Here is a 121,896-nt window from a genome sequence, read left to right as displayed (position 1 = left end):
TCATATCACTTCTTGAGAAGAGGAAATGGTGTTCACCATCATAATCCTGGATAACCCCTTAAACTAATCAGGCCAGACATGGCTACGGACAGGACTTAACACAACTTTCTCAGATTCCTACACTTGTAAGGCTGCCTTCACACGGAGTAACGCTCCACTCATTGTGACATGTAAACACGTGTCAGAGTGAGCAGAGTAAAACAAATCCCATTGACTTCAGTGGGTTCTGTCTTACGCGCGCTACCCATTGAAGTCAATGGGAGGCTTTTTTTTTTTTTACCTATTGCTTTCAATGTGATACACGCGTATCACATTGAAACCAATAGGGGGACAAAAGCAGCCCATTCATTTCAATGGGGAGCGCACGTATGCCGGTTCCCATTGAAATGAATGGGATCTGCTTTGTACGCGCTGATTCGTTAACATTCAGAATCAATCAGCGTATACTCCGTGTGAATGCACCCCAAGTGTGAAATGTAAGCTAGATACTCCATAAATGTCTGGTTTGGGGTAAGGTCACCACTGAGACCTCAACAATCCTGCAAATAACATTGGCTTGGCTTTTTCCATATCACCCACAGACCTGACTTTGGTACAGTTACATTTTAAAGAAATTTTGACACTAAATAGGAAAGATAGTTTGTAAACCAGTAGCAATTGGCAACCAGTCTTCTAATATTTATTAGCATACCATACAGCTTATGTTACAAAGAACACGGTTTAGTTTGTGTACATAGTAGACTGCATTCAGGAATCGCTAATGTTTTGTCTAAACAAAGGCCTCATCCTCAACATGACAGAGTGTGTAGACCGAGGCTCTTGTTATGGGATCTGATGCTCCATTCTGATGATTATAGATCAGCTCCTATCCTGCTCTGTGACATCGGAACCCCCATCAATAGAAGGCACACTGATGACATCTGTGTACATGAGGTCTAATGTAGCAATAGTTTTACTAATAAGCCCTAAAAAGTGACAATACGGTTGAAGACACTGGGGTAGATTCACTAATAATCTGCTCCACTATTTTGGTGCAAAAAGTTGCAAACATGCAGTTTGCAACTTTCCAGTGCCACTTGAGACTATAATAGTTGCAAGTGGCCTTTTTGTGCCACCTTTGACATTTTTTCAGAAGGTTGACAAGGCATAGATGGGGCATTTATGGTGTAAGAATGTATGCGAGCTATGATCTAGCAGATCTCAAGTGCACAGTCCACACAGAATGTGCCTTATCCATGACAAGGATCTGATGACTTCACCACTACAGGCATTATCTAGATTGCTGGATAATATACCAGTCTTCATGGATCTACCCCAATGAGTATGGAATCTTCCACTCCTTACATTATTGGTTTAAAAAATAAAATAAAAATAAGAATGTGTGCCTACAAGTTATATTTATGTAGTTACGATTCAGGTAAGTGTGACACTCGCAGAACTTTTACCAACAAATATACATTGTTTGAATATATCCTAAGTCAAAAATTGTACTCCCGATGGGTCTGTTAAGAAATACCTATATTCTTCAAAAAAAATCATAAAAATGATGGAGCATCTTATCTTGAAGTATTCATCTGAAATACTTTTGGTACCTACATCCACTTTAAGAAAGGGGCACAGCCTATGTCTACAAGCGAACATAGAGGGGCTTTACAAGCACTTCTCTCTATTTGGATGATATGAAAATAGCTGCACCTGTCTGGTCGGCCCCTCTCCATTCACTTGCGGACACAGAAGGGACACCTTCAAGATACATGCAGGTCCCTAAGGTGGCACTTCTGCATTTCCTGTGGATAAAACCATATATACAGAGACTATAGAATACCATTCTGTCTCTGCATTGTGCTGTTCCTGTTATTTAATAGTAAATTGAGATCAGTGTCACCAATCCCCTTGTGAAAAGAGATTTTGCACAAGCACCAGCTCTGTCGTTCAGGTCCCCGGACTGCTACAACAGTGGTTACACATTGAGCCTGGTGGATGCCATTGCCTATAACGGGGTCTGTTGCTTTGACAATGTGAAAGTATATAGGAGACAAAACCCCCAGACGGTAATTTATTTTTTTTAGAACAGAAACCAAAGATAAGATGCCCCAGAATTGTTACTTAATGGAGACTCACACTTTTAATGAAATAGTAATATCAGGGAAGCCAAAAGATCCTTTAAACACTTGGTCAAAATTATTCTAATAAAATTCCTTTAGTTTAATGCCTATACTTCAATTTAACAGATTTGCTGAAAGTGTGAGCGATTTAAAAAAACAAAAAAAAATAAATTGTGGGATGTGTTCAGTCTAAGTCAAATTCTCACAGATAAGCTATGGTCACATTTTACTTTTTCTATGAGGTTAAAAAAAAAAATCAAAAAAAAAAATCACAATTTCGTACATTGTTTGAACAAAATCCAGGAGTAGATACGAAATATTTGGAAATATAGAGGAAGATCTTATGCGTCTTCATTCCACTAAATCCACTACAAGTTTTGGCTTAAAAACAGCACCAAACACCCCACGTATGGTTCCAGGGTTACATTTGTACCTGGATCTGCTTTATGCTGAGGCCATATGTTTATGGAATATGAGGCGTTTTATGTTGCAGATTTTGCAGTTTTCTTTTGTTTTTTTTAAACCAAAGCCAGGCACGGATTTAGCAGTAGGGAGAAGTATAAGTGCTTGCTTTATATTTCTATTCCTTTTGAAGCCACCCTTGACTTTGGCTCAAAGAAATGCAGCAAAAATGTGCAATAAAAAAAAAAAAAAAAAAATAAAAATAAAAAAATAGCTTTTCCACAACCTCAGGCCTCAGCCTTAAAGGTTTATTTTGAGGGCTAAAATATTGAGGACCTTTGGATAGGCCATCAATAACATAAGTAGCGGTCCAACACCTGATGTCACATTTATTGGTTATATGGCCCGTTTGCAGCTCAGTCCCCTTCATGTGAATGAGGCTGAGCTGCAATACCAAGCAGATTCACTAAACAATGTATGGTGCAATCTAAATACCATGGTCTCTTCAGATATTAGATTGTTGAGGGGTCCGCCAATCAACTATCGATGACTGAAGGTTGGGTCATCAATATTTTAGTATCTGAAAACCCCTAACACATTGTAATGCCATAATACTGGTTTTCAGTGGTTACTCACTTCACAAATAATTTCACATTACGATAAAGTAAAAGTCTGGTTATTTTACTAACAATGCAAGTATCCATTCTAAATAGTCAAGTCATATTTAATTTTGGATTTTATTTTAACTTAAGACCAAATGAACATGAGGAATCCCGCCACACATGTTCATCCGTGGGTACATACCAATAGGGCCACTTAAAAGTATTAACAGAAAAACACAACAATTATTGATTCCCTATACAATATTATCCAATAGTGAACAGCAAGGAAAATATTAACAAAATAATCCTGTTCCGCTCCTGTTATCCAAAAAGTGGGGGGAAAAAAATAAAATAAATCCTATTCTGGACAGATTCTCGGCATGGACAGAGAGAAACAAGACCTAGAAATAAAGATTAGATGCACAGTTCTAGATTAACGGATTCCAGTCATTTTACATCCAAAAAACCATTTGCAGAAATTAAAAAAAAAAAAAAAGAAAAAAAGAAAAAAGTTATTTGGTCCTTTGGCAAACTGATGTACACACAATGCCAGATGTACCAAATTCATTTATTGCCATCAAAATTGTTTCAATTTATTTATACAATGTTTATTATAGTGTTTCCTGTACAATAATAGGAGTCTGCTGACTGGTGTCTGCTGACTGGACTGCTATGCCCCGCATTATAAAAGATCCTCTCGACACAGACAATAAAACGTTAAATAAAACAGTAACGACTGCTTGAAAGTCCTTGGATCCTCCGTTCCCGCGTTTCCTTTTCCCCACGACAGGTTCCAGACTCGTATAGAACATTTAATTCAGATGTAGAAAGGATTCTTATCCAAGAAAATGGGTCAGATTAAAACATTTGCAAAGTTAGTCATCAAATCAGTGTATGTTTTTAAAAAGAAAAAAAAAACGAAACAAAAACACTTTATGTGATAATTTAACCCCTATAAATCTGGCCATTGTGGCAGAACGGGGAAGAGAACTCTTTCGGGTTGCACAAGTGAAAGAACTTAAAATCTGGTCTCTTGAGGAACCTCAGTAGGTCTCAGAGTCTGAGTCATTGAGCTCGTCTTCTTCTGTGTACGGATATCCGTCTTCCCTGCCGATATTGTTGAAACTGCAGTAAGAACTGTGCTCGCTTCTCATGATAGGCAAAGAGTCAAAAGTGACAGTCTTTGAGGGATTGGTGTAGTGATTTAAAGTGAGGGATGGCATTGTGCTGCATGATGAGACCGGCATCATGGTGGCCAATATAAGAGCCAGACAGTCAGCAACATCCTTATTTGGAGCACATGCCAATGCTGGTGTGTAGCCTGCATTACAGGAGACATTGCAATGAATTAAAGGATCATATAAGGAATATACATAGTATTACAAACTGATCTATAATAATATATACACTCAACATTGAAATTGCAACACCAAGAAGAACAAGCTGTAAAGTACTGCAAAATTCAAAGGTAACAGGTGTCGCCAAGATCCGAAAAAGATCAAATTTTGAAGCTCCGATCTGTAGCGTGTGGGAGAGGCAGAAAAGCCAGATTGAAAGCAAAATTTTAGTTATGGGAAACCTCAAAAATTGAATCAAGTGGGGTAAGATGACACTACAACGCCTCCTAGTCACTGAGCCAGTTATGACCAATTGTCAAACTGTAAGGGGTGGAATCCTTGAACTGAGAGATCTTGGTTTATCACTCCATCCAATATCTACATGCCTAGGCTGAGAAGTCGGCATTGCTCAAGGTTTCATGTCCCAATGTTCAGGAGAACAATGAAGAAGGGGCAAGAGCTCCATGGAGGAGAACCTCCGCACAGATGTAATGTCTTATTGTAAGAATGACATGTAACGGTCCATTCTGTACTACAAGTGAAATTGTACGTCACATACCAAACCATGGCATTTGTGCTACAAGCCAGATGGCCAGCTACAGGTGTTCCATTCACCTTACACCACTGCTCTCAAATGCTATCATAGTGCACAGCAAGTGGACAATGGAGGCTGAAATGTAGTGCAGCTTTTGTCTAGGACACAATGATAACTGGAGATTGGCATGGAGACAACGTGCACAATAAAAAGGCCTTCACAGTGGAACAGCACAATGGTCCTAACTAACTCTCCAGAGGTTATGAGTGGGATGGCATAATATAAAGCAGCTGGATTATTAAAGATACACTAACAGCTTGAGGTTCCATTGGTTTTACCCCAAAGCCTAGGAGCAGTTTTTCAACAGGACAATGCCAAGTTGCATGCTGTATGCGCTGCTATGAACAGTCTACATTGCCTGCATGTCTCCGACCTAGCACAACTAGGACATCAATGGTCTGCAATTGAAACGGGAGCTGCCAGCATCCAATATTGAAGATCTGCGTGCCCAAGAGCATTCATCATGGCATAACATTCCTCAGACAACCATTAATAATCTCACTGAGGGCATGCCAAGGCGTGTAAGTTCATGTATTTCTGTGTGTGGCGCTCATACTTGATACTGAATATATTGAGATATTTTGAATATTTTTTTTTTCTATCATTAAAACGGCATTTTTTTGTCGATCACACGTAGGAATAGCCTTAAGAAAGGCTATTCTTTTCCTACCTTTAGATGTCTTCACTGAACCGCCGTTTGGTAGAAATCACAGTTTTCGCTGTGTAAGCAGCCATTTTCTTGTGCCCAGTGGGCACGCGCAGTCTGTTCTGCCTGAGGCCTAGAAGTTTAAACCCAGCTCTGGAAGAAGATGCGCAGAGAAGCCATTCCTGAAGATGGAGGCGGTGCTGGAGGTTTCTCTCACAGCATTGGGAATGCCCTCAGTGCTGTTTGAGCGCAGGGGCCCACCCCCAGTGCTGTTTGAGCGCAGGGGCCCGCCCCCAGCGCTGCGAGAGAACTCATTTGCATACAGACAAAAACGGGGATTTCTACCGAACAGCGGCGCGGAGAAGACATCTAAAGGTAGGAGAAGAATAGCCTCTCTCAAGGCTATTCCTATGTGTGATCGACAAAACTAGTCTATTGACCCTGCAATTTCCAGAATTCCAGGACTTTTCCTTCCTGACGTTGCAATTTGAATGTTGAGGAGTGCAAGATAAATATACACATACACACACATACAGAGAGCAAGAGGGGTAAACAGGGGGAGAGAGACCACGAAAGAGAGAGCTCAAGCGATAGATATAGTAAGAGATTGTGAGACAGAGAGGAAGCAACTGAGGGAGAAATTAGAAAGAGGGAAAATACAAGAAAATGTTAGCACAAGTAATAGAAAATCAATGGGGCAGATTTACAAACCCTGTCTAAAATGTAGACAGTGCAAACTTAGGGTGAGTTCACACCTGCACCCAATCTCCGTTATGCAGGTTTCAGTTTTCTGTCGGCAGAAGATGGAAACTGGAATTCAGTGTCCGCCGGTGAGCGTCTGTGAGAGTCTTTTGCTCTCCGTGGCAAAACATTTATTTATTTTTTTTAAATAACCGAATACAAAGTCCTACATGTCCGACTGTGTACGGGTAAAAAAAAAAAAAAAAAGTTTCATCAGAGAGCAGACACTTTTCAAACCCATTCAAATGAATGGGTTTGAAAACTGCCTGCCGGTTTCAGTCTCCTGTCCAGTTTCTCGGGCAGGAAACTGAAACCTGCAAAATGGAGATCGGGCGCTAGTGTGAACCGGCCCTTAGACAAGACCTTCTAAAAATGCTCCAGATTTATCACAGGGCTGGTGCTGGTGATAAAATGTGGGGCATCCTCAGACTGTCTAGTTGCATTTCCCAGCACCTGTTATTTGGCTTATTTTCTACTAAAACCTTGCACAATTCTGGCACATGCTGACCCATTTTAAAGAAGTTTTCCAGACCAAGACTAATGATGATCTATCCTATAGGATAAGATCATCAATACCAAATTGTTGGGGTCGGACATCTTCTTAGCAACTGATACATAGAGAATGGAGTAAGAAGTAGATAGCCCTGTAAGATAGCGCCATTATTTGTGTATCAGCTGCTCAGAACAGCTTAATGAAACGGGTGGTGGGTGTCAGACCCCCAACAGATTAGATCTTAGTGGTCCTTTAAGCTGTGCCCCGTTTCACAATGCCATACCTATTAAAAAGTCACAGCCCCAAAATGCAGAAAAAAACCAAAACATGAAATATCTAGAACACATAAAAATGACGTACAGCATATAGGTCAGAATTTTTTTTAATGCAAACTAAAGGGATTGTCAAACACCAAAAGGATGATCTACTCATAGGATCATTCATCAGTATGTGATTCTGTGGAGGTCAGACACCCAGACCCTGCACAGATCAGCTTGTTCTGGTAGCCTCCAGGTGTCAAAAAAAGGCCTAATGGCTGGGAAGTTTTACAGACTCTCCTAGCGAAGTAAAAGGAGCAACGGTTCCTCTGAACCACACTGTTATACAGCAGACAAAACTCCTATTGTAATATGAAAGCCTGCATGCGCTCACCACTGTAACTTCCAACACCAAGAACAGCAGATCTGTGTGGGGTTCAGGTGTCAGACCCCTACAGATCAAGTACTTTGGATAGGTCAACAGTATAAACAAACATTTAGGGCTGGACAACCACTTTAAGACAGAATGTCGGTGCATTTAGCTTAGTAAATCTGTCCCAATCTGTTTCCTATTGAGTTAATCAAGTACCATTTTCATCGACTGCCAATACACTCGCTCCTTTGCCCAGAAGTTCTTGGACAACAACCGTTAACCCATTTCGAGCAGCTACATGCAGAGGTCTGCAAAATAATATGTATAAAACAATCATTTTATCTTCAGATTACCTTATGCGACAAGAACAAAATTTGCAAGGGATACTTAAAGTGCTTTTCCAGGCAACATTTTTAATTTTTTTAAATGTCTAAGTGCTACCAATGGGTTAATAAATACACCCATATTCTTTTAGCAGTGTTTTGAGTGATTCCTGGGTGTCTCTGGGAGCTTCTGGTATCTCCTGTTTTTGTTTACATGCTTCAGCTTCCTGCTATGTAACTTCCACACTAACCCCTCTCACTTTAGCCCCCACCTTCCTTCCATACAACCCCCTCCTTGTCTCTCTAACTATCCCACCCTTCCCTACCCACCCAGCCCAACCACTGAGCCATATTATATACTTAGCCTCCATGCTTCTTCCTATGAGATGCACCCTCTTCCTCTACTGATTCAGTCTGTGCAAGGGGTTCTCCTCCAGCGATTATCCACCTCTACTGCACATGCGCAATAGAGGTGAATTACTGGCAGCACAGCACACAGTGGAGAAGAGCACACACACCTAGCAGAATCATTACAGAGGGAGGAACAGTCTTGCCAGAAAAAGTCTGGAGGGTAAGTATAAAGGGGTGGGGGAGTAGTAGTACTGATCCATTTTGGAAATCGGGAAATGGATTGTCACCGGATAAGGAGAAAATGTCCATGGGGTGGTTACATGGCTGCCCAGGGATATGGGTAATTCTAAATTACATTATTAATCAAAAATGTATAAAGTAGGAGGGAGTTTAGATTAGCGTAAAGATTTCTAGTTCTCCTGAACAACCCCTTTAAAGACTCTCATATATAAGCAAAAAAAAAAAGAACCCAGAAAAGTGTTGAGATTTGTATCAGAGTCATTTTGGTGGCTCGCTGATATACGGACTATTGCAATATTAATCACTTACGTTTGCAAAGCTGCATTGGTTGCATTGATGAGGTTTCGGTCAGTAATTTGCTCTAATATTAACAAGGCACTGGTTTCATGACCCTATACAAGAGGGACAAATAAAATGCACTGCCATCATTACACAATAACAAAGTTCTCGAATCCTAGAAAAATATCTGTATAATACTATTTTAATAAATTACACGTAAGCAGTTTTACTTGGATAAAAAAAAGCACATCAAATAAATATTTGAAAACCAAATACTTATGTTTTAAATCAATGTTAATTATTATTAGTGACGATAAATAGATTATATCCCAGGGTGCTGTGTCCCCCAGTGGAATAATGGTGCCCGACGGTGTTCATGGACTTTAACGATAGAGAGCCTGGCACAGATGTGAACCTAGTCTGCAATACTGGACAAAAGCTTTTAACAACTATGTTACTCCACCATGTACAGCCACTTACCTTACTGCATGCCAAATGTAGTGCAGTATTCTTGTTGTTATCTTGCAGAGTTAGATCGGCTTTAGCACTGCTAACCAACACCTCTGAAAAAGAGAAAAAAGGGATTAAGCGCATCTATGTCCATACAGATGATTATAAAGGTTATAGTTAATACCACCATAAAGGTACAAAACACATATCTAAAGACAGACGTACAGCCATGATGTATGTGTATTGCACACATCAGTCCTCTGATAGGGGACCCCCATAAAATAATGGTCATAACGGGTGAAAAAACATCTCTTAGACTGATCTAACACCAAACAAGGCACTAAGACTTCCACGGACAGTCTTATTATCCAGGAAGAATGTTTATTGCAGAAAAAAATAAAAATTCTAAAAAGAAGTTTTCAACTACCCGTCTTGTCTTCACACATGCAAAGGAACATTAGTCCCAAAATGCATTAGATGGGCTTGCACGGCCACATGTCTGCATTGCATCTTACAGACGCAGGTCTAACCCATGAAACTTAAACATGCTATGTGACTCCAGCCATACGGTATCAGAGATTATTTTATCTGTAATAAACTTTCTGAATAAAAAGATCATCCATGAAAGTCTTTGCCTTCCTATCTGAGACCCATGAGACAAAACCAAGTTCTGAGAACTTCAGACACCAAAAAGTCATTACATACAAATCCCCTATCCACAAAATTTGGTATAAGTGTCACTTTGCTGGGGAATCTGTCCACTTCGACCCCCAGCGTTCAGGAGAACAGGGAACCAAAAGTCACCCCTGCATTTTTCCTGTGAATGAGACTGAGACCATTTACTGCTATGGGCCCGCCAGGACTACAATCTCTGACAACCTAATACAAGGGAGTGAAGCACAAGCCACATAAGTGTACTGGTGCATTATTCACATGGAGGGGGCAGGGAACCTTCAGGACCCCAAATTCTCCTGATCACTGGGGGTCAGTGATGTGACATTTAACCCCTAGTGTATGTAATAGGACAACCCCTTTAATAAGTCCTGTATAATCTGCACTAAGGCTTCTCAATATAGATGAACCATACAAGTGACTATCTGGATGAAGCCATTGCAAAAGGCACATTGGGGTGGTAAGATATTTCTGTTGTCTATATGAATTTTTAGCTGCAATAATTGCAATTTGTGAGTGGAAATTAATAGTATTTGTATATATTAATTTTTCTTATTTATTGCTCAATTGAGTTCCACCTAAACTGCCCCAATTATATATACCATATATAATATAACATAATATCAGGTATTGTGAAAAATACAACTGGGGGATATACCCTGAAAGACCTACTCCACGCTCTTCACAGGTGAAAAAAAAAGGAGTTGTCCTTGGTATTTTTATACAGTAGTTTATTAAATAAATAGAAGACGCTGCCAAACACAGATGGTGATTCGGAAAACTTGTTTATGCCCATTTCCCTAATTTAAGGCGCTAAAACAAGTATATATTACTATATAGTCAAAAAGAGCACTGTTTTTAGTAACTTGAATTTAACTCCCATTAGCGCGGCCTATTCTATTTAAATTTTTATCCCTTGTATAATATCAGGTATATTATTATGGATTCTCTTGTATTTATTGATGGATTAAAGGCTGTGTGACAATGGTGATATTGCGTAGGTTACATTTTGCTCAATATGAATGCCTGGGAAACTGTGCATCAGATGGTTCAGGAAGAATTACAGTAGGCTCGGGTATATACCAATCCATTGTTTTAACCCTATAATCAACATACAGGAGCTTGAATCTGATAACTCACCGCAGTGTGACAACTCACAACAAAACCCATTAAAAGCAATCTAAAAAAAGAAAATTAAAAAAAAAAAGAGGGCTGACACTATAGGAGAAAAAAAAAATACTGGGACACTATTTTACCACTGATTTTCTATTTAGATATTGATATGTTAATATAAGCTCATAAGTTAATTAAAAAAATAAAATAAAAGTCAATCAGCACTATTAGTTGGTACTGCAGGAACTGTATTCTGCAATATTTATATTTTCTAGTGACACCTACTGGCAAACTATGGTGCTACTTAACATGATAAGCAGTGAATACCCATCTTGTTCAGTCAAGGTTCCTACTGAGCGGCAAAAAGTTGTGGAGTCCAGCAACCAGGTTAAAATATCAAAAAACTTTAATGATTACCATTTAAAAATATTAACGTCCAACAAAACAACAAACCATACCTCGGCAATATAAGGATAAGCAGTACTGGCTGACGCGTTTCGGAATTTAGCGTTATTAGTACTGGCTATGACTAAGGAACGCTAAATTCCGAAACGCGTCAGCCAGTACTGCTTATCCTTATATTGCCGGGGTATGGTTTGTTGTTTTGTTGCACGTTAATATTTTTAAATGGTAATCATTAAAGTTTTTTGATATTTTAACCCGGTTGCTGAACTCCACAACTTTTTGCCGCATATCGCTCCGAGCCGACGGAGACCCTGGTCCGTGCACCTGATTTGATTCTACAGAGCCGTGAGTTAGTCCGCGAATCGGACATATATGGACATTGTTACTTTATGAAACATCCGGAGTTTTTTCTTGTTGGGCTGTGTTTTTCCCCTTCCCCCATTTCCTTTTGCATTAAGGTTCCTACTGAGAGTTTCTACCCCGGGACCCGGGTCTTGGGCACAAATTTGTCAGCCAATCACTAGCTAAGCTGCGGTGCCAGGTTCAAACAAAGCATCAATATTTAACCACTGATTGTCTGTTGTTCAGCCAATGATTGGCTGGTGTACTTTTGTACAAAGCTTTGTTAGAGCAAGGCCTCGCTGCCCAGCCTTGTTGGCTTAAACACTAGCATGCCAGCTGCCGGTTAGGAAAACCAAGAACTGAATGCAGACTCTCCGAGCAAACTGACAAGTAGGAGTACACTTAATTTTTTAACCCTAGGGGAAGTTTAATACAATAATCCGGGAGACCCCTTTAAACTATCATTCCCATCTGCTCAGCCTTTCCCTGAGGTCGTAGGGAGTTACGGGGGCCGGTAGACCTAGCTGTTCTACTGTACTCCCATAATGCTCACAGAAGAAAACCGGAGTTACAGAAGTTCATAAAGTGTGGCTGTTTGTGCTACACTGCTTACATAGGTCAAGCTGTGAATAGACCTTTAGAAAGGTTGTGCCATCGAAACAAATGGCTAACTGTAAAGTGAATATTCGTTGTAGAGAAAATTTGTGAGGCGTCATTATTAAAAAGCTTCTGTATAGAAACATTGCAATTATTTGCTTGGAATAGCACCCCCTGGTGTTCAAAATGTATAGGATTGTAGGCGTCAGTGAAGTCTGCATCAGGACATCTACCTTGTACTGTTATAAATGTGGCTGCCCATGCTACTCTGAGAAGCAGAAGGAAGCCCATGTCCTGCCTAGGCAAGAATAAGGGTTTTTCTTTATAAATCCCCTGCAGACAGGCAGAATAGGGGGATATTTGGCACACTTAACAGTCGGTCCATAGTGTTATAGTGTTCCAAAGTTAGGCGATAGGTTTACTCAAAGGCATAATCTCACTTTGTAAAGTGAAGAGATATCATTAAGATTTGCCATCACTTTATGATCAGTGGGGTCCTCCATGATACTGAATGAAGAATCCACAGGGCTAATTTATCATGGCATCCCCTAGGAATTGTTCCCTGCACAGTGGGGGGTCCTGGCCGCAGACAGCTAGGTAACCTATCATACAAGTCTGGCCTCTATGCAGAGCTGACTAGGAGGACTGTTGTGATCTGGCATTCTTACCTACTGCATTGGTTTGCCCATTTTCGGCAGCCATCATTAGTGGAGTCTTCCCAGAAGAATCTACAGCATTTACTTGAGCATTATGGCTGAGCAAAAGCTGCAAACATTCAACGTGGTCTGTAAAAGCTGCAGCATGAAGAGGCGTCCTGCAAAGACATAAAAATATCCACTTAGGAGATCAGTATAGGCTATAGTTAAGTGCACTTGGGTTAGACACATTTTAGTTTGACTACAGGATTTGTAACCCCCTCCTCTTATTACAACTATAAATTATATTACCAATGACAACCTTTGTGGAAATCAAAAATCTCATGACTGTTATACGTACCTTCCTTTGGAGTCCACTGCATTCACTATGCTTGTACCTAATGTGTCTATTAGCATTTCTGCAGCACCTTCATTGTCATTTATGCTAAAAACAAGAGGAAAAAAAATGGTTAAAAACAGAATGATGATGTCGCAGACTATAAATAGCCTTATTACTCGCGGACCCACTTACACTGCACAATGCAGGGGACTAAATGAATTTCCTTCCATTTTCTGAAATACTTCTTGTTCCAGCAGCAGTTCTACACAAGCATCATGACCTGTAAGGAGAATCAACGACAATTTTATGACAACTCACTAAAAAATTTCTGGATATAAAAACTATAGGGAATTAATTTTTTTCCGATCTATAGTGGGTGGAGAAAAAGCTGCAGTACTTAGAATTCTGAATATTTCCAAATATATACTTTCTATTTAATCCTTCTACATCAAATACCTGCACCTCTAACAAGGTTATTGTACAGAGTGTTTAGGGCTCGTTCACACGGGGCAAGAGGGGGCGGATTTTGATGCCGAATTCACCTCAAAATCCGCCCCCTCACAATCGAGGTCTATGTAGACAGCTAGCGTCCTTTTCTCTGTGAGCGATGTGTTCCCGCTCACGGAAACAAGCAGCGAGCTGCCTTTCAGGTGGATTCCGCGGCTGATTCAGCGACAGCACCCTCTGGACTAGGCCCATTCATTTGGGCCTACTCCGGAGCAGGAAGCTGCGACTTTCGGAAGCCGCGACAGGCGCATTTGGGTCCTATTCTGACACTGCTTCCTGCGTCAAAATCAGGACTAAAATACGCGGTCCCTAGCCCCATGTGAACTAGCCCTTAGAAGGATAACACACTGTTGGAAACTCCATTGCAGAGACAGCTGGAAATTAAAAGAGAAAAGTCCTGCACGGAGGAATCTTTTCTCTGCCGCTTTACAGTGCACACACGGCAGACCCCATTACAGTCCATGGTCTAGTGGTCTCTGTGTGTAACTGGTGTTTCAGCGGGCCAGCTCTCCATCATTCGGGTCCCCTAGCAGACCCAAACAATGGAGACCATAGTGCAGATGTGAATTAAGCCTAACTTAGTTGGCAGAGTCTTACAGTGTACAGAGAGAAAACAATGCTTGGGATAGGCTGTACAGCAAGTGGTTACAGTTTGTTATATGCCCCTATTTGAAATACACTATTTCAATCACAAAAAAAAAAAAAAAAATCACATGGGGTAGAATGGAGACTAGGTCACCCAGATTAGTGGCAAAATACCAGAATAATAAGACTAACCTCACATAGTTTTAAAAAAATAAATAAATTTATATCTATATATCTATATCTCTATATCTATATCTATACATACACACACATATATATTGTTGTGTAGCTATATACCCAGTGGGAAAGGTTTAGTTGTGCTAACCTGCAATTTTACTGCAGTTATCCAAAAGTTGCTGTGATAGCAAAGTCTGAGCGACAACTTCTCAATCTGCAAATTTACACAGGGTGGTAATAGTGATTTAGTGGCCTGGGTCCAATGGGGCTGCCCAGTATGACCACATTGCAAATACACTTGAATGCACATCCGCTGTCTATAGAGCTACTTTCTGAATACAGGTTAGTAGGACTGTCTGTATACAAATCTCCCTGCACAACTTGGTACATCACATTATCGATTAGTCATAGGATTAAGAAAACTATATAATTGGCATGGACTTAATATAACAACACCATCACAATATAGCATACCATTATAACAGGCCCAGTGAAGGGATGTGTATCCGTGATTGTCTGCGATTGCTGGAACAACATCGACAGATACAGCAGTCTGGAGGAGAGCCCCCAGAACACCTATATGCCCACAAGCAGCCGCCAGATGAATAGGGGTGCGACCTCTGCAGTCCCGTAATAAGAAATTAGCGTTGTGCTGGAGCAATGCTTCTACACACTCCTCATGTCCGGTCACTGCCTAAAACACACATAGCAAACAAAAGCTTACCATTAGGAGAACAGCAAACAAATAACATCAAGTAGACTTAATCGTTTTACATTCTGCTATGAAAAATACAGAATATGTCCAAGGAACGGCAAATACGTTAATCCATTCCTGTACAAGACTGCTTCTTACAAGGTACAATGGTTGTCATATTAACAGACTGCACTATATTATAGCAATGTATTACACTAATGCTGCAGCTAGAAGTATTACCACTCATAGTAAATGTTCTGGGGATGCCGCAGAGACACACCCTTAAAATATGGATCTAAGACAGGAAAAGCATACCCCACGGTGCAGCGCTGTCCTTCCCCACTTATCTTTGGCATCCACATTGGCTCCTTTGTTCAGCAATGAATAAACACATTCTGTATGTCCGTTCAGTACAGACAGCATCAATGGAGTCCTAAGCAATACAAGGTACAAAATCAGAAAAAGAAAGCTGTACAGGAAAATGCATCATCAGCAGAGCTATCCCCTTATGGCTGGCATCCAGCTATGCACTTAGAGAGCGGAAGCAGATTCCAGCAGAATACACAGTCACACAGGTCAAGGAAGTGGAAAAAAGTGCAGGAGATGAAAGCTATGATTACTTGGAGACAGCTGAAATGTATCGGAAATTTGCTAATTTATAGTGAATATTATTAATGTAGAAGGACCAGCTCAGCAGATGGGAAGCACTTGCAGAACTGCCTTACTACTAGCGAACAATGCACTTTGTTATTTAAAGGGATTCTAATCACTAAAATCACATTTTTTCCCCGATCACACATCGGCTATTCTTCTCCTACCTTTAGATGTCTTCTCCGCACCGCCGTTCAGTAGAAATCCCATTTTCCTCTGTATGCAAATGAGTTCTCTCACAGCACTGGGGGGCAGTCCCAGCACTCAAACAGCACTGGGGGTGTCCCCAATGCTGCGAGAGAAATCTCCAACAACGCCTCCATCTTCTGGAATGCTCTCTCCCTGTGTCTTCTTCTGATTTGGGATTCAATCTTTTAGGCTTCGGGCAAAGCAGACTGCGCATGCCTGCGGCCACAAGAAAAATGGCCATTTACACAGTAAGCTGGTGTAAGCGGCTATTTTCTTGTGGCATTTACAGTCGGCTCTTTCCGAGACCTGATGGCAGAGCCGACTGCTCATACATAGTTGGAATCCAGCTCCGGAAGAAGAAGCGCAGAGAGGCCGTTCCTGAAGACGACTGAGGTCGCGCTGAAGATTTCTCTCGCAGCATTGGGGACGCCCCCAGTGCTGTACCAACTCATCTGCAAACAGAAGAAAACTAAGATTTCTACCAAACAGCAGCACAGAGAATACATCTAAAAGGTAGAAGAATAGCTCTTAAGGCTATTCCTACGTGTGATCGAGAAAAAATAAATGATTTTAATGACAGAATCCCTTTAAGGTAAATTTGCTTTTAAAGGGGTAAAGCCCTCACACACCTACTGAACTGGCCAGACCTTCTGATGGGGTCTCCCAACGATGACCAGATAGTAAACACCTTGGCTCATTGAATTTTAATGCCCAATTCTTATCTGGCAGGACAAAAACCACCGCTAGTGGTGACCCCCTTTTCACAACATATACACTCGGCCAAACTGAGAACGTGTATGGGACAGTCGGGAGAGAGCTTCTGGCTGTGTTATTGAAGTGAAGGCTATGGTTATTAATATAATAAATGAACATTGATTACTCTCTAGGTAATCCGATACTTCCAAGTCCACAGAGACTAACACAATGTTCAATCCATTTGGATCTGAGAAATGACAATTATGCCCTTTTGTTAATGTTAAGTCCATAACCTTTAGTTATTTATTTTTTTTCCCCGGTAACATTTCTAAGAATTGATTGAATTATGGGCGACAGTGACTTGGTGGGTATTATGAAAATCTGACTCCAGCCAACATCAGCAATGGAGATTTCCTTTTAAATTAACCCTTAAATAAGTGTGCACAAATAATTGGTATATTAAATATGTGTTATGGTACAGGGGAGTAAGAGCTGATCCTGAAATAAATTATAATTACTGCCCATAAATCAAATTATATTGTTCTGGTTGTACCTTTACTTGTTTTAAGTGAGGACCTGTCAACACTCTTTAGAAATATCAGAATTCTATCTGGTAACTCCCATCAACTTCTGATGTATTTCTATTGTGGATGTTGTCATTTCAGGAGAAGAACAGGGTTGCATGCTGTGTTATTCTTGCAGAACCCAAAAGAGTGACAACACAAAAGTGAACAGAGCCTTAAAAAAGGGTTGTCCAGGTTGTTCAGTAACTGTCCATAGGTTGTGTGTAGTATTGCAAGTACAAACCATGGACAAGTGTGGTGTCGTGATATTTGAAGAAGAAAAAGAAGAACAAACAGGGTATCTTAAAGATGTTATGCAAAGGTACTTACTGTCCGTTTCCATCTTGAATATCCACTGCAGTCTGAATGTCAGCATTTCCTATGAGGAGTCTCAAACACTCTGAATGTCCATTAATAGCTTTAAAAAAAAAAAAAAAAAAAAAAAGGCTCAGAATCTAAACTATTCCTCATCTCACAGATACACAATATTTTACAAGTATGCATTTGTTGCTTGTATGTTGCAGTGAATTCTAAGAATTCAATTCGATGAGACTGCCAAGTTGGTCATTCAGCCAGCCCCATAGAAGTGAATAGAGCGCTGGCTACAACTGCACACCAGAAATCAGAGGACCAGTGATCTGACACTTAATCCCTTTTCTGTGGGATTCAGTGGCACAAGTCCGTCAGGAGCCTCATTCACAGACTTTGCTTTTAATGCTGTTTTTCCTGTTAAAGCAGCACCCCTGGAATCCATCATGTGGAGGCTCACACAAAGTATGATGGCTTCTGTTTATAGGAAAAGCCACAACAATGATGTGAACAGAAATCCTATAAATGAGCTGACCATAATACAATTGTGAAGTAGTAATGTTCAATGCTGTGTATGCCATACCTGCTGAATGGATGGGTGTCCTTTTCACAACATAGTCCTTGACTAGAATCGATGCTCCTTGATTGATAAGAACATCTACACATTCAACGTGTCCTTTGAAAGCAGCAAGGTCCAGAGGAGTCCTGCCGGTGCTGTTCCGTACATCAAGGTCAAGTAGAGATTGCACTAAAACCTCCAGGGCTTGATGATGCCCATGGTAAGCCTAGCAAAAACGCACAAAATAAAATACAATTAGCCAGATTTGCTGATGTACAAATAAAGTTATACTTATGCTACAAAGAGGCTTCATATTAAATTGATGGCTTTTAAGAATGTTTATTCCCATAGAGTATCTCTGGTTTGTCCAATAAACCGAGACCTGTTTTACGGTCCTTCAATAGTATCGCAAGTCAGCAAAATAATGAACTTATTTCATTTGCATTTACGTGTCACCCTCTTACTTATTCTGTGTACATGCTGAAGGAGAAACGCATCTCAAATCAGGACAACACAACTCAAGAGTGTACTCGCTGACAGTCCTGATTTTGTCAGGACAATCAGGTGAACCTGTCCAAAAAGGGACAGGGTTTATGCAAATCATGCCCAAAAGTTGGGGTTTCTGCTCTTTCATTTGCAGGGCTTAAGGCTAAGGTCACAGTGCACAAATGCAGCTTTTTTATTGTAGCTTTTGCTGCGTTTTTTTGAGCCAAAGCCAGGAGAGAATTGAGCAGAAGGGAAAAATATAAGAGCTTCCTATATACAGTATTTCCCATTCCTTTTGTAGCCATAATTGGCTTTGGCTAAAGTAAAAAAATAAATAAAAAATGCAACAACAAAAAAGCTGCGTTTCTGCAATGTGGTGCCTTAGCCTACAGGGGGGTTTTCCAAGGGGTTATTAATTGATGACCTATCCTCAGGATAGGTCAGATGAAAAAAAATCACCAGGCGACAGCTAGGCAGGGCCCCAGCCGATCAACTGTCTGATAAGACCACAGTGTTTGAGTGAGCTCTGCAGACTCTTCACAGAACATCAAGCACAGCACAATAAATTTACATAAAGCCATACTTGGTATTGAAGCCCACCCAATCTCTTGAATGTTTCTGTGCTGTGAACAGGTCATGTGACCGCAGAACATGATGTCATGTTGCCTGTAAAGGAGAGGGAGCTCCGCTGCAGCTTTAGTTGATCTGCGGGACTCCCCAGTTGTCAGACCCCGCTGAACTTATATTGATGACCTATCCCTAATACAGGTCAACAATTAAAAGGCCAGAAAACCATAAATATCCCAAACTTGATTGCTGAAATGTTGGCAAATATGGAAGAGTGTGATGGCCAAATATACCTGCCAAACATTAATTTTTAAAAAACTGAAATAGAAAAAAAAAAAAGCGCCTTTAAGAACTTACAGCTAAGTGCAAAGGACTGATTGGTGCACGAGTATCTGCGTCATTCAGCATGTCCGTACCTGAAGTTTCCATAAGCTGTATGATAAAGAGAAAGCACATTAGCAATCTTTATAGTTATACAACAAATACACAAGCAGTATTTATTAACCACAAGATACATGCACAGGACAGTTTATTTGTTATAGACCTGCGTTCCTACTACTCCCTCCTCTTTCTCCAACTGAGACTTCTCGCTTTCAGATGATGATCTATTTTAGTATATAATTCTCCTGCCAGGACTAAACTGAATAATGAAAGGGGCTGATTCACATACACAACTCCTTTTAGTGTGCAAAAGAAGGTGCAGGGGTTTTTCACGCTTGGGGTCCATCTCTATAGGCCGCTAACAAATGTTGGCTCTCGCTATGAAAGACCTGGAATAATCCCTAAATTACATGTACCACATCATCGATGGGTAGAACGGATTGTCAGGAGTTTGTGAAGATGGACAAGTGGAGATTAGGTGATAAGCTATCCTTGATAGGTCCTGAATATCTGGCTTGTGAGATTTCAACACCCAAAGCTCACAAACACCAGCTTCACAGGCCACAACATCACGTTCATATGGAATTGGACTGTGCAGTACACAGGCCAAGGACCATGAAAGAGGCCTCGTAATACCAAGCACAGCCGCTATACAGTGTACAGAGCTGTGCTTTGTGAGCAGTAGAGGCCACAACTCTTGGTTACATGCTGTAGGTCTCTTCCCATACCCCTATATATAGCATTCTATTCTATAGTCAGCTATGTCTACTGTAACACCAACTTAATTTCCATATAAGAAGATTGACTTACGACATCTAGGGGTGTTTCTCGAGCAATCTGTAAAAAGGAATAAAATTAGATCATTAGCTCAATACATTTTGGAGAACTACTATGTGCCATGAAATTGTAATGTAAAGCACAAAGTCATAATACAGATACTATATTCTAACCTCTTACTTTTGTCTGACACATTAACGTAGCTCCTTTCACAATGTTAGACAATTCCCCACTACCAAGTGAGGATTGGTAAGGTTTCTAAACTTTGGATTACAGTAACAATACATGTATATGACATTACACATTCTGTGTTAAAATGGAGTAGCTATGTTATTTAATGGTAACCTGTCGTGGTGTCCAAGCTGCAGGGAGATTATTATACAGGGGAGATCTAAGCAATTGATAGCTTTGAGGGAAAATGACAGCATAAAGCGACTACAATCCCTGCTCATTATGTACTTAAGAGTCCAGTGGGCGGTCCTACTCCGTGAGTGATAGCCATCTTTGTATACTATAAAAAAAAATCTATTTGTCAGATGCCAGGGATAAAGAAAGGGATGATTGAAAGACTTTTTCCAAAAGCTCATTTCTATTCCGATTCCTAATAAATTTGAATAATATAGTTTCAGACATTCATATCCCTTTGCAGTGCCAGGTCACTTCTGCAATGCATCCTAGAAGGATCATTCATTCATTGGACACATGACAGGATCTCTGTGACCACTGACACGTTTGCAGTTATAAAACAGTTCTAGGAACTGACAAATAGTTCTAGGAACTGACAAATAGTTCTAGGAATGTGACAAATAATGACGACACATTCATAGTGGTGGTGATCAAGCAGGTCTGATGTCATGAATGAAGAATGGCATATAACTGGGATGCATTGCTGAAGAGTCCTGGTGGAAGCATAAGAAATGAATCCCAAGAAAATCCCTTTAATTGCAAAATTAACCAAGACTAAACACTGTATTAAAAACAAAATTTACCCCCACCCACAATGCCTATATCAGTATGTAAAGTCATAACGGAACACAATACACTTACCAATTCTAGACATAGACGATGACCATAGGCAGCTGCATAATGAACGGCATTATACCCATGCTTATCCCTGATTCCTGGGTTTGCATCATTTCTTAAAAGGTATTCCAGGCACCTAAAACAAAAAAACAAACATACTTTCATGAAAAAAATAAAACAAAACCCAACTTGCTTGAACCATTATTCAGCAATAGAGGCTCTTCACATATTACGCAAAAAAAACAAACAAAAACCCAAAACGTGCACCAAAACGGCCAAAAATGCTGCCACTATTGAGAAGTCGCATTCAAATACTTACATTTTATTGGTACAATGAATGACTATTTTTATAGTTCCAGTTAGCCACTAGGTGGCAGAATCAGGCTGTGTTTCTCACAGGAGATCTACACTATCTCCTTGCATTTTTGCACCTGCAGGTATTTTACAAGGTTAATCACGAGCAGATTTTATAATCCAGATGTGTGCTGGATTATAGGATTTCCTGGATTACTGGCTTTACAGCATAAACACAAGACGAGAAAACTATGAATATCCTTGTCGTTAAATTTCCTCTAATTTTCGCTTAGTCTTCAAGGATCGCTAAGAAAAGTCCATCAGAATAAGACAAAAAAAAAAAGAAAAAAAAAAAAAAGAATGTTTGACCTATACACTGCTTAACCCTTTCAGTGCAGATTCTGGAATGATTACTGGGAGACGGCACTAGGGTTTGGTCTCTGAAAACACAAAAGGGATTATGCTCATTTGATCTGGATGCCAAGAGAACATTTATGTAAAAAAAAAACCCAAAAAAACAAAAAAGAACCTGTACTTACTGAAAAGTCGCTACAAAAAAAAATACAAACTGCAGCAACTTTTGTTTTCTTAAATATATTTGAAATTTCATGAAGTGAGAATGGAGCGGTCCTATTAATCAAAGAATTTCCGCAGTGTTATCGAGATTACTTCTGGACAAAAAGGGCTAAGTAAGGAGCCAAGACAAGTGGTTCTTTGTGAACGTGGCAGACTGTGTGACTGTCAGAACGGGTCTAGAGAACAAGCCAAGAACGCCCTTCTTAAAAGGCTACATTCTCTCAAATGAACATAAAGAGACAAATGTAATGAAGTTCCTTGGTGTAGCCTTCGTGAGACCACTAAATCAGATGAAATGTAACACAAAAACAATTGCACATCGGGACGCGACCACCACTTACTTGCCATCGGTGTCTGATGTCGCTGCATAGTGCAGGGGGGAACAACCCCGCTCATCCAGATCATTGACACTGGCTCCAGATCCCACCAGTGCAAACAGGCACTGATAGTTACAATTGGCAGCGGCGTAGTGAAGCGGAGTTCTTCAAGACAAGTGAAAACAGTTATTTCAATAGAGAACCATAAATATCTGGATTTTTACTGTGGATTTCACCCTGTTCAATGTGAAGTGTTGCAATATACTACAAATGCATTTAAAAGTGTTGTCAAAGACTCAATGTTTTATAATCAGTTCAGTTGACAATCCATGGAGCTGGAAGCGATGGCTCTGTATACTGTGTAGTGGTCATGCTGTGCTGGAATAGTGCAGCACCACCACAATGCAGTTTACAGAGCTAACCATTTCTGGCTTTATACAGTGCCAAATATCAGCTGACCCACGGGGGTGCTAAGTGTTGTACACCCATTGATCCGATACTGATGACCTACCCTAAAGGATAGGACAACAGCCTCAAGTCTTTGACAACCTCTTTGATGTATGTCAATTTTGCAACAAATTACTGACATATCTGACACATATAGACTGGGGTTTCCCTCTACAAGGAGTGTCCCCACTCATACGGATACTATATAATCGTGTATAGTGCAGTAGCCTTAACATAGCTTCATTCATTCATTTTCGAAGGATTTTCGTCATATTCTGCATATAGCACAGGGCATACTATGTTGTCGTGCCAGTCATGATAACTATAACATTGAAATAATGGATGTACAATAAGACACTTCCACTACATCCTGCAGGGATCTCCGACAACCTCCCCAGCAGAATCAGCACATTACCAGGGCTTTCAGCAGGACCAGTCACAGCGATCTGATCACTTACATGAGGTAGATGATTGATCTGACAACCTCTTCAATTATTAGGTGCTATTGAGGTGACAGACTGCATGTAAATGACAACTGCTATGGAAGCGCTACAGTGCTTATACAGTGACAGGACCCATACAAAAGCAGAAACAATGAAGAAAGCCATGCTTAAGTAAACTCTTACCTCCCAAACTTGTCTTTCTTGTTAAAGTCTGCACCTGTGTTTAACAACAAGTTCAGACATTCCAAGTTCCTGAAAAAATAAGTATACATTTTATTAAAAAAAAAAAAAATTCTCAAGAAATCACCAATTCCAAATGTACCGGAAATATGTCTATGTATAGTGGAGTAGGTGGTGCATCAGCTGGTACATAACTGGACAGCTAATACACAGACACATATAATAGTGGTATGTCCATATGTACAGATTTTCTCTAGAGGTTTTTGTCACAAATTGGTGTTACATGCAGATTGGTCACCGAATTCACGATGGAATTAACTATGAAAGTGGATTTCAACTCTATACAAATCAGCAATACACGATGTGTTGCAAATGAAAATTTGTGCCACAGGTCAATTTCTGCTGCAATTTTCTCCACAATGTGTGGATGAGATTAGATAAAATCCAGATGTACATTCTGCAGTGTATCTGCCACATGTTAACATATCCCAAAAGGTCCATAAATGACTTAATTATTTAATATGTCTGATAGTTCTGCATGAAGTCTTCCTTGCAGTGTCAGTCAGAAATCACCTGACAAAAAAAAGCTGCAAGTCAGATTTTTTTTTTGTCTGACATCTTAAAGATGACCTTTCATGTCCTCAGGCACATGCAGTTTTATATACTGCTAGAAAGCTGACAGTGCTCTGAATTCAGGGCATGATCAGCTTTCTCGTTATGTGCCCCGGTGGAAGAGATATCAGTGCATCTACTGATAACTCTTCACTGTCAGAAGGGGTGTTCTTGACAGTAACTGGGAACGCCCCTCCTGACAGTACTGTGTATAGCGCTATACTGTGAGGGGGCGTTCCTTACCACCCAGCGATGAAGCTGAGGAACGCCCCCTCCCCTCCTGACTGTACACGCCCATAGACTAGTACTAGGGAGACGTTCCTCACTGCTCATCATCATCACTGGGCGGTAAGGAACGCCCCCTCACAGTATAGTGCTATACACAGTACTGTCAGGAGGGGCGTTACCAGTTAGACTGTCAGGAACCCCCTTCTGACAGTGAAGAGTCATCGGTAAATGCACCAATAGCTCTACCACTGGGGCACATAACGGGAAAGCCAACAGTGCGCTGACTTCAACGCACCCTATTAAAAGTCAATGGGTTCCCTAGTAGAGATGAGCGAACACTGTTCGGATCAGCCGTTCCGAACAGCACACTCCCATAGAAATGAATGGAAGCGGCCGGCGCGTGCTTCCATTCATTTCTATGGAAGTGTGCTGTTCGGATCGGCTGAGTTATGTGCCCCAGTGGTAGAGCTATTGGTGCACTGTTCATCTCTATTCCTAGGGAATAGAGATGAACAGTGTTCGCTCATCTCTATTCCCTAGGGCTCTTTAGGAGTCTGGTATTTTTGCTGTCCGTTTTTTCCCCAGCATAGATGTGTACATAAATATTTTGACAGAAGAATAATGAATATTTGACACTTTACTGAATAATTTTCAATAAGAAAATAGAGAGGAAGTGCCTTACCCTCCAGCCGCAGCAGCATGAAGACAGGTCCTGCCAAAGTCATCTGGAGTATCTATATCAAAACCTAGAATACATAATACACACGTTACGCTTTGTAGGAAAGTGAAAACCAATACTGTGAAATGCCACATATTTATAAAGGTTATATATACTTCAACTTTTCAAGGTGGTTATATATGGCTTATTGTTGGAATACTTTTTCTTCTGCAGAGTGCTGATCGACTGTATGTTATAGGACTATGCCATGTATCACCCCCACCCCCCCCAGCACGCATTTATTGATGAGTACTATCAGAAGGAGAGGGGGACATTCCTCCCCGCTCTCACAGTACGACGCTATAGGTGTTCTGACAGTGAAGACTGAGTTGAATTCAGCGCACTGGAGGCTTTCTAGCAGTATATAAAACCGCATGTCCCCTAAGTGACGAAAGATCCTCTTTAAATTTTACTGTAAGTATGAAGACTGCGAAGGAATTTTTTTTCTGCAACCAGAGAAAGTGGCCAGACTGTGTTGTATGACTATGCCATGTATGACCAGTCTCACAGCACCATCAGCACTCTGCAGGAGAAAATGGTTGCTGGTTCGTAGTGCTGAAATAATAAATGCGACTGTATTCACATCTGCACTTCTGATTTCCATTGTTTTTGTTATGGGAGAACAAAAATTTACGTAAGGCACGGCACGCACATAAATGGCACTCAACAAATGCAGCGATAATATAGTCGCGTTATAGTGCACATATGTGTAAACATCGAATTAACCACTTAAAGGGGTTGTCCCATCACAAGGATCCTATCTATACTGCTTGTTAATGTGGATGTAAGACTTTTCCTAAATACACTGCTTCAGCAAAACTGCTTTGTTTGTCCACTATCTTACTTTATTCAATTCTTTGTGGCCACAGCCCTGACTTAGCTGCTCATGAGTCAAGTGATGTATCTGCCTGCTCTCAGGGGGAGGGAGGAGGGGCTAAGTGCAGGGAGCCAGCCTGTGTATCTAGCTATTCCTGTGTTTACACCACGTGACCTTCCTGCTATCAGATAGGGGAGAGGAGCTGCTTTCATTTCTTCTGTTCTCCCAGTTATCAGGCTAGCTAATTCAATTGTGTTCATTATGGCAGAGACAGGCAGTCTCTGTATGTAACACAGAATGGAGTTGCTGCTGCCTGTACTTCATAGCCCAATATGGGTGGGCGGAGCTACACGTGAATTTGGGGGCGGAGCTAAACCACATGTTGCCTGTGAAACCCCGCCCACCAAATGATGCAAGAAACCACGAAGAAAGAAGATTTTACAGCAGTAAAGACTGATGAGTATGTGAGGTGGGAATACCCCTTTAATGACTGGGCCATTTCCCCAATTCATGACCATACACGGTTTTAGTTTTTTTTTTTGTTTTTTTTTAATACACTGCAGAGCTGATCTGGGAGCCCTAGGACCCAGCAGCACCTGCAGCTACCTGGCGATTATATTATCGCCTGTATGGAAATTACAGAAAATTTAAACAAAAAACAAAAATTTTCTTCATTGCCCTATGCGGTTATATCAGCCCTGGTGATATACACATGGTTAAGAGCTGTTCTATGCTTTGAGCAGCTGGAAATATTACTTTCAGGAAGAACTCTGACATTGTACACGCTTTGCGGTACATTCAGTTCCACGTGAAAACATTTCATTCGGGTACATTTCTAAATGAAAGGAAGTCATGAAACTTTTCCACAATTGAGTAGACATATGATTTATATGATATGTCAGTAATATACATTCCAAACTATGAAACCAACCTGAAGAAAGGAGCTTTCTGCAGCAATCCGAGAAACCGCTCAGTGCAGCCAGATGGAGAGGAAACATTCCATGGATGCCTCGCCTGGAAGAGGTCACTTTTTAGTATTCAGATAAATTAGAGAAATACAGTACTACACCTTCCAAAGACACCAAGACCTAGTTCTGACAATGGTGCTTTCATTCTACCCATATTGAACACATTGGACACAAATAATTTAATCAATTTCGCAAAATTTCCTAACAAGTCTGTGGTGTACCGTATTTTTCGGACTATAAGACGCACTTTTTTTCCTCCCAATATGGGAGGAAAATGTGTGTGCGTCTTATAGTCCGAATGCAGCGTGCGCAGCGTCTGTGTCCCGTCTGTGCGAATGAAAAGAAGAGCAGCACGGTGCCTGCCTGCTCTGCCCCTCCTTCCCTGTCTGTGTCGCGTGTTTGCAGGAGCGAGATCTGAGAGGCAGGGAAGTAGGGGCGGGCCAGACAGGTGAAGGAAGCGTGGTTTCAAGCTTGCCGAGAAAACCACGCCTCTTTCACCCGTCTGGCTCGTCCCTCCTTCACTGCCTCTCAGATCTGGCTCCGGCAATGAAACCACACAGACAGGGAAGGAGGGGCGGGCCAAACGGGAGGAGGAGGCGTGGTTTTCTTGGCAAGCTTGAAACCACGCCTCCTTCACCCATCTGGCCCGCCCCTATTTCCCTGCCTGTGTGGCATCATTGCAGAAGCGACATCTGAGAGGCAGTGAAGGAGGGACGAGCCAGACAGGTGAAAGAGGTGTGTTTTCAAGTTTGCTTAGAAAACCACACCTCCTTCACCCGTCTGGTCCGCCCCTTTTACTCTTCTTACATAGCTTCACTGCAGGGTGTCTCTTTCCATCCATGGATGAGATTAGATAGAATAGATAGACAGACAGGATAGATTAGATAGATAGATATGTTCAAATCACCCCCATAGCCCTACAATACATATAAAACAAAAACATTACTGTGAAACACATACACATTTGGTATCCCTGTGTCCGAAAGCCCCCGGTTCTATTTACATTGGTGAAATATTATATTAGGTTATTAAATATTTCACCAATTTTTTTTCCTTAAAATTTTTTTTTTCCCTATTTTCCTCCTCTAAAACCTTAGTGCGTCTTATGGTCCGAAAAATACGGTATATTTTTAGCCATATTCTTGTTTTCAGTATAAACTATGGATCAAGAAAAGCCTTGAAACACTTGCTGACTACACTCAACACCATGACTGGACTAGTGGTTAGACTTTCTTGAATGACCAATCTCTGCTCCGACATGTGTGACCAAGTTCTTTGTAGATCAGACATCTCGCCAGCACTGGAAATCTGACACTGATCTGCATGTGTATGCAGTCTATGACTTTCAATACCTACCATCTAAACTTTGATATCACTATATAAGGCCATGCCTGGAAATACTTTACACCATTTTCTTCATCTGCCTAGTTCATAGTGAATGCGGCTAAGCTGCAATAATCAGGCGCAACCAATAGAAAAGAATGGCCGGAAAAAAAAAAAAAAAAATTCTCCAAATTTTAGATAATTTCCCATATCATGACATAATAATGTTGAGGATTTGACTTACTTTGCACACCTCAACTTACATTTATGTATCAGGGCTGGTGTAGGCTCAGGAGCAGTGCCTCAACTATGCTCAGTGCTATCACTTGTAACGTGCTCTGCTGTAAAGGAACAGACTGAAACCAATTCTGATCCCAACTGTGTAACCCATGGTCAATAGTGATTGTCACATTTAGGGTCAGTTCACACGTGAAAACCGCCTAGCTTATTTGTGCGAGGTAAAAAACCTCGAGGAGTTTTTTTGATGCTGTTTTTTGCATTCCACGCGGTTTTTGACGAGGTTTTTGACGCGGTTTTCGCTAGCGGTTTTCGCTAGGGTTTTTTTTTCCTATATGTGCTATAGAAACTGCAGGCGAAAACCGCGCGGTTTTTTGCAAAAAAACGCGCGGTTTTGTGTGCAAAAAACCGCGCGGTTTTTTACCGCGCGGTTTTCGCCTCCCATTCACTTCTATGCAATTCTTCAGGCGTTTTCCGCCTGAAGAAAGGTCATGTCGCTTCTTCAGGCGGAAAACGCTAGGAGGAAAAAAAAAGCTAGCGGTCTACATAGACCACCATGTTAAAGGAGAGGTTTTTGAAGCGAATTCCGCTGTCAAAAACCTCCCCTTTGCCCACGTGTGAACTAGCCCTAAAGGCGTTAAGGGCACCCACTGTTACCACGTTAGTGTCAGTGCCAACATAATTACAGGGTGGGGTCAGTGGATTGGTAAGGCGTCCGCCATGTGTATTTGCCACAAGGGAAAGAAATTATTAGACCGCTGAACGTGGCCATGCTACATTGTTTCCACAATTCCCATACAAGTAAACAGGGGTTATGGAAATAGCATAGAATATAGTAGAAACCACTATACTAGTATTTGAATAACATTTTAGTGCTACAAGACTACAAAGAAACCATATAGGACAGTGATGATTAACGTTCTCCATAACTCCTAACCGCATTAGCTAGCTGAAAACATGGATATTCTGATATGATCCCTTTAAAAGAACAGAAATCAAGCGTTGAGAAATCACAAATACAAGGGGCAAAAGTTATTGTGCAGAAAACTTACGTAAGGCATGCGTTAGGCTCTAATGCAAACAGACTGGAGTTGCCACTTACTTTGAGGTATCTGCACCACTGGTGATTAAAGTGTTGATGAGCAGCTCATGGCCGTATCTGGCTGCTATGTGCAGTGGCGTGTTTCCGTTCTTGTCTTCGCAGTCTATCTCGGCTCCTATAAGACAAGAGAAAAGACAGAACTTGGTTAGAACTACTCGCATTAATATAAGTCAATATAAGTATGTACAATGAAAAAGGGTAAATCTTATTCCAAGTTCAGAGTTTGGCATGTTAAAGGGCCTCTATCAGCAAAATTATGCGGAATGAGCCCCACATATGCGTGAATAGCCTTTAAAAAGGCTATTCAGGCACCGCTAATCTTATTTTAAAACCCCGTCCCGTTTTAAAATAAAACTATAAAAACATAGGTAAATCATACTTGAACGTGCACCCTGGGTGGTGATGCACGATCGGACGTCATCTTCTGGCACGCATACCTCTTCTTTCGGCGACGCCCTCTGGTCCTGGCTCTTCCCGGTTTCATCTTCATCCTCTTCCGGCGGTTCAAATCCGATTGGTTGAAATCCAGCGCTACTGCGCACACTCCGGCGCCATTTTTCACAATGGCAGTGCCACCGGCGTGTGCGCAGTAGCTCCGAAGGGAGCGCTACTGCGCACATGCCGGATTTCAACCAATCGGATTTGAACCACCGGAAGAGGATGAAGATGAAGCTGGGGAAGAGCCAGGACTGAAGGGCGTAACCGAAAGAGGTAGGCGTGTGTCAGAAGATGACATCAGATCGTGCATCACCGCCCAAGGTGCACGTTCAAGTACGATTTACCTATATGTTTTTATAGTTTTATTTTAAAACGGGACGGGAGTTTAAAATAAGATAATGGCGCCTGAATAGCCTTTTTAAAGGCTATTCACACATATGTGGGGCTCATACAGCAAAATTTTGCTGATAGAGCCCCTTTAAAATCATTCCATCTTTCTGACAAACTGTGTACAATCCCCACCTCCCCCCTCTTACATGTACTCTGATAGGTCCATGTAATTCTAGTTTACAATAAATTAAGTCTGGCTTACAGAAGAGATACATACACTTGCGAAGATCAAGATTATTTTTTTTAAATGCCAAAAGTGGTGCAAAACAGAAGTACCAAAATTAGTACCAGTGCACCAAATTTAGCAAACATCATGCGACAACAGTTGAAATATGTAGCATAAATGATGGCAGTGAGGAAACCAGCAAAATAGTTTTAAAAGTTCCCATCATGACACATTTCTATTATGTTTTATTGTACTTCCAACAACTTCTATGCATAAAACATGTAAATAGTAAAAAGAGAAAAGTAATGTTCCATACATTATAGAAATATTCTCTTTACAGAGGATCTGTCACCAAGTATCATTTTCTTCTCACTGAGTCTCTAAACAATTTGGCGTTTTTTCTTTTTAAAATCCATCCACCCATTCAAAAGATACGGCCCCTGTAAGGTTATGACTGATTGTCCAAGTGGGCGGTAACCTTATAGTTTTTTGATGGGAAAATAAAAGGTTCCGGCCCACTTGGAGAATCAGAGCTAGGACACAATACTCCAAGGGTTATATCTTTTGAATGGGTAAACTGATTTTAAAACAAAAAATATCAGATTGTTCACTGGAAAAGCAAGGATCAAATGGTGTATGTGTGCGATATAGAATTTTTTACTTGGTGACAGGGCCTCTTTATGTTAATTTATACTTTGCCCGATTGGGTATTGATGCATAAAAAAAAAATCCCTAAGACGTTATCTATGTAACACAGTGTACCAAAATATATGTGAAACAGCAGAAATACGGAAACGCCCAGGCTGACATTTTTTCTGAGAAGTCTTATCAGTTATATTCACGAGGTCAGTAGGAAAAGGCAAAGCTGAATTATTTATGTCATACCCACAACAGAGATGAAGGAGGAACAGAAGCTGCTAAACTAAGAAAAGGGCAATGCAATAAATAAGCAAAGATCTAGCTTGTATACCTCATAAAATGTAAAATATACTATCAACCTCACAGGCTGCTAACAGAATGGCAACACTGCCGGAGAAAACCATAAAAGACGCACAACAATTGCTCTTTAAGGCGGCTTAGCCTGCACCACAAGTGCAATAGGATAGTGATCAAATGGTTTTGTAAAACATCAAGGCCAAATGGTGACTTTGCATAACACCAGCACGAGGCTGGCTGGATACCTGCACAGGATTTATGGGAAGGTTACTTTTAAATGTCCTTAGTGCCGTTTTTATATATAGACAAGATGTGTTGGCAGACAACTGGTGGACTAAGGTTCAAAGCGACTTTCAATGCTCCTTGACCTTGCACTGCCATGTTGCATATAAAAAGGTCCTATTCGACAAGGTGTTATTTCTGAATAAACGCTGATCAGCCACAAAAGGCACCAATCACTGATAAAATGATTGTTCCCCTGGCATATACTTTGTCAGCAGCAGATCCCTTATTAGACAGGATGAAGAGCTGCTGTCGGACAATGATTTCCTGACATGATGGAATCAGCAGATTTGAAGCAAGAACAATAGCTAAAATATTCCACAGGATAGGGGGCGAGTGTCCAATCTGATAGTTGTCCAACTGTGGAACCAACGCAGATGGAGCAGAAGGTGGCTAATGTGTGCTCCTGCTCTACTCACATCTATGGGATTGCCTATTAGAAGGTGAAAGCCATCTTGGACAGTCCCAAAGAATTTATCATTGAATTCATACTGCAGTGCTACCACTGTTACACCTTACCCTTGTTATACGGTTTTATATTTCTAAACTGTTGCTATAAATTTCTTGTTTGTATTCTTAAAAAATATTTTCAATAAAAATAAATTTGAAAAAAAAAAAAAAAAAAAATTCACATAAGGAACATTGGACCCAAACTTTGATAACCCTTTACTAATGCTCAGTGGATCTCTTCCCATTCAGACCTCACCAATTACCAAGCTACCTCTATACTGACAGGTCCTGTTTAATGTTTATTTGCAAGGCAACTCATCCCCCCCCCTTCCATTCCCACCCCTCTCTGGGCACATTCAAATATGACTACAGCCCCCTACAGTTGTGTACTTTGTATTAAAAAAAAAATTCCACTTCTGATTGGAGTATTCCAGTCTTAAAGGGGTTGCCCAGTTTGAGAGCAATATTGAGGGAAGTGTTATTGTATAGCTTTCATTATACAAAATGTTCAATAAACTTTCTGTATTAATTCCTCACAGTTTTGTAGATCTCTGCTTGCTGTCATTCATTCTGCCTACTCCTAGTGGATTAAAATAAAAAGTCAATGGTCATATGATGGATACACAGGCGCACAGCCCATTACCTAGTAGTTTTCCGATTCCTGTGCTGTGACTGTAACAAGATGTGCACCTGTGTGTCCATCACCTGACCATGGACTGTACAATCACATGACCATGGACTGACTTTTATTCACTAGGAGTAAGAAGAATGAATGACAGCAAGCAGAGATCTAGAAAACCGTAAGGAATTGACACAGAAAGTACATTGGAAAACTGTAGAACTTTTCAACATACAAACAAAAATTGTGTCTCAATATTGGTCTGAAACTGGACACTGCCCCATTCCCATAAATGGAGGAGGCAAAAATCAAGACTGAACTCTCCCCCCCATCCCTCAAACGTATGGTGCATATTTTCAGATGCAGTAATCACTGCTATAAGTGTGCCATTCTGAATTATCCCCAACTTCATGTGGCAATGCTGTGGCTGTTATACTGAGTCACTGTATACTGTGTGGCATTCTCAAGTGTATCTATAAACTATATGTATAAGTGTGTATATAACCTTTTTACATATAGAACCACAAAAAGTAAAAATGTGACTATGGGTCATGTGTAAATAAACATATCTGGTGCCCTCCATTGAGGTTCCTTTAAGTTAGCCTCAAACTTCACCATGGATAGCACTAAGGGTCTTAGGCTTGGTTCACACATCAGTATGCCATCGGTCTGTTTGAATTCAGTTTGAGACTAAAAACTGACTGATACACATACTAATTGTATACCGACACCTTTTTATGCTGATAGCAAACCTGTCAGCAATTGTAAACAAAGTAAAGATAAGGACATATAAATGTCCTTATGTCCTCCTTATCTCTACTCTGTTTACAATTGCTACTTTTAATCCCCTTATCTGTCCTCTAGGGGATGGACAGATTGCTATCAGCATAAAAAGGTGTCAGGGCTCCTTCACATCTGCGTTCATGGGTCCTTATTGCAGGTTTCCGTTTCCTGCATAAAACAGATGCAGGAGACAGAAGCCTGCAGGAGACTTTCTCATCCGTTCATTTGAATGGGTGAGAAAGCTGTCAGGCCGTGCGCGGCAGTGAGCGTTTTGCACTCTCCGCCGCGAAACCGGGTTTTATAATCCGGACACAGAGTCGGACATGCACTACTCTGTGTCCGGATAAAAAAATCCGGTTTCGCGGCGGAGAGCCTAAAACGCTCACCGCCGCGCACGGCCGGACACATGAACGCAGGTGTGAACCCAGCGTCAGTATACAATCAGTATGTGCAGGTGTGAACCCAGCGTCAGTATACAATCAGTATGTGCATCAGTTTGTTTTTAGACAAACCGAACTGAATAAGGGACCAGAATAGAGGCAGCATGTGGAAGAGGTGTCTAAGACATGGCGTCACCCTCCAATTCCCCTTGGATGAACACAAGAAACATATCCAATGGGGGGCCAGAATAGAAGCAAAATGTGAGGACCCGAGGGCGTATGTAGTCAAATTTTTGGTTTAGACTGGAAGGTCATTTAATGGTCTGTACTAGTTAATATGCGTAGATAATTTTTATTGTATATAGTTTAAAAAACAAACAACCCAGAAAATTCCACTATAATGTTATTGCTCTTTTCTTTGCAGTTGATATATTTTAGCACTTGCTGGTCAATAGGCTTTGGAAAATCTATTTCCCAGTAAACAACTTTGCTCTGGACTCATCCTAATGCACATGTCTGACAGTAGCAGTTGTGGAAAGTCTGATCTGACCGTACTAATAGATTCCTAGTGCAGTATGGAGTCTACTGCTGTCGATTGTAAAATCTCAAAAGTAGCTAAAAAGCAAAAGGCTAAAATAAACGAAAAGCAGGAAACGAATAAGCTAACGGCATGTTACTTAGCTGGTATAAACAGTTTAGACAACGCTCAAATAATAAAACCGTGTGCAAAAAGCTCTCCTTAGCCGTGGTAAAGAGTTTAAAAATGTAATAAAAAGAAGGAAATGCGGTAAATTTTGAAGCAAAAACTGGTAAAATATTTAATATATGGGAGTTGTAGTTTTGCAACAGCTGCAAGGCCACATTGACAGGTGACCCTGCAGCTGTACGGGGATGTATAGGGCGTTTTTTTGCGGGGCCAGCTGTACTTTTTAGTTATACCATTTTGGGGGATATCTATTGCTTAGATCACCTTGTATTGAAAAAAAAACAGGAGGTGATTTAGAACTTTTATTTATTTCATATTTTTAAAGTTTTTTTTTTTTTTTTTTTTTTTTTTTTTTACTATTTTATTCCCCCCCGGGGGCTTGAACCTGCGGTCACTTGATCGCAAGTCCCATAGACGGCAATACAACTGTATTGCCGTCTATGGGACATTCTGTCTATTAGTATTACGGCTGGTCATACAGACCAGCCGCAATACTAATATAGCCGTGACAGGCCGGGGAGCCTCATTAGGCTCCCGGCTGTCACCCGAACAGGTCGGCTCCTGCGATATCGCCGCGCAGGAGCCGGCCTGCAACCTCACAGGTACGGGGCCGGTGGGGACCGGCCCCGGGGGAGAAGGGGCCACCGATACTGACCCGGCATCCGCTGTACTAGAGAGGCGGATGCCGGGGAGGGATAGACGCCGGGGCCTGAGACATCGCTGCCCTGCATGAAGCGGGGGGACGAGGAGCGGAATAGCAGCATCACTCCTCCCGCTGCTGGCTTCATGCAGGACAGGGCAGCGATGTCTCAGGCCCCGGCACCTGTAATGGCGTCTATCACTTGCCGGCTTCCGCCTCTCTATTACAGCGGATGCCAGGCGGCCACATTCAGACTATAAGACGCACCCTTATTTTCCCCAAAAATTTTGGGGAAAAAATGTGCGTCTTATAGTCCGAAAAATACGGTAACTTAAAATTACAATCCCCTGTTAGAGGGGTTTTCCGGCCTCAAATCAAATTTTCATACTGATGACCTATCCACACAATAGGTTATCAGTATATCATCTGTGGGGGTGCTGGAAGCTGCTAGTGGACAAGTTCTGCAGTAGCCCTGTCCTCTGCATAGAGCTGGTTCCAGTGATCTGCACCAGGCACCCTACCTGCTAGAACAGCTGACCACATACTGATGACCTGTCCTGTGGATGGGTCATCAGTATGAAAAGTTGATTTGAGGCCAGAAAACCTCTAAATCCTCCACCACTCTTATACCTGCCGCCGTTTGCAGAGCTGTACTATGCTAATGTACATGCACGTGACTGCTGAGGCCAGAGATTACCTGCAATGCGCACACACATACAAACTACAGGTGAGCAAAGACTGGGAGTTGGCATTACCAACTTTTTTAGTACATTTATTTCATTCTACACAATCCCTTTATATGCATGTCTTTGCAGGGCATTTGGAGCTCTGTATCAGGAAGAGGGAAAATTACCATTCTGGATTACGGTTTGTGACCTGGAAAAGCGCCCATGAATAGCAGTCATATGTAGCGGTGTCTTCCCATCTTTACTCTGAAAGACAAAAACATTAAGAATCTGTAGATGTCACAACCAAATAGACTACGTATGGACATGCAAAGTTAGACAGGACGAATATACACTTATCTAGCTTCTTAGATCTTTTCTTAGCTGTAATATCTGAGTGTGAAAACCTAACTAGTTTAACAAATAGTTATTGCCACCTTGTACATCGCTACTTTGTGCCTTACAGATACTACTGACACTTATCCACATTGTATTTGTGCATTAAAATACTCGAGACCTTGAAGTTTATATTACATGTTCCGCTTCTGAGATTTGTGTGCGTGTTGTAAATTGAGTCATCGGGATAGATCTTTAAAAGGAGTACATTGGTACCTTTTCCTATATGGCGGTGGGTGGTTTATTTCTGGATCATACAAGAGGAGAAGCTCTTTTGAAGTGAAGTATTAGTAAATTAAAGTGGAAGCGTAGGTGTGGCCCTACAAATCATCATCAATGCACTATCTATAGGATCTTACATATTTATTCTTCAGTCACTGGTACCCCATTATGGCTGCAGTTTACCTACAGCCTGTAATCCACATAAGAAGTCAAGTAGGGTTGGGTGATCAAACAGACTGAGGCCATAGTGTGCACATAGTATACAGATCCATTCATCTCTATGGCCCCATATACATGTATGATCAGAGTGTTGGTCCTATTCCGGTCCTGTATGCAGCACAGACTCACACATACAAGTGTAGGGGATCGTATAAATCTTTTTGCAGATCTGCAATTGCAAATGACTTACTGATGCAATATACACCTTTTTTGCGGACAGTAAAAAACCACTACGATTGTGGGCATGTAGCCTAACTATCTAGATTTTGCTCAGAATTATTGAATCAATATTATCCCCGTCCCTATATGGGAGGCTAACATCATGGCTGAAGGGTGGAGACAGCAGATCTAACAGCAAGGTGCAGAAGAGAGCGGGACGCGTACACCAGACTACACACTAGGAAGCAGGGAAAAGAAAAAAGCTGTATCAGGGCAGCTGTAGGAAGAATTCAATGTGGTATGTGTGAAATGGTTCCATGAAGAAAACTTTTGGAAATTGAAATACATATTTCCAGAACTGGCAGCTTTTCTTCTTGTAACCTTCTTGGAAAATGCATTTACAGGGGTGGGGTAGACATTTTCTCTTTACTACCATGATTCAGTCTGAAAAATATCCCGTGTGGTTTCAAAAAAGCTCTCAGTACAGTTTTAAAGGGATTTTCTCAAATATCTGATTGGTGGGAGTAGGGGGGGCTCCGTATGGTATAGTGGATGAGCCAGGCTATTGCAGCTCAGATCCTGTTCACATCAATGGAAGCAGACCAATATACAGTGTACAGAGCTATGTTTCTGGCTCTGTACACTGTATATAGCAAATCATTTGAGGTATTTAGCAACAAAAAAAAACACAAAAAAAAATACAGTTCAGATTAATGCGCTCCCCATGGTCAAAAACCAAAAAAAAAAGTCTAACAATAGTAAAATCGTCATAAGCCGAATGGCTTTATAATGGTGAGTATAAGAGATGGCTGAACACCCTAGTTGACCGACTGGCTGGAAACGTACAATCGGTAGGAGACTATAAGAACAAAAGAAAAGAAAAAACCTGGTGGCGCACACCAAAAAACGTTGTATATGCTTTTTTTGAATTTATTAGGATAACGCGTTTCGGGGCTATACCCCTTCGTCAGATCCACAGTAAGCTGACAGTCTGATATTCAACTAGACTCCTTAAACAACAGTACATGGGGAGTGTAGTATGTACAGACCGTTACAACGTTTTTTGGTGTGCGCCACCAGGTTTTTTCTTTTCTTTTGTTCTTATAAAATCATTTGAGGGTTGGATGTCTCACAGTCAGATACTGATGGTCAACTCTATACCAACGATGAGAGGTTTTCGAGGTGGGGGTTCAGTGTCTTATTAAGAGCCTATCTTTTGAATGGGTGGATGGATGTAAAAATCAAATAAAAAAGGGCACTGCGAGAATCACGACACATTATTTGGTACTTGTTGACTGTTCCTCTTTAACATATTACATTTTTGGAAGATTGTTGTCCGCCATCTTTCCCAAATATTCAAATGAGAGTTGGCTGAAATCCTATCTATCCTTTATAGCATGGGCAACTTAAAACAATAAGCATCGAAAAAGAGGTGACCCCGGGGTGGGTCTCTAATGCTCCATCCATATCACATTTCTGATGTCTGTTCATTCCATCAATTTAAAGGGATCCTATCATTCAGAAGTAATTTTTTCTGCCTAACATGTTGGAATAGCCTTAAGAAAGGCTATTTGTCTCCTACCTTTAGAAGTGGTCTCCAGCCCGCCGTTTCGTAGAAATACCGGTTTTTACCGGTATGCAAATGAGTTCTCTCGCAGCACTGGGGGAGTCCCCAATGCTGCCAGAGAACTCTCTCCAGCGACGCCTCCATCTTCAGCAGCAACTGCTTCTTCTGTCTTCTTCCGTCTGGGTCACACTCAGACGCCTGCGCAGTTGGCTCTGCCATCGAGACGCTGCCATTATTTGGAGGCCGCTCTTACGCAATACGCTCCTGTTGTTCTCCGTAGAACTACAGGAGCGTACTGCGCATGTGTGTAAGAGCGGAGTGTGACCCTAGACAGGAGAAGAGGTGGCTGCTGCTGAAGATGGAGGCGTCACTGGAGAGCGTTCTCTGGCAGCATTGGGGACGCCCCAGTGATGTTTGAGCGCTGGGGACCCGCCCCCAGTGCTGCGAGAGAACTCATTTGCATACCAGTAAAAAATGGTATTTCTATCGAACGGCAGGCCAGAGACCACTTCTAAAGGTAGGAGACGAATAGCCTTTCTTAAGGGTATTCCGAAGTGTTAGGCAGAAAAAAATTACTTCTGAATGATAGGATCCCTGATTTTTTTTTAACAGTAAAAACTGAAATGAATCCACACTTGTTTTTGATTACAAAACAGATCATTTGGTGGAACAGGGCCATGAATACTTGTGTGTAGAGATGGGCGACCTCATGAGAATCCTTTTGACGAATATTTCTGATGATCAGACGGAGTGCATTAATATGATGTGAATGCACCCTAAGGTTGACCACTTTTCTTAGCAGCTTTCTGTCCCGTCTGATGAAGAGCCTCCAGCACAAACATGAAAGCACATATAGCTTCATCATACTATACTATGCATAATATATTCTAGAAAATTCTAAGTGATGCTTTATCATATTCATAATCTGATATACACCAGATTCGGGAAAACAAATCTTTTCTTTCTTGATGTTAATTCTCTTTCTTTTACACATTTTGTTGTGATCAAACATTAGACTTTGAGACTTGTTTTCCAGAACAGAAAATGTGTTCCGTGAAGGATTCCTCAGATGTGGAGCAGCTCTTTTGATGTTCAAGGAAAAGAGAAGCTCATAAGAGTTCTCAGTATATCAAGGCAGCTCCTTCAACCATAAGAAATGTGCTGTATGTTTAACAGTCTCCAAATGCATGCTGGAGCCGGTCAGCCATGCACGATGTCAAGAAACTAGGTCAACTTTGGCTTAATTTGTTTCCTCTGAAAGCACTTAGGACCAAAACCGGTGCTATTAGCCAAGAGTAGACGCCATTGATTTGACATGGTCCATTCACTTTTACACTCATAGATAACTACTACTTCAATGCAGCTCAGCTGCTAAATACAGCAATAACTAAAATATAACAGAAGAGGATTATTGCATACAAATGGGGGCAACGCAGGGCTGGCATTAAGGCCTAAAATGAAAAGCCGAATTATGTTCCAAACTTAAATGGTCACTAACTTTTCAGACAAGTTAGTCATTTAATAGAGCAGGAGATTCTGGACCAAAATGTAATGTACTATTTAAAAAGGTTGGTGTTTTCTGTCTGCAAAGCTTCTCTAAAGTTCCTGCCATTAGAAGTCTCCCTCATTCCTAATTTGCTGTTCACTCATTGCTACTAGGGAAGGTCAGTCTTTAAAAACCAACAGGCTGAAGACTGATTGCTGGAAATGAAGGGGAGGGGGCAAGTCTCTCCTACACACACCTGCTTTGTGCCCCCTGTATCGTTCACTGTTCAGAGAGGAGTCTGTAGATTTTCATAGCTCACAGGGAGTGTAAGTGTCCATCTACTTCTGACTAGCTGCCCGTGTTATTATTAAATAGCAAACAGCTTTCTTAACTTCATTGTAAACTGTATTTGGAGTCCACGTCCACTTAAGCTTCTCTACTCTATCAGCTTGCCATTTTACAATTACCTTGGGCAGATTTAAATGCAAATTACCCTGAGGTAGCAATAATGGATGGAGACTGCCTTAGAGGTAAATGCAAAATTTGTTGCTACCTCTTTTTGGCCCAGATATTAGCCAAAATAGATTTCACAGCAGTCTCATGACAATCATATTTTAAACATAGAATTTATAAAAGCTATTGTCACCCTTTAAAAGTAATTAGATTATATACCATATGTCAGCAGAAAAGGCCCAATGAAATCCTCCTTTTCTTCCCTATAGCTGTTAAATCGGTTACAGAGCTACAGAACCATACAGGTGTCGTCCAGATGGGGCATATGCAGCATTACATAGGCAACCTTATATGCAATTCATTATGTGCCAAATGTGTCAGTTCAGAAATACTAATAAAAAAAAAAAAAAAACTAAAAAGAAAAATTTGTCTATGAATCGCCTCTACTGTAGGCGGGCAGAGCGTGACAATTTGCATGCTGCCACTCTCCCATGCAACTGTGCTAATGTGATTGTTTCAGCATGATCATGCTGTGCCCCTGCGCTCCAGTGTCTCGGCAGTGTCCGCCATCTCACAGTCGCTGGGGTCATTTACTATGGAGACCAAACAGGCATAATACATCACAGCATGGGTGAAATTCTGTGGCATTTTTAATAAACATCTATTGCAGATATTAGCTTTGCATGTTTCATTCCAATATGTAAATGAGCTCTAAAGTACAATGGGGAAGGGGCGTCTCCAACGCACAAGTGTTCAGGCCCCCGAGCACTAAATCAAGTAATCTACGTTAAGCATTTTTAACTTGGCGCAAGGTCCTATTTAAGATGTAAAGAAAAAAAGAAAAAAGAAAAAAAAAAAAAAGGGTCTAAAGTGAAAGGTATCCAATGGAACAGCAAAAAATTAAAACCAAAACCACTTGTATTAAAGACCTTTATACGCTAATGTAATTTGTGTAGTGGTCAATTTCTACTGACAGATTTTTTTTTTTTTTTTTTAAATTAAATGGGTAATTAATCATATTAATTAAATTTATTACCCACACAGAGCAATGTATGGTCTAGTAGCACTACAAGACTAAAGAGCATATCAGCTTTTGTACATGTTAAACACCATTCATTACGACTAATCTTGGAATCAAAGCATCCAAATTGAAAACCGTTCCGTAATATATCTTTTGTGTAATGCCCTGTTCACATCAGCGTTTGGATTCCTTCCGGGGGAGTCCACATAGGCCCCCACGGAACGGAATACCAAACGCAAGTGCAAAGTGTTGTACTGTAAAAGCGCACGGACCCCATAGACTATAATGGGGTCCGTGTGCTTACCGCCAGATGTCCGCAGGGATCGTGCAGACAGGAAAGTAGTTCTCAATCTACTTTCCTGTCCGCATGATTCGTGCAGGCAGCGTGCGGCAAGCACACGGACCTCATTATAGTCTATTGCGTTTGTATTCCGGTCAGAGGGGTCTCCATGCGGACTCTCCCTGGACGGAATACAAAAGCAGATGTGAACCAACCCCAATACTGATTAAGATGACTGTACACGATAAGAAAATCTGTTTACAATTCGGGCTAATATACATAGCGGCTGTGAAAGAATTCTAACAATTTGGGATTTGCTGTTAAATACAATTAGCAACAAGTAAAGATCTAAAAGAGACAAAGTTCTAACTTCTAAGTATAGTTCAAACCAAATTCCACAGGGAAAAATATCATTTTCTGCATCACCACTTTTCCCAGAGTTTTACTGAAAACAATTCCTCCCCTTTTATTCAATGCTAACTCATCTGCTATCATAAAGATCGTTAACCCTTTAAAGGGGTTGCCCAAATCACTTCTATTAATGACCTACACTTAGATAACCACTCATCTTATTGATGACTTTTCCTGACAACTGGAATCAGTTGTTTCCAGAGTCCAGAGGCAAAATGTTTTATAGCGCTCCATCTAACACTTTGTAAGGCTTCTATGCAGCTGATAAACCACTAAAACCCATGCCTTGAAGTTCTTGCCACTGCCAGAACTAAACATGTGTCTAGAAACCCATGAAACCTACTAGAACCTGCCATCCGAAAAAGTTAAAAAATAAAAAGTGAACTGAATGTCTTACCTTAATATTTACATCTGCACCATTGCAAACCAACAGTTCCAGACACAAAGCTCCATGTGTTGATGCAGCAGCAAAATGTAAAGGAGAAAACCCGCGCTCATTTACTTGGTTCACATTAGCACCACAATCTAGAAGTTCATTCACCACTACATCTTGTCCATTGTAGCAGGCCACGTGAAGGGGTGTATTTCCGTAAGCATTCGATTCATTCATCTAAAACGGAGAAAATTGGGGAGTAAAGGAACCTATCAAGAACCTAAGATGATCACTGAAACAGATACAAAAAAAAACAAAAAAAAAAAAACCCCACACCACTGTACTACAGAATTTCCTTACATATTCCTATGGTTATGCCATTATTGATTTCACCCATTTTTTTCTATTAAAAAATATGGACCTGAACAAGTCTACACAAAATAAAGGAAGGAAAGCCTCGAGGTTAAGGAAACATAAGGAGACTTCAAAGTGCACTTCATTGAAACGTACATCTACTCCCAGGTCTAAGAGATACTTGACTACACTGATCATCCCACTGGAGGCGGCAGCGTGCAGAGGAGTGTAGGATTTCTTGTCTTTGCACATAACTTCTGCTCCATGAGTCACAAGTAATTTGACAACTTCAATGTGACCTAGAGGGGAAAAAAAGAAAATCTAATAAGTATATGGATTGAAAGGAGTTAATGAGCATGTACTTTCAGTAAATGGTCTTAAATCGTGGTCCCAAGAAACCCCAATAGACGTTGTGCCCAGTTATATGCCAGGATTCTTTTCTGGTTCTTTGGTTCTAGATCAGCAAGGGCACCTGGCATCCAGATGTTGTGCTGTGCACTGTATACAGTGTCAGAAGAGAAGCTGGGAGTGATCGGAGCCAAGTAGATACAGTAGTTTTTCTGAAGTTACTGAGAGGTCTGCTTTGGGAAATGAATTAAGTTAGGATCTGGTCTTGGGAATGAAATTTTACAGGAGTTTAATGTTTGAGAGATTGAATTACAAAATAGGAACTTTTTTCCAGTTTAGTAATTAGAACCTGAATATTTTTTTTTAAACAAAATCAAACGCTCCTTCATGTCAAAAGCGGTTAGTAAACCCTGGTCTAGGACAACTTCTAGCTATAGTCCCCTCCTCGGATGCGCTGAATGAATAGAAGCGGGCTCCCTTGATCAGCAGCTTCTGACGGTGCCAAGCTCTCCAGAAACGTCCCTGAATATAATGAATGCCCATTTGTTCATACTGGCATTGTGAAGGCTTTCATTTTCATTCCAGTGGCACACAACTCATCTTCGGGCAAGCCAAACTAGTCCAATCTTTTAATAAGATACCAAACTGAATATTTTACTTAAAAAGAATGAAAGATATGGCCAACTTTAGTTCAGTTTCTGGACTCTGAAGCTCCAGATTTATAGGGGTTTTACCTATGAAATGATACCATTTTACTTTATCAGCATTTCTCTATGGTAGAACCAATGTAACACACATGAGGATGCCAGTCCAGAAACAGGTTAAGATAAAATGTAGTCCTATAGCGTGAAATAAACTTACCCATGTAGGCTGCCCAATGGATCGCCCGCCTATCCTTCTTGTCAAAAGCGTTAATATTGGCACCTCGTGATAAAAGTAAACTGACCATCTGCAACAAAGAAATCATAAGTTTGTTAGGAGGTAATTGAAAAAGGTTACCACAAACTAGTAGTCAGAGACATGACTAACAGAATAACTACTAGACCTTTGTGTCATTTTTAATGCACACCAAATATATTAAACAAAATCTATACAAAAAAGGTGGGGTACCTCGACTACCTCTACTTGTTAGAAGGGTCACATGACAATACATAAGAAGCAAAAGTGTTCACCCCCTGGGATCCCCAGTGTTCGTCATATCTGTGGGTACACCTGGTTAAGAAGTGTACAGCGCCACCACAGGGGAAATCAAGCATTACAGAGTGATCACTGAAAAGCTCTGGGCAAACATTTTCTAAACCAGATGACTGCTTTATTTAGAGAACATGGCTTTGTTTGGCTGGGAGAGAGGTTTTCAAAATCTGTAACTGCAACCGATACCAATCTACACAATGCACACACATATATTCAGAGGCGCAGATGGAATCTCTTGGGTCCCAATGCAAAATATCTAATAAGGCCTCTCGCCTGCCATTTAGAATACTGATGTTTACTTATGCTGTAGATAGGTTTTTGGGTACCCTGAGGCTCATGGGCCCAGTAGTGATTGTCACCTTTGCTACCCCAGTAGCTTAGTCCCTGCATATAGAGAACGTACATACATTTTACATTTTGTTTTTCATTAAGACAACCATTTTGAAATCAAGGCTGATTGGCCAGAGCCGCCCAGCCAGACCATGACAGTGACGCATTTTAAGGAAGATGTGGCATTACACAAAAGCCTAACTAATACATGTGTGGGAAGGGTCCTCCATAACTAAAACATTACACTACTCCCTGGAGTGAAAATTTCTAGTGTGTGCGCCACTCTATGATATCCATAGGTCCCAATGTGGCACATAGAATGGTTTTTGGAGTAAGTCTTTTAGGTCTATTTGGGACACTAAACTATCCACAGATACTTATAGATTGGCGGTTTAGTGTCCAAATTGTACCTGTGCAAGTCAGTGACGCTTCACTGTGCATGCGCCCAAGGCTCGCCGCATGTGTACTGAAGTTAAGATATACTGCGGCAGCTTCAGTTAAGAACTGCACAAGTGCTGGGAGTACATGAGCTGGGTAAGTTTTTAATCACTATTTTAAAAATAAAAACTGCAGGCATTGTCAGGGTTAGAATAGGGATATTTAGTACCCTACAGTGTATGAAGCAAAGGAAAAATCCAAAAAAACTCAGTCAAGCTAGGAGTTAAAAACTAACAAATATAGGAACATCTTATCCAAACTTTGTTCACATCCATAAGTGGAAGTACCAAATGTAAATCTCAATGTAAAATTACTTTATTCATTTCATAGGAAATGTAGGCTTAAAATATCATTACCAGTGCACACAGGGCAGAATGTGGATCTAGAAAGGAGGCACAAAAGCTTAATTCTGCAATTCAATTCAGTGCCCCGGGGAACTTGCCACTTAAAGCAAGACTATGTGACAAGGAGGAGTGAACTGAATAGACTGAGCACATTCAAGCAGTGCTTCTAAAAATGGACAGCAGATGTCTCTAAAGAACATTGCTGTGCTTGTATATGATTGCTGCTTAGAGGGATCAGCCTCCCAGCAGCCTAACAAAATAATTGCTCAAAGACTAAGTGCTACAGCTAAAGCATTGCCACTAAACACAGCGCACAATGACTTCAGGTCACACTCCAACACATAAAGAAGAGACAAATGACATTGGCTTCTCTGCCATACCTCCACATGACCACTGAAGGCTGCATGGTGTAATGCTGTTCTCCCTGCCCTGTCCGATACGTTAACATTGCTGAGAAGAGGCACCAGTGCTTCCGCACACGTCACAGCTTTGTTTGCTGCAGCTATATGCAAGGGGGTCTGCCAGTTTTTGTCACGAGCGTTGACATCAGCTGAATGTTTTAACAGCACCTTAACGGCATCCTGGAAAAAGAAATAGGATAGTGAAGGCGGTTATGTAAAATGAGAAATAAAAGGCACAAATCACAAAAAGTGTCTAGCAAAAAATAAATAAAAAAAATACACCTTACACAGGGTCCAACAGGAGAGCAGTACTAGCTATTTATTTATTTTTACAGAAGACATTTCACCACCTCTTTGATTTCATAACATATGGAAGTTTTTTCACTAGTCCCCCACCATTCCAGAGCAATCAATGCTGTTATGTTTGACTCCTGATAAGCCATTTAGTCTCTATATTGTCAGGTGGGTGGTGTCCGGCAGGAGCAGACAAGGGGTGTGATCCTGAGCTGCAGGAATGGTTGCCTGTGATTGGTGCTTTACATCACAACCCTTCCCTGCTCCTGCCACACACAGACCACCTGACATTTGCAAGATGGCATTCACCTTCTCAGGTGGAGGTGGAGTATTTTGGAGTAGATAGAAATAATTTTCTATCGACTTCAAGACTCCAGATTTCGCCCTCCGCAACAAGAATGACAGAGTGGTTGCTATGGCAGTGCAAGATCTAGTAAACTAATCGACTATAACATACTGTATATATCACAATTTACTATGCTTAAAAAATAAAATAAAATAAGGATTCACACACAGCCAGAAATCAATTAAAAAAAAAAAAAAAAAGTATGGCGGCATAAAGAATTTTTTTTTTCTTTTGCTTAAAAAAAAACAAAGTTTAAATAAGTTTTTTTTAAAATAGTAACATGCATCTTGCTGGTTTTGTCGCTGTTCCTGGTCTCTACACATGAGATATTAAAAGGGTCCTTTTTAAATTGGTGCAGTTACAAAATACAAGAAAGACAAACCAAACCTGACAAGGCAATACAATGCTGATGGGGAAAAAAACCCATAAGTTATAATGTCTAGAAGGCGAAAGGAAGATGAAGACAGGATGCAAAACATGAAAATTGGCAAGGGCCTTGATGGATTAAACAGGAAACAATTTATGGAGAAGAAACAATATAACAAATACATAATCTCCTAAAAATGCTGTGTCACGTTTTCCTTGTATATATGTACCGTAAATAATATATATATATATATATATATATATATATATATATATATATATATATATACACACACACTTTGCTTACTGTATGGTGTCACTAACATGTGCTTTATCATATGTGAACTGTGGAATTTTTATACATTCTCAATTGTGATGAGAGAAAAAAAAAATAAAAAATTCAAGTAGTAAGACCTCACACAAAGAATACAGATTTATTTTTGGTCTTTCCAGCTTTGGGAAATGACTCATTGTAAAACACACTAGGCTCCCTGATACAGATTTAGTTCCAAAACTAACATACGTAGAATGTTTCTCCATTGCATACATCTGAAATATATATATATATATATATATATATATATATATATATATATATATATATATATATATATATATATATATATATATATATATATATATATATATATATATATATATATATTACACACGTATAAATATATACATCTACACAAATATGTATTACATACATTTATATACACATACACTGTATAACAATTTGCATATAACATAAGGCGGTGTTCTTCAGACTTACCTCACTGCAGGGCGCAACCGCTCTGTGTAGAGGAGTTAACCACTTGCTGTCTTTGGCATTTACTCTGGCTCCTGATAAAACAGAGGCACAGATAATGTTTAGAAACAATGGAATAAAACATTACAGAAATACAACTGATTGCTATCAGACCCTGCCAAAAGCATATAGCATATAAAGGGTTAAAAATGCAAAAAAAAAATTTATGTTTTTTTGAGAGGGGAGACTGTTGCATCCTGAACTTCTGCTTCCCCCAGAACACAGCTCTTTACACCTGCAATCCTCATCTGTGCATACATGTACGTGTCAGGAGAGACAGGTGAACAAGTGCATGGCCGTCTTTAGGAAAAAATGTATTTATCATTTGATATGAAAAGTCAGCTAATAACTGGATAACTATCAGATAACATTGACATGCAGTATCCGATAAGAAATAAAGACAAATGCTAGTGCTAGGCAATCAATCACAAAATAACCAAACGTTGGCTGACTCAATGTGGACTTGCCATCAATTATTTCTCATCCATGTCTCAGACTGGCATTGACTACATAAGTCACTTACCGTCAGGATTGCGGATGTGCAAATAACTAGAGATGAGCGAACAGTGTTCTATCGAACACATGTTCGATCGGATATCAGGGTGTTTGCCATGTTCGAATCGAATCGAACACCGCGTGGTAAAGTGCGCCAAAATTCGATTCCCCTCCCACCTTCCCTGGCGCCTTTTTTGCACCAATAACAGCGCAGGGGAGGTGGGACAGGAACTACGACACCGGGGGCATTGAAAAAAATTGGAAAAAGTCATTGGCTGCCGAAATCAGGTGACCTCCATTTTAGACGAATAGTGGATTTCAAATCCGGGTCATATGAGAATGTGAACTTTGTGACTATGAGACAGGGATAGCTGTACAGACAGGGATAGCTGTACAGGCAGGGATAGCTAGGGATAACCTTTATTTAGGGGGGAATGTTATTAAAAATAACTTTTTGGGGCTCTATCGGGTGTGTAATTGTGATTTTTGTGAGATAAACTTTTTCCCATAGGGATGCATTGGCCAGCGCTGATTGGCCGAATTCTGTACTCTGGCCAATCAGTGCTGGCCAATGCATTCTATTGGCGTGATGAAGCAGTGCTGAATGTGTGTGTTTAGCTCAACTACACCGGTGGAGTAGTTGAGCTAAGCACACAGATTCAGCTCTGCTTCAATCAGCGCTGGCCAATGCATTCTATTAGCTTGATGAAGCAGAGTGTGCACAAGGGTTCAAGCGCACCCTCGGCTCTGATGTAGCAGAGCCGAGGCTGCACAAGGGTTCAAGTGCACCCTCGGCTCTGATGTAGCAGAGCCGAGGGTGCGCTTGAACCCTTGTGCACCCTCGGCTCTGATGTAGCAGAGCCGAGGGTGCGCTTGAACCCTTGTGCACCCTCGGCTCTGCTACATCAGAGCCGAGGGTGCGCTTGAACCCTTGTACAGCCTCGGCTCTGCTACATCAGAGCCGAGGGTGCGCTTGAACCCTTGTGCACACTCTGCTTCATCAAGCTAATAGAATGCATTGGCCAGCGCTGATTGAAGCAGAGCTGAATCTGTGTGCTTAGCTCAACTACTCCACCGGTGTAGTTGAGCTAAACATACACATTCAGCACTGCTTCATCACGCCAATAGAATGCATTGGCCAGCACTGACTGGCCAGAGTACGGAACTTGACCAATCAGCGCTGGCTCTGCTGGAGGAGGCGGAGTCTAAGATCGCTCCACACCAGTCTCCATTCAGGTCCGACCTTAGACTCCGCTTCCTCCAGCAGAGCCAGCGCTGATTGGTCAAGTTCCGTACTCTGGCCAATCAGCGCTGGCCAATGCATTCTATTAGCACGATGAAGTAGAGCTGAATGTGTGTGCTTAGCCCGATGAAGTAGAGCTGAATGTGTGTGCTAATAGAATGCATTGGCCAATCAGCGCTGGCCAATGCATTCTATTAGCGTGAACTGAGTTTGCACAGGGGTTCTAGTGCACCCTCGGCTCTGCTACATCAGATTGCTACATCTGATGTAGCAGTGCCGAGTGTGCATCAGATGTGTAGTTGAGCAAAACTGACTCAGCACTGCTAAGACTCTGCATTCGCATAGGAATGCATTGGCCAGACAGCGCTGGCTCTGCCGGAGGAGGCGGAGTCTAAGGTCGGACCTGAATGGAGACTGGTGTGGAGCGATCTTAGACTCCGCCTCCTCCAGCAGAGCCAGCGCTGATTGGTCGAGTTCCGTACTCTGGCCAATCAGCACTGGCCAATGCATTTCTATGGGGAAAAGTTAGCTTGCGAAAATCGCAAACTGACAGGGATTTCCATGAAATAAAGTGACTTTTATGCCCCCAGACATGCTTCCCCTGCTGTCCCAGTGTCATTCCAGGGTGTTGGTATCATTTCCTGGGGTGTCATAGTGGACTTGGTGACCCTCCAGACACGAATTTGGGTTTCCCCCTTAACGAGTTTATGTTCCCCATAGACTATAATGGGGTTCGAAACCCATTCGAACACTCGAACAGTGAGCGGCTGTTCAAATCGAATTTCGAACCTCGAACATTTTAGTGTTCGCTCATCTCTACAAATAACCAAAAACAAAATTCAGTGACACACAGGGGCGTGGGATGTAAAAAAGGGACCGTTCTAAAATAATTATTCCTTAATTGTAATTGAGTTAAAATGAACAGTTAATTGTGATTTTGGTCATAATTGAAAATCAAAATCTTATCTAAAATCTACACTTAAATTGGTTATCCCAGACTTTAAAATCTGTAGACAAATCTAAAGATAAAGCTGCAATGATAAACCATCGGCATAGCTGTAAGGCAAGTTTCACAAGGTCAGTGTCTGGCCATCGGTCATTGTAAACCCAGGAGTAGAGGTAGAGAAACTGTATAATGGAAAGATCTGTACCTGTTCTGACTTGTGACTGGTTTTGGCTTACAATCAATCATCGATGCAAAATACTAACCAAATTACTGACGTGCATCAGTCTAAGGGTATGTTCACACGGCGGAAGATGGATTCCACATATGAACATTCCGTCGCAGCTAGCTGCGCAGTATGCCGCTCTGGAATAGGCCCAAATAATGGGCATAATAGGGAGGGACTCTTGCGCCACAGAAAAGCTGCTCTTTTTGAGCAAAATCTGCAACATGGCACCTTAGCTCTTTAACCTCTTTAAAGTCCCAGACAAATGCCATTTAGGGCTCGTTCACATCTGCGCCCGGTCTCCAGTAATGCAGGTTTCCGTTTCCTGCACAAAACTGAGCAGGAGACAAACCTGCAGGACTCTTTCATACCCGTTCATTTGAAAGGGTTTGAAAGATTTCCGGCCATGAGCGTTTTATGCGCTCCACCACAAAACCAGTTTTTTTTTTAAATCGGAGTTGGACATGCAGTACTCTGTGTCCGGTTTTTAAAAACCGGTTTCGCGGCGGAGCGCATAAAACGCTCACCGGCGCTCACGGCCGGACCCGGTCTGATAGCTTTCCATCTTCTGCATGCAGAAGACGGAAAGCTGAGAACGGACTCCGGGCACTAGTGTGAACCTAGCGTAAGCTGAGGCCACATGTTGCAGAAAAGCTTCGGCTTTTGTTGCAGATTTTGATGCAATTTTCTGAACCAAAACTAGCAGTGGACTCCTTTCAAAACCATAGACGGACGGATGGATGGAGATTAGATGGATAGATGGGGCTCTTCATATGTATCTGTAAACAAAGATTTGCAAAAACGCACATGTACTAAGATAGATATAGGGTATATCTGTAAGTAGTAATATCTGTCCGCTACATTTTCAGCAGACATTGGAGGTAAAATTAGAATTTTTCATTGGGGGGGGGGGGAGAATTACCCAGAGGAGATTGAACAGACTTTTATTAAAAATATTATATTATTTTTTTATAATATAATATTAATTATGAAAATAAGCTTATCCAGATCCATTGGAAAAATAAATGGAAAAAAATATTAAAAATAAAGATCTCATTTCATGAAAGGTTGCTTTTATAAAATCGACAATGTACTGTACAGGAATTCGCTAGAGAAAGGTCACGGCACAAGCACCGTTCGCCACAACAGGGTCGCAATGCACCGAAGAATTCTGGAATTTCATCTGCATAAAAAGTCACTTGAATAGGAGGCAAAGTAATGACTCATGGCTCATAGCAGAAACTGTACGAACATGTAACCACAGCAACAGGCGCTGACATTAAACAGGCCAAATCTGAAAAATAGGGTAGTAAGAAAAGCAAATTAGGAAGTCTGCGCCAATCACCCGCCAGGTTAGTCAGCGGCGAGGAGACGGGCCCTCCGCTACTTCCCTTCTCAACACCAGTTCCCTTAATGACCAGGAACTTCGTAAAACTTTTGTTACTGCGGTTACACGAGGCCAATGTACACTCATCTTCTAGGTTTTATTGTCAAGCGGTCAGACTAAGGCAGATGCAACACAGAGGAAACGGCTGCAACATGCTTATACTTTGGTTAGATTGCGATCATTGACTTCCTTTTATGTTACAGGGAGATTGGACTTATCTAACATATAAAGTCATGTTACCATATGTCAATGTCATTGAGAACTAAAGCAAACCTGCAGAACAGTATTGTATAAAATAATGGAAAGCTACAAAAGAACATTTCTCTAAAGAAAACGGCTGCGTGACAACCATTATGATCACCATTACAACTCCCACGGGTTGTCACCAGGCTGTTGCTTGCCGAATCTTAGGCCACATATTTGCTGCAGGGCTGTGGAATTGGGTCCAATTTTTAGTGAAGTTACTGACTGTGGCTTCAAAAGATGATAATTATATTATACAATCATTAAAGAGGCTGTCTGAGAAAAAAAAACAAAAACAAAAAACACGACTATATGTATGTAGTCTTACACAAGTCCCCCATGCACGCTGTCCTCCCAACATGGTCTGGTCCTGCTGCTTCGGTGTCTTCCAGACGTGAAATTCATCAGCGGTCACATGTGGCAGCGACTTCGGCCAGAAGACAATGGACGAGCAGGAACGGACTGCACTGGGAGCCATCGGGGACAGTAGTTTTGTTTTTTTTTCACCTCCCCCAGGCTATTTAAAATTTTCGCCCTGGACAAGCCTTTTATATTGAATAATTAGATACACCGCTTGCATATTTACTTTCAGTAGTCAGTCACTGGCCTTATAATGAAACAGTGGATTTTTACCACTATTTATGAAGGAGCCTATGCAGGATTCGAGGTCAGGTCTTGGTTTGACTTAGCGAATAAAAAAAAAAAAAAATTTCAGAAAATGCCATCATGCTCTTGCATCTTTCTGCTAATGATTTGACAGAAAACTGAGCTTATTCCAACAAGGGGCCATAACAAGTATCCCCCCAAAATACCTGTGTACGTCAAAGGGAAACTGATCCTCTGTCAGATAAGAAAAACAGACTATCAGCAGCAGTGTGAACATAGCCTTAGCACGATAGCCATGAAAATAGAAATATAGCATTAATATTTCTACTTTTCTTCCTGACTGGGTTTTTTGAGCTGGTTCTGAGTGTTAAGTGATCAGCCCAAACACCCAAATAGCTGGGCCACCTCTCTTTTCAGCAGTATTAGATGTACTACGCAGGCTGGCTCCGTTCCAACGGAGTAACGCATCACACAGACACGTATACAGATCCCATTCTCTTCAATGTGTGCCGGCTTACAGGCGCTACACATTGAAATCAATGGGAGGCTTTTTAACCCATTGATTTCAATGTGTAGCGCGTGTGAGCCGGCACACATTGAAGTGAATGGGATCTGTTTTGAGCATTCACACTGATACGTGTATACGTGTCTGAATGCACGGCATGTTACTCTGTGGGAATGGAGCCTTACAGTGATTAAGTCTGCTGGCTCCCATAGTGCAAATACCATGAGCATGGAGAAGAGGAATGAGGCAGGACGAGTAAGGTGCTGGACAGTCAAGATAAGGTGAAAAAAAAGGGGGAAGAAAAAAAAAACAAAAAAAAAAACAAACCTTTTAGATTGAGGCTCCGTGTTCCAGAAAATCAGCTTTTTTTGTTGCAGATTTTTCTGTGGAGTTTTAAGTCAAAGTCAGGAGTGAATTGAGAAAAATAACAGGAAAGTGTCTTCAGTTTTCTTGTCCTTCCCTCTTTACTTCTACGTTTTGATTAATTCACTCCTGGCTTTGGCTCAAATAACTGCAAAAAAACAAAACAAAACAAAACCTGCGTTTCTGCAACGTGGGGTCTTAGCCTTAAGGAGATGTCAAGACAGGTCTTTAGTAAATGTGTGCATTTAAAGGGATTCTACCATTAAAACCTTTTTTTTGTGGATAAAACGTCGGAATAGCCTTTAGAAAAGCTATTGGTCTCTTACTTTTAGACGTGGTCTCTGCTGCGCTGTTCCTTAGAAATATTGTTTTTTTACCGGTATGCAAATGTGTTCTCTTGCAGTGATGGGTGCAGGCCCAGCTCTCAAAAACAGCGCTGGGGCGTCCCCACCGCTGCCAGAGAAGCATCTCCAGTGCCGCCTTCTTCTGCGTCCGCAGCGTCATCTTCAATGTCTTTTTTCGGCGCAGGCTCATAACTTCTAGGCCTCGGGCAGAGCAGACTGTGCAGGTGTACAGGCCATGGGAAAATGGCCGCTTGCACAGTATTGTTAGTGGCCATTTTGCAGTGGCCTATACAGTCCGCTCTGCTCAAGGCCTGAGTCGTAGAAGTTATGAGCCTGCCCCGGAAGAAGACATTGAAGATGACGCTGCGGACGAAGGAGGAGTCGCTGAAGAGGCTTCTCTGGCAGCGGTGGGGACGCCCCCATCGCTGTTTTTGAGCGCCCCCATCGCTGCGAGAGAAATCATTTGCATACCGGTAAAAAAACAAAACGGTATTTCTAAGGAACGGCGCAGCGGAGACCACATCTAAAGGTAAGAGACGAATAGCCTTTCTAAAGGCTGTTCTGACGTCTTATCCACAAAAAAGGTTTTAATGGTAGAATCCCTTTAAAGACTAAACTATTTGTGCCGCTCCTCTATTATTCCTACTAGGAATGTACAAATAAAACTGACAAATGGGCGTTAACTAGACATTTTGCACTAACCAATCCGCACTAACTACATCAGATTAGGACAATAGCCACACCCAGTTACAGTACTATATAAATATTCAGGCAGAATAACAGGAATAGCACAATACAGCGTTATAACAAAAGATGTTCCAGAACTTTGATGTCACGAGGAATGCAGATATTTAATAAAATAGAGATGTCAGGGGAGGTGACAGCGCCTCATTAATCTTAAACATAGACATTTGGGCTGATGGCTTTTATAATAAGTGAAATTTGGAAAGACGTACAATTTTACAGAACAAAAAAAAATATGTGGCGTCTGTGCCGGCATGACTGTTAGGAGACTTGCAGATACAGCAGTGTCAGTGCTAATGTGCACTGAGACCAAGCACTAGTACCTGGCTAGAGCTACCGGGTGTCATTTATAGTCACCATGGTGACTGCCTCATGTCCAACTTTATTATGAAAACTTATTAACCGATGTTCAATCTATTCTTAGTTTTCCTTTTTCCTCCACTTGCAGAATGATAAAATCTACAGAATTACAAGGTTGTCGTGCAGAGAAGAAGAATAGAAACTTCCGCACAGGTTTAGCCTTGCATGATTAATCTTGTGATACATGGCGATACATTGTCTCCCCCTCTTCATTTGTGTTATCTTTATTTTCCATTGGAGACCACAGAAGACAATTCATGACATCATTAAGCTAAGGCACAGACAGTACCTCTCACCAAACACAGAAATAAAGGAGAAGGAAAGCAGAACGGCCCCTGTTTTATGGAATAAATGAACAGAGATGCAAATAAAGCAGCAGTATAAATCATACAGAACAAGAAAAGAGCTGAAATTAGACAAGCTATGAAACCTCTGCATTTCCATATTATATTACCCTGGTTACCTATCCTGTCCTGAGCCACACATTTACAGCATTAGTGAAATGTAGACCGTGCTGTAAATGTATAGTGGGGGCTCAGGAGCTGCCGCTAGGGTCGTGCACTGAGGAGGTCAGCTGTAAATGCTGGACGCGGTGGTAAAGCAGATTCCTACCATTTAAAGCGCTGCGAGGAAAGACTGCGGTGTCCACATAGTTCTCCTGCAGTGCTTTCCATAGAAATTCTGCTGAGTTTTCCTCTATGGACTTTCTGCTTCAGATATATCAATAGGGAAACTGGCATTTCTGTAGGAATAACCGACTTGCTGCGATTTCAAAAACACGCAACAATTTTGGAAATCAAATTTCCGCTGCCTGTATTTTCCAAGGCCCCACTGCAGGACAAATCGTGGTGTTTTACAGTAACTGCAAAGTGGATGGGATATTTGCAAATCCCATGCCCACTTTGTGGTAAAAAACCACATCATGGACACGCCGTGATTTCGCAGCATGTCAATTATATCTACAGAAACGTCGGTGGTTTCCCCATAGGTATAATTGTAATAGAAAGTCTGGAGGAAAACTCAGACCTTTCTGTTCAAGGGTATGTTCACATGGCAGGAAGTTTTTCCACCACATGACCTTTCCGAACGGCTAGCCGCAACAGGATGTTGATTAAGTGCACTGGCATCCTGCTCCCGATTAGGCCCAAATAATTTTCCCCTCTGGCGCGCAAAGAAAAAAAAAAAAAAAAGTGAGGGACTCCCATTGAAATGGATGAGAGGCCTTTTGGAAGACAGATTTAAGGTGAATTATGCATCAAAATCTGCCAGCAAAAAACTGTGTGAATATACCCTAAAGTGCCACGGGAAGAACAACAATGCGCTGCCACCGCGGTTTTTCCTGCAGCACTTTATAGCTGCGGGTTGTGCCATGAGGCCTTAGGCCAAAGGGGTTTTCCAGAAGTTTATAGATGATGAACTATCCAGCAATCAAACATTGGCTGGGGACTGACATCCAGGCCCCTAACCAATCAGCTATTTGAAAAGGCCAAAGTGTTCAAGTGAGCACTGCAACTTCTTCCGTACTTTCCAAACACGGTGTCATACAAATGTATGGCTGCTGTGCTTGGTATTGCAGCTTAGCCCACTCACTTAAATGGGATTTAGCTGCGATCAGACCATGTAACTGATAAACATGACATCACATGCCCTGTGAAAAAATTGTTGCTTAGGAAGCACAACTGCGGCTTTGTACAGGTGATCCACAAAGGTCCCAGGTGTCAGAACCCCAGCGTTCTTCCTTGGATAGGTAATCAATTAAGTAGTCCGGGAAAACCCCTTTAACCCCTTAGAAGACTTGTCATTAACGAGGAATCACGGACGTGGTTTTACAGAAGGTCCAAGCTACAAAAAGAACCCAGGATTTGCCATGTAGGGTATGTAAGCCACCTGTTAGTATTACAATAAACGTCTATGCAGTATTGCAGTCTTCTATATACAGTAGGATTGAAGTATATTATACTAAAGGATTGCACAGTCAAATTCCACAGTAGGGCTAAAATACTAAAGTTCAAAAATTTTAAAGAAAACGTTAAAATATATATCTTTTTTTTTTTTTCCAAAAACCATATAGTGTCTTAAGAAAATGTTATATTCTAAGAAACCGCAATGTAGAAAATATTCAACATGTACTTGTGTGTTGGAAAAGTAGATAAAACCGTAAACTCCAGCTTGAAATAGCTTTATTTCTCAGTTTACGTTAGTTATAGCACTGTAAATTTTCTATGGGAGTGAAAGGTCTGATGCCCTCTTCACACAACTGGCAGAATCTCAGCAGCTGAGCCGATCTGTTATCAACTAAAGAACTAGGTGCAAAAATGTTCCAAGCTACAGTATGTGTGAAAGGGAATGGGGCAAAGACCTGAAAGTAAATCTACTGCAAAATACCATATAATGAACTGAAATGATGAAGTATAACTTTATTCTGAATTTGGATCTAATGTAAAAATATGTTAAATAATTATCTTCTAGTTTATTATATAGTTACCCCATACATAGGCAATGCCATAAGAAGCAGCTACAATGGTGTAATAGTGTGTAGCAACTAGTAAAACATTAAAACAAAGAGAAATGGAAGGGGTAATGACTAATATATAAGCAAACATGTAATTTAAGCTATGAAAATATGACAGGGTGTTTTATTACATTTTACTTTTAGAAACATTCCCCACCCATAGTATGAACTACAAGGTTAGTTTAGGGTCAACTGACAGCAAAACTGATCCTATCGCAAAACTATTATGAGGTCAGATTTGTGCCCGGTGGCATCAGTTATACAGGGGCCACAGAGTAACGTAGCATGCAATGTCTCGCTGTCTGCCTTGTACACCAATCTGGTACCCATAGCCAGTCTGGCAAGGAAAAACCATGAATTGGCCAGATGATTGATATACGTGAATCTATCCTATATGCGGTTTCAGTTTAACTATGCTGGGTAAAAAAAAGTGTGCAAAAAAAATAAATAAATTTTGAGAACATACCAGACAAAATAAGGAGCTCTATGATTTCAGCATCTCCTAGATAGGCTGCTGCATGGAGTGGTGTCCTCTTCTCATTGTCCTGGAGGAACAAAGTAATACATCATGAACATCATAAGAAGGCAATGAGGATAAAAAGAATTTTCAAATAAGACAACTTTATTAAGTGCCAATTCACTTAAAGAGGACCTTTCACCACTTTTGGGCACAGGCAGTGTTATATACTGCTGGAAAGCTGACAGTGCGCCGATTTCAGCGCACTGTCGGCTTTCCCGATCCGTGCCCGGTGTAAAGCGCTATCGGTCCCGGGACCGTAGCGCTTTAGCGTCAGAAGGGCGTTTCTGACCATTAGCCAGGAACGTCCTTCTGCCTCGCGGCGCCAATCGCGCTGTGCTGTGGAGCCGGGAGGAACTCCCCTCTCCCTCTGCTCACACAGCTCGTCCATAGACGAACATTATCAGGAGCGGGAGGGGGAAGTTCCTCCCCGCTCCACAGCACAGCGCGATTGGCGCCGCGAGGCAGAAGGACGTCTCTGGCTAATGGTCAGAAACGCCCTTCTGACACTAAAGCGCTACGGTCCCGGGACCGATAGCGCTTTACACCGGGCACGGATCGGGAAAGCCGACAGTATGCTGAAATCAGCGCACTGTCAGCTTTCCAGCAGTATATAACACTGCATGTGCCCAAAAGTGGTGAAAGGTCCTCTTTAAAAGTTACTGACCAGGATTTAAAGGGGTTATCCAGTTTCTAATATTAGGTCAGCAGGGGTCAAACAGCTGGAACCCCTGCAGATCAGATGGGATCAGTGCAGTTCCCAGTATTGTTTACATGCTGAAGAGGCAGCTTTAGGTACTGCAGCACTATCCCATTGACATCAATGGGGCAGCAATATTACAAACTGAATAATCCTTATGAAGAAGAACAAATTAGGTGAAAACAAAAAACATATTACAAATGGTAAATCCCTGTCTCTCCGGTGGGGACCGTTAACTTGCCTGCAGCAATGACATGCCGCTACTGTATCATTGCACATAGCGACTATACTACAGTCTCCGCTGAGGCCCACGATTAGATGCAGGGGGTCACATGGGGGTAGGAAGCCCATCATCACCACAGGCCAGGTAACAAGGAATTTTCCGCACCAAATATGCTACGTTTTAATTCCCACTAACATGTGCCATGGGTTTGTGGCAAAATCTTCATCACAAACACTCTGGCATTGAGTCACTTATCACCGGACTTATAAAGACAACAGCATGGATTTACTGGCTGTCACAGGAAACAGTCAACAAGCTTGTCCATAGTGTCATTACTCACTTATTAACGAAGCTCAAAAGAAAAACTTTTTTTTTTTTTTTTTTTATTATATTAACCAAAGCAGAAAGCAAATTACCAAAGCAAGAGTAACAGACCAACATTGCTCTACAGGTAAACACATCATGTCTGCAAACATCTATCCACAAGCTGAAACGCAGCCAATAAAGATTCATTACATGGTCACATGTAGAAGTGGCAACAAGTGGCTGCATGACTCTGCAAGTGAACAGCCGTTATATCTGCAAAACCACAAGGCCGCTAACAATAGATGTTAATAGATGTCAAATGAATGGGTTTGAAAGAGTCCTGCAGGTTTCCGTCTCCTGCTCAGTTTTGTGCAGGAAACAGAAACCTGCATGAACGGAGACACTTTCACCTGCACTTGCATAGTTCTTCAGTAAAGCTGAGCCAACTTCACTGAGCATGTGCCCTCAGTGGAGCAGAGGTGTACTCGTGTGGGGCGTACAATGGCAGGACGAGTAAAAAGTTTTTTTGTGTTTTTTTAATAATCATTGCAGCATAGATGGCTTTATAAACAGTGATTTTGGACACTAAACCTCCAGTGCCTATGGATCTGTGGCTGGTTTCAAGTCCCATATCGCCCTGCTAGGTTCCCTTTATCATGAGTGGAGTTTGTAAAGTCAGCTGAAGAATAACAAAACACGGGGGTGGGGTGGAAGCTTATCGTACTAAAATATAATCTGTAATTTCTTGCAAAGTTAACAGGCCAAAGTAACACCAAAGTTGGTATAGGTTTTAGGATATCATTAAGCATTGGGGTTCCATTTGTTTTAGTACAATCATTTTGTTAAACTCACGTTTAAAAAAAACAAAACAAAAAACAAAACACACACTATAGCAGAGCATATTCAAAATGCTGTAATAACCACAATGGAGAAAACATGTATATGTGGGTATCAACAGCTGATATTTATCTGTAAGAAATCTAGGGATTGGTTCACACAGACTGTTTCTGCATTCAGTATGGATGGCTGCCTGAAAACACAGCTGGAACAAATCAGAGCGGCAGCTGCCCAGATCATCCACACTGGCAGAAAGAGCTGAACTGCCCACAGTATGGCTGGTGCACGCATTAGAGGTGGGTCTACAATAACAATGAGTGCAGCGAAACACCATGGAGAGTCAGTGGTGTCAATCACAATAGGAAAGGTCTTGTGTTGTGCCAGAGATGGGAGTTTTCAGTAATTTTTCAATTTTTTTTTTGCATTTTAAAAAGTACAACAATAGTATAGTCCTGTCCTGTCCATGTTGTGGTCTGGTGCAAGCGCATTGGTCCAGGGAAAGTAAACAGTGACTGCCATCTTTTTTTTAAACATATCCCAACATGTGAATAGTTGTGTATATATGAGACTAACACTGACCTACTAAGACTACATTTACATCTCTGCCAGAACACTAGGGTAGGTTCACACTAAAGTTAGAGGCCTAGTATGAAGTCTGGTATGATTTATAAAACAAAACAAAAAAAAAAAAACCCACAGAGGACCTTTCATGTCCTAATGAAAAGTGCAGTTTTAAGTACAGCTAGAAAGCAGATAGTGCACTGAATTCTTTACCGTATGTGCCCCGGTAGAGGAGATATTGGTGCCATTAATGTCAGCACCGATCTCTCCCCACTGTCAGAAGGGCTTTCCTCATAGCTCAGTGTCATAACTGACCCTATCCCCCCACCAGTACTCGTCCATAGACTTGTCATACCTCACAGCTCAGTGTCATCAGTGGGCAGTAAGGAAAGCCCACTCTGACGGTACAAGGCTATGTTACAGTACTGTCAGGGGTGGGGGCGCACTTTCCTCACAGCCCAGCGATGACGCTGAGGTATGAGGAAGAACCTTCTGACAGTGAGGAGAGATCTACTCCACCAGGGCACATACCGGGAAACCCATCAGTGCACTGAATTCAGAGCACGATCGACTTTCTAGTGGTATATAAAACTGCACTTTCAGAAAGACGTGAAAGGTCCTTTTTAACATCATTATGAATGCAGCCAAAAGGCCTGCACCTGCATTAGTATGTCCACCAAAATAATGGACCTGTGACTGATTTCATGAAAGTGGACACTAAGACAATGCAACAAATCCTATTGAAATCAATGTGATCTTTTAACGGATCTGTTGGTGTCTGTTCACATTTGTCAGAAAATGTAAACATCAGACACTAACAGCAGTGTGAACACCCCCTTAGATATAGATCTATCATAAATTGATTTTTTTGGGGGGAGAGAGAAGAAATAGAAACTCCAAACAGTCTAAAAGTGTAGTGTCAACAAAGCCATATTACCAATGACTTCCTCTGATGGTATTTGTAGATTTTACTGCTATTGATATTTTGTGAAAGTCTATAGATATAAAATGGAGTATATTACAGAATGTATGTTTATATAGATCTTGATTTACAGAATCTGAGTTTGCCATACAAGTAGCAGCATTAGTCTGGCCTAAAGCCCAGATGCGCCTCTTGATGGATGGGACATAGTTATCAATAATGAAGGGAGATGTCAAACAAGCACTAACTAAAGAGCGGAGATGAGCAATAATAAACAGAATATTCCAAGAACTACTAGCAAACTAACAGACACCAAACAGATCTGCTTTATAAACATTTGCTTCTTCACTGTGTGTATGGGACATAAAATGTGAAAACTGGAATAAAGTAAATGGAATCAAGCCTGCACCAGAGGAATCTGCCCCAATATCAGCCGAAGATATTCCACGTGAACCTACCCAAGGATAGACATCTTACAAGACCAATGAAAGATGTATGACCTGACAACGTTATGCATAGTCATACATTTCTATAGTGGAAAATACTGCAGGACTATCAGAAGTGCTTAAAGTGTTCTGGGATCAGAATATTGATGGGCTATCTTTAGGATAAACCATTAATATCTCTACTCCCCCCAACCATTCACAAGGGCTGTGACGCTCGGCCTCCCGCCGTGGCCGCCATCATTTAATGTTCTCCATCTACCTGTGTGCAGTCTACTTAGTATTTACTTCCATTCTGGTATGCAGGTAGACGGACCAGAATGAACAATGAAGAGACTCAACTGAGCTCCACTACCTCTTTAAACAGCTGATCAGCGGGGTGCTGAGAGTTACCCCTTCTCCCCTACAGTGGATATTGATTGCAATCAGTATTCTGATCCCGAAAAATCCCTTTAAGAACATGTTGTACTGAAATAATAGGAATAACACAACAAATGACTTCATTAGAACTACGGCTAGAATAAATTCCGGAATCGTGACTAGATCAACAATTGCAGCAAATACTTACCGGAGCCCCCTATGGACCCTTTCTCAATAGGGCCAGAAAAATGCAGTCTTTATTTAGAAAGCACGTGTGTGCCGCTCACACAAAAAGCTGAAGCAGCAGGTAGATTGTTATTTACAGCACATCAGCTTCAGCGCACAAATCTCTCCACACATCACAGGCCGCTCGGCTTCCAGAACTTTGGAGGATTTAGTTCCCCTAAAAGATGACAACCAAAACCAGAACTTCTGCCGAGAAGAGCAAAAACGCCAAAGAGACAATTCCCCAACACTGCTGTACTACAGTTTACCATAGGGTACAACACCGTTTCTTCCACCATGTTGTATAGTAGTCTGACAGAAGACAAAGTTGTGCATTCACACTGAAAAAATGGACACCGACTGAGGGAGCTTAATCTGTGTGTTACTCTGCTACCGTTCAGGTCTTTTGCTGTCATCGTATGATGGGTAAAAAAATATGCAAATCTATTCTCCAGGATGTAATTAGGAGAACAGTGCACTCTGTATGCCGCCCTATAGAGGGCAGCATCCTTAACATCATGCATTACTCAGTTATAAAGTCTATTTAATCATGATTTGGATTTAATTGCCAAATTAGTATTTCTGTTCCAAAAGGAACAGATCCATCGTATGATGGATGATAGCAAAGGACATTAAAGCGGTTGTTCAGGAAACTCAGTACTTGGGCAGGAGCCATGGATTGTGGGAAGGGGAGGGTAAATCACTCACCTGACCACTGTGTTCCACCCAGTCCAATGCGTGCCTGGCAGAAGTCCTCACTGCACATGGCCAATCAGAGGCAGCCTAAGAAAAGGAACTGGTGACATAAGTGACATCACTTGTTCCTTTCCTGTGACTAAGGAGGCCACTGATTGTGGACGTGCAGCAAGGACTTCTGTGGACACAAACCCCAGCAGGACAGACCAGTATTTAAAAAATAAATATCCACCATCCCCGGCCTTCTGCCCAGGTAAAAAGATTCCTGGACAACCTAGATGACAATAGTGTGAATGTAGCCTTACCTTGACTTTCTGCAACATTATATCCCATCATGAGAGCCCATCAAAAGTCACGTAAATACTCTTTGCCACATAAGCCATGCTAGCCTTTGCTACATCTGTATACACAATATATAGGTTATTTTCTCCATTGCCAGGTCATAGAGAGCATTCCTTTCGTTGGGACATATAGACACCTCTGTTTGTGACTCGTCTTATGTATGCCATAGTAGAAGAAGGCGTAGATCTCCCTCTGGAGAACATAGTCAATAAATATATAGGATTTCTACTTTCGCAGTAAAACACATCAATTTAACTTTTCCCTAAAGCAAACCATACATACAAAATAAATAGTGGTCAAACCTGAAATTTCTGGCAAGACCGGCCAATCATTAAATGTTTATAGAGGTTTTCCTGACTTTCCCTCAATGGAAGATGTCCAGAGAAAAATCACGCATGTTGGATTTCAATATACCTAACCCCATGTTATCACAGAGATAAGCTATCGCCAGTGGAGTTAACAGCAGCCTTATCCCATTCCCTGACTAAGAACACATGCATGCTCAGCCAAGCCCGGGGTGCATGTGTTTGGGGTGGGAGTAGTCAAGAAGGCTAGTTTGTCCAAAAACTATCCAAAAGAGGCAGATTATACATTAGCTCCCATTAGCCTGCGTATACCAGTTCTACTGGTTTTATAAGATATGCGGCAATAAGTAGATATTGGCTATACAAACATATGTTACCTTGATAACCTGCAAACAATACAACAGAAGTATAACGTTCAAAGGCAGCAGAGAAGAACCATCATCATCTTCAGGATTACATGGAGACAGACAACTGAAGCACATGGCCATATCCACTGACAGAACAGAAATCTATATTCATTAGAATAGATCGCCCAGAGTAACCTGGAAATTGTCTATGTGCAGGTCTCAATACACTCAGCCTTCTATTACTACTTATAAGATGGATTCACAAACCGCATTTAGAACAATTATTGTAGAGCTGCAGAGATTTGCATATATTCTGGAGAACTGAAAAATACACGAGGGCAATTAAAGGGGATGTGCCATTAAAGACACTCAAGTGTCACATCTCTGGGTTCGACTGCTGGGACCCCAACGATCAGGAGAATGGTGGACTAAACGTCCCACTGAAACCTCAGTACGCTTGTGTGACTAGTGTACCATTCGCTGCTATAGGGCTGCTCAGACTGCAATCTCTCACAGATCCATGGAAGTGAAGGAGGCGCTGGTCTTGTAAATGAAGTGCCACTTCGCTTACAAGGAGAATGCATGGGGACTTCCCGCTCTCCTGAGACTGAGGGTCCCAGCAATGTGATACTTATCCCTAATTTCTGGAGCCATGTCTTTTTTTCTACACTCTTACAATAAATGAGCTCTATTCCAAGAGGATAAAACAAGCTCATCTCTCTTCCCAGGGCGCACTGCCTGCTATATAAGATGACGTACACTAACTTAGGCTGGTCTTACACGGCCGTAATGCAAGTCCGCAAATGGTCCGCAATTGAGGGTTTGCAATTGCGGGCCATTTGCAGACACTGGCCTCTTACACCACCGGATATTTTATCCGTGGTGTGGCCGGGCCGCAACCGTGGTCCACAATTTATAGGACATGTCCGTAATGGCCGTGAATTTCGGCACTGCACAGACTCTCCCATAGAACTCTATGGGCGAGTGCGGCAGGACACAGACATTTCGGGAGCCTATGTTACCGATCAGCAACTTGCGGACCGTACATTCAATACGGTCGTGCAAGACCAGCCTTACTGGTCTCAGAAGGAGAAATTGAATCGCCTTGATCAATAGTTCAAAATATTTGATACTTTACTGTGTAGTTCCTGTTATTCTTTCTGTAATATTTATGAATAAATTGACAACTGGGTGTTACCATACTTCTTGTCATAGGGGTGTGTCCCTATGCAGTCTGATACAGGTCACACTAACAGGGTAGATTCAGGCTGTGCAGGGACATTCTCAATTTATTCATACATTTCCAGGAGGGATATCAGAGTAACTACACATTTAAGAAATCTAAGTAAATTGCCATTTTACTCAAGAACACAATTCAATACTAAAACAGACGTCAGAAGACGGGTTCTTTATAAATCCCATTCCCTACTGCATCCAGAGCTTCACAAGCAGAGGCTTCTCAGTATACTTATAAGGTAACAAAATACATGTTCACACCAACAGATTTCTGTTTCAGTTGCACCCGGAGTGTGGAAACAAGTAAGGAATGCACAGCAGAAGCTGTAAAATTGTCTTGATAGGAAGACCACCCCCAGATACTTGACCTTCTAGGCTGTTATTCAGGCAACTGGATATCAAGACGACTTTAACACTTTAGACACTGCTTGGTATTGTTTCTGAAGCTGCAGTTAATATCCTTCCTGGCATTGTTGCAGCTTGTATTTCTCAGATATTAGTAGTCGAACTATGGCTTCCAGCCACCTCTGTACTACCAGAGACTGCTGGAAGGTGTAGGACATGAGCAGATGTGAAAAAACAAAACTAAAAAACCTATACAATAAGTCATTTTTTTTATTATCTGATGTGAAGAGGGAAAAAGGGAACGCCGCAAACTGCGCCGAAATGGCAGCTGGTGGCTACACAGATTAGATTAGGGTTTACCATAGTGCAGACCCTCAGTGGTAACCGCAGAAACCTTACGCTCAGCCTTGTTTCTCGGTTGCTCACTTCATGCAAAAGTACATGTCCGATTTTCCCAACAGGTATACTAGGCCATGTGAGCGTATAATTGCACACTTTACTCATTCATCTCACCCTCCATTGGGTGTCTCCATTCACAAAGTAAAAATCACTATGGAAGCTTTGTTGCGTCATGCTTTTTAAAATTTTTCTAACAAAGAAAAAGCTCTGCCTGCAGGACCTTTTCTTCCCTAAGTAAACAAATATTTCACAAGAAAGTGCCTGTCATGTTTAGAGTCAATGGAAATAGAAATGGGTGGAGCAGAAGGCTTCGTCTATGTCCATTACTGTCGTAGGGTAACTGCAACAGACATTAACAATGGTAGTGTGAACGTAGCCTTAATCCGACTGTAGAAGCACTTACAGCTTAATTACGGGTGGCAACAAACCTCTGTTTATATAGTGAAAAGTGCTGGTGAAAAGAAATAATTTATGCCCACTTGGCCGCATCCATGAGGCCATTCATTTTTACATCGTGTCCTACAAAGAGCATGAGATTTATAATAAAGTGATGTAAATTGAATATGTTTTCTGTCTCTTCAGGCCCTGCTTCGATAACTCAATTACGGACAGACAAGGAGTTATGCTGAGAGAGCAGCCTATTAGTACATCATGTCCATTCAACACATACAGTGCTGAGACGCTAATGATCCCAAATTAGAACAGCATGCTATCCCTCCACCCAGAGCAGTAACACAGAGAACAGCAGAGAGCTGTGCAGAAAAACACAAAGTAAATGGACATTCAATTTTTAGGTTTTTAAGCAAAAAAAAAACCCCAAAGAGATGTTGATTCAGTTCCCTTGATAAATCACATTAACCCTGAATGATTGGGTGGTAGGCCATCACTATTGCCGGTAAATGCACTTCTTACACAACCAAATTTCTTAACAAAAATTGCTAAAAGTAATGCACCATATAATGCTGCTCTAATCAGGAGAAATAATCGAAGTTTCACGCACCAATTTTATCTTCAAGGTTCATCTTCTACCTGCACTGAAGTAGTAAGACGCATATATAGATCGATGCCGCTTAATTATAGTCATAGTGTCCGAAAACCAATGAGAATTTATTTGGATCAACGGCAATTTGGACCTTACTATTGCTAAAATCCATCTTGTCCAAAGGGGAGACAATATACAGACATTTCAGTAGTACTGGGTTACGTATGACAGATCAAGTCAAGATAGAGAACAAAGCCCTCATACTACATAGATAAGCTAGTGCACTAGATAAGGCATTACAATGTGAATCTGCACAGGGGATGGCTGCTATATTTAGGCCACAACGCTACTGGAATTCCCTCTAAATTAAATGATTTTAACTCTGTCCTAGGGGAAAAAACTGTAGCCAATGTATTTCCAGGTAAGAGTAAATATAGTTTAATACGATATGCAATGTTGACCCCCAAAAGTCCTTAAACTGATCTAATTAACATCTCTTCTGGACATACAGGATATTGAATTTATGTACTGTGGACACTTTGAACAAACAGGCTTGTCTTCCAAAATTTTCCAAGGATGATTTGGTCACCAAATAAACCAAGTATGTAACAGTAATATAGCCCCCTTCTGTGCCAAACGATGCCCTCAGTCCCCCATATCAGAGGCTAAGGCTGCAGCTTCCTATTCAGTGCTGTTCATTTTTTAGTGTCTGTCCTCTGTAGTGCAGCTCAGTTCCCTTCATTATAATGGGACCAAGCTACAAATCTGCCATGCGACTCATGAATGTCACCCCATGGGTCTATGAACTGGGCACTATAAAAACAGTCGATCACTGGGGTGGCAGACCAATGCTGAACCGATAATTATGTCCTAACCAAAATATTGGTCTTCAATATTAAAGGGGGTCGGCCATTCTCAGACCAATACAGAGACAAATGTTACTGTACGAATGAAGAAAAAAAAAAAAAGTTGTACAATTTTCCAACATACTTTCTGTATCAATTCTTCACGGTTTTCTAGATCTCTGCTTGCTGTCATTCTGCTTCCTTCCAGTGGATATAAATCAGTCCATAGTCATGTGATATACGCTCCATGGTCATGTGATATATGGTCCATGGTCATGTGATATATGGTCCATGGTCATGTGATTTACACAGGTAATGAATTGTACACCTGTGTTTACATCACATGACCATGGACTGATTTTTAGCCACTGGGAATAAACAGAATGAGTGAAAAGCAGAGATCTAGAACATCTGTCTCAATATTGATCTGAAAGTGGACAACCCCTTTAAATTCTGGTGAAACCCTTTAATGTCCCTAATGCCTTTATTACAGTGAATACTAATACATTTCTATAATTGCTAGCGCCATGATACCTACTACCTGTACAGCCAGCACCACATGCGCTTTGATGATGGCATATAAAGTTGCTGAGCCGCAAAACGCCATAAGGGATTAGCCTCACAGAAGTTTCTCCTCACACCAGCTGCCAATTTAGAGACTGCTTAAGGAATTTATGACAGAAAAGAATTACAAGTTATTCCCCTTAAGAATGGTATGTGTGCTAACATCCGTACCCTGCAATTATACTACTGAGCACAAATATGGCAGATATCCTTTATACACTATACCCTGCGTGGTTCACATTCTCCCAACAAGAAGCCAAAAAGTAAAGATCTCCTCTGAGAGAATCCCATCTAGACAGCTCAAGTTGGCCTTGTATTACATGATCTACCACCCATCGGAATGGCTGCCATGGCAAGACCATATTTTCCTGCAGCACCCACCGAAGGCAAGATGGGCCCATTGTGGTGTTTTATCGTGAACAAATCTTTAAGTGATACAACCAACTCTACCAAACTAGGAGCTGGTGATCACAGAGTTAATAAGGGATGCAGACTGCGGTTGCCTGAAGTAGCCTTCACCATTGACTCCTATAAAGGCTATGCTCACGTCTGTGTTGAAGGCTAATGTAGCCATGGCGTTCCTGTGTAGGCAGCAGGGATTACTGATCCTTGGTGTTGCTACTGTAATGTATCAGTGCTAAAGGGACAGCAGTCAGAAGATCAATACTTCTCCTGCCGCTGTCATCGAGCAAGACAAGGATGGGGTCTGGACAGCTGAACATCCATTTGAGAACTCCTGTCTACATATGATGTCATTGAATGATCTATGGGGTGTTATCGTTAACACCTCCAGTGACTGGGCCCAGAATCCAAGTGGGCTTAACAGTTCACTCAGCACACTAGGGATAAACTTTTTTGATCTCTCCCTTCTGATTTCCTTTGACGGCTGGCAGTCTGTACATCCTAAATGTATGACCCTTGTAGTGTCCCAGACTCTCTGCCCTGAACAATCCCAATGCCCTCCCGTCTGCAGTGACGGAGGGCGGTAGTGAATGCATCAGGATACTAGAACTATCAGTCGGAGCAGAGGTGAAGCAGCTGGGGATCCCCCAATGCAGAGAGCCATAGGTACAGTACATAAAAGGGTCACCACCCAACATCTGCAATCATGGTACTGGGGGCAAACTAAGTATATCTAAAACGGTTCTCCCCATTGTCTAAATAGTACAGTCAGCAGTTTGAGGGGTCAAAGTTGGTAATAACCCCCTATAACACCCAGGAAACCGCTAAAGTCATGCTGCCAGACATTGAGCAGGATCCTATTTTGGGGACAAATCTCTAATCACTCTCCTGCATCCAGCCTAGTAACATTGCAGGAAGACTATATCATATCTGCTCTATCGCCAGAGACCAGATTAATAGAATTATACCGTATAATACTTTGTAATAGACAATAAATCACTGATCATACTGAGCAGCTTTTCATTTGTGCTGTCTGCAGTTGCATTCGATATCCTGAAATGTACAATATCCATCACAAATCCCACTCCATCTGCCTACTACCTACTGTCAGTCTCTTATAGAAACATTTCGTTTCACCAATAATGACGTTTTTTTCCACTAAACCGTTCAGTTATAAAAATGAATCACGTTGCAGGTGACTCCACAGTTTGTCACTGGCCAGCCTCCTGACTACACATTTTCCATCTGCTTCCCAGCTTTCCTTTACAGCTCACCCAGACAGACACTGTCCAAAAACTTATATATCCTCCAAAAAGGTCAGACAAGGCTACACCAGCAAAAATTTAACACCATCACCACCGACCTAAAATTAAGATTTTACCACCAAGACCATGGTAGATTTGCCATAAAACAGTATATTTTAGTAAGCGTTGAAGTACTGTGGAAGATGAAGAATGCAGTGGGAAGTGACTGAGCGCCAATACTAAGCTTTAACAATACCCTCAAAGGACATGTCTAAACAGGATGGTGAGCCTACACAACAGGTGAAAGTGGTGACCTTGTAGTAGTTATGGTGGAAACCTTTGTGGGAAACGGCATGCAGTTTCCTCATACTTGCTTTAAAACATAGCTGAAATTCTACCAAGGTCATAAAAGCCCGCAAGTGAAAAACCTCATGGGGAGCAAGACTAATGTAGCAAATCTTTACACGATTTTAAGAGCCTGTGTTACATCCGCATGGGTTACCCCATAATCAAAACGTATCACCTATTCAGAGGGGAGGTGGTAAGGGTAGTCGCTGGTGTACACAATCGAGTCAAGGATGCATGCTCCAGCTTCACTTACTATCTATGGGACTGCTGCAGCCATCACTCTCAAACAGTGAATGAAGGAGCGGATCACATGCTTACGTCCTACTCCATTCAGAGAGGGGACACAGAACCACAAGTGACCAGGCACTTAGGTAAAAAGTCTTGAAGATAGAACAACCACTTTAAAAGGGAGTCTTTTGGGTCCAAAATGCCACACAAACTAATAAGAGTACCATTAAGGAGCCTGCAAAATAAAGAGACATACATGCAACCATCTTTTTATAGATCTGCAGATCAGCAAGCACAGCAAATGAGCGTCAGAATGACCAGATTTGCCTAAAGACAGTTGCAAGTTCACCAACACTCCTGTGAAATTGCTGGCCAAAACTCCATTAGCAGTGAGTGACGTATTCTGATACTTAGCAAATTAGGACCAGACTCTCCAAAGAGAAGTACAGAGGCAGCGCTCACCCAAAAAGACTTTATTTGGTAACAGCACAGTATTCTGATACTGCCTCTCCTTCTTCAGGATTTTTAGGCCCCACCCCTAGTGCACTTGCAGACTGATTTGCATATGCACACAATGATTAACTCTGTATTGCTTCTTTGGGTTGTGGAGACAAGGAGAGTTTCTCCTCCTAAAAAAAAATCCACTGTACATGGCAGGTTACTAGATTATTATTATTTTTTTAAAGTGACAGACTTCCTTTAAGTTTTGGAGGTAATTCTGTTTTCGTGTTATAAAAGCAATGGGACTGTCAATATATCACTGTGCTTTATCTACTTGTACAACATGGGCATTTTTTTTTACACTTTGTTGGATAGTAGACAATCTTAACCAGGTGCTTTGGAAGAACCCCAGTATACAAACACACGTAGAAAACACTTACTTGAAAATTAACATCTTCCTTCTTGAATATCAGTGCCCGAACTTCATCCGGATCACCATTAAAAATTGCTTGAACTAGGGGAGGCTGTAAAAGAAGGAAAGAAATAAAAAGTATTATTTTAGGTTAGAAAAAAAATAAGGGTAAAACATAACAGGGTTGAAAATTTTAGAGGTGGTTTCCTCAAAACACATTAGATTTAATGGGGTGTTCCAGAATATGAAGACAATTGATACCAATGACCTATTCACATAGGACATCAGTATCAGATCAGCCATTGTCCATCACCCAGACTCTGCACAGACCAGCTGATGCGGCTGTAGTATATAAGGTATATAGCTGGAAGCGGCACTGCTCCTATTCGAATGAATGGGACTGCAATTCACCGAGCCAGCACTGCAGTGTAGAGAGCTTGTGGTCCATACACTGCAAGTCAATTCACTTGAATAGGAGCAGGGCTTCATTAGACCTGATAATGATATATGGCTTACAGTGGCCACATCAGCTGATTGTTGCGGGGTTCAGTTGTCAGACCCCACCGATCTGATCCAATCCTGTGGGTAGGTCATCAGTATCATTTATCATCAAGTACTGTACAACCCCTTTAAATGACCAGATTCAACATCATTCAAATACCGAGAGAAAACGGATCAGTCATGTTGGATTTCAACATGCCTGATCCTTCGTTGTTCAGAGATCTGACATTTTATTTTCAGTTTTCATACTAAAAATCACATGCACGCTGCTTGAGGCTGACCCTGCAAGTCTATGGGAGAGTCAGGTGGCCTTCAGCCAAATGAGGGTTTCCGGGGACAGTTCTTATGGCCACCTATAACTAACACAAATACTGGCGTCACATCTTATGCTCAAGCTGCGGTATGCCATAAGGGACATCTTTTGCCCTGAAGTTGGAAACAAAATTCTTACATTCTTTCAAAAGTTCCAACAAAAATTTGTGTCCAAAAAAAAAAAAAAAAGTTATTTGTTATGTTCCAGAGTGCCTAGAGCAAACAGTAGAGTAACATGCCAGAGGTTGTGTGTTAAAGGGCTCTAGTAGTGTAATAAAGGCAGCCCTAACCTGGATACAGTAAGTCTCCATGGGTGTCACAGTACAGATAAAGCTCTATAAACTCAGGTGGAACTCCGACAACTACTCATTACTTTATAACCACAGTAATGAAACCTGCAACCAAGTACAACTCCGAAACCCTGGAGAATCAGTACAGAACACCGTATCTATGGAAACCAAGTGACAACCTGCAAATATTTACTATGCCACTGTCAGGACGGAGTTAAAGATGATACTACTACTATGTACAGCTATAGCAAGTGAACACTTCTAATAAGCAAGAAAAATGCTTATTTTGTGGTTTGCCATGAAGCTTGTAGGCCTCACGGAAAAATTCTTTCCGCCCCAGAACACAGGATTTAACAGAAGAAATTCTGAAGTGTGACAAGGTTTCCATGGCTATAAATGTCAAACAGGCATCTATCCAATTCTCTGCTTAGAAAATGTATGGCAAAAGCATCAATTATACAGGAACATGAAAGAGTGCAATATGTATTCGTGCTGACAGTAGGTTAAAATAGAACTTTCTGCATAGCTAAATCATATCTTTATATATTATAGACACACATACCGTACATGTATACATACACGTATATATACACGAAAGAGAAGTCAAAACACTTACACACACAATATATATATATATATATATATATATATATATATATATATATATATACATACATACACATACATACACACACACACACACAAACTAAAATCACCACCAAGCAATGCAAACAACAATTTTTTTTTGCTTTTTTTGGGTGCACATAGAAGTAGTAACGTGACAACCAATGTGGCCTACACACAATACGCCACTCAGCTTTCCTGTGCCCAGTTATGCAGTGATACAAGGCAAGGATGTACCAGTATCTAAAAGACCTTCTCTAGGTGGCAGCACCTTTATTAGCTGTCAGTTCTCAAATACTTTAAGACATCACCAAGCTTTCTAGGAAACTGATGAATGACGAAATATAATTTTTAACCACATCATGACTTTGACTATTTTTTTTTGTATTATTTGCAGTTAACGATTCAGAATTCGAGACAAAGTAAATCTGGCGACAACCATAGTAACAAAAGCCCAAAGTCTTACCAACACAGGTCTAGGAGGTGCGTGACGATAGGGATTTCCATAACTCGGTAACTTGGAGGGAAAATCCGGGGACTCGTCCTCCCCCTCCTCCAAGACCACAATACACACGCGGCTCATTCGATCTTGCTTGGAGCCAAGGCTCTTTTTCATGTACTACTGAAACTGCAAAACAATGGCACAATGCCCACTCATGCCTTCACTCTATTCTACCACGAACCCAAACCTCAAATCTTATCATAAAGGGTAAGAGACCTCTTCAATGACATGGAAAAAAATCAATGCAGTGAAAAAAAATAAAAGCACTAATAAAAACAGCTAAAATCCATTGTGTTCATTGCATTATCTTGTAGACTACTGCAATGCCACAAAGCAAGCAAACATCCAGATTTTTCTTGCCCTGTTTAACAGAGATAATCTAAGAAACAATCCAATGTGCAGCCATAAAAGTCTTCTTTACTTATTTATTAAGGAGCTGGTTATGCTCCCTGCAAGGTCAGTGACTAAAACACACTAGTCAGCTGTTTCATGGCTGTACACAAATGCATCCTGCAAGGATCCGAAAAGGGTTTTCATTCATTGTATTGCCTTTACGTGTACTAATCCAGTTATGTAATCCAACGGGAAACCCAGCGGTCCAAAATCCAGGTCTACAAAACGAGAAACAATGAAGCCCAAAGTGGTAAAAAGCTCATTCACTTGTGATGACTCAGACCACAAGGGAGCTGGGTACTCATGGAGAATCGCTGCCAGCTAAATCCCAAAGGTCCCACATGACCGAAATACAGAGGATGTGTTTACTTCATTATGCCGGCTACAATAAGCCAAAGCAATGAATCTCCCTGAGCAAAACTGTCAAAGATTCTGGGCTTCTTGAGGAACTCCAATACTGGATGGCGATAGAGCTTCATTCACAAGGAGTTAGCAAAGTAGCACCCAAAGGCAACGGCATCCTTTGTAATCCTCCGCCACAGCAGGCATCCCTTCGCCCTTTAACATGCAAACGTCTTGATTCTTGATGTGCCAGGCTTGACGTTCCCATAAGCATCACACACTATTTAATAGGCTTCCTTTCAGCATCTCAGAATGACTCCTTTGTTGAGGAGATGCTTGTCGGAGCTGCAGAGCCCCAGGCGGCGGAGAGGTGGCTTGGAAGAGAGCAGACAGCCCTCACTCCCCCGGCACAAGCAGCATTCCTCCCCAGCTGTTGTGGAAAGAAGCAAACACTGCAGAGCTGCAGAATGAAATGCCTAGTAATGCTCACATGTTAGTAGGAGCTGGAGCCACCAGTAACTTCCTGTCATGAGGAGGGGCGCCAGTGCCCATTCTGCAGCAGTCACCAACTACATTGGCGGGTTAGTGACTAATCTGCAGCCAGTGGGAGGGGGCACATTTTACAACTTAACTTTCAAGGCTTTTTTTCCCCCTCGCAAGGATAAATGGTACATTTTGCTCAGTTAACCAGGACCAGCTTCAGCAAGAACTCAATGCCACATATGAAAGCAGTTACACAAACTGGGCACGCTGTATACAGGATAAGCCAGACTATTATCTCCGACATAACAGCCTCAAATTCTCCAAGAATAGAAGAATAAGATCAAGCGCGGATTACATATTACAGGCACGAAAGTCAAGGTTATACATCTGCCCTACTGGTGTAACTAGCGGGGAGGGGGCAGGACACTTCCCACAAACTTGTCATACTGGATATATAGATTTTTTAAATCTACCCAAGAATCTGTAACTCAACTTTCCCAAATTCATGAATGAAAACCTATCAAAGTAAAGCCGTTAAAAAGCTAGTCAGATCTAGGTAACAGGCACCTTTCACACTACACCTAGGCTTCTATCTGGATCCATACATCCCGAATAAAGAGGACCGTTTCCCACCCCCAATAAGTCCATCTCTTTACATCAATTAATAGCTGCCCCTTCACGGATTCTAGCAGAACCGGAATTTTATCTGTAGCCCCCCACCATTCATTAAAAAAAAAAAAAAAGTTTAGTTTTAGTGCCTGAAATGCTATTAGTCTCTGTACTGTCAGGTGGGCGGTGTCAGACAGGAGTAGGCAAAGGGTCCGATTCTGAGCTCTGACACTGACTGCCTCTGATTGGAGCTCTGAATCACACCCCCTGCCTGACACCGCCCTTCTGATATTATAGAGGAAGGGAATCATGGGAGACGTAGGCTAGGACAGCAGGAAGCATGTAAACAAATGCAAAGGATGCTAGGAGGTCCCAGAGAGAGCCACAATCACTCAAAACACTGCTAAAGGTATTTTGGTGCAATTGTTAACCTATTAACACTACAATGCCTTTTTAAAAAAGAAAAAAAATAACACGAGGCATCAAAACTAACTGCACTTGTGGCTTGGGAATGTGCTGGATTCAGTGGAACGGCAACTATTCGCAAATGCCAAGAACTTGAAAACACTGGCAGAGGTGGCGAACGGGCCTCTAACACCACAGATGCTTATGAAGGTCTCTGACTATTCATACACAACACCCAATGTCCAGAGAACTGCAACAGATCCAACCATATGAATGAGGCCATACTGTAGTACACTGCTGGCGTGCAGCACCCCTTCACTCTGAGAACCAATAAGGGATTTAAGTAGTCAGTAGCCCCTATACTGTGTATGGGTAAGGCATATCCAAGTGATACTGTAGATTAACACCTGCTTAAATGTAAATTATGAATATAAGTAAGTTACTTGGGGAACAATTCCTTGGACACAGACGCCACTCTTGGGGGAATTTAATAAGAATAAGGTTTCCTTTTCTAGTCTTAATTCTTCCATGGACATGAAATGCCCCAAATATATTCAGAGGTTTAAGCCTCCTAATACCAATGCATTTTGGGAGGTTTCTTGCACCAAAATTCCAATCCATGTGAGATATCAGGTAGAACTTCTTCTAGTATTCTGGTGACTGCGTCAGGTCAGGGCCCCCCAACTATACTTCACGAAAAACAGAATGGAAAAGAGGCAAAGTGGTGTATCCTGAGGCTGTGCCATAGAGCCACAACTTTTACAAAAGTTTTAATATTTCGATGAATTCCCCCTGACATGCACCAGGGATTCCCTGTTACCAGACTCCACCGGGCTCCTACGCACAGTCTGAACACCCTGTGCAGTCTAACCTCCTGACCCTCCTAATGGGTCAGCAATTTTCAAGGCTAAGAGGGCTCAAGTGGAGTTCATGTCTGTCTGCAAAGAGTCCTTTAGAGATGAATCATTTGTTGGTTTACTTGACACCTAATGTAGTTTTAGACTGCTCAAGGTTACTGCCCTCCCTCCACATTCGCTTCCCTGGATAAGAATAATCCCTGTAGGCAAGTTTTATTACTTGGGTGGAGATGGGCTTAATATTTTGTACAACCTTTCAATGAAATGTAAAATTAAACATGAACTATAAAAAGTCATTACACAAATGGAAAGACAACCTGGAGTATTTAGAATATTTACACGTACAATTTTACTTATATAGCACCAACATATTCCACAACACTTAGAAACCCAAATGCGAATTGGGCCTGCTTGTGGGGGTCCGCTTGAGGATTAGGTTTCCCTGAACAGAAACCTAGTCTATATAAAAAAGTGGTTACCTCAAGAAACCTGAAGACCACAGACTAAGGGCTCGCTCAAACAGGGGGCAGATTTTGGCACCAAGAGTGACGCGAGGAGCTGCATCACTCTCGGGTCAAAACCCGCCTGCCACGACCGTCACGGTTTCCCCCTCCGGAGTCGCATCAAATGAATGGGCCGATACCAGAGGTTGGTGAAGAAAGGGCAGCTCGCTATTTTTTTTTGCTAGCGAAAAAAGAACGCTAGTGTTCTCCATAGACCACCATTGTATGGAGGCGGATTTTGAGGTGAAATCCACTGTCAAAATCCGCATCCTTGCCCCAGTGTGAACTAGCCCTGACTTCGAAGAAGGATTAGTATCCGAAACGCGTCAGTCTGACGCCCCCCCTCCCCTTTTTTCCTATTCTATGTGTAGTGCTGACTTTTAGGCTGTTATAATAAAGGAGTAGTTTTTATTCAACATACTCCACTGCTTCGCTGGATGTTTTTTCCGTTGGATTTAGCCCTGATAGGTCCATGTGGTTCCTGCACGAAAAACAAAAATGCTGCTTGTAGGACTTCTCTGCATTTTTCATGCAGAGAGGTAAAAGGAATCCCCAAACACAGATGTAAGGTGGGCCTAAGATACATACTGTACATAGACAACATCTGACAAAAAAAATTACCATATCAAGCAATCGCAATGAGTACTGTCCATACAGTATATCAGAAGAAAATGGCCTAGTATACTGAAGAGGAGCAAAAACAGGGCTGCGCATGTCTGGTTTGGAATGAAGTTCCTTGATTCTTCAAGGGGCCAGACACTGCTTTAAAGGGTAACCCCCCTATAGGTGGCACTAGAGAGTTTTCTTCCATTTGGAGGAAGACCATACACTGAATAGCATTCCACATAGAAAGTGACAGCTTTCTGTGATTAGAAAGCAGATCCGCTTCTCCACAAACATCCTGAGCGCTCGGTTTGACATCAGCCATTAGTCAATCAGATGGTCGGCCCGTGGAGCCAACATGGTATCATAACTTGGAAATACTCGGAGCATGCCAAGCAGTAAAATGAGCAGGATAAAGGGATATAATTTTACTTGCCAAAATCTACTCGATATACACAGTCAAGGGCCAACATAACTTTATTATTGCAACCTTTCCCAGCATATAACCAATCATTGTGCAATGTTTATAGGCGTACATGACATATATAGAAAGAGCAGCCTGTAATTGTTACTATAGTAACATCGTAAGTAGGGGTTAAAAAAAGACCGACATTTGTTAATTTCAACCAGAAGAGGGAAGGGGACATGGATTGGGGTGGGGGTGGCTCTGTGCAATTGGTCGTAGTTTTCCTTTTAGATGCAGAGACCCCGAGGCGGCGAATACTGGGGGCAGATTTACTAATCCGCTCTAATTTTTAGACTGCACAAACTTAGCCTAGACAGTCTTAAAATGCTCCAGATTTTTCATAGTGGCTGGAGGATAAATCTGGTGTATATTTAGACTATCTAGTCTAAGTTTATATCAGATATTTGTAGGCTTTGTGCGATTTACAATAGCAATACAGGGGATGACATTTCTACAATGCTCATCCATATACTACATCTAAAGCCAATAAGACACATGCTGTGGGCTTAAAGCCTACAATGCCCATCACTTTGTGCTGTGGGTGTCACTGGTGGCTTCAACCAATGCAAAGGTTATAGGCTGCGGGAAACTTGCAGCGACAAATACCAACTACTACCACTATTACACCATGTATACGCTGCTGCAGGGGCAACTACACTTTTGCTGCCGAGAGAATCTAATTTTACTCCACATGCAAATAATCTGTTGAGTGCACTCAGGGTGGGGCCACACCGACGGGAGCACCATCTTTTGTGGTTGCTGCAAACCGCTCTCCATGGGACATATCAGTCTAAGGACAACAGTGCGTGATGGCCACAAAAATAAAGGGGTGCTCCAGCTGGGGAATTAAAAAAAAAAAACAAAAAAAAAAAAACACACCACACCTTTCCCCCACTAGTGTGAAGTATTACTAGGTATGTGGCAGCACAGGGGGCTTGACAGATCATCATTTCTTACTCCATTAGATTCAGTCTGCAGATTCAGTCCAGCAGTCTGCAAACCAGATAGCTTTTATGGAGAAAGAAAAGCCTCTGCAGGGATGTGTTTTATAGCTGCACTGAGGATCCATGTGGGTAAACATTTGTCGGCTGACGTATCAGCCCCTTTATATGCATCTGACGTTCAGATTAATGCGATGTGCAAGCCTCTGACGTAGGAAGAGGGGAACGAGAACAGCGCTGATAGAAATGCCACGCTTCCCTCCATCACAGGGGCTTCACATTCTTCTGCTTCAGCTGTCATATGGGATTAGCCACAATTCTACTGCAGTGTAAGCTCAGTCTGCAAATCACATGTGAGGACAAACAGGCAATGCGATTAGCACGGCAAAAGACTGAAAAACTACATGTATGCCCAAAGAGATTTCCACAGCCTCCAGATGAAGATTTTACTTTATGGATTATGACAATCTGAGATTACGCATTGAAATTCCTTTCATTATGCACAATAAAAAGGAAAAAAAAAAAAAAAAAAAAAAAAAAAAGCAGCTATATTAGGATTTAGGATATATATAGCAGGACGCTGTAGATTTCTGAATGTTTTACAGTACCAGTAAAGTGGATCAGAAAAATTTTCATCCTCAAAATGCATGGGAAAATTTTATTATATACACACACATATATACATAAAAAAAAACTGCACGTCAATTATATCGCCAATTTTCATGGTGTGGAATGTCAACACTGATAAAGCCTCCCACTGACTTCAATGGGTTCCTTTATCTGCTAGCGGAATAAAAAGCTAGCAGGACCCATTGAAGTCAATGGGAGGCTTTTTCTTCAGCGCTGAAATTCCACACCAAATTCCTCACCATTTTCCTCTGTATGAATGGACCATCACTACGGGGATATTGTTACTCCTTAGGGAGAGTCCACCATGTAGGTGTGTGGAGTCTTATAAAGCCAATTTCGCCCCACTGTGGGGGATTATGGGAAGAATATGAAAATATGTTTCCCGGGATGTAAATAGGGAAACACTGCCACTGTATGCTGCTTTCTATTGGAAGCAGCTCCCTTGAACATCATGCCCAACTTTCCAACAAGCCTTTAATTGCAATAATGTGCGATTTTGCCAAGTCAGTATCAGCCCAACTGTGGATGGCGCCGTTTCGATCTGATTGGATCTCATCAGCACAGTCTAGGGAGAACGGACTTGGCAGCGGTGAGCCTTCTAGACCAGATTATGGGGATATTGTCACTCCTTAGGGAGAGACCACCATGTAGATGTGTGGAGTCTTATAAAGCCATTTTCACTCCACTGTGGGGGATTATGGGAAAAATATATATATGTTTCCCAAGATGTAAATAGGGAAACACTGCCCTCTACATGACATGTAAATGGAGGACATTAGTTTACTTAGGGCGGGTTCACACCTGCGCCCGGTCTTCACTTTAGCCAATCCAGCTGGTGTGTCTTCTGCTGCGAGAAACAGGTTAGGGCACGGAAACCCAGACGTGCCGGACTTTGTATTCAGTGTATATATTAAAAAAAAAAAAAAAAAAAAAAAAAAAGTTTTGCCATGGAGAGGCGAAAGACGCACATGTGTGGTCTCTTTGCAAACCCATTCAAGTGAACTAACCAGCCACCGGGTTTCCACCCCATCCAGTTTCTCGAGGGAGAAGACTGAAACCCACCAGATTGGCTAAAGCGGAGAACAGGCACAGGCGCCATCACTGAATGAAAATTATTTGCACTTGACGACACAAAAAAGGAAAAGGAGGAGTTTACCCTGCAGCTGCCTTTATAGAAGCTATAGGAGGTATGTCCAGAAATTGGAAGTACTACATAGGGTTAAACGAGTCAATAAAGGTTTGGCTTCAAAATAGGAAAGAAAAAAAAAAATACCGATTTACACGAATGTGAAGAACTCCAAAGCCTAGTAAGACTAATGCAGACCCCAACATATGAGTTTATGTCAAGTTAAATTGGATAAAGGCTTTACATTGTATTTGATATAACCTACAGAACACAATGGGACTGTCAGACACAAGAAGCAGCAGAAGAATATTCCAGAAGAATCTCTGAATAAGTGTAACATAATCGAAGACCATGAGCAACTCCGCTCCACCCAACAGTCAGAACTTCCATCTCCTCCAATAGTATTGAAATGTGAACGAAACCGTTTATTGTACCAGAGAAGTCTGACTAAAAATCAAGGAATGGAAATTTGTGTCATCTCCAAGGATTCCCATGTGCGCAGCTCAGTACAGAAAGCTCCTAAGAAAACAGAGGGAAGAAATGAGGATTTTGTACAAGTCTCTAGCTGGGAAACCCCAAGAAATATGATTCACAATTTGGGTCTGTGGAAGGGTGGATGTAGCTATAAAAGTCCAGAGTGATGACTCACATGAGCGTTGGACCTTCCTAACCACATCACATTCACAGCCGTAACGGAAAAGCTTCTCATTTCATGCTCCTCCATGTGACTTAGAGTTTTGAAAAGTTAAAAAAAAAAAAAAAACCTCCAAGGCTCAAGTAAAAACGGAAAACTATCACAGACTTCCAGTCAGTCAATGAGGCAGTTGCTGAGCTTTATAAATATCTGCAGATACACAGAATTATACTAAAATACTATAAAATAAATTATACTACATAAAGACAGATTATTAACTCCGGGCTTATTGAGAGGGCCATAATGTGGTCATAGTATCCACTGCATTACTGTCACAAATTCTGACCACTCCACGGGTGATGATGCTCCTTTTCGAGTCTCAGACAACCCCCCCACCCCCTTTAGTCTTTTTAGGATGCAGCCATCTTTGAGCCTAAAGGGGGCATTCCCTCAGGGTAATGTGGCGCTGATTCTGCCACGATAACTCGCGGCAGAATCAGCACTGATAAGACTCCCAGTGACTTCAATGGGTTCCATTTAACGCACGTAACACATTGAAATCAATGGGAGGCTTTCTAACCCATTGATTTCAATGTGTTACATGCGTAAACCAGAACCCATTGAAGTAATTGTGAGTCTATCAGCGCTGATTCTGCCAGAATATACATATCAGCCCAGCCCTGCAAATGATGTTGCTGATGTGAATCAAGAAGCGCTCCTCCTAGTGAATCAGTGTTAGCGTTGCTTGGGGGGGGGGGGTTAATTGTGTTTTTGTCAATATGCAAATAAACTGTTAAGAGCAATGAGGGTGTTGCCGCTTACTGAAGTAATGACACCTTCATTGCTCCAAACAATTTACTAGCATATTAACAAAAAACTAAATATTTTGGCATTGAAAGCACCTACTCACAGGAGAAAAACACTAATTGACGTGACCTTAACCTACCTAGGGGGCTGGGTTGGTATGCTGGATTCTGGTAACAGAATCCCTTTTAAGTCACCAGTGTGCTGCATCTTAAACCATGAACTCCACTTAATAGGCGTTAGTGAGGTGAGCCTGACCCATCTGTCTTGCTAGCCTAATATGCATCATCATGGTGACAGACTCCCCTTAAAAAGGTTTTGTCAGGTGTGTTCTTTCCAAACTAACCAATAACCGCACCAGGTCGTGGGCATTCATAGACGTTAAAACATACCTGTGCGACCACCTATCGAGCAAACGCCATTATGTTTTAACCCCACTTAGTTTCCAGAGCTACCCATCTCACAGTGTATACAGCGGTGTGTAGCGTTCGTGTGCATCTTCCAGCAGACTCTTCCCCCTCCCTTCCCCATACACTAATATGAAAATCATAACTCCGTTTGATAAGTGGAGAAGGAAACATATTTAACAATGCATATGGCAAAGTTTCTTATATTCACTTTTACTATTCATTTATGAAAAGTTGTTTTATAAATTGGACTTCAATGGACAAGTCTAGATAAATTATAATATAATGTTCATCAGTACGTTGTACAAGCTTTCTTACATTTATTGCTTTGCTATTCCCTTAACATTATAGCAAATAAAGGGGTTTTTTTTCATCCATGACACTTTTGACAATGGCAGAATCCTTGCCTTTCCTCTTTCACAGATGTCAGCCACTATGCATGTACAGTCACGAGGAATCTAAGCTTCTCCCAGGGTAGGAAAGATATAAAACAGAAGGCAGCTGGGAATCATACAAAATGTGCACTAATGTAACATACAATGATTTATATACCAGTAGCTCCATTACAGCTCACATCACTTGTATCCTATTGGGGTTTCATCCATGCAAAATTACGTAATGATAGGAATTTATGGTGTAGCAGAACTGCTGTAAATGCTTCGTATGAGGCCCCTACAGGGGACACAAAGTATTACAGATTCATTGAGCTCTATGTAATAGACATACTGGGTCTCCCAGGGGTAGTACCAAAAAAAGACCCAATGCAAAAGAACAGCTCCAGATATGTCTGCCCCTTCCTGATAACTACAGCTAAGCGAGCACCATAGACAGAGTGCCAGCTGTAAAAATAGAGACATCATCAGTTGCAATGGTGGGGATTACTGTGCTCTCTGGTCCCAGCCGTTAAAACCCCTTAAAGGGGCATTCCCACAACAATCATATTTCATGAAAAGTACTACCTATTGAAAGTGTAGATGACAAAAAAAAAACAAAAAAAAAACACAATGAAACCCTCCTATCCCAACCACTGTTGCCGGTGGATATGACTTATAGCCCTTCAGTTTGTGTTTGACCACCTTATACCCGCTTATCAGCATGGATGTGCCCTAATAGATGGAGCATGTGCAGATCATGAATGATTTCTGTAAGGATGGCCAGTTAGGAAGTGCACAGAGAAAAGGGCACCTGGGAAATGTAGTAGCAGACAGTCACAAAGTGCATAATAAGGACCGCTCACTCTGGTCATTGCAAGCTAAAAGAGTAATTGCTATTGGGGTGCTGGTCTTGAAAGAGAGGGTGCATAAGTAAATCTGCATGGCTGAATTTTGGGAAAACCCCTTTGACTGCAACGGCAGCACCTAGGTGGTAAGGCAGAGGTAGGGGGTCCCATGACCCAATCAAGGTGTATGAGTTACCATAGGAACTAGCGGCCTATTAAAGACTCATTACGGTAAGTCAGATGTCTATTAGGCTGTGTCAATGTAACAGAAAAATATTTTTTAAAAAAAATACCGAGTCAAAATAGTTCATGCTTTGCAGGGGTTAAACTAAAGAAAACGTTAGTAAGAAAGGACAATGACTTTCTCAAGATGTTACTTATAACATACAGGAAATAAAGGCATGACTCAGATATGATTTTTGGTGTAATAGCAATGCTTTTAGATTTGTGGTAACAGAAACAAATGTCTATTTGAGCAGGGATCTGGCGCGCTTAGAACATTCCATTTTAGCTCAAAGGGAGGTTATTTAGCAGAAATACACTGAGCCCAATTCAGAATTAATGGAAAATGGATCCAGGGCTTCAAAATATAAATATCCAATATGCAGAGAAATGTATAAACATACAAAGCTCGCATAAAATGTGCAGCCAGGCACAAACATACCAGGATACTTTTCAGTATGTTGTAAAGGCAGCCAAAATGACCTAGCTCTGTAACATACAATATGAATGGAGTTTTAGTTGCCAGGATTTTGGGATTGTGGTAAGTGAAACAGAACATGGGGATCAGATGTTACTAACGCAGAAAACCTATAAAACATTATAGTGGCAATCATTTTATTTCTTTACCAAAAAAAAATAAAAAAAATATATATATATATATATATATATATATATATATATTTTATGAGAAAATATTACAGAAATAAATGTAAATGTTTAGAGAGAGATTAGGAGAGTTTATGAACGGAGTAAACTGCTGACAGACGGGGGTTAATCTCCAGCAGGAAATAAGGATCATGCATGCCGATAGTCCCTGATCCTTTCTTTGGCCATAAATCTGCCACCGGAGAGCTGTTGGTAAGAAACAAGTATCATCTGCATAAAGAAGCAAAAAAAAAAAAAGGGGGGGGTCAGGGTGTTCTGACATGAACCTGTTTGTAGTGTAATCTTATTAAGTTACTGGTGGCGTTTCTCTTAAGGTATATGCTCTCTTCTGAAGCACTGACATCTCTCTCTGCTCCTGTAATACACACAGAGCTCCTGAGTTTCACAATCTTGACTCCCGTAGATGTACATTGTGAGTTTGATGCACACTGCAGTGTTTCTTGTATGAACAGGAAGTCAGAGGAGCAAAGAGCTGGTCAGTAAGAGAGCATATAACTTTACAAAAAAGTTATTTACTATTACACTGCACACAGGTTCATGTTTAAATAGGAAAAGGGGGAGAGATTTTTTTTGTTTTACTGGTGCATCAAAAAACAAAAAAAAGTATCCTTGAACACCATTTATTTTGTTTCTTTTTTCTTTTAGAAATATAGAATGCCAAAAGAAAGATTAGGAGCTTACTGTGTATGGTTTATAAATAGAATGCAATAACACAATATGTAGTAATTCACTTTGCAGGCAGTCAAAGAAACAGAGGACCTGTCATCACTCCTGACTTCTCTTGTAGTATTCCTTGTGGAATAATAACCCTGAAACATCTTCTCAGAACTCTGCAATATGCTCTTCCCTAGGTTATTCCGCCTCCAGGTGGGGGATATCCCTAACGTTGGTCATGATTGGCACTGATTGTATAGTGTCAGACTGTGTAGGGGCAGGTCCCTAACTGGTAACACCCAATTGTCAGTTTTTTGGAGGAACAAAAGAGAAACTGCACAAACTATAGGCTTTGGAGAAAAGGTTTTAAAATTATTGTGAGGAACGCAATTTCATACTGAAACGGACAAGTCATGAAAGATTAAATATTTCTGCCACACCACTGGCCAAGGTAAGACTTCAGAACTGTGAAGTCGGAGTTGGAGCTAGTCTTGGGTGGAGATGGAAAAAAAAAAAAAATAAATCACCGACTCCAACTTTGGTTTCAAAATAAAGTGTTATAAAATTAAATGATTATTCTAAGTAATTAGATGTATGGTTTGAAGCCTATATAATTCTATATGAGGTCAATTGCTGGCTATTTTGTCAATTAAAAGAGCTTTACACCTTCTGTCTGTTCTTGTGAAGGAGTCGGAGTCAGGCTGTGGGAAAATAGAGTCCGAGCTCTGACCTTCGTACTCCACAGCCCTGGTGGGCAGGAGGTAACAGATTTGTTATACAACATTAGAAATCTGTATGGACAAAACATGGCAATGCTGTAAAGCTGAAATTCCTCAATTACTGACGGACAAGCAGTTTCCTGGAAGGTATCTGAGAAACAAGACAGACCAAAACAGCCTTCAAGAAATAACGAAGAGGGAAGTATGCACATATAGGTGCTGAGTGTATCATGGGAGAAAATGCTCAGTTATGCATAGGTTTAGTATTCAGTGCTGTCAACCCACTACGTGGAATTGCCCCCCCCCCCCCCCCCCCAAAAAAAAAACAAAAAACAAAAAAAAAAACATGGAAGTGAGGCAACAAGGCGATTCATAGAGAAAGTGTTTATCGGAGTGATCTGCCATTAACAACCACCCATAACATCTTCTCATATTTGTCTATGAAACCACAAAGTTCCACTAACGCTATGTTTTATAATTAACCCCCGAATACACTTCACATGGGGAATTGATTAAAAGTACAAAGTTAAAATTTCCCTTGCATTCCTTTAAGTTCCATTCCCCGGGGAGTACAAAACCTTGCTGCGAGCACACTATACCCTGCAGCTCTTCATTATGCCACAGACGCTACACAGACAAGATGCAAACCAGGCTCTCAGATGGAAAACATCGCTCCATCCAAAGACTATAAAGCAAGCTAACCCAAACAATGATGGGTTTGCTGTTGCTCCAGCAACATCATAAAAACCTTGCTAGGTAGTAATTCTGCTAGAGCAATGCTGCTATTGAAAGTGCTGACCAAGTAACCCGAACTCGACAGTGCATATCTAACAACGCCGCTCGGCTGATGCCTCTGTATCAGACCGTTTACTTACACACTGTATGCCTACCGAAAAGTGACATTAACACTGCAAGATCACAATAAAGACAGCTGTGACAGCTCCAGGTGGCATGGCTAGGCACGTGACTCCCACGCAGAGCTAAAAAATAAGATGCGAAAAGTTTCATACACAATACAAAATTTAAAAAAATAAAAATAAAAAAAAAATCTACATATATACTATAACAAAGAAAACTTTATATTAAAAATAACATTTTTATATTTAAATATTTATTTCTAATCTGGTCTATTTAAACTACTAGATTTCCATTGTATTCATTCATAAATGGGGTTTAGATAGTACAGATACTCTACTGCTCCCAGCACTGTCTACCATACATAAGAAAGCTCCTTTTGTTTTTCAGGTTTTGCTGCCACCTAGTGGAAAAAAGGTACAGTGCTAATTTTGGCTAGGCAAACAACCCAGCCAATGTCATTAACTTAACATCTCATAACTACAAAACAACAACTTGTGTATTCATTTGATGGAATTCACATGACTGTTGATCTGCTGATTAGCCCCAGGACCAACACCTCTGCCCTTATCAGGACTGGCATTTCAAGTGTTCAGTGGCACAAATGCCATGATGTAAAAGACTTCTGTCACAGTGGCTCCGGATGTGGAATCATTTCCTTACAATGTAGACATCCTCTTGCCAAATTTTACACAGGAACATACAGCGCAGAACAGCAGGACAATGCATCTACTGATGGACTGGGTGCCTGCAGAGTATACAAGGGATTAGGGCATGTATACAAGGGGAATTCTAGGAAACCCTGTTTTCTTAGTAGTAGATGGAAAGACAAGGTACTTTAAGGCTATGGCCACACACAAAACAAATGCAGAACAAAATGGAGCAAGAACGCAAACCCAAAACTTGCATTTTTTATTAGGTTTTTGCCGTTTTCCAGCGCACAAATCTCCCCCATATAAGTCTATAGGGGGAAAAATGCAAAGCTTTGGCAGCAAAAACTAACATTTACCCTGTTTCTCAGACGTGCTGACCTGAGATTTACACAGTGGTTTTTCCTGCAATGTGTGGATGACATTAAATGAAACCACATTCACTGGGACTCAAAAACAGTGTTTGACACTGAAGCAGCCAAAAATTCTGTTTCTGTAACACGTGACCCAGACGAGACTTACAGGGAAGACGTTACCATGTCCAGCATTACTATGACAGCTGGTCTGCAGGTGCTGGAGCAAGGGCTTGGAATATTTGCTCCCTGTTGTGATGCTAAAATAAAGAATCTTGGCGAGATACCCTATATTTTATTTTATTTTTTACAGTTTTAAACACTTTTTTCTCTATATCCACGGGCAGGTGGCTCAACACAGCAAAGCCAGGCACTATCAGGTCTGGAAGAGTAGGATTTTTCATCAATAATTTATTCTCTAATGGACTTATACACTACTGCAATGCATTATACTAGAGTCTATATAATCCAAAGGTAAGCCATCAGTTTTGGCCCCCAACACTACTATAATGGTGATGCGATACACAATATATATGTGGAAGAGATGCTGAGAAAATTGGGTTTTAATCCATCATGTACAGTAAACTTATACAGATGTCAAGAGTCCTAGGCTCTGGGCTGTAAACAATCCCCTCTACTCCTGAGTGATGGCACTAGTGGACCCCTGTGTTACATCTATCCAGTATTGTAGAAGATGAAGGAGAATCCGTATCATCCCAATTTATTAGGATTAGGCCCAGTTCACATCTACACATGATTTACCGCTCGGGGAATCTGCTCGGACACCCCACCCCCAAACGGAAACCTAATCCGCATAAAAAAGCAGTCACCTCAGGAAACCTGCGGACCCCATAGACCAGGGGTCCTCAAACTGTGGCCCGAGGGCCATATGCGGCCCGCCAAGCACTTCTGTCTGGCCCAGCCGACAGCGCTGGCAGGTGTGCATTTATAATGAAGTTCCTGGGGAGCTCGGGCCAGGCCATGGAGCGCACTTCACTTTACCTATTGGAGGTCACCGCTCCTGATGTCTGTGCGATTTGCTCTGCCTCCAGCCCACTATTTAAAAAGTTTGAGGACCCCTGCCATAGACTATAATGTGGTTCCTGCTCAGTTTCTGCACATAAAGATGCAAACTGCTGCTTGCAGGACTTTCCTCCGCCTTTTTCGTGCAGAGAGGAGAACGGAATGGCCTGAACGCAGATGTGAACCAGGCCTTAGTTGGCATACACACCAGTTTCAAAATAAAGGGTTTATTCGTAAAGGATGTGCAAGAAAATTGACAAAACAAAATCTGTGCTGTGCGCCAGGTAATTGCAGTTTAATGCTGTGTGGTCACCTACCCCAATAAGAGACCTGATAGTGCTTTGAAAATTGGACAAAAAAAAAAAACCCACATCTGTGCTGCTTGTTGAAACACAATTAATTTGACACATGGCAGGTACAAGTACATCGAATTTCTGGTGCAAGTCTAGTCACATTTAGCTTAGTTAATCTTTCCAGAGTCTGTGTCACTTACTTTACTGTCAGGGGGGGACATTCCTCACAGCTCAGTAATGCCCATAGGCTGTAAGGGCCGCCATTCTCACAGTGTGGAGATATTTGTACTGAAATTGACGGCACCAATATCTCCGGCACTGGGGATTGTAGGGTTATAGGTTGGACTTTTTGGACTGATGTCTTCATCCAACCTCATCTACTATGTAACTATGTAAACCATGAAAGCCAACTTTGGCACGGTTGGCTTTCTAGTGGCCTATAAATACCACACATCTGAGAACGCCAAAGCTCCTTTTTAAGGCTGAGTCCCCACATTGCAGAAACTAAGCTTTTTTTGTTGCAGATTTTGTTGCGGTTCTTTGATCCAAACCCAGGAGTGGATTGAGTAGAAGGTACTAGTAGAAGAACTTCATACATATTCCCCATTCCTTTTGCAGCCATTCTTGGCTTTGGCTCAAAAAAAAAAAAAAAATAAATAAATAAAAATCTGCAACTAAAAAAAAAAAAAAAAAAAAGCGCTGCATTTCCGCAACATGAGGCCTCAGCCTAAAGCAGCCACTACATATCACATGGAAAGTAAGCAGCATGGCTCCCTGCATGCAAACATTAGCGGAAGCAGCTGATCTGCAGGGTTCCTAGGTGTCGGATCCTAACACATCTAATATTGACAAGCTATCCTAATGATAGGCCATCAATGGTAGAAAGAATCATTAGCTGTTTAAGTAATTTGGTTCCCAGGGGTTTCCTAGCCCTGTTGCACAGAGCACAGTCAAAAGAACATTTACTTCTCATCTGCAAATATATCAGCCCTCTATTGGAAAGACGACTCTACAAAGACGCCTCATGACACCAACTTAGCTTTCTCTCAGTTATATATATAACACCAAGAATATGGATGAGTCAGGGGCCAGAAAAAGAAAACCTTGAAACGCCTTCTTATGACTAAATTACTGAGAGAACTTTGCATATCATTACAAAGACACAGCAATGGGTCACATAGAAAATAAGCTCTCTGATCGAATTTTAAGAAAATGCTAAAATATATTTAATGGCATTATCTGGCTCCAAATCTCCTTCACACTGATCATGTGTGACCTGTGGGAATCCACCACTCAGACCACACAGATAAGCAGTTGTAGTTTCCTCTGGCTGCCAAAATCTGCAAGTGGATAGGGAGCGAGTGCAGCACCTCTCCTATACAATAGGAACAGCACAGTAGACCCCCTCTACAGCATAACTGTGCTTTTGGGGAATTGCAGCGCTGCCGCTTATCCACAAGCAGGTGTCAGAACCCACAGACTGCACATTTATTACTAGAGATGAGTGAGTAGTAGTCGATGGAGTAGGTATTCGAGAGAATACTACGGTACTCGAAATATTCGTACTCTGTCGAATACCACGCGATAAACGTAAGAGCATTTACCACATGGAATTCGACCGAGTACTTAGAATACCGTAGTAGTCGATCAAACACTACTCATATCTGTTTATTACTTATATTGTTGATATGGTCATCAGACATAAAAAACCTCTAATATACTGCATTGCAAATTTATTTCTCCGACTTCAATAAAAAAGTAGAGCAAAGAAAGAGCGCATAGTACAAAAGTGTTACCGGTACATATATATGTGGACAGCATTAAAAACAGTTATTTGGGACCCTAAACTACCCACAGGTCTTTATGGACTTGTGGTTTAGTGTCCCAAATCAATCTGACCTTTTAACCTGCCACATCCTTAGCAGCAACAAGAGATAATCCAATACTGATAAAAGCCATCTAATAGACTGATCATCCGGATTCTGAAGTGGAAACGTCTAGCCTGAGGCGCCAGAAAGAGGACATTCAGTGATCAACAATTCAGAAGCAGTTGTATCAGATGAAAAAACTGCATTTAAGAGGACCTTTCATCACTTGGGGCACATGCAGTCTTATATACCGCTAGAAAGCAGACAGTGTGCTGAATTCAGCGATCTATAGGCTTTGCCAACCTGTGCCTCAGGTGAAGAGCTATCTGTGCCGGTACCGGAGCTCTTCATCGTCAGAAGGGCGTTTCTGATAGTCAGGAACGCCCTTCTTCACAGCAGCGCCTATAGCACTGTACTGTGAGACCAGGGAGGATCGCTTCCCTCCCCTCCTGATAGTACTCGTCCTTCTGACGGTGAAGAGCTATGTACCAGCACTGATAGCTCTTCACCGGGGGCACAGATCATGAAAACCACCAGTGCACTGAATTCAGCACAGTCGACTTTCTACTGGTGTATAAAACCACATGTGCCCCAGGAGGTGAAGGGTCGTTTTTAAGGCTATGGCCCTATGCAGCAAAGCTGTGGGGAGAGAAAAAAAGAAAAAAAACGCTGTGGATAAGACCACGGCAGAAACCGTTATTTCTGCAGCATTTTTCATATAAAGTTTGCAGAGTTTTCCTTTGCGGACTTTCTGCCAGTGTTTCCATAGGTATAATTGACATGCTGCAATTTTCAAAAACGCTGCATATTTTTGTTCTGTACTGTGTGGCTAGGAAGCCAATTCTTCAAATGCATCTTATAACACAGCTTTCCAGGAGTGGAGTAGAATGACAGCTGATCACCATATGCAGTAATGCCTTTCATACCTGGTTAGGCTAGTGTTTTGACAATGATTTTTTTGACAATGATTTTTGGTTGTTGTCACAGATACGTCAATAGGCTAAATAGAATCCATTTTAATATAGTCTGAATGTAGACTTAATTTTCCCATAGGAACACACTAAAGTCATAGTATAGTCATAATTCCCTTGAGCCCTGGCATTGTGACGCCTGTCACTTTAGGCAATAGAAGCGTAGCAGAAAGTCAATTTCACCCACTCAAGTTTCACCCATGAAATAAGACATACTGTCCAGTATAATCTGGAGACTCCATCGCAGCGACCGCCAAAAATTTTTTCTGTCATTTTAAGTTAAAAAGAATGAATCCAGTTATAGTCAATGGGGTCTGTTGGGCACCTTTGGTGTCTGCTATTTTAGCGGTCTGCATTTCCATTGCTCTGGTCTCCCAATGAACCAGAACACCACAAACAAGGGGGCAGATGTGAACATAAAGTAAGACTGGTTCCCATTCCTGCAACTATTTTTTACATGCGTAAGTGTTTGCTGCAAATTTCTCACACCAAAATTTACAGCAAATCCGCATGTAGAATTTTTTTTTTTTTTTTTTTAATTTAGATTGTGAGCCCCATATAGGGATCACAATATATTATTTTGCCTATCAGTATGTCTTTTGTAGAATGGGAAGAAATCCACGCAAACATGGGGAGAACATACAAACTCCTTGCAGATGTTGTTCCTGGTGGGATTTGAACCAAGGACTCCAGCACTGCAAGGCTGCAGTGCTAACCACTGAGCCATCATGTTGCCCCAATCTGCATGTAGATTTTGTTACTAATTTCACCCCTTTTATTGAAAGGTGAAATTTAGAGAGAGAAAAAAAAATACATGTTGCAAAATTGCACACCATGTCCATTTCCATGCTAAAAAAAAATAAACATTTCAATGCTTTTGTAACTTAACCAAATGAAAATTTAAACAAAATCTGTGCGTAACCAACAACATATACAAGTACCATGAAGGAGAGCTGGGGCAATAGCAGGGATCTGAAGGGGACAAATACTGGGGAATTATCCGAAGGACAGGATATTAATATTGGTCATTTGATTGAGCTGCTCGCAAAGGCACAAGAACAGTACAGCTCTGTACAACGCATAGTGGTGGGGAAAGGTACTGCAGCACTGATCCTATTTAGGAAACTCTTATCACTGTATTAGACATTCACTGCTTCTGAAGGACACAACAGCCCTTTAATACGGGACTTAGATTAAATTTTTACTTTAGTGTTTTATATTTCCACCAGTTACATTAACATGAAATGGATGGAAAATGCTCTAATGTTTCCCAAAAGATTGGAAAGAAATGTCAAGGAGAGAAGCCAGAAATAGTATCTGGAAATTTTTTTTTTTAAAAAAAAGAAATAAAATAAAAATGAATAAATCAGTGTTCGGTAAAACCTAAAAGTTAATCCAAATGTTAGTGACATTTCATGAAAACGGGCTTGACGTAAACTCTTCATTGACATCTTGACGGGTTATATTCTTCTACGTGATCTCAGAAATAAAAAGGACATGGGGGCTGGAAAATGCTTGAATATCAAGAAAATATTTAAAACAGAACCATGTCAGCACAATATGAAAAAAAAAACAAAAAAACACACAATAAGAGTCAAAGACCGCAAGGAAGAGGATATGTCAAAGCTACAAGCCTAACAGGAAGCATTACTTAAGTAGTCTTCAAGACATCATACAGAAAAGGTCACTTAGGAAGACCACCCTTCAACATCAGTATGACAAAACACGCCATTAGCGTTCTGCTCTAACCCAACATTCCTGGCAAAAAGAAAAAAGCACAAACAGGATTTAAATCACGTAAAGTGACGAGAGCCACAATACAGGACTACGACAGAATATACATAGCCACAAGGAAACTAACCCCTGAACAAAACCGTAACTTTACAGAAAGAAAAATCATATGTATTTATTCGGTATACATACACAATTTTTTTTTTTTTTTATCTGTGTGTAAATTTAAATCTATCTATCTATCTATAGATATAGATATACACACACACACACACACACACACATTATATACCGTACACATATACATTATTTTTATATATATATATATATATATATATATATACACACACACGCACATATACACGCACACGCATACTATCAATGAATAAATAACAGACCAGCAAGAAGGAGTTGTTGGCAGTGAAGGAGGATCTAGTACCCCATTGGGCCATCTCTAGCCTGCCTACAGAGGAGATGCAGCTGGACATAGAGGTATACATGTTTCATAGGTTATACTGCTGCATATTTGTCCACAGGTGTTACAGCTGGGCCTGTAGTTCTTGCACACTTATGGACCCATAAGGCCACAAAACGGTAGCAATTTGACATTCTGTGTGTGGGCAAGCATTATCCTTATGAAAATTGCCAATTGGAAGCCCCATCGTTAGAGGAAATATATGTGGCTGCAGAGTGTCCTGCACTTATTGCTGAGCTGTTAGCGTCCCTCAAATCACTACTAGGGGCATCCGACTGTCTGAGGGTGATAATTCCCTATTAGATATGAGCGAACACTAAAATGTTCGAGGTTCGAAATCCGATTCAAACAGCCGCTCACTGTTCGAACGGGTTCCGAACCCCATTATAGTCTATGGGGGGAATGCTCGTTTCAGGGGTACGCAACAGTCGATCAAATTCTACTTACCAAGTCCATGAGTGAGGGTCGGGCTGGATTCTTCTCCGTGCGCAGCGTCCCCGCGTCCTCTTCCAGCCTTGAATTCACTCTGCTAGGCATCAGGCCTAGGCAGAGCCGACTGCGCAGACATGCGCAGTCGGCTCTGCCCAGGCCCAATGCCTAGCAGAGTGAATGCAGAGCCGGAAGAGGACGCGGGGACGCTGCGCATGGAGAAGACTTCTAAAGGTAAGAGAAGAACCAGCATTGATTGGCAATGTATAGCATTCTGCCAATCAACACTGGTTCTGCATCGAATCTTAACTTCGAACAGCTAGTAGTATTTGATAGAGTACGAGTATTTCGAATACCGTAGTATTCGATCGAACACCTACTCGATCGAGTACTACTCGCTCATCTCTATTCCCTATCACTACCTAAGCAACAAAAGGTAGGACTGAACTGCTTACTATGAGGACTCTAATTAAAAGAGGTTGTCCAGGCAAAATAAGGACAAAAAAAAAAAAAAAAAAAAAAAACACCCACAAACAACAACTCACCTGTTCCAGCAGTTTCTTCTGGGTCTCCTATGGAGATACGCTGAGGCCACTGATTGAGCTCAATGGTCACATGACCACTGAGGCCATTCGGCGGTCTCAGCAGACCAATCAATAGCTTCAGTGGAACTTCAGAAGAGGCGTGTTCAGCAGAAAGACCGGAACACGCCAAGAGGACAATAGAGCATTAGGGACAGGCGAGTATTTTTTTCCCCCTCAATGCCCACGGCATATTTAAAAGTTACAAGATTTGTCAAATTTTGCCTGGAAAACCCTTTTAAACCCAACCATCATAACCTCCCAAATAGAACCTGGATTCATCACTACAGACGATACAGTTCCAGTCTTTAGCAGCTCAGGTTTCTTACTCAAGTCATGACTGTAAATGAAAGTGGCAGTGCCTCGCTGTCAAAAGCAGGACAGAATGGGTGTCAATACTAGAGGTCTCTGCCAAGCACTTAAAAATGGTTTGAGCAGACATGGGGCATCCAATAAAGATGCCACCTGCATTTAGATGGTGGACAAGGAAATAAAGCTGCTTGTGCTTGTCAACAGATCCCCTCTATTGGTGATTGTCTGGGCCATGTGCAGCCAGTCATATGTGCACACGCCTGCACACATACCTTTTAACAGCAATATCATTGAACCAACCATCTTGCTTCTCTCAGTCCAAAAATGCACCCCCTTTTCAGTGTGCCAACCAGGCAAAAAACTCTTTACATACATCATAGAAGCCCCTCTATCAGTCAACGATCACTAACAAACAGGTACACTACCCAGAAGTAGCCTCAGAGAGCCTGTTCATAGACCACAATCAGACCAAAACGAGTGATCCTTTACATATCTGCCAGAGACAAAACTGAACATTGAATTTTGCAGTAATCTGACATTTCTATGAGGGTTTGAATGTTGGGTTTTCCACTTGGGGACCTGAAACCCAATCTGTTTATAAGTGGTTACCTGAAGAACTTAAATTATAAAGGGGTCTGAGGGCCGAATTTCCACCCAAAAAATACAGAGAATAGTCCTACTGGCAGGACTTTTCTCTCCGTATTTTTCAAGCGGAATGGAGGACGGAGTCCCTGAACGGTCACCTGGCACAGATGTGAACAAAACCTAAGACATTGATTTAAAGCTTCGCCTAAAGGCTACGTACGACTTCTCTACTTTTTACCTGCACAATTTTCTATACATTTCTCCTACAGTATATTAGATTAGAAATACTTCATTTGATAACAGATAAGCATCAACATTTACAGCTGAAAATCCAATAGTTGTAGGGATGAAATGCAGGTACGAACCATCCAGGAGGAAGGCTTCATACATTAGTATTATTCTTCTGACACAGATACTTCCTATTGTTCTGAAAAAGGCAGATTTGTATCGGTGCCAGAATAGTTGCTAAAATGAAAATTAAACAATAGCACACGTCTAAAATGTTAGTCTTGGCAAAAAAAAAAGCCGTAAGGGTTGACATCTAATTCTAAATCACAGCTACTGTCTAACCTGAATGACATTATTGAGTACTCAAGTTTTTTGTTTTTTTTTTAACAATATCCTGACACAGAAATAGAAGAGAAAAAAAAAAAAGGGGGGGGGGGGGGGTTTAGTTCTGTCAGCAGTCTACCCAAAAGAGAGCTGGAACCCTTCTACAATACAGTTAGGAGACAGCATGGAGACAAGCAGTTCCTTCTGATCAGACAGCATGGTATAGTGTATCCAACTGGTAAGGGCTTGTTCACATCTGCGGCCCGGCACTCCGTACTTAGGTTTCCGTTTCCTGCCTAAAACACAGGCAGGATACGGAAACCTGCAGGAGTCTCTCTCACCCATTCATTTGAATGGGTGAGAGAGATGTCCGGCCGTGCGCGGCGGTGAGCGTTTTAGGCTCTCCGCCGCGAAATCGGGTTTTATAATCCGGACACAGAGTCGGACATGCAGTACTCTGTGTCCGGATAAAAAAAAATCCGGTTTTGCGACGGAGAGCCTAAAACGCTCACCGCCGCGCACGGCCGGACCCGGTCTATGGTTTCCGTCTTCTGGCATGCAGAAGACAGAAACCATAGAACGGAGACCCCAAACGCAGGTGTGAACCCAGCGTCAACCTCCAATATCCTGACCAAAAATAGCCAAGGCCCAAAGCTTACACAAAACACAGAGGACTCCATTATAGTATCGGCCCAGATGAGTGCCATTAGTGTCCACCATGGGACAGATACAGCCCTGGTATACTTACCATTCACTTCAGGCTTTAGGGACCCTTCAAACACGTAGGTTAGTCCTCAGGGGCAGTCAAGCTGAGTAAGGAGGTTCCTACTACTGCCAGCTAACAACCAGGCACAAAAGTAAGAGGGAAGGGAAACAAAGCTGATCTCCTATAGAAAAGATCTTTTAGCTGTAAAACAGGATAAAACATTACCAAAAAAAAAAAAAAAATTCCTGAAGGAAGCCCTGCACTTTATGTTTTAAAGAAGCACGCCGGCATATATTTTTTTCCCATCAAGCTACAACCTCCATGTTTGCTAAAGAGTTTATGTATAGGTAGAGATAAACTAATAGTGTTATTAAGTTATGTGCTCTCCCCTGGAGCACATACCTCTGTTCCTTAGGTACACACAGTGTAAACATGTGAACCAGAGGTTAAACTACCAACACCCAGGTCTATTTGAATTGGTAATGTCACAGTGGGTATCTACACCAACCCAACTAAACCATCACAGAAATATGGTGACTATATAAAACTTTGCTTTTAATAAATAGGATTGAAACCACAAGACGTCTTAGTGCTCAATAGTGGTCTCCTAGATTAAACGTTAATCATCTAGGTAGGAGTAATTATGAGCCAATGATTCTCTCAAAACTAAAATTTTATATTGTCACCATGTTTCTGTGAAGTATTTGAATTGTAGTATCGGAGGAACAAATATTAGGGCATTGCTTCAGAGGAAGAAATAAAGCTTTTAGTGGGTGTATTACTACCAGTCCACTATACTACGTAGGCTCAATGGCACTGCAGTGCTGCTTACAGATTACAGATAAATCTGGTTTAACACCAGAACTTACCTGCACACTCTAGACACTTTAGGGTGGACAAAACCTGGTCAACCAGGTCGCTACAAAGTCTGGTCTGGTGACAAGCTTTGGTTTTCCATCCATCATGCATTCCACAGCTGGGTACATTCACCTGGCAGTCAGTGAACGGAGGTTACTGCTGTCACTAAATCTGAATGCAACCCCCCCACCCACCAAAAAATAAAAATAAAAAAAAAATTACCTCAGCCAATTTGTGTGAATCAGGCTGTAAAAGCCACCGTGCCTAAAGAACCTCGCTATTAAAGGCTTTCTACATAGTGTAAACAACAAGGCCAACAGGTTACGAGATCGTAAGAGCAACTCCCTGGTAATTATTTTAACCTACTTGGAAGGATCAGGACTGGACAAGTTAAGACATTAAGATATATTTTTAAAGCAATAAAGTAGGGAAAGTTTTAAAAAAGGGGACAACTACTATCAATAGGAAGCAGTGGTCAATACTGTTGTCTTGCAGGACATCTTCACAGTGTTTGTAGGTTCCTCACTTATTTGCATGGATTTTCCTCCTACACTCCAAGGACATACTGATAGAGAACTTAGACTGAAAGCCCTATTGGCTATAGTGACTGCTGGCAATGTCTGTAAAGCACTGCAGAATGTGATGGTGATAAATAATGATATATCCTATTAATATTATAAATGTGAACGTTTGTGAGTTTGGATGTTTGTGTGTTTGGATGTTTGGATGTTTGTTCCTCAATCACGCAAAACCCGCTCGACCGATTTGGCTGAAAGTTTCCACAAACATAGTTAATACACTCGATTGCGCAATAGGCTACTTTTCGTCACAACAGCGCACATACGTTTGTGCCAGGACCCCCACAAAATCCAAACTCACACCACCATCTCTGCAATCTCACACACTTTGGACCATAGCAAGCCACAAAATTCATATTGCCCTCTGGAGCCTAGCCCCTAACCCCACACAATCACATATACATATACTTTACCACTTTGCCCCTCCCCTTAACGATACTCCAGGAGGTTCTCTTTAACGCTCCGGAGCAGCCATGTTTGCCGACCCCCACCGCTCTGACAATCTGCGACACCGCCCACCCATGTCAATACCTCTAGGAAGTCTCATAAATGCAAAAAAAAAAAGTTTTAAAAAAAAAGTAAAAAAAATATAAAAACAAATAAAAAGGATTAAAAATTGAAATCACCCCCTTTCCCTAGAACACATATAAAAGTAGTTAAAAACTGTGAAACACATACATGTTAGGTATCCCCGCGTCCGAAATCGCCCGCTCTACAAATCTATACAAATATTTTTCCTGTTCGGTAAACGCCGTAGCGGGGAAAAATGGTAAAAAGTGCCAAACCGCCGTTTTTTTCACTCTTTTGATTCTGATAAAAATTTGAATAAAAAGTGATCAAAGCAATAACATTTCCCGAAAATGTTAGAATTAAAAAGTACACCCGACCCCGCAAAAAAAGACGCCCTATACATCCCCGTACACGCACGTATAAAAAAGTTACGGCTGTCAGAATATGACGACTTTTCAAAAAAAAATGTTTTAACAGTTTTGGATTTTTTTAAGGGGTCAAAATGTAAATAAAACCATATAAATTTGGTATCCCCGGAATCGTAACGAAACACAGAATACAGGGGACATGTCATTTTGGTTGCACAGTGAACGCCGTAAAACCAAAGCCCCTAAGAAAGTCGCAGAAATGCATTTTTTTGTCAAATCCACCCCATTCTGAATTTTTTCCCTGCTTCCCAGTACATTATATAGAATAATTAATGGTGGCATCATGAAGAAAAATTTGTCCCAAGAAAAATTAAGACCTCATATGACTCTGGGAGCGGAGAAATAAAAAAGTTATGGGGCTTAGAAGGAGGGGAGTCAAAAATGAAAAACCAAAATCAAAAAATGCCATCGACGGGAAGGGGTTAACTTCAAATACCTCTGTCCCAAAGTCACTATGTAAAGTTTCTCACAACACCGTATATATAGCAGCTCTAATACAAAGTAACTTCAACACAAAAGTCTCACGTATTCTCTGAATTACAGCAAAAACAAGATACAAAGTTACATTTCATATCCCATACCTTATACACAGTACGAAAACCTTACCCACACCTGTATATACCCACTTCTACAATCACCGCAGACGAAGTCGCGGGTACCAGCTAGTAATGAATAAATGAACAAGGACAGCTTGTATGGAGCAGCAGCATGCACACTCACAAACTCCTCCACTCCATGGTTGCAGAGAAGACCAAAGAACTCTGAACTCTGGATTATTTTGTTAGGACCCCCAAATGGAAACCTACGGTGATCCGCATAAAACAAAAAAAAACCTGTGGACCCCCATAGACTATAATGGGATCTGAGAGGTTTCCACACACAAAAAATGCAGAGAGAAGTGCTGCTTGCAGGACTTTTCGTTCCACATTTTTCATGCTGAGGGGGAAACGGAATGGCCTGAACGCAGATGTGAACTGGGCCTGTTACCTCCTGGTATATAGCCATATTATAGCATACAAGTAATGCAGTAATCACAGATTTAATACAGAGGACTCATGCAAAATACATGAAAGACTGGTCTTTTGTTCAACTGCATTACACAGTTACTCCATTGCAATGTTTCGAGGGTATAATATGACTAATACAGAGTCATCCCAAGGTCCATAGTGCCTACGGCTCAGTATGCTCAGTACCTTAGTGACACAGCTTCATCTCCTCATAAATATTCATTGTCGCTTCCATCCAATCTAAATATCCTCCTTACGCTTAACATCACCTGTTACAATAATTTGATATTTCTGAAATTACTTTCTTATAAAGTAAAAGGATATAAACCCATGTCATGTCCGCAGACTTTCACCAGCTACATGACTTTAAAGAATACAAATGTGCAGATATGAAAAACATTGCTATTTTAAGGACAGAACGTGCTCCAAATCATAAAAGGAAGTTAAGTTCACGAAAAGGCCAACGCAACCGCCTTCCAAATATAACAATACAAGTGAAGATCTGCAGTGCAAGAAAGTCCATTCCCAAAAGGCGTACATGGTTAATGTAAGCACTTCAGCAATATTTTCTACTGGAAGGCGGTTACACCTCGTTCCAAAATTTTCCACACATCCCAGATTACCCATTAACTAGCCCTGCATCTAATGCTCAACCTTAGTCAATCTAAAAATCAAACTCTGTAAAAAAACAAATTGAAGGCACGTAATGTGGGTGCGGAAAAGTGCGGATTGCAGGACCTCTCTCTTCGCATGTTTCATATGCAAACCACACGGACCCCAGGGGTCTGCGGGTCTCCTTTGGTATCTGCTTTCTATATGCATATTGGTTTCCGTTCGTGGGAACCCAAAACGGACTCCCAAAAAGAAACCCAGATGCAGATGTAAACCAGGCCTTAGGCTACAGCCCCACTGGCCATATCCGCAGCACTAAAACGTGGCGTGAACGCATCACTGTTCTTTCCGTAGCGCTTTCAACAGAACGTTTGCTGAGTTTTATCTCCGTGGACTGTTACAATTATATCTATGGGAAAGTCGCCGGCGTCTCCGTAGATATAATTGACATGCTGCAATTTGCAAAGCTGCAACGGCTTTGCAAATCACAGCGTGTCTGTACTGCGATCTTTTCCGCAAAGTGGGGATGGGATTCGCATGAATCCCATCCACTTTGCAAGCACTGTATAACGCCACGATTTTTCCCGCAGCGTCTCCACTGTGGACTAATCGCGGCATTTACACACAGTGGGACCCTGGCCTCACAGTTTCTTACAGCAGTAGGTGCATGTGTTTCTCACTCATCAGGTTAACCCTTGATCCTCTCCATAGACTTCAATAAACTCCAATATGGTATGCAAGTCTTCAATGAAGACGGTTCTGAGCAATGAACTTGGCAGTTTAGCAGTCAGGACATGAGCTGATAACCGTAGACCAGGGGTAGGGAACGTACGGCTCTCCAGCTGTTGCAAAACTACAACTCCCAGCATGCATACTTGCTCTGCTGTTCTTGGAACTCCCATGGAAGTGAATGGAGCATGTTGGGAGTTGTAGTTTCACAGCAGCTGGAGAGCCGAAGGTTCCCTACCCCTGCCGTAGACAAATGCACTGATATGATATGGATATTCCCATAATACAACAAAGTTGCTCATATTCACCTATTATCTATCCACAACTATTGACTTACAACAAAAGCAAACCGATAGGCTTAAAAAAATCATAAGCCAGTCAATGTAACAAATATGTAGAATAAAAGGCAACATTTCAATCACACAGTATTAACCCCTTTATTTTCCTCCAAGTGCACAATATTGCATAGAAATTATTCGAACTATTAAAAGAAAAATGCTTGGAATACTTTCGATTGTTTACATTCCTTTATCTAAGTCTTTGTTTTCAGTGCCAACAAAATGCCCGCATTGCATAAGTTCAGAGTTTGCTTTGTGATAAGAAAAACTTGAAGTGAGATTTCTTTGCGTCTCCTGTGTGAATGAGTCCAATGTTAAAACAAGAAGGGTGAGGAATAGAAGAAGTTTCACCTGCGAGCCCGATCAACTGAACCGTAGAAAAGAACAATAGAGGAATAGGGTAAAAGATCTCTCCTGGTGGGCAAATACCGCCATTACTTTTCCTTTAGGGAATGAAATCATTAAAAGGTGTTTTTCAGGATAAATTAAAAACTAGGTGATGCTAGTAGTATAAAGTAAAAAATTATATTCACCTAACCCCGGTCCTCTGTTCGGGTGGTAAGTGACCTACTCTCTCCGATGCAGGGACTATCGTGCTGTAAAGGCTGAAGCTCATGTGACTGATACAACCAACCACTGGTAACAGGCGAGGACCTGGTGATGTCATTGGTACAAGTTCATGTGACTGTGGCCATGTAAGTCCGAGCTCTACTGGTCCAGCCAATCCCAGCATAAGAGGGCATTGGTAGGCAAGTATCACTTCTTATTTTACACCCACCCCTTGGTTTCCCCATTTATCCTGGGAAGTCCCTTTCACTACAGAATTCCCTTTACATAGGGGCAAATTTCCAAATATGGAGGTGAATTTACCACAAATAAAACAATGGTTAAAATAAGAAGCTGTATTCCAATGTGGGAAAATACAGAGTAACTGTAGAAAAACCACACCATCAAGACACAGAAATGGTCAATTTCCACATATTCACTTACCTCATATTAGCTTAGCTAGTTACTATGGGCAACTTTACTTCTCCCTTATACTTCTTTAAAATTAAAACAAAATAACTCTAAAATGACTAAAGTTCAAGTCCTTAAGCTCTTAAAGGGGCATTTCTGGTCAGATTTTAAATTTTGCCAAGGCTTAAAATAAACACCATACACTCCCCTCTTCATTTAGCCTACATTTGGGCGCCACAAAACACTATATACTTGGGCGGGTTATCCGTAGACCAGGGCTCAGAAATCTTCGGCTGTCCAGCTGTTGCAAAACTACAACTCCCAGCATGCATACTTGCTCTGCTGTTCTTGGAACTCCCATGGAAGTGAATGGAGCTTGTTGGGAGTTGTAGTTTGACAGCAGCTGGAATGCTGAATGTTGTAGAGAGTCTCCCCGACCTGTGGCCTACCATGGCCAATGAGTGGTTGAGCAAACGGGACACCACCATTCAAGAAGTTGCACAATTCCAGAATCCCGAGTACCCTACAGGATTGGTCCTGGATACTGTTCAGCAATATTTGCCTGGGCTATGCGGCCCTATATATCTGCCTGCTCTATACCCAACTGGACATTAATATTTATCCGATGCCATTCTGTATTGTAGGCGTATTAAACTATAGCTGAAAATAAACTTCAGATTCCCTTTAATTTACATTACTTTGTTCTCTTTGCAGATCTTTTTATCAAATACTCTAGAAGGACGAAGGAGCTTTTAAATGGAAGGAAAATGAATAGATTTTTACATTCTGGGATACAGATGTCCACATTCCATATTCAGGAAGACAGTAGTTTAAGAACTATTCGCCCAGATTCCCACAGTAAATCTATTTTTGTAAACTTGTGAAGATCAGGCAGTCTGTTGTGTAACATAAGGCTCCGCAACACCACTTTCATGTTTTTAAAGAAAACTTAGAAGGGATTTCCAATGAGTAAAATCGCTCAAAAAGAAAGAAAAAAAAAAAAAAAACTCACTTCTCCCATCCCCTGTTGCACCATTCCTGACAACAGGCTTTTGTCTGTCAAAAAAACAAAAAAAAACAAAAATATACCTGGAGAGTTGGAAATTTGGCCAATAAAAATTATTTGGCATGATTAAACGAATTTATTCAATCATTTGTCAATTTGTACAGACTCAGAACAACTTTTCCTAAACTATCCTCCGATCAAAGAATTTAGTTAACTTCAACTATCCCGGATGCTCCGGAGTACTCCCAGCTAGAGATGAGCGAGTAGTATTCGAAACGGCAAGTTCAAATAGCATGCACCTATAGGAATGAATGGAAGCAGCCGGCACGCAGGGGGTTAAGCGGCAGGACGCCAGCTCCATTCATTGCTATGGGTGCGTGCTATTCGAAACTGCCGTTTCAAATACTACTCGCTCATCTCTACTCCCAGCACGTTCCAGTCCTTTTGCTGAACAGGTCTCTTCCAAAGTTCCGCTGATTGTCCTCAGTCATGTGACTGCTGAGGCCAATCAGTGAATGGCACGCAATGTCACTACCTAGAGATCACAGGTCGCTTCCTGAGGCCACTGATTGGCTTTAGTGGTCACATGACCAATCAGTGAATTCAGCTGAACTCTGGAAGAAAACCGAGAGAAACCGCCAGAGCAGAAAAACCAGGATGCGCCGGGAGGACAACAGAGCATAGGGGACAGGAGTGTATGCAACTCCCCCGCCTCCTGATTTCAAAGTTAAAGGGGTTGTCCAATTTTGCCTGGACAACCCCTTTAAGTTGATGGTGGGATTAAAGGAATGATCCCACTACTGAACAACCGGCCATAAAACAGAAGATTCCTGTCCAATGTGTATGGCTAGCCTAAATCTCAGCAGCAGAAACCAGAAGTACAGTCTCACCAAAAAGACTGTGGACCACTAAATTACTGCCAACAATAACTGGCTAAATATTTCCTTTCATTGTCCTCCCGTTTTATTTCTAGAATCTTAGGAACGTAATTTTTAATTGTGGGTTTATTTGTCATTTCTGGGAAGCAATCATAGTGTGGCGAACATGTGTGTCCCATATGGCCTTTATTAAAGTGGAACAACTGAAACAGCTGGAGCCACCCAATAAGTGAAAAAGCTGTATACGATATTTGGAAGACCTAGAGGTGATATTTTCACATCAAGTTCTACTTACTGCACAACTTAAAGGGCTGCTCATCTCAGCAAATTGCTGTTGATATGGAAAAAAACTGTCCACAACTTCTGAAAATAGGCAAGCAGCACTGTTCTAAATTCTTTATGTACCACAGAAGGAAAGGGGGGCTACAGAGACAACAAAGCACATTAAATAGGTTACAATATGTTCAATTAGGCTGGGAGAGGTAAAAAAAAAAAAAAAAAACTCCACTACCGGTCCCCAGTGCTCCGATATTTCAGCACAGCTGTCTGTTTGCAGTGAAGTTCCTCATCGGCCGTAACCGCTTACTCCAATGGAAGGGATCCTGGGGCAGTCAGAGGTAGTGACCTTCCTTAAAGAGGGTTTTCCCATCTCAGTGTCTCAGCAGTGTCTGCTTCTCACTTCCTGTATTTCTTCCCCCCTCTCCTCCCTCTTGCAGAATACTTCTGCAAGTCAGATAATATGCAAATACTTGTACAGAATGGACTCAATGTTATCTATGTGTTTACATAGAGAGAACAAACTCAGCTATATCTGAGCAATTGTCCTGCTGACAAGAGCACCAAGCAAGTGACGTCACTTGGCCTATAGGTTCATGGTGATGATGCAATTTTTCAAGATGGAAATAACACTTTAAAGGGGTTGTGCCATTACAGAAAGAATAGGGAATAAAGTGGCTTATTGCTGGGGGTCCGATGAGCAATTAGCAAAACAAGGGACAAAGTCACCCTACACTCTCCCTGTGAAGGAAGCTCCTATGCACTTACGTGATCAGCACTCCATTCACTACTGTGGGGCTACCAGGGCTGCAATCCCATAGAAGTGAATTAAGTGCTGAAGATCTGTAAAGTAACCCTCTATGAATCGGGAATAATCTCTTAATCTGGGACTACCACTTTAAAATAAGTCTCAAATGCTGCAAATGAAGCACTGTATCAAAGAGACAACCTCTACGACTTACCTTCCAGTTGTCACTTTTGCAAAAGTGACTGCCTCAACTAAACAGAAATTTAACGAAATTGCTGAGTAAAGAAAATATAAACAGGCGCTACAACAAAATAAAAATCATGCCAATAATTGTGTAAAACAGATGCTGTCTACTGATGTAACTTCTGATTTACTAACATATGGCTTTCATATTAGAGTAGAAATCCTCTGAAATATAAAAGGGTTATGCCACAAATTATTTATCCACATAGGAGAGGATGAACCACTCATTGGTGGAAACACTGAAACCTCCCAGGTCCTGAGAAGGGTGGAGGGTTTACCCCCACAATAAATGCAGAGACCCTTCAGCTGCATGTATTTGTTATGGGAGTGGTAGACATCGGTAACGTATTGCACTCTACTAGCTCCAGTGCTCCCAAATGAAGCTGTCCACAGCAGCTTAATTCATAGTGGGGGTGTAAATCCTCACCCCATTCTCAGGATCTATGGAAGCGTCAGTGGTCAGAACTCCAATCAGTATGGACAGAGGATAAATCATTTTTATGGCAAAAACTTTTAAAGAGTTCTCAGTAATATTGACGATTGTTTACGGAAATGGGAAAATGGATCATTACCTGACAAATCAGAAAGTGTGGCTAAATAGGCATTCTTGATTAATAATGTAATTTAGAAAGTAGGAGGGGGAAGGGTGTTCAGATTAGTGTAGGGTTTGATGGTTATCCCAGAGAACCCCTTTAAATGGAGTCTGTCTTTCTGCCTCTTGTACGCGCCTTAAAAATTATTTCAGAATAACTTGAAGTCCGCTAGAATCCATACAGCATCCAAATGGAAGATGCTGAACCTCTTAGTTTCAGAGGTCATCAAGCGTAATAATACAATCATGCTGTTTGAGAAGATTCCTGCTAAGCCAGCACATTTTGTTAAAGTTCTTAGATTAATATACGGGTGTCAAACACAAGGCCCACAGCTGCAATGAAGCGACCTGAGGTGATAGCTACCTACTGAATTATTGTAATAGATCGTGGCCACTAGTTTACTTACCTATCCTGGTTTCTGTCCAGGCCAGCCTTCATTTCCGTCTCTAGGTGGTGCTGCATGCTATGTCACAAAACTGAAGAACACAGGACGATATGTCCCAGCGTTCTCCACTGTCGGATATAGCGCGCCCCTGTGTTGGCAGCAGAGGCTGACCTGAAAACGGATGTGGATAGGCAAGTAAATCATCAACTGATGGTCATATCTTGAATGGGGCATAAAAAGGGGGTCATACTGCCGGGGACAAAAAGTCTGGAAGGTCCCCACTACTCTACATCTGGGGAATGCTGTGGACCTTCCAGCTAAAGACAGAACAAACCGCTGTAGGGCACAGCAAACCCCTTCATTACACTGTCTCCAGGTTAAGGGGTTTAGCTCAGGGATCGTCGCCTCCTCAGATAGACAAGCAACTTGGACACAGTAAAGAAAGTTGAGTCCGGCCAAGTGTGGTGAAACTGCCGGCAACCAGCTTTATTAGAACTTTTCCAGCAAATCAAAACAATAACAATACAAAAATAAAATCCGAGCCGTCCAGCCACCACCTACAACACCAGTGAAAGCTGGGCCTACTACACAGCACCCAGGGCACAATATACAGCAGTTTTATCTCGCAAGCAGCTTCCCAGGAGCAGAGAGCCATATTTCAGGATACCAGGAATTAACCTCACACATCCCAAAACCTGGAGTGGCTGAATGGAGTAGAGACACCCAATCCCCCATTCTCCAGCCAGACCATTTACCAGGGTTTTGGTAAAACCCTCCAACAAGGACCAAAGCTTTTCTTAGCTGCATCTAGATTAGATAGAAACTGGGAGGAATGTACACTCCTACCACTTTGCCCCTGAACACCAGGTATAGGGCATTTCATACTTGCCTTCTCTTCCAGCAAAGCGCTGATGTGGCTCGGCTGTGGACTACTCTTAATGTGCTTCTGACCAGTTTCCCACTCTATAGTATCGCTTCCGACACCATATTGCAGGTCACATTGTAGGCAGCAGGACAACAGAAGAGGTGCAAAGTCGGGCGGCATCAGCACTTTGCAGAAAGAAGAGGAGAGTATGACATTCGACAGAAGTGTGTGGCATGGACTTTATGGGATGTAATCTGGGGTAGGTAGGGAGAATTATTACCTGTGGGAGTCACCAATATGACATTTTGCCTATGTACTGGGGACACTGGCACCATTACGTTATCAGCAGCCTTACGGTGGCTTTCAATGGACTATGAATGTAACTACACATAACTGGCATAGAGACGTTTATACAGCCAAATTAAGCCTTGGAAGACAACCATAAAGCTAATGTAGCCCTAGGTGAAAAGGAGTTTGACACCCCTTGATCAATATGTTAAACATCCTAGGCTTGTCATATTGTCTACAATTATAACCCCTAGGTGCGGTGATCATGCTTTTGGACCCCCGCCTTTCAGGTGTAGGACCATACCAGAAGAGACAGTGCTATTTTTATAGCCCTCAAAGCTTCTTTCTAAGATTTTAATGCTATAGCTAGCACTTTTAGCCTGCCTGAGATAGGCGACCTATAGACCTCATCATTTTATGCTCTGATTGTCTCTCTTCTTACACCCTTTGTCATCCTGTTCACTGCTGTACTGTATACCATATACCTCATGTGCTTTTGTCATTCTATAAATACATTTAAAACTATACAATTTTCATCTTAGATACTGGTGGGGTCATTGCTGGAAAAAAGCCACCAACATCTGGCTGATGTCGGGTCTATCACTAAGACTAGAGTAAAGTGGCAGCAGCAGCACTGGCTGTTTCTGGTCAACTATGCTAAGTCACTGAAATTGGAACCCAAAAACATGAAATAGGTATGTGAATATGGCCTGAACTCTGATCAGGAAACGGTTTATATGTCGGCCATATTTCTCACACTGAACTGGGCTTTGTTAATGGAACTAACTGCATAATATTGAGTTGGAATGAGCTTCTGAACGGCTGGATCTCTACAATACTGAACTCACAGCTTTATACAAGTTTCAGATTCTGGACTGATCCAGCCATTTGGCAGCTCAATGCACCATAACTCACTATGACAACGTTATTCCCAATCACACTGATGAGGTAATAGGTTCCAGACCAATAATACCACCTTAACTGGATTTTTTTTCTCTTTCTCCACTCCAGAGCAATTGGTACAGTTAGTTTTGTTGCCTAGTATACTGCTTAGGCTCTGTACAGTCAGGTGGTCAGAATTCAGAATCACACCTCCTTGCATGCTCCTGCCTGACACTGCCCACTTTAGAGTGCAGCGCCTAAATAGGATATGAGGCACCCAAATTAAAAGCAACAATTACTCAGGAACGGTGGGGGAACTAAAGAAAAAAAAATCCAACTGAATCAGTGTAGCAGCATGTATGAACAGATGCTAAGAACTGAAGTTGGGGGGGGTTTGAAGTGTGAAAGGTCCTCTTTAAAATCTAGCACAAAAAAACCCAAAACACGCTAGAAGTAATGTAAGGGCCAAGCACACAGAGGAAAATGGTGAGGAATTTCAATGCTGAAGAAAAAAAAAGCTTCCCATTGACTTCAATGAGTTCCTTTAAGCAGAAAAAGGAACACATTAAAGTCAATGGGAAGCTTTTTTTTGAGCGCTGAAATTCCACACCAAATTCCTCACCATTTTCCTCCGTGTGAATTAACCCTAAGACTCCCGCCTGCCGAAAGTGTGACACGTCCACTTTAACGTATTAGCATATACATGACACCGTTTAATGCGATTTTCATTAAAACATGTTTAGGGGAAAAAATAAATAAAAAGACACGTAACATTTTCATGTCAATGACTATATCATCAAGGTGGACTGACTGAGGCTTGTATAGGAAAACAGTAAAGATCAAAGATCATATTCTAAGGCCTTTGCTAAACAACTTATGGCACACCTTTATACTTGGCAAGACGTTAAGTTACATAAGCACACAGTCAGGAATGCTGGATAGCAATTGTACTCCATAATTGTCAATGGAAGCTGAAACAGTCACACAACAGTGCTGAGATGGTGTCACTGACTGCAGAGTCACTGGGAGAACAAGTAATCTGAGTGACTTCAATCACAAGAAAGCTACACCATGCTAATAGACTTTTGCATTGATCGCAGGTGGCCATACAGCCTTGGTGCAGAATGTACAGAGCAAAGTGAAATGTAAATGTAGGAATATAAGACTAGCAAGAAACCAGCAATGCATTATAGGAAAAGCCTAGACACAAAGCAGACCAATGCTACCACTAGAGAAAACCAGATGTCAGGGAAGCCAAAAAAAAAAAACCAATGTAAGGTTCATAGAGCAGGTTTGTAAATAATGGAGGTGAATGTGAGGGATTGGCATGGAGCTCATGTGTACATTCAGGTGACTGAACACAGTGGAAATGCACCTGTCACACCACAGGCATGAACCCAAACAACAACAAGAGCAAACAGGTAATACATGAATTATGCAGAATCCTGAACCAAATCATCTGCCTCAACATTGCTGAATGGTCACAAAATCCAGCATGTAAGAAGAATATTCTGCCGTACATAAAAGTACATTGACGTCAACATGTATTCTTACAGATTCAGCGCAACACTTAAGACTTGTCTAATTCTGTCCCTCTCACTTTGGCCTAAAATAAACGTGAGATTGTGTCACTTGTCATCTGAGGCTTTGCCAACACTGGCAGCGGATACAATCCCCACTATATACACTCACACGGACAGCAGGTATAGATCCGAAAGCAACAAGCAAGATAAATGATGTATAGGCACATGTTCAGACAGAAGACTTAAAGGTGCAGGTTTTTCCTTGCAAATCTGTAGCAGCTTATAATATATTATGGGTGGATAGTGTATTCAACAGAAAAATTCTGCATGGAAATCGGAGCATGCCACGGATTGTCAAAGCATGCTGGAGATCATTGTCCATTCCACTCTTTACAAAACATTGTACAATCTGTGGCAAATGCTACAATGCACACAACCATTACTACAATAGGCTCTACTTCAGTCTGTTTGGCTAAGGCACAAACTTCTTGACCTGGAGACCACTGTCTGCCAACCCAAACTCTCCACAGACGCACAGACTGAACACACATATGGAAAAATGGTCTGTGGTCGATGAAACATGGATGATTTTACATAGATATCTGAATAAAACCAGGATAAAGTAACATTCAGCGTTCAGCAGGTACCCTATTACAGACCAGAAATAGGACCAGCACCCCTGACCTTTCTATTTTAGTAAATTCAACATAAAATTATTGAGCATCTTTTGCTCTAACGCTGTGAGATTGCCTCATTTTTTGTTATTGGGTAGGACTGTTCAGAGAACATTTTTGTCTTATACTTTTTATCCTATGTCATTTTGGCAGAAAACAGGCCCTAAAGTTCTCCCCAGCACCTACCAACTGGAGGCTGTCCATTTGTATTTCTAGTGGATGAAGCCGCTGCAGAAAGGTTTTATACCACCTAGAACAGTGATGCTGGTGTCAAAAGCAGAGCTGAAATTCTCAAGTTTCATATGCTACCAAAATCACAGTACAGGCTTCAGCTAGTTAAAAAACACAGTTGAGAACGTGAACCTTGGTATGGATCAATTCATATGTTTTTAAATGAACTTTTTTTTTGTGGCTAGAACTGTGATCTTGGTAGCATATAGATGCTGAACCTCTGCTCAGTTTTCATATGACCCCAGAACCACTGCTCTAGATAGTATAAAACCAGAGATACAGCCATTTCAAGCCCCCTCCCCACAGCAACAGCTACATGTGTACACATCAAATACCACTGCACAAGACAGACTCTCCTGGTAAGGCTTATATAGAGCATGGCTATGGAGAACGGTTTTCTACTAAAAGGAATGAAATACATTAAAGAGGACCTTTCACCTCCTGGGGCACATGCTATGTAACACACTATAAAGACGACATACACGTTCTGTGCCCCAGGTGAAGAGCTTTCGGTGCCAGTACCGTACCTCTTCACCGTCAGAAGGAACGCCCTCCCTCACAGTAGCGTCTGACTGTCAAACGCCCTTCTGACAGTGAAGAGTTACAGTACTGGTGCGGATAGCTCTTCACTGGGGGCACAGAATATGAAACCCAACAGTTGAGTGAATTCAGTGAACTATCAGCTTTCTAGCGGTATATACAACCACATGTGCGTCGGGAGGAGAAAGATTCTCTAAGACAACATGCATAAACATACATAATTGCAGATAATATACAGTCCCACACGCAGCCATTGTTTTACAAATCAGTGTCTGGGCCATAGACACTTTCCAGAACTATATGGAACAGGTTCTATTCCATATTTGCAGCACAGACTCACCCATATCAGTGCAAGAGAGCACACAAATATTTTTGTGACTACAGATGACATACTGAAGCAAAGCAAATGGGACATGATTTTGCAGACCTTTGTAAGAATGTAGCCATGTAAATTACAAAAACGTTACCTAAATAAAAACAAAAAATAGCACTAACACTTTTAGAACAGGGCACTATTGTTCCCCTTGACATGGAATATGCCCCTACGCCGCCTGACATTGGAAAGCTGAGTTTGAACCCCAAGACATTCACATTAGTGGGCAACAACAAGCTTCCATGGGTCAGGTGGAGGTGGGTTACGGATCAGGTGGAGATTAGCCTAGTACTGACCGTATGGTGTGTGCTCACTCTCCGTGTACAAGAACCACCAACCCGTAACACCCAGTTGTCAAGTTATGGACAAATTTCTAGGAGGAATAACTTAGGAACAGTATGACTGGCATTAGATTCACACTTGCACATGGTCAGACGCCAGCTTCCAAACCAACTGGTTTGTGTCCACCTTCCATAGAACTCAATGTTAAACAAAAACAGATTCCGTTATCCTTTTGGTATTTTTTTGGATAGAAAAAAAAAAAAAGTTCTGCAAGTCCTATTTTATTCTGTTATCAAAAGAGTAAATATTAGACAGAAATGCTCAAAACGCTCACCTGTGGATGGTTTTTACAACTCACTGAAATCAATGGGATTTAAAAGGACCTGTTCAATAACAGTTTGAGGATTTAGAGACTGTTTCAAAAACTGATTTTGAATAAACAGCAAACGCAGATGTGAGCCCTGCCTTACAGTTCTAAAATGCTCGACAACTATTTTATAGGCTTGACAAGGATTTACTAATCTAGACATGTCAGCGAAGGTGACAGATCCTCTTTAACAATACAGGAGCACATGGTATTGTCTGTAGGCTTTAGGCCCAAACCTCCCCAGAGGGTAGGAATAAAAAGTTTCATAAACATCAGAGAAAACTCCTCTCCATCAGCCTTGTATTTACAGTGAATGTCACCCATGACACGTTAGGGTACTTGATTTTAAGAAACTGGTGCTCAAAAAGCCGCACCCCTGTGAACAGTGACAATGCCACCTAACCGGTACACATCTTATACCCATTAAATCCACATTATAACAGGTATGATCAGGAACAGCAGAAGGTTTCTCTGAGTCCACCACATGCAAAACACTATATCCTCTACATGTATGGAGAAAATGGGTGCCCCGTGGTGGAGCGGTGTAATCTTCTGCCAGGCTACCTGGGCAGCACCTGTCGCTAAACTATTAGATCCCGCCGGGTGGCAGTAATGAAGCCAAGACGCTGCCCACACTATTCTCCCATTTCCTATAGCGCCAACCAGTAACTTGTGCAATGATAGAAGTGTAAGAGCGGTGACATTTATTAGAAGAGATTCAGTGCACACCTGTTGTATCCATGCCACCCATCAGCACGTACTGCAGCAGCCGCCATATGCCAATGCATGATGTGGCGACGATTATATACAGTACCCAAAACAATAAAAGCGGTGGCGCCATAGGATACACCAGTATGGATGCCCAACCTTACTGAGTGCACCCTATAACAGCAGCACCGCACCCCACCATGTGCCCCATTACCCACAACCCTCCTAGGAGAAGAGATGGCAATAAGGAAGACTGGAAAAAAAAGAACCGCATGTCATTACCGCACTGGCCTGGCACATGCCGCCTCCCAGTGCACTCTGCCTAGCACAATATCACAGGTCACACATGGGCACTACATGGCAGGCACACGGCAGCGGGTAACCTGGGCCGCCTCTCACCTGCTCCCGCAGCTTCAGGAACACCATGGTGCGCAGAGCGTTGCTGGGTGTCAGGCTTCCTCCTCCCCCAGCATGCAGCTCCTCCAGCCTCGGGGGAGGGAGTCGGAGGTGACCGTGTCCGGCCTATACCAGCGGGTCACACTCCGCACCGGGCGAGCGATGGAGGGTGGCCGGAGCGGGGGATACACTCCTCCTCCTACTCCTGCTCGTTGTGCCGTCTCCTTCCTTGAAATTCAGCCACACAGCGCAGCTCCCCGGACACCTCCTTCCACAGCGTAACCGCCAAACCCCGGGCGAACACAACGCTGATTGGCTGCAGGGAAAGGGCGGAGTTTGCGGCCGTCATACGTCATTGCGACAAGACATTTTCAGAGGAAGCTGTTTGCGCGCTAATCCCCGCTTGGTGGCGCCCGCTGGGCCGCGTCCGCTTGGTGTGGACTCTCTGCTTGTCCTTGCAGTCTCTTTTATTTATAATGTTGTATGGAAGGAGGGGGAGGCAATGAACGGTCCTTACCCGACGTAACGGGTAGGCGACAGTGGGCGGAGAACGTGGGGGCAACCGATAAATGACGTCGCTGATGATGGCAGGGTTAGTGGGCGGGGCGCTACAGGTGAGCGCGGTCTTCCAGGTAATATGGCTGTCTATCGCTAATGAGATGGCAGCAGGTAGAGGCTGAGGTAGTATGGCTGCTCTTATTGTATTTAGGTCAGAGGGTGTGTGAGGCATTGCTATATCCTGTGACTACGAGCTGTGGTATTGTGTGTGCAGGGCTAATAATATATAATAATATACACAGCCTGCTAGGGACAGTGAGACGTGAACCCCCGGGCTGCAACCGAGCGCTGCTTCAAGGGCTTGTCTGCACCAGCTGCTGCTGCTGTGGGAGGCCTGGGATTGCCTTAGCAACCGGATCATTGACTGATGCTGCATCTCCCCGCTGTCTGCAATACTGGGCCAGAGAGATATCGCCTAGTAACAGCCCCTTATAGGAGTAGGGATGTCATAGAGGGGGGGCCGCTCTTATAGGAGTAGGGATGTCATAGAGGGGGGGCCGCTCTTATAGGAGTAGGGATGTCATAGAGGGGAGTCCGCTCTTATAGGAGTAGGGATGTCATAGAGGGGGGGCTCTTATAGGAGTAGGGATGTCATAGAGGGGGGGCCGCTCTTATAGGAGTAGGGATGTCATAGAGGGGGGGGGGTGCTCTTATAGGAGTAGGGATGTCATAGAGGGGGGGTGCTCTTATAGGAGTAGGGATGTCATAGAGGGGGGGCCGCTCTTATAGGAGTAGGGATGTCATAGAGGGGGGGCCGCTCTTATAGGAGTAGGGATGTCATAGAGGGAGGGGGCCGCTCTTATAGGAGTAGGGATGTCATAGAGGGGGGCCGCTCTTATAGGAGTAGGGATGTCATAGAGGGGGGGCCGCTCTTATAGGAGTAGGGATGTCATAGAGGGGGGGCCGCTCTTATAGGACTAGGGATGGCATAGAGGGGGGGCCGCTCTTATAGGAGTAGGGATGTCATAGAGGGGGGGCCGCTCTTATAGGAGTAGGGATGTCATAGAGGGGGGGCCGCTCTTATAGGACTAGGGATGTCATAGAGGGGGGGCCGCTCTTATAGGAGTAGGGATGTCATAGAGGGGGGGCCGCTCTTATAGGAGTAGGGATGTCATAGAGGGGGGGCCGCTCTTATAGGACTAGGGATGTCATAGAGGGGGGGCCGCTCTTATAGGAGTAGGGATGTCATAGAGGGGGGGCTCTTATAGGAGTAGGGATGTCATAGAGGGGGGGCCGCTCTTATAGGAGTAGGGATGTCATAGAGGGGGGGGGGTGCTCTTATAGGAGTAGGGATGTCATAGAGGGGGGGCCGCTCTTATAGGAGTAGGGATGTCATAGAGGGGGGGCCGCTCTTATAGGAGTAGGGATGTCATAGAGGGGGGGGGGTGCTCTTATAGGAGTAGGGATGTCATAGAGGGGGGGCCGCTCTTATAGGAGTAGGGATGTCATAGAGGGAGGGGGCCGCTCTTATAGGAGTAGGGATGTCATAGAGGGGGGCCGCTCTTATAGGAGTAGGGATGTCATAGAGGGGGGGCCGCTCTTATAGGAGTAGGGATGTCATAGAGGGGGGGCCGCTCTTATAGGACTAGGGATGTCATAGAGGGGGGGCCGCTCTTATAGGAGTAGGGATGTCATAGAGGGGGGGCCGCTCTTATAGGAGTAGGGATGTCATAGAGGGGGGGCCGCTCTTATAGGACTAGGGATGTCATAGAGGGGGGGCCGCTCTTATAGGAGTAGGGATGTCATAGAGGGGGGGCCGCTCTTATAGGAGTAGGGATGTCATAGAGGGGGGGCCGCTCTTATAGGACTAGGGATGTCATAGAGGGGGGGCCGCTCTTATAGGAGTAGGGATGTCATAGAGGGGGGGCTCTTATAGGAGTAGGGATGTCATAGAGGGGGGGCCGCTCTTATAGGAGTAGGGATGTCATAGAGGGGGGGGGTGCTCTTATAGGAGTAGGGATGTCATAGAGGGGGGGCCGCTCTTATAGGAGTAGGGATGTCATAGAGGGAGGGGGCCGCTCTTATAGGAGTAGGGATGTCATAGAGGGGGGCCGCTCTTATAGGAGTAGGGATGTCATAGAGGGGGGCCGCTCTTATAGGAGTAGGGATGTCATAGAGGGGGGCCGCTCTTATAGGAGTAGGGTTGTCATAGAGGGGGGGCCGCTCTTATAGGAGTAGGGATGTCATAGAGGGGGGCCGCTCTTATAGGAGTAGGGATGTCATAGAGGGGGGGCCGCTCTTATAGGAGTAGGGATGTCATAGAGGGGGGGCTCTTATAGGAGTAGGGATGTCATAGAGGGGGGCCGCTCTTATAGGAGTAGGGATGTCATAGAGGGGGGCCGCTCTTATAGGAGTAGGGATGTCATAGAGGGGGGGCCGCTCTTATAGGAGTAGGGTTGTCATAGAGGGGGGGCCGCTCTTATAGGAGTAGGGATGTCATAGAGGGGGGGCCGCTCTTATAGGAGTAGGGATGTCATAGAGGGGGGGCCGCTCTTATAGGAGTAGGGATGTCATAGAGGGGGGGGTGCTCTTATAGGAGTAGGGATGTCATAGGGGGGGCCACTCTTATAGGAGTAGGGATGTCATAGAGGGGGGGGTGCTCTTATAGGAGTAGGGATGTCATAGAGGGGGGCCGCTCTTATAGGAGTAGGGATGTCATAGGGGGGGGGTGCTCTTATAGGAGTAGGGATGTCATAGAGGGGGGCCGCTCTTATAGGAGTAGGGATGTCATAGAGGGGGGCCGCTCTTATAGGAGTAGGGATGTCATAGAGGGGGGCCGCTCTTATAGGAGTAGGGATGTCATAGAGGGGGGCCGCTCTTATAGGAGTAGGGATGTCATAGAGGGGGGGCCGCTCTTATAGGAGTAGGGATGTCATAGAGGGGGGGCCGCTCTGATAGGAGTAGGGATGTCATGGGGGGGGGCGCTCTTATAGGAGTAGGGATGTCATAGAGGGGAGTCCGCTCTTATAGGAGTAGGGTTGTCATAGAGGGGGGGCCGCTCTTATAGGAGTAGGGATGTCATAGAGGGGGTCCGCTCTTATAGGAGTAGGGATGTCATAGAGGGGGGGCCGCTCTTATAGGAGTAGGGTTGTCATAGAGGGGGGGCCGCTCTTATAGGAGTAGGGATGTCATAGAGGGGGGGCCGCTCTTATAGGAGTAGGGATGTCATAGAGGGGGGGGTGCTCTTATAGGAGTAGGGATGTCATAGGGGGGGCCACTCTTATAGGAGTAGGGATGTCATAGAGGGGGGGGTGCTCTTATAGGAGTAGGGATGTCATAGAGGGGGGTGCTCTTATAGGAGTAGGGATGTCATAGAGGGGGGGGTGCTCTTATAGGAGTAGGGATGTCATAGAGGGGGGCCGCTCTTATAGGAGTAGGGATGTCATAGGGGGGGGGTGCTCTTATAGGAGTAGGGATGTCATAGAGGGGGGCCGCTCTTATAGGAGTAGGGATGTCATAGAGGGGGGCCGCTCTTATAGGAGTAGGGATGTCATAGAGGGGGGCCGCTCTTATAGGAGTAGGGATGTCATAGAGGGGGGGCCGCTCTTATAGGAGTAGGGATGTCATAGAGGGGGGGCCGCTCTGATAGGAGTAGGGATGTCATGGGGGGGGGGCGCTCTTATAGGAGTAGGGATGTCATAGAGGGGGGGCCGCTCTTATAGGAGTAGGGATGTCATAGAGGGGGGGCCGCTCTGATAGGAGTAGGGATGTCATGGGGGGGGGCGCTCTTATAGGAGTAGGGATGTCATAGAGGGGGGCCGCTCTTATAGGAGTAGGGATGTCATAGAGGGGGGGGTGCTCTTATAGGAGTAGAGATGTCATAGAGGGGGGGCCGCTCTTATAGGAGTAGGGATGTCATAGAGGGGGGGCCGCTCTTATAGGAGTAGGGATGTCATAGAGGGGGGGGTGCTCTTATAGGAGTAGGGATGTCATAGAGGGGGGGTGCTCTTATAGGAGTAGGGATGTCATAGAGGGGGGGGTGCTCTTATAGGAGTAGGGATGTCATAGAGGGGGGGCCGCTCTTATAGGAGTAGGGATGTCATAGAGGGGGGTCCGCTCTTATAGGAGTAGGGATGTCATAGAGGGGGGCCGCTCTTATAGGAGTAGGGATGTCATACAGGGGGGCCGCTCTTATAGGAGTAGGGATGTCATAGAGGGGGGCCGCTCTTATAGGAGTAGGGTTGTCATAGAGGGGGGCCGCTCTTATAGGCGTAGGGATGTCATAGAGGGGGGTCCACTCTTATAGGAGTAGGGTTGTCATAGAGGGGGGTCCACTCTTATAGGAGTAGGGATGTCATAGAGGGGGGGTGCTCTTATAGGAGTAGGGATGTCATAGAGGGGGGGCCGCTCTTATAGGAGTAGGGATGTCATAGAGGGGGGGCCGCTCTTATAGGAGTAGGGATGTCATAGAGGGGGGGGGGTGCTCTTATAGGAGTAGGGATGTCATAGAGGGGGGGCCGCTCTTATAGGAGTAGGGATGTCATAGAGGGGGGTCCGCTCTTATAGGAGAAGGGATGTCATAGAGGGGGGGGGGGGTGCTCTTATAGGAGTAGGGATGTCATAGAGGGGGGCCGCTCTTATAGGAGTAGGGATGTCATACAGGGGGGGCGCTCTTATAGGAGTAGGGATGTCATAGAGGGGGGCCGCTCTTATAGGAGTAGGGTTGTCATAGAGGGGGGCCGCTCTTATAGGAGTAGGGATGTCATAGAGGGGGGTCCACTCTTATAGGAGTAGGGTTGTCATAGAGGGGGGCCGCTCTTATAGGAGTAGGGATGTCATAGAGGGGGGGGTGCTCTTATAGGAGTAGGGATGTCATAGAGGGGGGGCCGCTCTTATAGGAGTAGGGATGTCATAGAGGGGGGGCCGCTCTTATAGGAGTAGGGATGTCATAGAGGGGGGGGTGCTCTTATAGGAGTAGGGATGTCATAGAGGGGGGGCCGCTCTTATAGGAGTAGGGATGTCATAGAGGGGGGGCCGCTCTTATAGGAGTAGGGATGTCATAGAGGGGGAGCCGCTCTTATAGGAGTAGGGATGTCATGGGGGGGGGGCTCTTATAGGAGTAGGGATGTCATAGAGGGGGGCCGCTCTTATAGGAGTAGGGATGTCATAGAGGGGGGCCGCTCTTATAGGAGTAGGGATGTCATAGAGGGGGGGCCGCTCTTATAGGAGTAGGGATGTCATAGAGGGGGGCCGCTCTTATAGGAGTAGGGATGTCATAGAGGGGGGCCGCTCTTATAGGAGTAGGGATGTCATAGAGGGGGGGCCGCTCTTATAGGAGTAGGGATGTCATAGAGGGGGGGGTGCTCTTATAGGAGTAGGGATGTCATAGAGGGCGCTCTTATAGGAGTAGGGATGTCATAGAGGGGGGGGCGCTCTTATAGGAGTAGGGATGTCATAGAGGGGGGGCCGCTCTTATAGGAGTAGGGATGTCATAGAGGGGGGCTGCTCTTATAGGAGTAGGGATGTCATAGAGGGGGGCCGCTCTTATAGGAGTAGGGATGTCATAGAGGGGGGGCCGCTCTTATAGGAGTAGGGATGTCATAGAGGGGGGCCGCTCTTATAGGAGTAGGGATG

General features: G+C 42.2%; 1 protein-coding gene across 2 annotated transcripts; it reads right to left on the bottom strand.

Moving 5' to 3' along the window:
• Nucleotides 1-2,810: 2,810 nt before the first annotated feature.
• ANKRD28 (ankyrin repeat domain 28) lies at nt 2,811-116,069 on the bottom strand. 2 transcript variants are annotated; one of them, XM_075271413.1, is made up of 28 exons: nt 115,768-116,069; nt 72,222-72,305; nt 58,430-58,508; nt 47,957-48,027; nt 46,155-46,355; nt 44,330-44,417; nt 43,277-43,419; nt 42,791-43,003; nt 36,368-36,446; nt 29,725-29,839; nt 27,026-27,108; nt 25,242-25,305; nt 23,723-23,791; nt 22,674-22,814; nt 21,487-21,598; nt 20,473-20,499; nt 19,639-19,713; nt 18,253-18,454; nt 17,691-17,778; nt 15,577-15,694; nt 15,042-15,261; nt 13,491-13,578; nt 13,320-13,403; nt 12,992-13,137; nt 9,225-9,307; nt 8,775-8,857; nt 7,768-7,859; nt 2,811-4,430 (listed from the first exon to the last, which is right to left on the bottom strand). In XM_075271413.1, exons 1-28 carry the CDS (start codon nt 115,792-115,794, stop codon nt 4,153-4,155), a joined length of 3,153 nt encoding a protein of 1,050 aa, XP_075127514.1. In that variant the 5' UTR covers nt 115,795-116,069; the 3' UTR covers nt 2,811-4,152. The 2 variants fall into 2 exon arrangements, with proteins under 2 accessions (XP_075127514.1, XP_075127513.1); XM_075271412.1 differs by lacking the exon at nt 115,768-116,069 and adding an exon at nt 74,387-74,668.
• Nucleotides 116,070-121,896: the final 5,827 nt, after the last annotated feature.

The sequence above is a fragment of the Leptodactylus fuscus genome, chromosome 4 (genome assembly GCF_031893055.1).
Source record: "Leptodactylus fuscus isolate aLepFus1 chromosome 4, aLepFus1.hap2, whole genome shotgun sequence".
Lineage (NCBI taxonomy): Eukaryota > Metazoa > Chordata > Amphibia > Anura > Leptodactylidae > Leptodactylus > Leptodactylus fuscus.
Note: the sequence above shows the minus strand (reverse complement) of the source record. Positions and strands in the feature narration are given on the sequence as shown.

Excerpts from the sequence above, each read along its gene's own strand:
- ANKRD28 (XM_075271412.1), bottom strand. The coding sequence starts at position 74,536 with ATGAAAAAGAGCCTTGGCTCCAAGCAAGATCGAATGAGCCGCGTGTGT. Across the intron at positions 43,420-44,329 it reads CCATTGGGCAGCCTACATGG|GTCACATTGAAGTTGTCAAA; the intron begins GTAAGTTTATTT and ends TTTCCCCTCTAG. Across the intron at positions 21,599-22,673 it reads ACATCAGACACCGATGGCAA|GTGCCTGGAATACCTTTTAA; the intron begins GTAAGTGGTGGT and ends TTTTTGTTTTAG.